We start from the raw sequence: 144,179 nt of genomic DNA on the forward strand, positions 1-144,179 counted from the left end.
GACCTCACAACAGAAGAGATTATTTTATGAATACATATACTGAATAAAAAATAAATAGTATAAATACTATATATATTTTTTATATCTAATATCATGTTATAAAGATTGTTTACGAAGAACAGGAGTTTGATTTTGAGACATATGTATAAAATATTATTTTCATCAAAAAATACATTATTACATGGCACAATAAAAAAAATTGTGGTAATTTGTTAGATTTTTCTCAGTACTATAACCACAAAAGCATATTTTTTTTAAATTATCTACTTTCTGGTGACCTATATTTAATATAGGTTAAGTCAGAAGTTTCAATCTTTTACCAGTTTTTAATTTTCAAATAATCCTGTGATTTCCTACAATTATTAAAACAATTTTATTTATACGTAAAATTTTAATTTAGGAGAAAGATTATAAAATAAAATAGAAAGCAAATAAAAGTTTGAAAAATTAAACATTTATTGTTTTACATGGAAAGCAGTTTATTTTTTTCAGTAGTTTATTTGATCCCTCCAAACCCAGAAATTTCCTCACCTAAAGCTGTATTTTTAATGTAACGTTTTGTTCATCGTACATCATTGTACATGTGATTAGGCCTGGTCACCAAATGAATATTTGCTTGTTTATTCAATCTTAAGTTTTGTTGTGTTAAACAAATGATTACGGCTCGTAAAATGTACATCTTTTTTCATAATTGTAATCCTATTGTTTTTTCAATTAGGTATCTGAAAATTTAGAAATTATTTTGAAGTAATTATTATAATTTTAAGTAATTATATACTTAATATATTAACCTATTAATTATAGTGTATTTATACTTACAATTGTGTTGATGGCCAGCTATTTGTTGTAGAGATCAACTTGCTAATTTCTCATCATTTATGTATTTCTTTTTAAATTCTATGTTTATGTCAGTGGCTCCTTGACATTTTTTATCACATCATTAAAAAATAAACTTTGTAATTGGAATATGGCTATTGAGAATTAGTAAATAAATTGCTTTGTGATCAATTTTTACCTGCAGGTAGTTCCAGTTATAATGTAAAAATAATATTAATTTAAAAAGTGATCATTGTTTTACTGGAAATTGTAACTTTGTAATTTATTATGAACTTATTTCAAGTAATATTGTAAATTATTAATGCATATATAATTATAAATATTTCTATGCTTAATTGCTATTGATTATTTAATGATAATTTATTGTATATTGTCTGTAAATCAATATTAACACATTTGCTAGAAAGGACATGCCCGTAAGATATATGTATATAGTTTTTTACTATGAGGTATAATTTTTTGTAACTGTTAGTATCCCAGACATGTCCAACTCTGATTGCTTAAACCTGAAAATAATTTAAATAAATGTTTGTTTAATTTAGTGTTGATCTATGTAGATGTAATGAGCTTTTAGATATTGTTGGATTTCTATTAATACTAATACATTGGATTTAGGTTAAAGTGCAATCCTATGGCCCTGCAATACCTGGTATATGCCAGAAAGTAGCATCCTGGATAATTAAAAGATGTGTATAAAATAAAATAGAATCAAAGTCATTCTAATAAACTAATTTCTGTAGGTAACTAAATTAATTAGTATAATTTTTTGTCATGCTATTTGTAATTATTATTTATTATTGATCGTGAGATTTGTGTAACTTTAAAAAAAAGTTATGTTCATACTCCTAAAAAGATTAATCATGAATAAGATGTTAAAGAGGAAGACTGAAGAATTGTATCGCCTCAGAAGTTAGAAATTAATTTGCATATCTTGTTAAGTATATCATGTTACACATATACAAGCTTAGCAGCAAGTGTATCTAGATGAGGTTAGTTTAAATTTTTTTAATTTATCTTTTTAATAATTTAATTTTAAACACAAAATTACTTTATTATGAGTACAATTTTACACATTTTTTAAATGAATTTCTGTAATCAAAGTATGTAAGGTGGTTTAAAAAGGTATGCCTTATTTGTTATATGAATATTTAAAATGATTGCCTTACATGTATATTAATTTTGCATTCATAATATTTATTGTAAAGAAAAAAAGAAATAAACAATCTATTGTTGTGATGTTTATTTTTGTTTAATTTTCCCTTGTTATTAATTAATTGTCGAAAATATGTGTCATTTTCTTAGATTATCCTGAAAAAATGGAAGTAATTAGATTCTTTGAAAAAAAATCTAATTTTTGTTTGAAGATGAAATGAAAGTCAGATCTGTATTGCTTGATTACTAAACTCTTTCTTTCTTTCTATGTCTGTTTAGCCTCCGGAACCATCTTAATATATTACTTCAGAAGATGATGTGTATGAATGTAAATGAAGTGTAGTCTTAATACAGTCTCAGATCGACCATTCCTGAGATGTGTGGTTAATTGAAACCCAGCCACTAAAGAACACCAGTGCCTATAACCTAGTATTCAAATCTGTATAAAAGTAACTGCCTTTACTAGGATTTGAACCTTAGAACTCGAAGATTACTAAACTCTAACAATAGCATTAGAGCTATTGTTGTAGATACAGTTAATATAAACTTCTCCCAAATTCCTGAGTCCTAATTAAGATGTTAAAATGCCTTCCTTTACAATCTAATGGTTCCAAAGCATCAAAAATATTTCACAGCATAGCACCATGCAAATCAAAGGGTGTAAATTTAAGTCTCGTTAAGTTGGCTACTATGCATTGCTTAAATTAAACAATCCTGGCTACAGTTATACTGCAAGTTGTTGACATTTATTTATTTATAATGGCAAATAATCGTAGTAATTTATGTGTATTATAGCATTACAGCTGTAGATTAAATGAACCACTTAAACAGAATAATATAACAGAAGTCACCATTTAAAAAAGATATTACAATCCTTACACCACCTTTAGTCTTAATATAAGTTCAAATTATTAATTGGTTTATTATTTAATTTATTATTATTAGTAAAATTACAATAAAAAATAAATAAATTTTTTATCTGATTCTTCTGCACCTGATCATAGACTGAGAGTAGCGAAATTTTATTTTTTCAGACTTGGGACTGAGAATGTAAAATAAGTTTCGTTCTAAATATCTTTGTAAAATTTGACTTAGTGTAAAGTTAAGTAAATTAACTCAAGTTTAAAGAAATTAAAGTTTTTGATGTATTTTTTTAATATTTAAATTAAAATGTGTACACATTATATTTGTTAATTATTTTAATTTGTTATTATTTCTATTGCCATTATAAAAATGTTATTTTTATATTGTTAATAATCTACAAAATTTTAAAATGATCTATACTTGTTACTTTGTGTTTGTTGAAAGATATTCTACTACATTAGATAATTTTGAATTTTCAGTTTTATACAACCCAGTATAATCAAGAAATGTTGTTTGAAAGATCACCTAGCACTCATCACATATTATGTTTAGATTACATTTATTTGAATATATTTAATATTAAAATATTTTATTACAGTTTTGATTGGTTTGTGCTCTATATTGTACTACTGCTGATCACATATTTTATTAAAATCATTTTTTGTAAGAAGCCTTTAAAAAAAAATGTGCAAAATAACTTTCATTTAACTAATAATGTTTTGTATATACTTATTAGTCTGAATTAAAGTTGTTCGGTTAATTATTTATTCATAAATTTTTTTGTTTGTTATTTCTTGCAGAAATATATGTTTTATCAATCATTTAGTAAAGTTTTGACATTATCTGATAACAGATGTCAAGAATTAAAAAGATGCAATGAGTTTGGTGTTCAGAGTCTTTATAAATAATGTTGTTTATAGACTCTTGGTAAATAACCAATTTTGAAATTTATATTACTTTTGTTAAACATAATGTTAATGTCCCAAAAAGGTTCATTTAAAACTTTTATTACTAAAAGCGATTACTCAGGATGGTGAATTATTATTATTATTGCTCTATTTTCTGGTTTGTTTATTATTAATACTGATAATGAATAAAACTAAGTGAACAAATCTTATGTTTGAATTATTTAAAAAAATTTGTTTGAATTTTACTATGAATCATTTTGTATAAGTTTAAAAACTGAGAGATATATATGAGTTTTTAAATTGACTATAATATTAATGTGCTCTACAAAATATCAGGTATTTGTATTAAAAATTTTTCCACGGTGTTAGAAAGTGACAAGCTCAGATTTGGGTAAAATTGTTATAGGTTTCATTTTAAATTAATGTATATTTAAAAACTATTTAATACATGATATATATATATATATATATATATATATTTGTTAAAAATATAAATATTCAGTTTTTATTGATAATGGACATAAGCACTGTTTTGTTTTTTTTATGAATGAAGATACTTATGTAATATTCCTATGTGTTGGTAGAATTTTGCGATCTTGCTTGCTGACTAGTACAAAATACATCAAATAGAAGAATAGATTGTGTTTATGCAATAGCATTAATTTATTATTTTATAAAATACAAAAAACAGTTAAATAGACAATGTACATTTTCTTCTTTTTTTTGTAAATTTTGTTAATAAGATAAAAATATTCATTAATGTCTCAGTTGAGAATAAACCTAATAAAATAAACTTTCATCATAATCAAAGCTAGTAAAATATGAAACATCAAATAATGGATATATATTAATAAAAAATAACCTCTCCAGATTTTATGATAACAAAAAATAGCTAATGTAGAACCTGGTGAAAGAGCTTGAAGTACACTCTGTTAGTTCTATATGAAGCTTGAACATGACAATATCCATCTGAGTTTATCACTAGTAGCCATGAACGTGTTTGATGTACTACTTACCTGCTGCATGCAACAGAAAGTTAAAACAAAAATGTTAAGTTAAAATTAATTTAACTTAAATTAATTTTAATTTAAGTTAAATTAAAATTAATTTAACTTAAATGTTTTTTATATTTATAAAACCACAACATATGTTTTACTGCTAAATGCAATTCTTTAAAATGAAATACATGTAGTATTTAATGTGTTTGAAAGTACGTAATAATAGACAATTTAAAGATAAATTCAGGATATGCCTGCAATTCACTTGGTAACTGGATTAGTAGTTTAGTTTACAAATAAAAAAAAAATCACTTTTTTATACACAGTAAATTCTATACAAACAGTTTAATGTCTTAGTAGTGTGTTTTTAATCTTTGACTTTAAATAGAATTATTATTCAATAATGAAAGTATGTGATAGAAATTTTTTATAGACATATTTTTTTAACTAACAAAAACAAAAGTAAAAAAAATTACACATTATAATGTACTAGTTCATTTTGCACAAATCATAATTTGTATTATTTAATTGTAACTATTATTATTTTATTTTGTAAATTGAAGAAATATTAAATAAACTTTAATATTTGCCAAATTTTGTTGAAATATTAATAGGAGTTTAATGAAATGATTTTTTTTTAACAATTGTATTAATGACAGTTGGTGAAGGCAATATTATTTCAGAATGGTACATTATTTAGACCATAGTATGTCTCACTTGTTAGAATTATTGTTTGAACAGGTGTCTTCTTGTATAAGTTGCTGTTCAGTCATTTGCGACATTCGTTTGTAGTTATATTTTTTCTTTCTTTTCATTATATACTAACATGAGTTACATTAAAGAAGAAGCAATAGAAAATTCATTATTAACAGTAAGTTATTTTAATTTTAAGTAACTAATATTTGTATATTTAAATTTTGCTTTATATTTGCTTTTATATTTATTTTTTTAAAAATATTTTATAATTACACGATTATATATTTGTTTTAAAATAAATATTTTCAAGTAAGAAATAAATAATAAAGTGTTAAAATTAATGGCGCCAGGTAATATTTTATTGTTTGAAATGATGGAAAGGAATAAAAAACGGGTATAAATAATCATTTTCAAAGGTTTAATGGAAATAAAAACCATTGTTATAATGCAAACTTATGTCCAATTATAAAATTCGTACTACTCTGTTTAATAAGCACTATAAAAGTACTACTGTTTATAAAGATTATTCATTATGTTATTTATATTAATGTTTACCTAGGTAGAAGATTGTGTTGAAGAACATTTTAAAATTATGCTAGAAAGTATAGTTTATCATTATAATAAATGAAATTAACTTTGATCTCTTAAAAAAAAAATACTTAAAATTAGACTTTTATTATGATATTTATTATATTCACTTTAAGAATATTCATTTTTAAACTAATCAATTTAGAAATTGCTTTCTAGTTAGTTAATAAATATTGTTATCTTTTCACCTTCTACAACTAATTTTAAATGTCTCTTAAGTTTTTGAAAATAAGCCGGTGAGTCACACAACTATACTGTATACAAGTAATAAAAAAAAGCTCAACTAGTTTTCTGGATGAAGAAGCTACCCTTGGGTAAAACATTATGTTACCCTTATTTTGTACCCATTTACTTTTTTAGATGCTAATCCTGAAAGTGCTACTATAAATTAATAATAAAATGCATTTTACTCAGATCTCGTGATCTTATTTTATGGAGTGATAGATAGCATGTTTGTTTTTCACCTGCAAAATTCAAACCCAAATCAGATTGGACATTATTAAAAAATTAAAAATATTATTATATATCATCTAACTGTATCCCAAGCCAAAGGATTATCTTGTGAATTAATCAATAAAAAGATAATTTATTTTTATTAAATAAAATTTTTAACATAGATGTTAATAGAATATTATGCTGTTTTTTTTTGGCTTTAAAATAAAAAGATTTTTAACAACAAAAAAAGTACTATTTTTATTAATTTTTACTAAATTTATTTTGGTTTATTGTTTTAAAGATTTATAATTTTAAATAATTCTCATCACCAACCGTTATGGACAAAAAAAGAACAGTATTTTTTTTTTTTTTTTTTAACTTTTAAATCATTTAACAATTCTGAACTAAATATGGGGGTTGGGATATTATTTCATTAAAGTTATATTAAATGTTAGTTTAAAATATGAATTTGTTACTTTTTCTATATTCACACAAATCTTTTAATATTAATTAATGAGCAACACCAAAGTACAATTTATATCTTAGTATATGTGATAATCTGAACACTTATTTCATTTATTAATAATGTAGCTCTGTTAAATGAGTCCTAATTGGTAAGGTATCAAAATATAATGTACACACAACTCAGCTTACTTATTTTAAATGCTTTTAATTAATGATGAATGAAGAATATATTAATTATTTAAGAAGGAAGCATGACTAATCATATGCTCAAGTTTAAAGTTTCTGGTTAACATGTGAATCAGAGAATATAAAGATTACCATTGCATAAATGTTAAAACACTAACTTATTACTTGATAGCATTTGCTAATTTTTCTGAAATTAATTTTTGGTATGCAAATTTGTTTTATTTGTCTCATTTTCTGAATTGGTTCAATGTGAAACAAGTTATAAAATGCTCTAGTATGACTAAATTTGATTTATTATATTTTTAACAATTACTAATTCAAAACATATGTACCTTTAGTTTTTATAGTATGTATAGCTTTAATCTGTGAACAGATATGAATTCAAGACAGTAATTGACCCAGATTCTAACAAAATTTAATGTAAAATTTTATCAAAGTACAGTTTTAATATATTCGGAAAATCATATATGAATTTCAACCACTTTCTTTATATTTTCTCTCTCCTTTTGCAACATGGTACTACATAATTGAGAACACTTCCTGAAATATGAATCGGTAGATATTATTTTTAGAGAAAAATCAAACAGTTTGAACTGATGCTTTAATATAACATACATACATGCTGTAAATTGAAGAATTCATTATAGAGTGGACAGTAAGCAAGGTGAGAAATATAATTAAGAAAAGTACCTATTAAAATTTTAATATAAAAACAATATTTTCTATTTCCTAACTATGATTATAGAATGTTGTTTTTATAAGTTTTTTGTAATTATATATTTTAAGTTGCTCAAGTGTGACTAAATGTTCTAATTTAAAAAGCAATTTAAATTACATACATTCTTCAAATATATCAAAAACTACAAAGATCTGTGAAAACTCAATTCAAACCATACTATAATACTCAGTGCTCATGGTGGCAATCTCTATAAGAGCTTAAAACAAAGTATAAACTAGCTCCGACAGAACTACAAACTTCTTATTACTCTCTATTTAAAGTAAATTGTAGTACATTTAAAAACTTTTCACTTTTTAAACTTTATCATAGTTAAAAACATTTGATAAAGCAAGTTTTATTTTATAAACCTGAGTTAATAAAATAGTACATAGTTTTTTTTTCTATGCTCATTAGGTACATATTTTTCCTAAAATTCACATAAAAATATGTATACACAATATTGACTGTTAATAAAATACACTTAGACTTCCTTCAAGTAGATAAAAATAGGGCTTCACAACAAAATAAAGGTTTAATGCCAAAATAAATTCATATGGATATTGTTATTGTTAAGGTGATAGTTACTATTATCTTTTCTGCTAAGATCACTTTAGTGTCTATGATTAGTACTGCTTACCTTTCTTAGCTTCATTCTTTTATCTCTTGTTGATGTGTTTCAGAATCACTACTTTGTCAAAACTTATTGTACTCTAGAGTGCAGTAAGTTACAATTAAGAGTACAATAAGTTTTGACAATGGAGTGGTTCTGAAACACATCAATGGAAATATTCTAAAATAGTAGAATAGTAATAAGTTCTTTAAAAACCTATCATTATCTATATAAACATTGCTTGTTATATTTTTTAAATAGTTTATCAGAATTAAATTGCTGTAAACATTAAATATGAGTTATTGTGAGTGTTTTGATTTATGTTTAAAAACATTTTAGGTACTTAGAATAATCTTTTAATACTTTTAATCTATAATACGTTTTTCATCAGTTATGCAGTTCTTCATTACTTTCTGTTCAGGATCAGCATTTTCTAAAATATTAGCAAAATACTCTTTAAATCCTACATTTTCAATCATGTTTCATTTGTTCTAGTCTTTGTCTTTCTTAAGTAATTTTACACTTCCTTCTAGAACCTGATTCCCAAACCATAGGTGATGGCTTAATGTCCTTGTTACATAGTCCACCAACGTTGCTTCTTCACAAGATTCTGTCGCAAACTTCTCTCTACTCCAACTCATTTTTAAACTTCTTCGTTTCATAATCCATGAACCCATTAATGTTAAAAATTCTGCTCTAACAACAACTTTTTAAAGTTTTTTTCCGATTTCCGTACTGCCCTTTCTTTGCTTCACTCCATACTAATATTTTAAAGAATTTCTTTGATTTCTAAATCTGTAAAAGATCAATAGATTTATTTTACTATTCTGTACTTTATATTTTATTAATGTTAATTATTTTAAGCTTGAATATCCTTCTACGCAATTTTATTGAGGAAAATGAGATGGACGAAATGTTAGATGAAAATGCCAGATCCTTACATCCTTTTATTTTATTCCTGGACTGGTTACTCAAGACTATGACTTCAAAATGTTCTATTAGTTCCTTTAATGGACTTCTTCCATTTAAAATTAAGAAGCAGTAAGGATAGGTTGCATTCTTGTCTCACTATTTTCTGTATTGCAGCTTGCATGATCTATTCTTATATCCTTATTATAACTATCTGATTTATGTAATAGTTATAAATAACTTTTTTATTTATATATGTGCCCCAGCTTTCAGAAAAATCTTAAGCATTTTACTCCATTCTGCAATACCATATACTTTTTATTTACCTGCAAATTTCTGGTTAGTAGCTTTGTTTTCTTCTGTCTCTATTTTAAAATATTTGCTTCTCACATGCCATTATTTATTTTTCCTTTTTTGAAACTGAATTGGCCTTCATCCGGTATACCTTCCACCATTTACTCTATTTTTATGTAATCTACTTCGGTTAGTCATTTAAAACCATAAGTAGTCAAACAAATAGGCAAAAGTTTTCATATTTACTTACCTTTTTCTTATGAAAAGAATTGTAATGTTTAAAAAAATCTTAAGTACTTTCCTAGTCTCATAAATTTTATACATCTTATTCAATTCAGTTTCTTTAAAAAATAAATTTAAAAAAAATAGTAATTAAGAAAATTACGAAAATGTATTTCAAAATAATTATATGTTGTTGAAAACTACAGTTGAGTAGTTATGTAACTACAATTACGTTATGCTACAATATACGGTTTTATCTTTTCATATTTAGTATAAATTAATATAATTCATGTAATTAAATAAAAAAAATATTTTTTTAGGTAAATTGTTCTGAAGATGTGAATTTGACAACTAATAACAATAACATTAATTGCTGCAGTAATAGTGATGATTCTAATAATAATAGCAATGTTAACAATCCAGAACCAAATTTAACACCATTAGAACCAATGTATCTACCAATGGTAAGCTATGGTTATAATGTAAGTCATCCAAGTAACAATGTTGCACCATGTACTACTGTACAAACTAGACCAGGTCGTGGTCATTGGCGGGTTCGTGTTCCACACTGTGATAAAGGTATGTATAGAACAGTTTAATATTGTATGTATATTTTGTTTTGATAAAAATTTAGTAGAAACAAAAATAATTTTAAAAATTGACTTTTCTTCTTGAAGACTTAAGACAGTTATGCTGTTGCAATTATATTTCTACACCAAACATATAATAAAACTTACAGAAGCTTAATTTTAATAGGTAATAAATATTTTATAATCAAAAGTTGAAGAATAAAAATAATCTGTAATGAATCAACGTATAGTTAACGTCATAACTTTCACACCTAAGGAAAGTAGGATTAATATTATTAACCATTTTCAAATTGATTCTGAATCTCAAACTATTACTTTGAGAAAGTAAATCTTGAACAGTGGCAAGTAAGTAATCATATGATGTTACTTATTGCAATGAAAATTTACCATTGGGTTAGTGATTAGCATCATTACTTATCAGTTATGACATCTAGTGCATAAATGATTTGTGGTTGAAATCTAGTAAAGGTATAGTGAATTAAAATAATCTAATTTAAATGTTTATGTTAGCATTATAATCTTTTTTATTATTGGAAAAAAACTCTATTGCTATAGAATTTTAAATAACTTTTCCAAGACAGTTTAAAAATTATTTTGAAAATATTTTTTCTTTTTATATGAACCTGAAAAAAATTTAAAGAAGAAGACTGTTAAAACAAATTTCATTAGAGGTACTTTTCAGAATGTTGTATGTGGGGAAGGATTCCCTCATGGTAGTACATACAAATTGATAAACCAAAAGGCTACCAAGTAATTTAGCTAGTACAGACAGAATATAAAAAAAGTATGTTTTTTTACACAGTAAAATTATTTTCATTGTAAATCATGATTAATAAAATTTATATTGAATGGAATAATAAGCTATTAATTACAGCTTGTACAAACATGATGTACTGTTCATGTTTTATTACCTTGAACTCATCACATAATTAAGATAGTATTTCAATATTGTTTATAGGATAATTTTGAAAAAAAATTGTTGTGAAAACAAACTCTAATTTTATGTGTAACAAGCAGTTTTATCAGTTACTTGTCACAATAATTTTGAATAGTATGCAATTATAAAACATTATACTTCATTTTTTCCTGAGATTCTCTATCTTCTGTTAATAAATCTCTAATAGTCTCAAACAGTCTCTTTCTGTTAATAAATGTTTAAAGAATCTTCCCAGTTTGGATTAATCCACACTGGCATTTATTTGACATTAAAAGGCTGTTTAGTTTCTGTGTTCTCAAAAACTGAGTGCAGTACAAAGATTATTATGAGCCTATGATCCACGAGTGTGCCAATCTAACCATTTACACAATAAAATAGAATATTTACACTACAATTTCATTTCCATCAAATGTAATACATGATTGTGATTTATATTTATTTATTTTAGGATTATTTAACTTTTATATTAAATTATAGTTTTAATAATTAAAATGCGTTTGTAGTAATAAATATATATTAACAACAATGTATATATTAACATTATCTAGTAGAACTAATCTAATCTGTACTAAAACCAACTACAATGATAAACAATTATTATTACTATGATTATTAATAGTTACAAATCCTGGCTTCTCATTCAAAATGGTCATGGGTTGTTTCCCAACAGAACTTTTAAGGTTAATCTTTTTTATCATTTCATTATCATTATAAAAAGAAGTAATGATCTATGTAATCTCAATGAATAAACAATTGATAGAAATTAACAATTTAATAATAAAGAGCAGATGGACATTTTTAATTTATTTTAAATTAAATTTTTAATACTTTTGAGAATTTTATTGTAAAATATTATTTCCTTGCTGTAAATTCAAATGAAGCATAACAGAATTTTGAGCAAAAATGGAGATGGCAAAGCAAGTTAGTTCTTTTGAAATTATTGTGATGAATTTAAGTGATAGTTTCAAGTATTACATAAAATGAGGGAACAGGAAGAATTCTAAGTTTATCAAATAGAAGACCTGCTTGGCCTTTGATAACAAGGCTCTTATTTTCAGTAGGATTCTCTTCTGAAAAAAAAAGTTTTGTAGCTAATTATTTGCCACTCACCAGAATTGTGTCATAACAAATTGGAGGGGCAAGCAAGTTAGTAATTACCCTTTCATTCATATTTTCTGGCCAATCTGTTGTTACATTCTTGCTGTAATCTATTTTTATGTAATTCCTTTGTATATTTCCCATCCTTTAATGCTTTCTCCATGTTTTCTTTTGTTTTGTTCTAAGTAAGATGTAGATCTATAAGTATGCTTAGTAATGCCTTCTCATTTAATTCTTTAAACAAATATACTTTTTTGTTAATTTTAAGATTGTATCTCTTTATGACTGCAGGTTGCTTAAAACCTAGAAGCTTTTAAAAATTGAAGGTTATGAACTAAGGTTCATAACCTTAGGTTATAACCTAAGGTTATAACCTAAGGTTATGTGGCTTTGGTTCCAATGGCCAAAGCCACATTTAATAAATCAGTTCCTATAAATTACTAGCTAAAAAAATTTCATTTTCAAACACGTTGCTATATTTGTTAGTAAAGAATGTATGTTTAAAATTTAGTATTTTTTTTTTTTTTAATTTAACTTATACTTTTAGTTGTTTTATTCTAAAATTATATTCATCGTTCCCGAATGACTCATGTTTTGCATCTTTTAAAGATAATTTTTTGTTATATTTTAATTTTACAGTTTGTTCTAACTGAATGAAGTGAAACCAGATGGACACTACATTTGTGTATGGTGTAAAACCAAAAATTACTGCAAAAATTTAATTTCTGAAATATAATAATAACTTTGAGTAAACTGTATCGTACCTAAAAGCATAAAAATTTTAAGTTATTGAGGTGACACTGTTACTCATGGCACAGAAATCTTCAATAATACTCATTTCTTCAGCCATTTATTTAAGTAAATTCAAAAGAGAAACCATACAATGATTTATTAAGAATAATTTTTGGTTATTGATCCTAATTTAGATTCTTTATTTTTATAATTAAAATAATATTTCTTTTTAAAGAAATCGTTACAAATAAATTAATAAAATAATAGTTGCTTTGGTTTTAGCAGACTACAAAAAGACTGCATGTGATCGAGAGAGGACAAGAATGAGAGATATGAATAGAGCATATGATGCTTTAAGGAAGATATTGCCGTTATGCAAACCACCAGGAAAGAAACTATCAAAAATAGAATCTCTCAGGTTTGTAAATAAAATTTATATGATTTTTTAAATTATAATATTTTCAAAATGGTTATTTACAAATAATTTATGTACTTATTAACATTACATTATTAGAATGAGGTTCAGGATTTCACTATGAAATGTTCTACTGGCCTTTCCTTATGTGAAAGTTTATATTTAATCTTTGAATTAAAGAATCTAGACATCATCATGGGTTGAAGAGAAAGATGTTCCTTAAAATTTGTCCGTAAAAGAAAAGCATATCTTATAGCATTCAGGAAGTAAATTAGGATAGTTTTGACAGAACTATCTATAAAATATTCAAACTATCTGGGATTTAATCAGTACTAAATAGACCAAATAAAAAAGTATATAATATGCTAACAATGAGTGCTATGATCTGTGTGGGGACACTAAAGAAGGAGACTGAAAGCATTTGATATGTGGCCATATAGGAGACTGAAAAATTAGTTGTTAGGAAAGTATAGGTGATTAATAAAAAACATATTAAATCAATCCCAAATTTAGCATAGTCATTTTCATGATAATAAATATCCTATGGCAGGTGATCAATCTTATACAGAACAATTCAACTTCATAGAGGAAAGTATCATCATAAATTTTTTTTGGGGAAAGGAGTTTCACTAAAATTATACTTTTTTTTTTATTTTGAAGTCATCAGTCAGTTAATTGGTTTGATGTGATCCTCCAGTTGTTTGTCTAATATAACTTTAATATATTTATTACAAGGTTTGATAAAAAAAATATGTGAAATTTTATTTGTCTCAAAAAATCTTTATTTGTTTATCAACATTGATTTTGTCACTTCAAATTACTCCTTTTCATATGTAATACATTTGTGTCAGTGCTTTTTCCAATCTTCGAAGAACCTCTGGAATGCAATTACCAGTATGGTGTTTAGCCCCTTGAGAGATTCTGTTTCTATCTCTTCATTGTTGACAAAACGTCATCTTTCATGATTCTTTTCAGCTTGAGTAATAGGAAGAAGTCACAGGGGGCCATGTCCGGTAAATACAAAGGCTGAGGCAATATAACAGTGTTGTTTTTGACCAAAAATTCACAAACAAGTAATGAATGTTAGCAAGTGCAATTGCCACAAATTTGGGCATTCTCTTAGGATTGCTTCATGCAAATGGCAATTACTTTCAGGTAGTAATCCTTATTGACCATATAATAGTGATTTGGCAATTGTCCATAATCATTTTGTTCACTTTTTGATGTTGTCACCAGATCTTGATGTACTGAGTCGTCCAGGGTGCTCATCATCTTCACGGCCCTCTTTTATTCATAGAATTGCCATAAACAACATTTCCAATGTGGTGCTGCATTTTACTCTGTTTTTAATGCAAATTTTTTGTTTCATTTTTTCCATAGGTTAAAAATTACCTAACATACCAAAGTATGTGTAACAACCAGCAATAAACTAAGCATCCAATATGTCTACCAATGTAAACATATGTTAGAGATAAGTGTACCAACACAACAAAAAATAATTCTGAAAATTGGATTTATACAGCCTGGAAAATTTTCTGTGTATTTTTTTTATTAAACCTTTTACAAGTTCCAGTTCATTTTTCTTCTACAGCTTTTGTCACAAATTAATAAGCCTTCCTACATGTCTTAATATATGGGCCAATAACCTAGTTGTCTCCTTATAAAATTTTTCTTTTCTCTGGTTCGTATTAAGACAAACCTCTTCAATTACCTAATTTTCAACATCCTTCAGAACACCACATTTCGAAGGCAGTCCTTTATCTTTTCCATTCTGTTTTTTCTATTGTCTATATTATACTACCATAAAGCATTTAATGGTTGCATTATCTGTAAGTTTGCTACCCCTCCCAATACTTCTGATAAATTGCCCTGTTGTATTTAATTACTTATTATTTTACATTCACATTCCATTACTTAAGGTTTGATCTTATATATTTTATAAAGTAAATTTATACCTAGAAAAAAATCCATGTCAATTATTTCTTCTAACTCATCTTTGATTTCTGCTAAACGAACAATATCATCAGCTAATTGTAAAATTTATTTTCTTGAAGCCTTAGTTTCTTTCAATTCTTGTTTGCTTCTTCTGTGTACAAGCTGAAAAATAATATCTTTGTTTCATTCCTTTCTGAATAAGAGCTTCATCTTGCTCTATTATAAGTACTACTTTTTCTTGCATAATTAACCAGATCTGGAGAAAGTATATCTATATACTAATGCCAAGTGTTTTATTCATTTTAAGCTTGGCTTCTAAAATTAATCTGAAAGCCAGAGTGGTCTGTGTTAATGGGAAACCACTTCGCTCCTCATTTTCCTGAATAAACCTGGCATGGAATTTTTGGTAGCAGCTTGTAATTCTTGTTAGGTCGCCTAACTATTATAATTGTGATACTTAATGTCTATCTAACATATTTAGTAGTTTATATTTTATCTTTATAACGGTAAACTTAATTATAATACAATGTTTGAAATTCATCTCAAAACAGTTTGGTCGCTCTTACTGAACTGTTTTCAGTGGTGTAGCTGATGTTTTTGAGTTAGAGAATGTGGTTGAAAAATATCCAATATACTTTTAATGCATTAAAGAGTGATAAGTTTTTGAGTATAAAATATAAAGGTTGGTGGATTTGTAATTTATATTTATTAGATGCCCTAAATACTGACTCTAGATGCTAAGAACAGCTTTTAAATATTCATTGTTTATTTTTAAAATGGCATTCTGTTTGACCAATGTAGAATATTATATAGTTATGAGCAGTTAAGTTACAGAGAGATCATTTCATCATGCACGTTATGATACTATACACTATAATTCCACTATTGACTATAATACATCATGATTATTATTATATTACTTATGGTTATTATAATACACATCATGATTTAATTCATGGAATGTATGTAGTTATGCACAACTGGTAATGTTTTACAGCAAGTGTTGGAAATGTCCACCATTTTCCTTTGGGCAGGACCAAACCCTTCGCACCAATTTTTTGATACCCTTCTTAGGACATTAGGGCTAATGGAATAGATCTCAAAAAATATGTGAAGGGTTTGAACCTGCATTCAGGAAAATGGTGGACATTTCCTGTAAGACATTATCTGATGTGCATAACTACATTCCCTGAACCAAATCAAATGTGAGAATCTCTATTATAGTCCATAATGGAATTATAATGTATAGTGTCATGGTATGCACAATAAAGTGATCTCACTGTATATTCCATGGGAATATATAAACCATAAAACACATCTGTTAATGGTTTATATGACTTGATAGTTTTGTTCTGAAGATCACACATATCAAGACCTTTAAATTTTGAAGAATGTTTTAAAATAGTTTTATTTATTTATAACAATAAAACTAATAATTTCATTAAAACATTAGTGAGCAAGCCCTTAATTAGACTACCATATGGAGTAAAAATCTGATGTCTTAATGCTTTACTTTGTGGATAATTGACAAAAATGAACTTTCTTTTTATCAACAGGTTGGCGATACGACACATACATAATTTGCAAGCAATACTGGAATATGGTTCTGATTATGATGGAAGTTATTTACCAATAAGTAGTAAAAGTAATTGTTTAACAAGCAACAGCAGTTCCATGAACAGTTCGCCACCTCAGTGGCCAATACCATATTATCCTTCAACACCATCTCCCTCAGTATCTTCATTATCACCTTCTTCTTTATCTTCATACAGTAATTATACATTTACATATCCAATGTATTACTCATCATACCATAATCAGTAAATTACACAAAAACTTTGTTATTATTTGAAAAGTATTTTATTAATTTACATAATAGATTCTCCCACTTTTTGACTCATTAACTCTTTCACTATAGTATCTACAAAATTCAAAATTAAAGGTAATAAGTAGGGGTTGACTAATAGACTGAATACTTTTTTGTCATTAATAATTTAATTGATAACAAGATATATTACATTGATAGGTAGTCTAAAAAGTAGTAAGCCTTTTGCACACGAGATAGTTAGCATATTCTGGCAAAAGTTGAGGAAGACTGGCATGTAAGCCATGCCAAAGTCATGACATTGTCAATGACCTTACACCCATGAACAAGTAGTGTTAAACCATTTGGGGAAAGCTGGCTACAAAAAGATGCTCAACATTTGGGTGCCATATGATCTCAGAAAAATTTATTATTTGAATTTCTACTGAAAAAATAATGAAATCAAGCCATTTCTGAAACGATTGATCACAAGTGATGAAAATTGAATAACCAACGACAACAATGGGCAAAAAAGATTGTGGGTTAAGTTCCATAGTATGTGGATAGTATCGGTGTCCATACACTGATGCCCAGGCAGGTTATGCTTTGCATTTGGTGGGATTGGAAGAGCATTTTGCATCATGAGTTGGTACTGCCAGGCAGAAAAATAGACTCAGACCTGTACTGTTGACAATTAGTGCAACTGAACCAAACAATTCAAAAGAAATGGCCAGAACAGGTCAGCAGAAAAGTCTTCTCATCTTTATTGCTGACAATGCCAGACCGCATACATCTTTAACGACCTGTTAGAAATTGAGAGAACTTGACTGGGAGGTTCTAATGCATCCACAACATCATGGCCTAGACCTGGCACTCAGACTGATCATTTGTTTCAGTCTCTGCAGAACTCCCTGAATGGTCAGTGGGGTGTACCATATTTGGTAAGATAGTTATTTAAGGAAAACAAGAAATGGAGTTTACAATTATCTGAAAAGTCCCAGTACACTGCGATTGCTACAGAAGGTGAAATGTCTGAGTAAATTTTTCATATAGTTTCAACTGAAAATGAAGAAATGATAGAAACATGATGTTATAACATAACTATCAACAGTGGAGAGTAAAATTTGAAAATGACTAGTGGTGTTGTAGAAATTTGATATAAGCTAAGTTTTATCCACTTCACTATATTTGTTTTGACTCAACATTCTCTCCAAGCACTAAATCCATGCCACTCATATTTCTCTAAGTCATTTTGGTTCCTGTTAGAAGAAATTATGCAACCTTCAAGATCTGTTTTTTGCCTGATAATTATATTAAAAAGATATATAATGATGTTGAAGAGAAATGGGGGGATTTCAGAGAGAAGCAAAGTTTTTGATGATGAGGGATAAAGGCAAAAAGGAATGACTTCAAGTTTCAACCTTTGTAAAAGAAGGTATCATTGCTTGTGGGGAAGCAGGTCAAAAAGAAACTACAATTACCTTTTAACAAAAACTACTAGCATTGCACAATACTCAAAAAAATTAATGCTGAAAATCAATACTGATTTTGTGTCAATAGAGTCCATCTAACACTAAATATAAGAGGGTATATACTGCATTACAATGACATTCTTAACAATGCACAAAGTAGCTGATAAACTCTTTCCTCAAGAATCACCTAGTGTAGCTAATGTTCTAGAAAAAATTAAGGTAGGTTACTTATCTGTTGAGGTTTAACCCCTTAACAGTTTCATTTTTTAACAGAAAAACTTATTATGCCCATATATTTTCACTAAACACTTTCTCATTATTTCACATATTTAAACTTTTTAAGCAATACAAACAACTAAAAAATAAAACAACCATCAATAACAAAAAGTTCCATTCAATGTAAACAAGTATGGTAGGTGCTATGCATATGCATAGGCTGCGAAGTATGCAAAACAAAATACATACACTGGAACTTCTCTATGCAACCACAATAAACTAGGAAACTAAGCATACCCATGCACATTGAAATAACTCATCAAAAAACAGAATAAAACTGAACAATATGTGAAAAATTATTTCATCAAGAGCAATTTTTATCGTTGTAACCAGTAACAGATTATCTTGTCAAATCCGGGAAGGAGTTAACTACACACAAAATTCCAATGATTCTACTACTGCCAGCATTATAGACATAATAAAATTGCATTAGGCACAATATGTACATAATTATAGCAATTCAGGACACACTGGTGTCAACTATAATATTAAAGAGCAATGACCTAATTATAAAGATTTTGTGAGATCCTATGATTGCACTGTGTTTAGGGAGTAGAAAGCAATGATAAAAGTAGCAAGCAAAAAATTTTCAGAAGCAAACAAAAAAACAGCAAATTAAATTGCATCCTACAGAAAATTCTATTAAGCCTGAAATCAGTTTTATACAAAAAGCTGCAATTGAACCTTGGTTTTTCATGAAGTGGGCTTAGGGCTGTGTTCAGAGTTTTTCACAGCAGGATCAATCATTTTATTAAAGAAGCTAGGAAAAATATACAAGCCACAAGCACATTATCAAACTTTAAAACTCAGTAGATAATAGTTTGTTGGGCAAGTTTTTGTTAAAATTATCAGATAATTTGAAAGGTTCTGGGTCAAGAACCTGACTTCAAGACAGCCACAGACATTGGTCTGTGGCTGTCTTGAAGTCCTATGGCATCATGAAAATCATCTCCTCTTTATAAGGACCGGTCAAGTGGAATTAGTGTTATTTACTTTATCATCCCAGCTAAAGAGAAAAGCAGAACTTTCTCAATGTTCAAAGAATTTAAAATACGCTCAGCTCACTTCCTAGTTAAGTATACAGATGGGCATGATGCCTTAACCCTTAAAGAATAAGGTAGAGTAAAAAAAAAAAATTTTTTAGCACATTGTATTACATATTTCATTATTATTTAAATAGCTATTCCTTTAAATCCCCTGTACCTGTTCTCTTGTTGGTCATTAACTTCTAAAAGGAAAGCAGTTTTATAGTATTAAGACAAGAAAACAAGATCATGAAGATATATTTCTTAAGCTGAAACAGATAATTGTAGCACTTATGAAAAGAAATCCTGTAGCTCATTGATCAACTGGTGTATAAACATTTTCTAACTGATCCTCTGGTTTTCTTATTATATTACTTGAACAAAGGAGTACATAAATATTTTGTCAAAATTTTTAGAAAAAGCCCCAAAAATGTTCTAATACCTATTCCTACAGTAGTTACAGAAAATTTATTTTTTTTCATTTAGTAAATAAGCAATAGTTAAAATTCAATTCCATAAAGATGGTTGATGGTTATTTTCTAAAACAGCAAACCAAAAAAAACTCTAGTAGTATTAAAATTTTAATACTGCTAATTGTTGCAGGACGAGTAATTGGTCACAACCTATTGATGTAGACCAATAATAACATTTAAATCTGTAAACACTATATATAGGAATGTATTTCATTGCCAAAATGATAAAACAATACAAGCTGTGATTGGAAAGTTTTAAGGCAGGTGTCGCCACTGATCAATAGGAGGGGTAGGTTTACCTGTGGGTATGGAAGAAGCTTGTTTTGTTCTGAAAAATATCACTTGTTATCTTTGTTCAATAGAGAGTGGCATCTTGGCGGTTGAAAATGTGTTTTCGGCCGACTATTGATTTCACAAAATAATGAAAAAATGTACAAAGTTCAAAAATCTGCTTCAGACTTATTAACTTTTCGGAAAAAACGTTTGAGCTGGTCAAATATTTTTATCTGGTTCAACAGATTCAAAGATGGCTGTAAATCGGGTGAAAATGATTTCTGGTCTGGCCGGTCTTCAACTTCAAAAGCAACAAAAATGTTGTGAAAGTTTGTGATTTAGTACGTTCTGATCTTAAAACTTACAATTAGGAAGATGGCTGAAGTTACCACGCAGTTCTGTCAATTTTAACTGAAGATTTGAATATGCGTCAGTATCTGTGAATTCATTCTGAGATTTCAGACCAGCAGAAACAACACCAACTCACCCAGAATTATAAAATAGGGTAATTACACGTGATAAATCATGAGTCCATTAGTATGACCCAGAAACAAAGGCACAATCATTGCAGTGGAAGGGTCCACTTTCATCATGACTGAATAAATCTTGACACGTGTCAAAAATGTGAAGACAATATTAACATTGATGATTTTCTTCAATTCTACAGGTATCTTGCATCATGAATTTGCCCCTAGGGGAGTCAACCAGTATTATTATAAACAGGTCCTTCAGAATTTGCATGAAAATGTGTGGAGATAAGACCTGAACTCTGACGAGACAAGAATTGGGTCCTTTACTACGACAATGCACTGGCTCATTGTGCATTCTTGAATGTGGAATTTTTGGTCTAATTCCTGTGCTTCTGCAACCTAACTGTTCCCCTGCCAACTTCTACCAGTTTCCTAAATTGAAATTTTCACTGACAGGGAACTAATTTCTTAATTGAAGATATCTAAGCAAATATTGGAGAGGGTTCTTCTTAAAGCACCCTTATGAAAGAAAATTACTAGGAATGCTTCCAGAAGTGGAAACATTGTTGGAGTTGATGCGTTCAGTTAGAAGGGGATAACTTTGAAGAAGATCCATCACAATAGTCTGTAAGTACTGCCACTTCGAAATTACAAGCCCAGTCTTAATGCTTTTCAATCTCACCATATCAAAGTAGGTATGGAATGTTTTGCCACAGAATTATTTAATCAATCCACTGGGTTGGTGTCTAGTGGTGAACGCATCTTCCCAAATCAGCTGATTTGGAAGTAGAGAGTTCCAGCGTTCTAGTCCTAGTAAAGTCAGTTATTTTTACATGGATTTGAATACTATATTGTGGATCCCAGTGTTCTTTGGTGGTTGGTTTCAATTAACCACACAATCTCAGGAATGGTCGTACTGAGACTGTACAAGACTACACTCATGCATATATCCTCTTAAGTATTATGTGAAAGGTAATTATCAGAGGCTAAACAGAAAAAATTATTTTATCACCTATATGATGACAACACAGCTCAGTTGTTTGATAATCGTGTGAGCAAGTCATTGTGAGTGTCAATTTTTTCCATTTTGTAAAAATGGAAAAATTGAATATTGTGCCATGGTTAAAATACTTGCATTTGAAAGGCAATACGCCTACACAAATTAAAACTGTATTCTGTCAAGTCATTTGCTACCGTGAAAAGATGGGCAGCTGAATTTAAATATGGATGATGAGCGTTCAGGACAGCCAAAAACTGCAACCACCATGGATGTCATTGAAAAAAATCCACCAAATGGTAGATTGTGTTTGTCACCTATATGTAAGCTATCCACATGTTGGGTGCCACATTTGCACACTTTGGACCAAAAACGTACTTGAATGAACATTTCCAAGGCCCTGCTGGTGAAGTTAAAGCAAAACGAGTCAGATTTTTTGCATCGATTCATAACTGTAGATGAAATGTGGATCTACAACTACACTCCTGAAATAAACAACAGTGGACAGCAAAAGGTAAACTGGTCTGAAAAAGGCAGACAGTTCCATTGGCCAGGAAGGTGATGGCAATTGTTTTTTGGGATAGTAATGGAATTTTGTTTATCTATTATCTTCAAAACTGAAGGCAGAAATTGCAAAAATACGATAACATTTGAAGAAGAAAGTGCTTTTCCATCAGGAATGCACCTGCTCACACTTCCGACGATTGCCATGGCTAAAATTCATGAGTTGCACTTTGAATTGGTTAACTACTAACCATATTCACCAGATCTGGTCCCAAGTGACTTTTTCTTGTTTCCTAAACTTAAAAGTTTCGCTTAGAGGAAAGAGATTTTCATTACACGAGGGGGGTTATCACATACATTAACGCCTATTTTGCAAAGAAAGCTACTATTTGGAAGGGTTAAAGAGGTTAGAGCATTGCTGAAAAAAGTATTTCAACTTGAAAGACTTTGTTGAAAAATAAAACTATATTTAATAGAAAAAATACGTCTCTCTATGTTCGGCAAAATTTTCCAGACAACCCTTATATACTATAGTCTGTGATGTACAATTAAAATTTGTTTAATAAGCCATGCCATTATGTCATTGAAAAAATGGCTGGAGCGGAGCAACTGGCCAGCCACACCCATAGGTTACATTTCTATGTCAATGCCCTTGCACACCCAATGAATTATAATTTGATTTCTCGCCGTGTCAAATCCTCTGAAATTTTGACACTGCTCAAGATACACTCAAAGATGCTACCCTGACAAAAACCCAATTGTTTAATTGGGTCAAAAATTTCAGATGGCCATGTTGCAGTGAAGAACACGTCATGAATGACATCGGCAGATCAGTGTCAATGATGACAATATTCAGACCGTTCATGAACTTGTGGGGTGACTGCTGTTGAAATTGTATCAGAGGTGGGCATAAATGTTGGGAGTGTGCATTCAATGTTATCAGACACTCTTGGATACAAAGTGTCGGCAAGGTGGGTTCTGTCAGCAGCTTCTGAATCACTTCGAGGGAGAAGGATTTTTGGACAGTACTATGACCTGTGACAAAATGAGGGTTCATTACTACACCCTGGAAAGGAAGAAAACAAGTATGGAGTTAAGGCAAAGTGGTGGGGGAGGGGCATCAATGCAGGCCAAGAAACATTTTGTTAGCAGTAAAAGTCCTTGTTTTGGGATTCAAAATTCAGCATACTATAAGCAGTTGTTGGACACTGCAACCGATTTGCAATGCCCTTATTATCCACAACACATACAGCAACTCTTTAGTAATAAGCTTTCTAAAATTCATTGGATACCTCTTTAACAATCACTGTACAATCCAGACCTGTCATCATATGATTTCAACATGTTCAGTTTGCTGAAAAAGCTTTAGGAGGGAAAAAATTAGAAAATGATTCCGCAGTTGAGCATTATATGCACAACTGGTTGTTGGGGCAGCCATCTTGTTTTTTTTAGGAGGGGATCAGGAAGCTACCTATTCAGTGGAAAAAATGTATTTCTGTTTTATACAAGATGTATTTGTAGTTTTACCTAATAACAGTAAAGTTATGTAAACAAATTCACGTTTATATTTGAATAACCCTTGTATTAATACAAATACTTCTTAAGTTAAAGCAACAATTCTGTACAGTTTGATTTCATTTTTTCAACATCCAAAAACCAAAAGTATCAAAGTATAAAAAAAAAAAAAAATACTATATTCTGCAATACATTCAAGTAAAATGAAGGCTGAAGAAAGGGACAATGAGTGCACACAAGTATTATTTTATTGCAAGAATCTTGTGCAGGATCAAAATATACAAAAACTGAGAGAACAAAATTAATATTTTATATAATTTTTAACAAATACAATACTATATAAAAAATGCATACTGTAAACATTAGTTATATATTTTTTAAACTTAAAATTGACTAACTATATAACAGAAATCCTGGAACTATATTACATTATTTGTACATTAAAATTCATTAAACTGTTGGCTGACCGATTAAAATGCTTGCCAAAATAAAAAAGTCACTGATAACCTATTGTCAGTTTCATTTTTCTTACAAAATTGATAATCTTATTTATAATAAAATAAAATATTATCTGCAATCTGGACAAATTCTACACACTTTTTATTTAGAACCTATTACAGAAACATATCAGCACTATATTCTCAAATATAAAGTGCAGTCTATGTTTGTTAGTTATATGTTTGTTAGTTAAACATGCAAATAAAATTTGTTGTTTTCTAAGAAATATTGTTAATAAAGAATATACAACCTACATAATTTTTCTTTTCCAGTAATAAATATTGTTAATATGTGTAATCTTAAGCGACAAAAATTAAGTTTTAGTTTTCAAATTCTCTGACAGATAACTTCCCTGTTTCTGCTACACAGGCCAAACTGTTATGAGCTCAGGCTTCAGTACCATGAGGTTTTGCACAAGAAAAAAACAGTGAGTGTATTGGTTTGCAGAAATAAAATTGATAACTGTAGTGACAAATTCTATTGTAGATATTCTCTGTGACAAAAGCATTTTGTTGTGTGAACACAAAATACAATCACCTGGTAGGTCTAAAACAGGTGCTGAAACGAAAGAATTTGACTGTCTTTCCAATGAAACTCAAAAAATTCAGTCTGTAGTGTTACTTGTCAACTAAACATTCTAAAAGCAAAATTCATGATGTTCACAAGTGACTAAAATGATAAACCACAAAGAGTTCAATTTATAACACAACCATGAAAAAACTACTTTCAGTCAATTTTATTTTCTGTTTAAGTGTTAAGAGTCGTGAAGTGTCATAATTGGGTATTGGGGCTCAAAAACTCTGAATTAGTGGAATTTGTCCACAACTGTCCAAAAGTGAATGTTTGGTGTGGTATCATGCATAAACAAATTTTTGGGCCATTTATTTTTCCATGAGTAGATTATTATTATTATTACATGCATAGTGTACTACGACATGTTAGATAACTTTGTGTTTCTGCAGATTGAAAATATGGAGGGCCTAATTTTCCAACAGAATGGAGCCCGTCCACAAACTGCGGAAATTGGGGGACTGCACTCAACAACAGGTTCCCAGAAGGCTCGATAGAGAGAGAAGGTTCTCAATCGCTTGCCCGAAGTGAAATCCTGATTTGACACAGATGGAATTATTTTTTTGTGGTACATGTAAAAGACATCATATACCAAGACAAATTCCACTCACTTGACCACAATGTCAAACAATAACAGTAGCTGTAGAAGCGCTTTCTGCAGACATATTTGGCCAGTGTGGAATGAGCTGCATTATTAGTTTGAAGTTTGTAGAAGTGTAAATGATGCACATATTAAGCTACATTAAGAGATAAAAAAAATGTAGACTTCCTATTTTAATTTCATGCAACACATACATTCATAGTTTTAAAAGTAATAAAGATCACTTAATTTAAAACTTTGGGTTCTTTATCAGACACCAGATATAAATAGATTTCTTCAAAGATTACCCTGAGGGTAATCTATATGGATATCTAATCAATAAATAGCCTGAAACCTTGCAATAGTAAAAACCAAAAATATAATATGTGAGAATGGACCACAAATAACTAATTTTATTAATATAAAAATCTACTGAACATGAAAAATGTGGTTAATACCTATTAAAAAATAGACAGAAAATTTAAAAAGATTCACTTTCTAAATACTTGGAATTTTGGGTTTTTTTTTTTAATGGTTGGTTAGGTGACGTAACTGGCTATACGCAAAATATTTATATAATTACATACCATCTACACTAACAGCTAACACTAAAACAATGTTTTGAAAGCATGTCCTGCATATTTAAAAACTAACTCTTATTAAATTTATTTTTCATTAAATTCTTAACTGCTGAAGTATATGAAAAAACCATCAGTAAATATACTTCCATGTATTTAGAAAATTATTTATATTTAAATAAATAATTTTATCTTATAAATTAATGAACAATGAATAAGATAATTATGAAAAATAAACTTTTTAAGTGTAATTTTATAAAATAATCATAACAAAGTGTAATACTATTTATAATACTATTTATAATAATTTAATAACTGAAATTTAAATCTGAGAATTAAATAACTATCAGTTTATAAATCAGAAACAATTATGAAGTTTTGGCCTTCTGTACAGCATTTCCATTAACTTCCTGCTTCTTTGTGGCAGGTTCCTTTTCACAAGTACCATCTGCTTCACATGGGCATTTTAAAAATGATGGTGTTGTATCCACCACATTAGATTTATTACTTTTATCATCTTTTTCTTGTTTCCATGGGTTCCAGATTTTTAAAACAAATGGTTGAATAATTCTCCATATTATAAGAAGAAATGGTATCAAAATACAAGGAACGCAAGCCATCTTTTATTTTCCTATAAAAAGAAAAACAAAAATAAATTAAAAATGAAAAAATTTAATAGTTTTTTATACTTTATGCCAGGTTATAATATGCTAAAATCTTATAACCATGAGAAAATAATGAAGGTAAGTTATGAAGAAAGAGATATTTCTACTTTTATTAAATTACAAAATTTTATAAAATATTACAAAATTGTAATATTAAACTAGGTAACATAAAATAATATTCCAAACCAAATTTAGCAAATAAATGTTATTGTTAGTCTTAAAGCCATCAGTGATCCATTTCTCTTATCCTAGCATCAACTAATACTGATGATATAGTTGGTTTTTTGAGAGGCAGACAAGCATTTAAAACACATCCAGTACATATGTTGGATTTTAACTGTGTCTATTCATTTAGTAAATCAACACAATTCAAATCCAACATAACCTAAAATGTGGTGGGTCTTTTCTGTTTTTCCCTAGAATGTTTTTTTTAACATTATGTACTAATATTTGCTATGTGGTATTATATATTTGTGGTACTATATTTGTTATGTGGTATTTGGAGGTATTTGCAGAGAAATTATAAATATAATTTAACCAAACTTAACCTACAATGGTTCGCTTGCTAACCTTCGCTCATTAGTCAAGGTTAGTGAGTGTTGGTTAAGTTTGGTTAGATTATAACAATTATATGGCATTTAGAGGTATTTGCAGAGCAATTGTAAATATAATCTAAGCAGACATAACCTACACTCCCTAGTCAAGGTTAGCAAGCGAAGCAAATGTAGGTTAAGTTTGGCTAGATTATATTTATAATTTTATAAGCATATAATTGCATGAGCAATTTCTAATACGTAATGTAAAAAAAAAATACATTTGAGGGAAGAAAAGAAAAACCCCGTGGTTTTTGATTAAATTCTAATTAAGTGATTATACAACTAAAAAAACTACCAACAATAATCAGGTAATGCCAAGATTCGAGCAGTAATACCAATCATCTAAGCTGGCAGCAAAAATAACCAAAATCTAACAAAACAATATTGGTCAAATATTATATACAATCAAATAATATTTGACTACAAAGCAATTTCCTAAACCTTTAAAGATGAACACATTAACACAGGTACTAACATTAATTTGACTGAACGATCCCAAAAGATATTCTGGAAGAACAATTTCCATTAAATTGAATTAACAGAATATTTAAAAATTTATAAATAAAACAATATATTTAAATATCCTTGAATATATTTATTATGTATGTTATGTATTTAAACAGAGTGAGCAACATAAAATCGAACCCATAATGAAACTACTACCCAACATTATTTATGAAAGATTCTCACACAACTAGCACGACTAGTGGATGTATATGTTGCAGAGCAGTATTTTTTGTGTAAAATGCCTTATTCAATCCCAGAGAGGATAGCTATAGTTGAGGCTTATATTTGTTCTGGATAATTTGAAGAATCACATCAAGTATTAGCAGAAAAATTTCTGAATGCCCGTATCCCAGCGAAGAGTAGCATACACGGATTTAGTTAAAAAATGGCATACAATATGTTCAGTTTCAGATGCAAAATGAAATAGGCAACCTTCTGAGGACTCCACAGGCCAATGCCTGATATTGAAAGAATTACAATAGTAAAAAAAAATCACCACAAAGTTATCCCAACAATCAATGGTGTTAAATACAATATGTTAAATAACAATGGTGTTATTTATAACAATGGTGTTATATAACAATACACAGCTTGTTATAAAATTCTTCATTAATTAAAATTTAAACCATATCGCGTTACAACTGTGCAATAACTAAAGAAAACCAAATCGATTTCATTATTGCAACTGGCTTTTCAAAAACATTGTTGGTGAACAGATAGTTATCCACTTGCAATTTTTTCCTTTGGGACTACTTAAAGGAGAGAGATTTCATCAATCCCCACAATATTGATGACGTTAGGTGAACATTCAACGAGAAATCAATGCAATTAACAAAAATGTTTTTTCATAAAGACACCCCAATATGATCAGTCAAGCAAAAACGTGGATCAATGCCCAGGGTGGTCATTTTGAACATCTTTTATAACAATAAAGTAAATAAATACAACATTTAAATTACGTTTCGTTTTTCTTATTTAATTTATTCGTATTATTCATAAAGTTTCATTACAACATACCCTACTGATTCTGCAGTGGTTATGTTATGAGTTCGTTTTTATGTTGCTCACTCTGTATTGGTCTATAAATAAATCATACAAGTATATATTAGTATCAATTTTACCTGCCATGAATGGAATTTATATTTTAACAAGCATCTGTTTAACAAACTATATGCAAAAACTGTAAAAATTAACATGTAAAGGCTGATTTTTTGTTATGTATTACCGATATCTACCGGATTGAGAATTGCATATTTGTTAACAAGTGAGCATAATGTATAGACAGGATTAATCCAGATAATCTTTTGCTCAGAAGTAAACTTATTTTAACAAAAACATAACAGTACTGATAAATGGAAGTTACTACATGATCAGCTTTGACTACACCTGTAATAATAAATAATGTATAAATCACTTACCCATATTAAAATAAAATATAATTTTTTTTATAATGAATAAGAATTTGTACTTATCTATTATAATGGAGTCACTATGGTTAGTTGTTAGATGGCTCCACTGAAAGGCTATTGCTATCACTTAGCTAGTAAAGATAAACTTGATATCTGAATACCTAAATTGAATGTAGAATTATAAATATAATCTAACCAAACTTAACCTACGTTCGCTTCACTCGCTAACCTTCACTAGCAAACGTATGTTAAGTTTGGTTAAATTATATTTATAATTTTAATTATAAGTAGAACATAATTATTTAACTCGCCACCAGTTATTCTGGTTATAACCTGCCAATGATAGTGGCACCATTATATACACGAGTACCTAAGAATCTTTTTAATAACACATGAAATCAGGATTTCATTTTAGAAGGCATACAAATACAATTCTGCCACCAATTAACCGAGGGTATGATAAACAAACACATGGATGTAGGAAAATAAGCACTAGAATATTTGGGCAAATAAGTATAGCTGCCAGAAGCTAGTTTCACCTCAATGTCCAATTAATTTTGTTCAGTATATTGCTATTACAGAACATTTCCAAATTCATCAATTACTATTCAACACAAATAGCTCTAAAAAGTAATTTGTATGATGGCTTTGAAGGCATTCTACCAGATAAGTCAACAACACCTTCAATAAAGTCAAAAACTCTGATATCTTATCAATTAAATATATGTTTTACATGCTGCTTATTATTTTGGATATTTGAAAAATCCTATAACAAACTGTACATAAAATAATATTTGTTAGTAAAAAAAAAGTACATTTTTATTGTTATTGCAACATTTGAATTCACTTTTCATGCTGGACTCATAATAAAGCATATATTCTATTTTTAAATTAGTTTTATTTTTTAAAGACTGGTCTATGTACACTTGAGATAGTAAAAGCAAAATCAGCTTTAGACTAGTAAAAAAAAATAATACAAGTAATTTTGTTATCAGAAGGGCCCTTAAGGTAAATTAATTTATCACTGTTATAATACATTAAAATGTGTACACAAAGAAAATGAATTATTGTATATTGTTGGTACTTGCCTAGTGTAACTAACATTTCGATTCGGTGTCTAACATTAACCACTAAACAGAGGGCAGAAAGAAATGATCTTCAAATATTTACAACCATATTTCAAACAATTTGCATTTACTACATTTTAAATCATGGAAATTTGCATCTTTACTTTATAAACACTATTCAATAACAATAAATTCAGTCTCTTAACAAAAGGGGGATTAACGACGGAGAGTTAAATAGAACGTCAAATTTCTCTATAGTTAGGAAATGCACTTAATATTCATTAAATTTCTAGAAATGGTAAAATTTAATTTAGTACAACAAATATTCAATGGCGTCAGTAAAAATGAAACCTCATCTACTATAAAAAAATTGATATCTGTATTTTAATCATGACTTACGATTACGAGTGATTTTAATCACTCGCTTATATCATCACTCAATAACACAAATAATTATAACTTACTAACACTGATGTACATAAAAAAAAATACATTAATATATTTACTTATTCAAGACAATAACTCACTAACCTTCAATTTTTAATCGTCAACAATTACTCGACAATCGTTAATTCCCCTCTAAGTGTGCATTGTTCGAGTAACAAGTTGCTGTTAAACATTAAACAGAATTGCCAATATATTCAATTAGGAAAACAAAATAATGTTAGGGAGAAAACTAAACCGAACTCAAAAGTTAAACATAATTATACAAAAATATATCAAATATATAGCTATTTTTTATTTAATGATCTAAAAACCCTATTTCAACGCTTTCATAAAATGGATGTTTTTTTTAGACAAATCAAAACAAATTTAACTAAAGCAAAGGATGTTTACTCTCGGGAATGTGATCTTTAAAATAATCAAAATGAAACTGTAAATATTAAACAATTAAAAAATACTACAGATTAAAAGAATATTTAAAGCAAAATCGGTTACTGAAAATTTGCATCTGTCAGTTAACTACAAAAATAAATATTTTTTAACTACTGGATGAATCGGAAAGTAAAAATTACTTAAAAAAAATTAGTAAATTTAAAATTAATCAATTTAAAAATTACTTTTCTTATGTTTATATCATAATGCTTTCAGTTGCTTGTCGGCCATCTTCAGGATCAAAGATATTACATTCTTTCGGTGAAGTTCTGCTAACGTTTTTTAAGTTAGGAAGGAACGTATTAAGAATTGGTTAAAAGTACAATTTGAAAGCGACAGAATAAATCAAATATTTTTTAAAACATTACAAAGAACAAATCAGTTACACCTACTTTCTATAAATAACCAAAACAAAGTTAATTGTTAATAAACGAAAATGCTGAAACAAATTAAAAGTAAAATCTAAATGAAAAATAATAAACACAGTAAATTAAACATCTTGCAATTCTGACCACCAAAAATGCATTGTTTAATATTCTCCTTAGATATATGTATGTAACATTTACTTAATATAGAAATGTGTTACAATACTTAAAAAGGATGTTTTATTTAAATTTTATGGTACACAGAATTAATTATAATTAAATTTAATCATTCATTGTTTAAACATATGAAAATATTCCTTTCAGGTGAAAAATAATCAGTGATGAAGAATTTAATCTTTGTCATTTACATACATGAAAGTTCTTTCATACATGAAAGCACAAAACAACTTTAACATAATTCACTGAATCTAGGTGAGGTTATGTGGTATAAATGATGGAACATAAACAAACAGATGCTCACAAACAGCATACTTATCATATTCCATACACATCAATCTCCTGACTCTTGACACCATGCAATTGTCTGATTAGTTTTTGATGTTAGCTGAAAAAAAGTATGTTTAGTTTCTGTTGAATCCCACTTGAATTTGCTTAAGATTCTTTCCTACTTGAATTTATTTTTATTTTCCTATTTTTAAGGAGCAATATTTGTTTTATTTCTAATTATAAATTGTGTTATTAATGATACATACCATAAAGATATGATAACACAGACAACTACTATTTCATTTTACTATTTCAAATACAAACTTAATTTTTTAACAGCTTAATTAGTAAGTGATGAATTTTATGTTTTAGTTATAAGGTGTACAGTAGAGTGGAATTCCTATAACTCGAATATTCAAGAGTATAAAGACAAAATTCTACTTACAGAAACAAACATGTTATGAAATTACTACCTTTCTTTCTTTTTCTGTTTAGCCTCTGGGAATTACCATTCAGGTATTACTTAAGTGGATGAATGAGGATGATAAGTGTGAATGTAAATGAACTGTAGTGTTGGTGTGAATGTAAATGAACTGTAGTGTTGTACAGTCTCAATTCAACCATTCCTGAGATGTATGGTTAATTGAACCCAACCACCAAAGAACACCGGTATCCACGATCTAGTATTCAAATCCATATAAAAGTAACGCCTTTACTAGCACTTGAATGCTGGAACTCTCGACAGCTGATTTGGAAGACACGTTCACCACTAGACCAACCCGGTGGGTTATAAAATTACTACCTGCTGTAAATTCACAGCACATTTAAGAAAATATTGAATTTTTTCCATATACAGTCTTATTATATAACAGTAGTATTATTACAGAACATGATTCAGCATTATAAATACAGTATGCAGTACATACTATTGGTTAGTACGTACATATAGTATGTATGTAATTAGTAAGTTAAACTTAACTTACCTGAAGAGTATTCTATTACCGTGAAAGACACTAAAATGGAATGTAGGCTAATAAACAAACATGAAAATACTACACCATTAATCACATTTTTTTCTTACTGATAATTTATTGCAGAAAAATCGTAAATGAATGAAAAATACAAAAGGCTATACTTATTACTAATAGTAAAACTATCATTGTTGTATATAAAAAAACGGTTCAGTTTTAAGTTAAAGGTCTGTGTTTTTAAGTTTTTCAAAATAAAAACAATATTAAAATTATAAAAAATAAAATGTAAAGAATAATTAGCTGTTTTGTAAAAAAAACTGAATTTAATTAAAATCGAATAAAAAATTGTTGATAGCAACAATAAAAAATTGTTGATCGTTTCTTCTGGTGCGGTGTAGTCAACCATTTTTCTGCCACCGCGGGAAAAACCGATTTTGATACATCTTTTAAGTCAACGAATCGTCGAACAGACTCAACGTTATCGTAACTTCCATTAAAGTTGGGCGGTATGCAGGGTAGGTCATCATTTTCTTTATTCGAATCAATCTCTGTGGTATGATTCTCATTTGCCTTTGTTAATCGTATTGATTACAATATCTTCGTCAGTAGAGGGTATTTGGCCACTACCAAATCTTCGTCTATAGAAAAATAATCCCGAAAAGTTACGTCACTGAGGTACTTGCAAAATATCGTTAACTGACTGCCAATCATTATCATAATTGTTGCTAGAACAAAGGTTTTCACTGCTAGTTTGCTCACATTCCGACAAAATAACGGATTTTGTTAAAAAAATTTAAATCCAGCTTATTTAAAACAGTTAAAAACTGTTAGCTCAGTCACATCATTCCAAGATTTTTTAACTTCCTATAGACAATGAAGAAGATTAATTCTGGTCTTTGTTTCTTTTCAACCATCTCTAACGTTTTCATTATAATCCTTTTCCTGTACATTTGCCTAAAATTTTGTATAATGCCTTGATCCATTGGTTGGAGTTTAGAGGTAACATTTCATGGAAAGAAAACGCATTTTGTCGATAACAATTCCCGAGGAAACAATTTTGGATGTGCCGGAAGTAGTCAATAAATAGAACAATCTTTCTATTTTTTGATTGATAATAATCATCTAATTTGAATAACCATTTTTTGAAGATTTCAATAGTAACCCACGCTTTTCTACGGGCTTCGTACTGAATAGGCAAACACTTAACGTTGGCGAAACAATGTTGTTTTATCGATTTACCAATTAAGAGAGGTTTCAACCTTTCTGTCCTCGAATGTTCATACCTAAAAGAACTGTGATGCGGTCTTTACTTCGTTTCCCACCTTGGCATTTATCACCTTTAAAAAATAAAGTTTTGTCAGGTAAATTTGTAGCACGATTTTTTTTTAGCGTACTGTTTACTTACTATTATTAAAAAACTTCATTTACACTTGCATTTTCATCACAAACATTGTTGCGTCGCTTCCTTACGGCAGAAGAGTGAACTATTCTTGTATCATATATCATATAGCAATAAGTTAGTATGCTACGAGCAACCATACTATACGGCCGAGTCGCTAACTAATGTATCAATATAATTTTATTAGTAAAGTTATTAGTATCATAGTATGTTTAATTCAAGTCTTTTTATTCTACAGTCCACTTTATATTAAATTCAACTGTCAACACACCACCAACATTTTTAAAAATTATTCCATGCCTATCACTAAACTTATTAAGCTAACTAACTCTAGCTTTCAAATCTGTACAACTGAACTGTTTCGCAAAGTACTCGGCTTTTTCACGTAAAATTGGTACACCGATAGGTAAATTTTGATCGCGAATTTTTAACTCTTGTTAACGCTTGAGTTACGAAGGCTACGTCTTTCAACATTTTTTCAAGGTGTTTGTAAATCATTGTAAGCGTGTTGGGTGGTATACCGAATCCGATGCGATCACGATTTTCTTCTTTTTTCCCTCGTCTACTTTGATTATGAGCCTTATTTTATCGTCTAATGACGATGTTTTTAAATTTCTTTTCGACATTTTAAAAGAAAGAACAGAAAGAGTGTAAAAACAACTAACCAAACTGAATAAAAACTAAACACATAAAAATCATTGTAAGGAAAGAATAAGAACATCCTTGTTTAAAGCAGCAAACAAACCCAAACAGATATACGAAAACTACGCATACGAGCTGAGAAGTTTATAAAGACGCACGACCGACACTTTTTGCAAAAAACGAGTTCTGTGAATACTGAAGCGTGATGTATAAGATTTCGTTTCCTTCTTAACTGTATGTTGATTCATCCTCTTTTGTTTTCGCATAGTACAGGAAGTGAATCTACCTTGTTTCATATTTCTGAACTGAAAAAGGATCGGTATTATAGGCATAATGTTAAACTTGGGTATTTTATTTTTCGAAATAAATTAATCAAATTTTTACTTCGACTGTAGGATTTTTGTTCGAGTTAAAGTAATTATATTTCCGTATAACGTAATTAGAATAAATTTCCGAGCTGCAGGTATTTTAACGGAACATTTTTGATTTTCAAAATCAAATTTCCATACAAAAAAATTATATTTACGCTTGACTCCACAAACACTGCTAAAAATTAACTGATTGTCCTTAAAAAAACGAATGCTTTATTTGAAGAAACGTTTTAGGTTATAAAAAAAATTATTATACTAGAATTTAATCATTCATTGCTTAAAAGTATGGAAATATTCCTTTCAATTAAAAAATAATCATGTATGAATTTCATATCTTTGCCATTTATGCACGTGTGAAAGTATGCTTGCTAGTGAAGACCAGCACTTATTGTTTGCATGGGAGCTCTGACCTCATCAAAATTTAATGATATTAAAAATAAATTCAAAAGTAGCATGTAATTTTGATTGTTTAATTAGCTAGTAACTTTCCTTAGGGAGTAACAAATCATTAAAAAAAAATATATATATATAAATTAATTCAACAGTTACATGGGAATAAAGAATGCAGTTTCTGGTTAAATCTCATACATCTATTGCAGTGGGGAAAAAACTATGTTGTGGGTTTTCATTTTTAATGAAAACTCGTGTCAAATTTACTCTAAAATAGATTTTTTTACACTTTCTATGATTTCAGTTATTTTGCAATTATCTTCAATGACAATGGTTATTGTTTTTTACAAGGTGGCATCAACTAACAGGCTTTTAAGTAAGTTTGATGTGTTTAGGCTGTAGATAAAAATTGTATTAAAACTGAACTGCTGTGTTCATTTAATAAATTGTAGTTGTCCGAATACTTCATATGTTCAGCTGCATTAAAATGAGATCTCTTTATGGCACATGCAGAATGTCTTAATTTGTAATTGTGATTTTTTTTTGAGCGAGATGGTAAATGTTTAGTATATATTGTACCCTAAGTATAATATATCTGGTTCCTGTAGTTCAATATAAAATATTTCACAAGCTTAAATTATTTATTTCTAGGGCAATGTAGTTAGCTCACTGAGCTGGTCTAGTGGTTAACTCAACGCAAATCAGATGATTTTGAAGTTGACAGTTCTAAGGTCCTAGGAAAGGCAGTTAGTTTTACACGGATTTGAATACTAGATCATGGATACCGGTGTTCTTTAGTGGTTGGGCTTCAATTAACCACACTCTCAGGAATGGTTGACCTAAAACTGTATAAGACTACACTTCATTTACATTCGTACTTATTATCCTCTGAAGTAATACCTTACAGTGGTTCCGAAGGCTAAACAGAAAGAGAGCACAATGTAGTTAATTAGCTTTGTGTTGTGGTAATTTGTCTTACCTTAGAAAAACACAAGCAGTATTTTCAACATGAATAATAACTCTAGAATGCACACTGGAGTGTTTTGAATACACTACTGCCAGTGTTGAACTCCCACCAGGAGTGCTGTATACGCTCTCATTCCATGATGCTTTGTGTATTCTCAGTTGATGAGGTTATGTTTACATGTGTGTTTGTAATTTTAGAATTATTTCTGAGATTATTGTGGTTTTTTTGTGATTTGGGGTGCTGTAGAACCCTGTGTGTGCTTTAGTGACTATTGGATAAAAGGTTCAAGATATTATTTTCTTTTATTGCATTAGTGTAATTGGTTAAATTTTGTGATGGACAAATTTAATCCTTCTTGTAGTAAGTTTAATGACTGCATCAACTGTAATTTAAACAACAAAGAAGAGCTCAGTAGCAAAGAAAATATTAGTGAATGTGGAGATGTCGCTGAAGAACAAGATGAGGTTAGTGATTAAATTGATATTCAGATTTAAATGAAGATGAATTGGGCAGTGATTATATTTAGGGAAGAAACGGTCATAGATGGAGCAATGATCCACCAACTCAGGGTCGCACTGCAAGTAGTCAGATTGTGGTGCAAATAACAGGAAACAAAGGCAGGGCTATAAATACTGTTACTGATCTCGATGCTTGGGAGTTATCTTCAAAAGAAATGATTGTAAATTTTACAAATATTGAAATAAAAATTCAGAAAATAAATTATACATCTGATTCATGCTAATTAGGTTAACACCAATAGTGATAAAATTCATGCCTTTTTCGGTTTATTGCATACTACAGGTGTTTTGAAAGCAGAACATTTGAACACAGAAGAAATGTGGAGTTCTGCATACGGTGTTCTCCTTTATAAGATTATGTCACAAAATACATTCAAATTCTTATTAAACTGTTTACGATCTGATGATCGATTGATATGAGATGACAATGATAAATTTGCACAAATTTGAGCTCTTCAGAATATTTTTATAGCAAACTGTAAAGAAAGCTACACTCCTCATTCGTACTACACTGTAAAACAACTGCTTGGGTTCTGGGTTAGATGCCCCTTTAAAGTATATATATCTTCAAAGCCAGATAAATATAGCATATAAATAGTTTTTCTGAGATACCAGAACACACTACATGGTAAATTCAATATCCTACATTGATAAAGATCACCAAGGACAGCCTCAAGCACTGAATCTTGTGAGAATTATTACAGAATTGATACATTATACTGGACGTAATATTACAGTAGATAATTGGTTTACCTTTATTCCTATTGCTGATTCAGTGCTAAAATATAAGCTGACACTTGTTGGGACTTTATGGAAAAATAAGAAAGAAATTCCCCATCACCTCTTCCTTCAAAAAGCCATGAGAAAATCTCATCAAAATTTTGCTTTGATCATGAAAAACACTAGGAAGTTTCTGTCCGAAGAAAAACAAAACTGTTATACTCGTACAACTGTGCATAATAACAAGTAAATCAGACAACAGAAAAGCCAGACACGATTCATTTTTATAATGAAACAAAAGGAGCGGTCGACCAGCTCAACCATTCATTCAACATTTCAAGAAAAACTCAAAGATGGCCTCCTCATTAAACCTTACATGTTGAACAGGCACAAGGAACAGATTTCAAAAGAATATTCTGAAGGCATATGAAAAGTTCTTGGTGTTCGACTACAACTTCAGCGTGATCCAAAGGAGGGATTTCCAAAATCAATAAAGATGTGCTGAATGCCAAGTGTAAGAAACCAATATACTCAGAACACAGAGGTTTGCAAATCTTATGGTGATTTTAAAACTTGAACAGTTTTTAATCATATACCTTTTACTACATTCAGAGATGTGTTTGATGTTTTTTTAATGATATGTAACAATTAAATATTTTTTACAAAAAATACTGCCAATTATTACCGTAGTACTTAACTTGTGCTTTAATAGACTATGGTTTTGCGTGTGTATTCCAGGGTTAACTGTTAAATTCTACCAATAATAGAAAAAAAATGTTGTCTATTTCATTCTAGAAAGGTCAGGCTTACCAGTACAAATCTTACTGATGAATAACTATATTTCATTGTTCAATATAATTACTGTATTCAGTTGCTTTGTTAGACGATTAACATGGTAAGTCTAGAGCTGATTGGTCAGATGTTCCTGCAATATTCTGTTCATCATAAATATGTAAAGTCTATAAAAATAGCTTGATAAAAATCTTTGATAGCACAGCTCAAAACATTCAACTTGCTTCTCAATACATTCCTAACAGAGCATAAAATCATAAATCACTATGTTCCTGATTAATTTTGAATTATTACTATGTAGAAGCATTTAGTGTCTCAGTTATGGTGAGGTGAAAATGCTAGCAGAAAATTAAGGTCTGAACTGAAATGATTCTTCAATACTTATAGATATGATTAGTTGTAAAGATATGGCAAATATATATATACATACAAACACACTTATGATGCATTTTTTATCACTTCATTTAGCTACATCACTACACTTACCTACAAATGTACTAAGTATTTTCTTGTTTCTATTATAATTGTAATGTTGTCCATTCAAACAAAAAGGTACTATCTTTGCAGCATGATGATACTTTTCCCTTGTACCTCAAAGCCTGAAAATTAAAAAAAAAATCTGAATGAATTAACCAGTAAAATCTGCAAATTTTACGACAATCATTTTCAGAAAAGAAAAAATAGAAAATTTAATCACAGCTTTTTTATTCAGTTCAATATTAGATATTACAATACATATAAATATTACATAAATAATCAAAAATCTAATAAATATGACAATAATAATTAAGTCAATTACTTTAATTAATTTAATCAGATCTTTTACTATGAAGAAATAGTAAATATATAAATATTTATAAATAAAAGAATACACTGTACTTAGCTGCCAATATTATACAAAATAAGAAATGGAATAATAGATATAAAAATGGATAAAAGTTAAAAATACAAAATCACTACATTATATAACTGCATTCTGTATAGAGTATATCTGCATGCTATATGTTCAGTCTTTTAGCTTTCTTTCATCTGTCAAGATGCACTTGCACAATTTAATCAAGTTACAAAGTAAATAAATCATATCAAACACAAGTGCATAATGCAGACTTCTAATTGCTTAAAAACTTATATATTACTATATTCATCTATACAGATTTATGTTTTTTAAAAAATAATTTAAAACAACTGAAGATAAAACTCTGGGAAAAGATAAAATAGCAACTTAAAATCCACACACAGTGTTGTACAACTGATTAACAAAAACTACACATTCAGTATATTTCACAATTTATTCAGCAAAAAAATAAATATAAGTTTCAAATGCAGAAAAAAACCTGAACAATTGTGGATGTAATTTTTAATTATTTTTTTTTTTTTAACAAAATTTTGTCACAATAATGATTTCATTCTGACAAGTTACCAAGGAGTAGGATGGTGTACTCCAAAATCTAATCTATTATTATAAAACAATCTATATAGAAATTATTCTTGTGCTACTTATAACTTCATTAAAATCATGCCATCTTATTTAGCCACAACTGCCTAACTGGTTCCAGAGTGTATTTGTATCTATGGCTTTGGAATTTTTCAAGTTTCATTAAACTTGAAACTACTCATTATCATCATCATTTATATTCAACCAACTTATTTGATAGGGTGATCTTTTATATTAAATTTAATAAAAAAATACAGATCAAAAAATAAAATTAATGGCTTTATAAATATGATTCTACCTTACTGGATTTTCCTCACTCTAATTATCCTGAACAAACATTATATAAAAAGAGAAAGACAAAATACTATACCACAACATGGTGTTCAGTAAAATAAAAAATATTAATAAATGGTTAGAAAATCCTTTTGTATTGTTTTTAAGTACCGATATATCCTACAATGTACACAAAAATTATTTTTCTTTAATACTATTTTCTCATAGAACTTTGAAAATATGAGTGATATGTATTCTTTACAGATTAAGCTTGGATTTGTTTGAATAGATAATTACTAGAACGAATGACTGCTATTGACTGAGATTCTAATGAAACGTACAAAAGACCTCTACACAATCTAATAAAAGTATGAGTATTGATTAGACTTTATAAAAATCTTTCAATTGTACAATATGAGCTCATCAAATTACTTTGTAGAAATCACAAAAAAATGTACTCCAAATGCCTTGGAGGTGTGAAAAAATTCAGATTATTTGTACAGATGAAAATCTGTATACTTCACAGAATCACTCTATAGAAGCTTTCAGAAAGTAATTGAAACTTTACAGTTTGGGTTTAAACATTTAAATTAAAAAAAATCACTTCAAATCCTTTTACTTAAGTTGTTTTAATAAATTGAAAATATTTACTTCAACTATTTGATCAAATTAACAGTAACTTTCTCAGTGCACTGAATAACAATATTTAGTTTGATTGATTTATATTTAAAACATGATTATAGCTCAAACTCACAAATTATTGAACTCTCTATTAATTTTATTTTAATGAATTTAAAAAATAATCATCCTAGAATAAAATTTCTGAACATACATTTTAATATTAGAAATGAATAAATAATACCTATGCAGTTGTTCTTAAAAAATCTCATTACTCAGAAATCAGCTATGTATGAATGAATAATGTACTACTTGGTACCATTTTTTTGTGTATATTAAAAAAAAGACAAATTTGTTGATAGATAAAATAATCATGAAAATAAATAGCTAATTATTATTAACTGTTTGAAAGAGCAAACAGTCAACTTTTAATAATATAAGTTATAAAAATTATCCATTACATTCTATAATTTGTAGTATAATTAAAATATCTGACAGACAGTTGCAGGAGAAACAAATTCATCTATATATAAATTATTAACATTAAAAATATTTTACATTATAATTCTTATAATTAATAACAATAATCTGTGCATCTACATATATTATGACTTGTTTATATTAATATATCTTTCTTTGTAATACAAAAAATAATTAAATGTGAAAAATAAATTTTTTTAATATTTAGCTACGTAATTTCATAATTATACTGTAATACCAAACTGTTTTTTATATAAAAATATATTTTTTAAATTTTTATTAATTTATAATCTACCAAATTCTTCCCATTAAATTTCTTAAGTGAATCACACATATTGATAAAACATACATTGTAATTGACAACTAAGATACATATATTTAAAATTACTGCATATACAAATATCCATATTGCACTTAGTATATTTTAAAGATTAAAATGAAATTATATATTTATAATATATAATTATTAGTCAGTAACAGTAATAGTATCTATAACTGTATATAATTATTCTTTTTTAAAATAAATTAACCTTTGAGGTAATTGATCATAAAAGAAAAAGCTAAACTACTCAAATATTAAATTGTTATACAAAATATTTCCATATTCATTAAAAAAAAATAACTTGGGTAAAATGTGATTATTGTTCATTCTCTTTACATTTAGCCTATTATACAAAAGATATATATACTTGTCATTGAAAAACTATCATACATATTAACAACAACAATTTTGGCACACTGTGTCTACTTAAATTATTTGAACAACATGAAAAAAAAATTGTCATACTGTCCCTAAATTTTCTACTGAACATTTAAAATACAATCTTAAAATAAATAAATTATTCCAGGCATTTATATCATGAAAACATAACGGAATAGAATATGCAAAAAATTTTACACAATTCAATTTTTTTTAAACATTTTACTATTAAACTTTAGCAATTAAAGTAAATTAAACTTTAAAGTAATTAAAAAAAGTATACCCTATATGTAACATAATCGCATAACTAATTTGATAGTCTTAATTAATTAGCTTTATACATAAAAATTAGGATGTACTCAGAGAACAGAAATATATAATCTTTACATACTATTTTCATCAACAAATCACTAATGTGCATAAATTAATAAATACCATATATAATCTCTTTTTATCAAGAAAGTTAATTTAAAAGAAATAGTGTTTTCCCTTAGGTAGTGCTTTTGCTGTAATTTTACTCAACCTCTTGCTGCACTCTTAAGGTAATTAGAAAAAAAATTATATATATACACACACATACACATAAGGGTGAGCCATAGCACACCTTCAAGATTGTCATACTGCCTTCTGGACAAAGAGTGAGTATGACTGCAAAATTTTATCTGTCATTTGCCTTCTGGTTATTACAGTGTAAACATGTTCACTCCACTAGCAATTTGAACCAAGGAGGAACAATGAGCAGTGCTCTAATTTCTCTAGTTGGAGAGTGTGAAAGGGGTTAAAATTCAACACTGACTTTTATCACAATATGAGTATAGTGCTTTATCACGTAAAGATTTTTTTTCGCAAATGAGAAGTTTAAAAGTGGCTGGATGAGTGTAACACATGAAGAGGGAGCAGGATGCCTGTCAACCTCCATCACAGACGACAAGCTTCAGCAAGCTTGAGAGATGGTTCTGGCAAATAGGCAAGTTAACATCGTCATAATTCTGCCCATAAAATGATACAAGCTCAGCTTGCTAAGTCTCTGTGTGTAATGGGTACAAAGACAGCTCGCTTGCGCTTGCTATAGTTTAAACTATCAACAGGCTGAATTTTAAGGTACTGGAACATTCTCCCAACAGATCTTGCTCCTAGTTTAAAGATTTATTCAGAAATTATTCCAGTGAATCAAAATAGACAACCTAAATAATAAAATAACTCCCAAGTACTGCTAATGTCATATGCATTTAAAATAACCAATATCACTGTACTATGTTGAATTTTTTATTTTCAAGGTTGTTATTACAATAGGATACAAAGTTTAAGATTACTAAAAAATAGACAACACCACTTTCAAGTACAAAAAATTCTGAACTGGTGCCTGTATAATGAATACATAACAGAAATATTTTTAAGACAGTATAAAAATATTTTACTATGAAATTATCATTAACTATGAATACAGTTACACTGAAATGATATAAATATAAGAGTTAAAACTGATTTTTCACATACACAATACAGTGTGATTTGATGTAAGGGAAAATTGATTTGTTTTAAAGTAATTGGGCAGCCAAACTAATTTATTATCTAATTTCTAAATGATTTGAAACAAATCAATTAATTTGCCCAGGAAGTAAATGTTTTAGCTGAAATAATGTTCAAAGAAGGCATAAATTGCATGTGAAGTTCATTGTAACAAAAATATCCTTTATAACTTAATATCTCTTCAATTTCAACCTATAATTTCACTTTCCTACTAGCTCAAATTAATTTTTAAATCCTACAGAACGAATGAAATTGCAGGTTCCTATTGCATTACAGTTTGCAAGTTGCTCTTGACACTTGTCAGTCAGTGTTAATTATTGGACCCCAAGGCCAAGGTAAGTGGATAGAATAAGCACTTATTCAAAGAAAAGAAATCATATCTTTATTTGGATTTACTAATGTTTTTAAATCAGATTAACTATGTTTATGATACCTCCTGCAGTATTTTTCTTGATAATAATCAACTAACAGGTGATAAAGAAATCAGCCTCTTGAATTAATTTTAATTTTTTCTTACTAAATGATTGTAGGTGAAAATGAATAAACGTAGATACAAAAATGTAAACAAAAAAGTCATTTCAGACATGATTAATTTATAAATTTACATTTTTGAACAAAATTGATGAATGCTACTGTTATGAAAACTTTTATTTACTGGATAAGAACTAAGAGTAAAATACATTTCTTTTTTAATAATATTTATAACTACCACTAGCAAAGTGATAGTTAAAACTTTTTTAAAACCTATTTATTCACGGTATTATTTAATAATTAATTACTGCCTAATAATGTCAACATGTCATCAGTAAAGTCAGATGATATGTTGAGTATTAAGTCAATATTAAGTTACTTTTAATATGTTTTCAGAGTTAGGGCAACTATGGCAGTTGCATAAATTAATCAAACACCAGTAGGTTGTGAAACTCATTTGGAATCCACATACTTTTTTGAAAGTATAGTTATAATGCCACTTAAAACCTTTGAATTCATATCTTTGAAAAAAAACTGGCAGAGCAAATTAGGCTGTAGGAATGCTTTTAGTACAGCCATGATGTAGATACTCATCATCTGTTGCTGCATCAGGTATGTTCTAAATGATTGTAAAATATTGATAACCAGAGAATATCTATTAACCAAATCTGGATTAGTTATGAATATCTAAAAGCAGAACTTTTAAATGGAAATTTTAAATCAAATATGTTGGTCTCACTAGGTAATGTACCATCCAATCCTCATGCTCAACCTTCCAGCAAACTATGTTATTCCTATGAAAACTCAATGTCCACACAAGACAATTTTTTATGCTTTTCAGTAGTTTCAGAAAGTATAAAATCATGTATAAAGTTAAAATATGTGTTGTCGTTCCTCCACATACTTAACCAGTTAGTATACTGGTAAATCTATTTGCTCATGAATTCACCTGGTGTAAAGACCACCCAAAACAAATTACAAACGCCAATATCGCATATATGACAGGAGCACTGAACAAGTTTGCTGCATCACTTATGCAGCAAACTGTCAGGCAAAGAGACATAACAGTTTTTTGTTAAACTTATGATTTCAATAAAAGACTGCCATATATAATGCAAACTTAAGCAGTTGTTAAATCTTTCAATTAATACAAAATTACTTTATATATTATGTGCCCCTTCTTGAAATATGGCTAAACTAATAATATATTTTTTGTAACGTGGTACACAGTACACTGCAATGGAGACTGCATAAGAACAACCACCACAGTGAAACATAGTTATTGGGAGTTCTTTTGAGAAACAGACTGCACTGAGGCGGCTGATCCCTTTTTTTTTGTTTATTATAGCCTGTTATGTTCAAATCTGTGAAAAAGTTACCAACCCACCACGGTTAAAAAAATTAAGAACCATTATAGCAAATATTTTAAACAACAAATTACAAACTTAATGATTATACAACCCAAAAATTTTGTTTTAATATTCAGAAAATAATATTTTTCACTAAAACTAACTCTACTCAAAGTCAGATAAAACAATACTCTAAGGAATTATTTTTTGTATTAATTTAAACGATTTCAATATTTAAACAAAAAACAATGCAATGAATGATCTACTAAGTCGATAGAATGTTTTGTATCTTCTACTTCTTTGTATAAAAAGCGGTAAGTATTATAATTACCAATAGAACACATCTGTTTAAATGATAATGTTAGTTATCATTAAGTAACTGTATTATTATTATAAGTAACAGTTGCCAAATAGTTATAAAAGCTTTATACTGGATGTTTAAAGTAAACACCCTATAAAAAAATTACATACATAATAACCATATAAAATAAATTAAGAAGTCACAGATAAAAACTAACTAATAGATAAATAATTTATTAAAAATCTCATTTAAAATTAATTTTAAACCCTTTTATGATCATTTATAAGACTGTAACTGAGATGTAACACATTTACAAATAATATAAAAATGTAATAAAAATGACAATACTAAGAAGTAAATAAAATATTTTCTTGAGTAATTCTCATTATTTATTTTAAAGAAATTATAATTTTAACATTAACAATAATAAATATATATTATATTAGATTGTTTGGCATATATATATGCCAAACAATCTTAATAAAAAAAAACACGCAAGAAATCGGTAGAAAAAAGTAAGTTTGTTAAGACTTCCAAAAAGCCATTAATTACAATTTCTTAATATACACTTAGTGATAAAGCCCACTATTATATTTTATATTGTGCTGATCAAACTGGTGGATATAAAACTAATTTAGGCAATCAAAAAATTAATTTAAACAATCAAATTAAATTACAGAAATACATTCTTCTTTTTTAACTAGCAGTCCGATCAGTATTAAGTATTAAAAGCATTATCATATTACTAATTAAATTAGTGTGGAAGCTTGGCACTTAATTCCACCTTAGGGAATCATTTAACTTGAAATACACAGGATCAATTTGTAAACAGTTAAATCCGATGAAATAACAGGATGACTACATAATGAAGACGAATACAAATTTCACATTGCTGAAGACAAAAGTAGTATATATTGCAAGATAAAAATACAAGCACTAAAGCAAATAAAATTGAATAAAAGAAAATAGATTCTTGTTATTCCTAAACAGGATTGTCATTTAAAGATTTTGATATCACCAGTTGGCGAGAGCGTATTTGAAATGACATTGATGAAAACAAACAGATAAAAAGGGAACTTTCTGAGAAGGAAATAAAACATTTTTTCTCTCTTTTGTATGAATTTTTTACGCTATTTTTATTGGATTTGATATGTATGAGTCTTTGAACATTACATTATAAAACATATTTACACAAGTATTATAAATTATATATAAATTACTTTTAGATCACATAACTTTAGAATTTGTGTTCTAAAATTAATTTATTATTCTATATTAACAACAGTGCATTATTGTTAAAAAAAGAAGTTATTCCAATAAAATTACTTTCATAAGGAACAAAAAATGTCAGTTTTTATTTTACCCACAAAAACATGAAGAACTACAAAAAAAATGACCATAAAAGGGTTAAAGATATATAATCCTCAATTTATCTGAATTATTTTTAATTACTGTTAAAATAAAAAGTAGGAGATAAATAAATAATATACATGCAAATTTTAATATTGTAATAAATATAGTAAAATTAAACTACTTCATATAAATTAAATAACAATAATAATAATAATAAACAAAAGGTGCTTTCATCATACGTGAGAAATTACATATTCTTAAGTGTTAACTGTGCAATTAAATACTGTTATAAAAATATTATGTTTAAAATGAAAAATCTCAAACTATTACTTTAATTATTTAATGTAAATGAGAAAATTAAAAAGATCATGAACTCACTTTAGTTTCGTTGATTCACAAAATATGTTTTATCTAAAATAATAACTATTCTAAAAAAAATTATACAGCAATTTATTTTGAGCTTTGAAAATGTAACTTCCAGTTACATCCAATCTTTACAATAAATAATGTCTCAAATCACTTTCATTGCCACTACCATCAAAGTAGTGATTACCCGATATGATACATAACTGATTTTACCCTATATTCTCTAAAATTCTAATAATCAGTCATTTTAACTGATAAAAAATGTCACATTAATAAAAAAATAATATCCTTAATAGCTTGTTCACAGGTAAATAAACTTGGTCAATAAACATAGTGAAGTATTTATATTTTAGGAAAAATATGATTTTTTTTTTTTTTTTTAACATAATATATAATGGAATGTGTCGCATAGGCTAAGGCAGTAAAGTCTAATTCTGTAATGGAAGAAATGCACAAAATTTTAAAAGATAGCCTGTAAAAGACTAAGAAAATACCCACACAGGAATGAAACTAATGTACTAACTTTCTGACAGTTTAACTAACACTGGCAATAATAACAAATTTAACAGGTTGACTCCCAGGAACTGATACTAATGCATATTCATTTGAACTAATACTAGTTTCCACTAGTAATGGCATAAGACCCTTGAGAGTTGTAACTGTCCCACACTTGATACAGTTATTTGAACTTTTGAGATTTATTCATACCTCATGTAGTATTGCTAGTTATTACACAATTTGTAAAACAGAACACAGCTCAGTTCCATTTGATTTCACACTGAACTGAAATAAGACTGAACATTACCCTACAGCCATTATTCACCCAACAGTTCATTATTGTATCAGTTCTTTTTGCACAAGTCACAAAAGAGGCACTTATAATGCAATACTTAATATTAGTAACAACTGAGGTAGTGTGTTTTGTTTTACATTTTATTTTTTAATTTATGGTTTACTGTGAAGTTTATTGTAAGTAGTGAAAAATTACCATAATATTATTACTAAACTGTTTTACAAAGGTGAAGATTCAAATTCAAGCCTTTCATTAATTTTTGAAGATGATCCAACTTATGTAGTAGCAAGAGTGAAGAATGCTCGACAGATGATATGAGTAGTGAAAATCAGTATTCTTTGTTCTGAAAATGATTTACGTGCTTCCCAGTCCAAAATACTATGGAGTAATATCAGTTACATCTTGAGAATACTCAAGATGTAAATAGACAGAATTCTCAAGATTTAAGTGAGGAAAGAAAGATAATAATGAGGGCAAAATGTGGGGTCCAGTAGATTAATAAATTGAGAACCATTCAATTAATAGCAATAATGATGTTGTGGGTATCAATCCTAATTTATTAGAAACAATGTTGAAAGCCACTCCTTATGATTTTTATAATTTATTTGTGGATGAAGACATAATTAATTTCTTAGTTGAAGAAACAAACCAGTATGTAACTCAGAATATTAACAAAGGTTTATATCAATTTAGTCTTAAAAACTGGGTACCAACTGATCCACCAGAAATGGGATGTTAAGGCATTGTGCTTTATATGAGAGTTGGTGAAAATGCGATCTATTAAACACTACCTGAAGATGAGTTATTTAGAACTAAAGTAGCTTCAGTAATGACAAAAGTAGTTTTGAAAAATTGGCAAAATGCCAGTCAAGCTGCAGCAGCTGGTGATATGACTGTATAAGATCCAAAATTTGGTTGACTTGTCGACTGATAATTTTCAAAAATGGTATTCCCTGAATTCACTGCATGCATTGATGAGCAATGGTGCCATTTCTTGGCTGACTCATTATGCGTCAATATATTAAAAATTAAAGGTTTTACGGAATAAAAGTTTTTAAATTATGTTGTAAGCACTTTTATACAGTATAATGTAAAATTTACTCAGGAAAACAAATGCATGGAAAGTCATACTAACTCTTGTGACAATAAAATTTATGGATCTAATGGCAATCAGTTACAGTAAAAGGGGCTACAAACCCTGTTAACAGTGTTGTAATTGATTGCAACAGTGTTAAGTCTTTTATAGACCGTTATGATCAAATGGGTTCTTATACCAATCACTCACATCATTCTTTAAAATGATATAGAAAAGTGGCTTTTGATTTAATTTTATCTACAGCTGTTGTAAATGCTTTGACATTGTTCAATAGGGCAACAGCAAGTAAAATGTGCATTTACAATTTTAGGTAAAGTGAATTTACAAACCACCAAAAAAACTTAATTTACAAATCACCAGTGACCAATTCCACTTGTTCTACTAGCGGTTCCAGATAATAATAGTAATCATATTTAGTGAAATTCAAGAGAGGAAGGGGTGGGTACTAGGTGCTATCAAAAAGAAAGGGGGGATGCAAAATGACTCAGAATAAATGTCCAAAACTAAGTACAAAATGCAGTGAATGCAATTTAAATTATTGTATGGAATGATTTTTCCAAGTCATCCGTAGTGCAAAATTGTTAAATAGTATAAGGAATTAATTTAGAGTCCATTTCCTTTTATCAAATACGTGAAGTATTTCCTTGTATAATGCTACTGTTTTTGTATAATGTAATGTAATTCAGCAATTTTTGTCATATAATTTTTTTTCTTTTTCTTTGTAGCTTATTCGTTTTGTATTTAAATTTGTAGCTCTTAATTTTATGACTATTCTATGAGAAGGTATCTGTTTTTTCCTTTTAATTTCAAAGAACAGTGCGCTAGGTTGAACTGAAAAAATATTTTTTCAATGTTATAGGCTAGTAAGAATTAACCTTGTATAGGCCGGCATTTATAGCCTACTTTTTAATCATATAAACTGTATAGGCTATTCAGTTTTAAATGACGGTTATTGTTTTAAATTTACATTATTAAGTAATTTATGTACCATAAAATTGGATAATTATGGATTTGATAAAATTAATTAACTGATCAATCAGATAACTACTTATTATTATAAGTAACTCTGAAGTGAAGAAGTTTGTTTATTTGTTAATTCTAAGAGTGAGAGACACATTTGTCCTTCAAGAGTCTAACAATTAAATTACATGACTAAATCTGTTGTTTGAACTCTTGAGGGATATATACGTTCCACTCTTTGAACTCAAAAAATGATCTTGGTTTTACCATATATTTATACCACATTACCTGGGTAACTTTAATCAGAGAAAAACAAAATTTATTGGAGATCCATTAGCAAATGTAGTGAAACAGTGTAGTAGTCAGCGTAACATAGTCTACAAGGGTCAAATAAGTCTCTTTTATGATCCTCATTGGAGTCACCTGTTAAAAGGGAACTAAAATTGTATTTGGGTAAAAAAAATCACATTATTTGGTAGGGAATTATATTAATGACAATGAAATAAGTAGATGTGAGTTAATATAGATTAAAATGTATAACAAACATATTAAAATAACTATAATAGAGCCAATAATTAGGTTAATATTTTATTTATTTATATTTTAATGAAATAGATCTATTCAAATAAATTATTGTAACATTAATACATGAAAATATGGTATAAAAATGAACATCTGTTTAGAGTAATGGCTGTGAAAGCGATGAGACAAGTTTATGCAGTAGAATGAAATTGTGATAATAAAAGAAAAAAATGACTAGAACTGACAAACGCCAAAAAATTTGAAAAAAAAAAAACTTAAGTATAAACATAAAAAAAACTTGTTAAAATGTAGGAAAAAATACATCAATATTTAAATTTATTTAAGCTAATTTAATAGTAACCCACACTGGAAAAAAATCACATTAGCAACTAATATTACCAACATTAACTTATGAATGTATCACATCAATAAAAATGTATTTATAAACTAATAATGCAACCACTCACATTTAACTACGTGATAACTCAATGCAATTTATTATTTTTTTTAAAAGTAAACAAATAATGAATCATTTTAAAAACGGTTTCCAGTTTCTTTTTTTTTACTTTCTATGAGCAATATATGTCAACTGTGCAAAAGATGACAAATGAAATGTACATATAAACTGACATTTAATATTGCTTATGATGAAAATCAAATACGTATGAAAATACAACAAATAAAAACAAAACAACTAGAACAGTTAATGTGCAGTAGAGCTGTTATAGAACAGCTCTACTGTTTTATATAAAATTATCACAAATATTTTATAACAGCTCTACCCATATTTCCTTTCTCTTAGCACAAATAAAGTGTAAAGTAAATTAACACAATCAGTCATTAGTAATCTATACATTTTTTCATTTTTTATGGAATTAAAAAAAGTAATTTAATAAGAAAACTAATTAGAAATAAAATGAGATTCACTGGACAATATAATCTTTATAACTACGCATTGATTTCAACTGTTTTTTTATTTGCTTTATGAGATCTGATGGCTGGACAAGAAGGGATATATCAAGGCCAACAGCATTAAGACGATCTTTCACTTCATTTTCTTTGAAAAATAAATTTAATGGTCGACCATTTATTTCTGTTAAAGTCCATGAAGTAAGAGTGAGCCCATCTATAGAAGGAGTTCTGGGTGGGAGGCCGTGTAGAGCAGCAAGACTTCCAGCGATTACATCTCGTATTTCTGCTGTACCTCCTTCTTGTATTAAACCCAATGACTGGCCTTCAGAATCACGCTTTAATGCAAATACTCGTCCATAGGGTACTCTTCTAATAACAAATGCCACCTGTCATATAACAATAACAAAAACATATATGCAATAGAACTACATGACAAAAGTGTAACTAAATAAAATTATTGTTAGGTCAATTTAAATACACAAAAATAAATTTTTTTTTTCAAAAAATAGCAACATTAAAATTTTTAATGCATGCTATCAAAGATAAATTTCTTTATTTCTTTATAAAAAATGTTGCTTTTAAATTAAGGCAAATGCTAAATCAAAGAAAAAAAAATTTAAATCCTTACTTCAGTCATTAGCACGCTTTTGATTATGATATTCTTTATTATAAGTAAGTGATTTTCTTAATTTACATATATCTTTCTGACCTGTGAAAAGTTTATAAAATTAATATGGAATAACAACAACTAAATTTTTATTACAACTAATCAGTTCCCAAAAAAAAGTTATTGTAAACAATTGGAAAACATACTAGGTACATCGTGTATTAAATGATTAATAAGAACTCATGAATAAAAAAAAAATTATACTAACATATAAACTTGGTGCACCACGTATTAACTTTTGAGCATCTGCACTATTAAGAACTCTGACTCCTGCTACACTGATTATTTGATCACCAATATGCAAAGCATTATAAAGCATTGGATGATCTTTCTGCTTCCAACCAGCAACCCTAGAATAACAAAGTTATTAGTGAACGTAAGGATAAATTAAAAAAGTAATACTTAACCTTTATGAAACATATATACACACACACACACAATATCGTTGTACAAATGTCATTCTCGCAACATACTAAAAATTTTGTTTACATGATTTTTTTACCTTCAATATGATTGACATACACCAAAAACATCAAAATTTGTCTAGCTCACTGAACAATATTATTTGTATTTAAAATAGTCAGATACTCAATTATCGTAAAACAGTGAAACAAATGTGGAAAACTGCTAGTTCATATGCATGTAACTCAAAGAGTTTTTCAGCAATGAACAATTTTTAGGTGAAAAGGCTTTAATGAAATAGAAGCTTGTTTTATACTGTTCCCTCAGGAGGTCTCATTTTCATGTATAGGAACTGACGACACTACCATCTAAGTTGCAACCTTCTTTCAAACAATGCTCAGGACAGACCATATTTACACACACACTATGTAAAGAACATTACATACTCCTCAACATTAACATATACAGATTTCCTTTACCTAACAATGTTATTATTGAGCTGATTCGTAAATGTGATAAATAAAATGAGTTCCTCTTACGTAAAATGAATAAACAAACTGTCATAATACAAAGAATTGAGGAATAAAGTAAATACAAGCTAATATATATGTTATCCCAAAGTTTAATATTTGTATGGGTTACCTCTAATAATTCTATAAACATTAAAGGGAAACAAATGTATTTACAGTGGATAAATAAGAGAAATGAAAATAATACGAGGGACATTCAATAATTAACGAGAGAAATTGATGTAGAGAAAAACTCAATGACAATGAAACTTTTTGAGGGTCTGTTGGCAATCTTGGGAACACATTATTCAGCTGTTCGATCATGATTAATCTAAATATAATCTCTTTTGTTGATTTCAGAATGTTGGCTCTGCTTGAAACGTATATGCCGAAGAGCAATGTTCAGTGATAAGGTTTTGCTATTAGAAGGTGTGAAACTGGCGGAACTTTACTCAAGAATGTTGAAGCAGAATGAATGGTGAAATGTGTTTAAATCGCAGTAACATATAAAGTGCATGGAAGAGTTTAATTCCGGCAGAACAAGTGTCACTGATCTCCACTGCTCTGGAAGATCAGTTGAAATTTTGACTATCACGCTGCAAAATCTCATAAATGATCTTATTTATGAAGACAGTAGTGGTGGGCTTAATGGTAAGTGGACTATGTGGCCATACAGGGCCCTGAATTTCACAGCATTCACCTTTTACAAAAAAATTCAATTTCATATACATTACAAAAAATTGAAACAAATTTTTTCTTTACAGTAAAAAATGAAGAGAGATCAAATCAAAGTGGGGCAGAAAAGTGAAAAAAATTTAAAAAACCTGGAAATAGTTGGGAGCCAAAGAAATTCATTGCATAAGTTTCTAACAGTAAATTCAGAGACAGAGTTGCCATCAACATCTACTTTAGTTTAATTGTTTGCATTCAAAACTTTTTCTGAATCAAACAGGCCTATAAATAAAGAGAAAAAAGAACAAGTTGAACATCAAGAGGTTGAAAATGATACTGATGAGAGAGTGTGAAGTCGCAGAAGATAGATGGTTCAGATAAACTCTTGAATATAGACATCAAAGTAATAAATGATATAGCTTTATGGCCAACAATTTTTTCCGATGCTATTATTGACCAAATTCTTAAACACAAACCAACAAATATCAGGAATATAGAAAATTTGAAATCGGCGTATAAATACAGAGATGAAGTTTAGTACAGAGAGTTTTCTAATGATCATTTTTACAGAAAGAAATCAAATGGAATTATGAAAAAGAGAACTTGGCTGATATTTTCAGAAACAAGTGAGTGTGTTTACTGCTACCCTTGAAAATCTTTTCAAAATCAAGGTCTAAAAATGAACTGGTTTGCAAAATTGGAGCTCAATTACTTTTATTTTATTGGACCATGAAGTTTCAAAAAACCATATGTCAGCCACGTGTACTCTGACAAAGATCAACCAAATTCAATAGAATTGCTATTAAACTTGTTATAGGAAAGGGAAAAAGAAGAATGTTACTGGAAAGAAGTATTGAAAAGAACTATGTCAACAATAAAATTATTGAGTCGCTTAGGATTAGGTTTTAGGGGGTCATAATAAAGGTAGAGATTCCAATATAAAAGGAAATTATTTAACCTGCTTGAAATAGCTAAGCAAATACGATGAGTTCTTGAAATTACATCTACAAAAATATGCCAACCAAGGATAAGGAAATGTGAACTATTTATCTCAAAATATTTGTGACGAATTTGTAGATCTTATTGGCAATCAGGTAAGAGCTGAAATAATGGAAGAAATCAAATCTGCGACTTATTATAGTACGACTGTTGATTCTACTCCTGATTTTTCTCATGTTGACCAACTTACTTTTGTGATAAGATATGTTTCATCCTCTGGTAACATAAAGGAAAGACTTGTGGAATTTATTCCCATAGATAAACACAATTCTTCATACTTGGAACAAGAAGTTTTGGAAACTAACAAAATTAGGTGTGGATATTAAAAACGATTGAGAACAATCTTTTGGTAGTGCTTCAAATATATCAGGAAAGTATTCAGGTCTGCAAACACGAATTACCAAATTGCAGCTCTCTATTTGCTATGGTTGATTTTTTGTGGCCTCTTGAAAAACGGGCACTTATAGTTTGTGGACACATGTAAAAATTGTTATCTTTGACTAACAATTTTGACAGCAATAATAAAGCTACAGATTCAAATTTTGGTATTGCTGGTTAACTTTTTTTTATGCTATATCTGAATATGTTAATCACAAGTTCCTTTTGGAACCTGGTTTTGAGATATAACAACTGAAATTCAGCCAAAAATTTGTTGCAACATTTTGGAAGTCAAATTTTGAGCTTACATATTTCCTAATTTAATATTTTAATTGGAATGAGACTTTGTAATTTGAAAAAGGGAATAATTATCCTGCAGTTTCAAAGCAATTGGAATCAATGTCAGGAGAAATCCGTCACCAAATTTGGTCAAAATGTTTTACCATGATTTTTGGCTCATCTTCAAAGGCTTATATCTCAGCTATGCCTTCTCAGATTTTGTTAGTTTTATAATAGGTAGAAAGGGCAGCTTTTAAACTTAATCCGTGCATTTTGTTTTTTGACCAGTATATTATAGTAGGTAAGAAAGCTTTTCAAAGATAATTAATCTTTTGCATGTAACAGATTTTCAATCTGTGAACATTTCTAGTTAATTAAAACAACTGAAGGTAGAAAAACATTCAAGCTTCAGAATATTATTAGATTTTTTAAAGAATATTCTGAAATTTATAATATCTTGAAAAAAATTTGCAATGTTCTAAAAATGTTGCATTATTGTAGAACTTTCTAGGCTGATCTGAAAAATCCATTTTATAAAATGCTCTAGAAATTTCTAGAATGTTCCGGAAAACTACATTCTAAAAATTTCTGTAATATTCAATTTCCTCTAGAACATTCTAGAATGTTCTTTATTTTGAAGAAAAGTTATATAAGCATCAAAATTTTGTGAATTAGCATAGTTGTTAGTAAATAACTTCTATAATCAGTTATGACATTTATTGCTACCTCGAACTGTGTTTTAATTGCTTCAAAATGAATGAAATTCTTGGCCCCTGCCATTTTCGCAAGCCTGGTGGCTCTGAGTGCCACAAGTCTTTAATGTTTTTGATTATGGAAAAGCTTTTTTGTTGCCTGTGAAAGAACTAACAGCAATGGACACAGAACTTTTACAGCAGCGCTCTGAAATCCTTTAATGAAGATGCTGACATGTTCCTATCATAAAGCTGTTTAGCTGATAAAAGTTTAAATTCCTACAGAAGGACTGCTGTAATCCATTTGGAAAACAGTTGCACAAAGCCAGAAAAGAAATGTGGCCTATTGATATTGATTCTGCTGACTGATTTAAAGCTTTAACAAATTATGATTCTAAGCCAGGTCAAAAGTTATGCCCACGATGTAGGCAAGAATTGGCTCAAAGAGAGAGTCAGTCAAAGGATGATCAACCAGAATCAGAATCTAGTGATGTGGAAATTCTAGACGCTTCTGGAAGAATGGATGCCTCACTGTTTCCACTTGGAATTTCTCCTTTGAAGATTAAATATGTTAGCAAACAGGATTCAAAAGGCTACGTGAAGCAGAAAGTAAGAAGAGCACAAGATGCTATGCTACTACAGCAGCAGCTGCTGCTGGTTTGAGTGTTACTGATAATGCAAACATTAAAGAGTAAGCATTGTCAAGGATGTAAACAAATGGATATCCTGATTAAAGAGTTCAAAGCCAAACTTTTGATCTTAGCTCACCCAAAACAAGTTCAGATTTTGACTTTGGCATCCAGTAGTTGGAGTATTGAGAAAACAGCTCATGAATTCCAGGTTTCAATGTGAATGGTGAAGCAGGCCAGGAAGCTCAAATCTGATGTTGGTATTTTGGAAACACCACAAAAAATAGGAGGAAAACTGAAGGATGATATTAAACAATGGGTCCTCAAATCATTTGAAGATGATGAATTTTCCCGAATCTGTCCAGGAAAGAAAGATTCTGTTTCAGTTAGGATCAATGGTGATAAATGGTGGTACATGCAGAAATGTCTACTTCTGTGCAATTTACAAGAGTTGTTCATAGCTTACTGCACAATTATGGCTGTGAAACTGGCTTCTCAAAATTTTGTGAACTTAGGCCAAAGTGGTGCAATACAGTTGGTAGTGCTGGCACACATTCAGTTTGTGTTAGTAACATTCGTCGAAATGTTAAGCTCATGATAGCTGCAATATCCATCAAGCATGACTACAAGGTACTGATTGAGAAAACTGTCTGCAGCTTAAAATCTGAATGCTCCAACATTGTAAACAGTGTCATGGAAAACTGGATTGGAGTCTTATTTATTAGACGAGCTTAAAGATTATGACTTGGAGAAACTAATACAATATAAGCAGTGGATTCGTAGAGACAGAGACACATCGAAGATGCAACAAGCGACTATGGACAATTTTATTGAAGAGCTTTCCTTAAAGGTTTTTTGCCTGACTAGCCACTATTTTGTTTCAAAACATTAAAGTTCATATTTAAAACAACTCAAGAAAAACTGAAATGATAATCATACCACTATACTGATGGATTTTGCTGAGAACTATTCGTTTGTTGTGCAAGAAGCTGTACAGGGATTCCACTGGGAAAACAGCCAAGCTACACTGCATCCATTCATGGTTTATTACAATAAAAACAAACTTCAGAATTTTAGCATATGCATGGTCAGTGATTGTCTGCGCCATGATATTATTGCTGTTCATATATTTTTGACTGAACTGATCAAATATTTGAAGACAGTGACTGAAATAAAGCATATACAAATATAGCAGCTGAAATTCAGGTAAAAAGTTGTTGCGACATTTTGTAAGTTAAAATTTGAGCTTATATAATTCCTTTTTTTTTTTGAGCTTACCTACTACTTTAATCGGAATGAGACTTTGTAACCTGAAAAGGGTATAATTGTGTTAAGATTCTAAAGTTTCAAAGCAACTGGAGGCTTACGTTAGGAGATCTTAATCATCAGATTTGGTCAAAACTTTTTTAGCTCGACTTTTGACCTGCCTTTGAAACCTAATATCTCAGGTATACCTTCTTAGATTTTGTTAGTTTTATAATAGTTAAAAGAACAACTTATAAACTACAAAATCCATGCAGTTTTTTTTTTTTGATCCGTTGTTTATAAATGGCAGAAAAAACAGGTGAAAGATATTGCATCTTTCACGTAGGGAGCAAGTTTTCTGTAATGTTTATGGATTAAATGAATACTCTGTAGAAGAAAGTAAATTTTATTAAGTAATATCTGTTTTGTTGCATGTTAATACAAAGTTGTTAACTGCATTAGCTGACGTGCTGAATTATCGAAAATGTGTTCGAAATGGGTTCCAAGACAGTTGACTCAAACCCAAAAAGACACATGGATTTGCATCTGTTCTGAGCTCAAAGAGTGGTTTGAAGTGGAAGGTCTTAAAGTCTTTAGTGGAAACATGGATTCGCCCACCAAAAAAATATTCAAAACATGTATGACGGCCGGTAAAGTGATGTTGACAGTCTTCTGAAACTTGCAAGGCTCAATTTTTAGAACAATGTATTATGAATAGCGAGTACTATTCAAATATGTTCGAACAGAAAGTGAGACCCACGATAAGGTGAAAACATCAGGGTGCTCTCTCAAAAGGTGTGATTCTCTTTCATGACAATGCATGCTCTCACATCGCTCAGACAACGGGAAAAAATGCTCAAGAAGTTGGACTGGGAGGTGCTGCCATCCTCCTACAGCCCATACCTCTGTTCGACCCACTCAAAGAATTTTTACGCAGTAAGAAGTTTGATGACAACGAAACAGTCAAAAAAGTGGTACATGAATGGTTCAAACAGCAAGGTAAAGACTTCTACACTGCAGGAATCAGAAAGCTCACAAAATGGCAAGACAAGTGTCTAAATGTTGCTGGATACTATGTTGAAAATTAGTGTAAGTTTCATTGTTGTTGAATAAATTGTTTTTTCTCTAAATCAACTTGTCTTTTTAATTATGGAATGTCCCTCGTAATTTAACTGTATTTCTTTTTAATAATAACTTACCAAACAGCTCCAAAAGCATCCACAAGGGCTATAGAATTAAGGCAGTCCTTACGTCTTAGTTGTAAACGCACTCCACCAGGATGTGTCATTTCTCTTCTTAACTGTAATACTTGTTGTTCCCTCAGAGTCAATCTTGTACTAACAGTATCACAGTCTGCTAATGAAGAATTCTATAAAAAAGAAAATTACTAAATCACATCTTAATCTCAGAAAAGCTTTTCTTAAGGTAGAAAATATAATAATTTTGTAAAGGTAAACTGAGAAACAAAATTATTTAACATTAAAAAATAATTTATTTTTCCCTAAGAAAAAATTAATTATTGTGATTGTAGGAAACTCTGAGACTTTTTCACTACCGTTCAGTCTATTACAACCAATTTCACATATAGACATTTGCGATATATATGGATGTACATGTTATTAAATTTATATCAGCAATAACTCAAGAAATTAATGAACTAATTTGAAAGAATTTTGATGTACATAGAAAATATACATCAGATGTACTAGAATGAATATACATCATTACTTCATTACTACTTCATTACAGTATTCTTCAACAAGAAAAATTTTATAAATGTTTCCTGTCAAAATTAAAAGTCCCTTACATTAAAATCCAATCTTTTACAAACCAAAATTTTAAGTGGAATACATTAGAAAAAAAAAATATTGAGAAATTAATAAGCCGAAAAAAGATATTTACAGTCATTTTTCATTGTTTAAAAAAAAATTGTTATGGTTAAATCATAATTAGATAAGGTGATAACTTAAAATTCAATAACAATTTTGTTATTACAAATTGTTGTTATTCCAGCAACAAAAAATATAAAATGGCTATAAATGGTTAAAAATATAAAAATCTGGTTGCTGTACATGTATTACCAGCAATTAATCTTGTTACAAACTTTTTCCATTTTTTTCAGTATTGGTAAAGTGTCAATCAAAACCTGGAACCTTTAGTGTTCATGGAACCTATAACTGTTGTATTGATCAATTGTGAAGTGCATAGAGAGATTTACTTTTTTAGAAGAGGAAAACACTAAGACCTATTGATGTTTATGGTAATGTTATATGAATGACAATATTGTGAGATTAAACTAGAAATACAGAGAAGGTAGTAAAACTGTGACTGATAACTGTGATTCAACTGTGACTGATAAATTCTGTAGAGAAATTTCACCAACAGAATTCATGGAAAATAGGAGTACAATAATGTCATAAGTTAAATGAAAAATGTTGAAATGGTTTTACAGATCAATCCAAAAGAAACAGCTGGATGCTCATGAAGATATTGTTGAATGCACAATACCACTCTACAAAGGCTCTACTTTAGCAATTCAAATGAGAGATCTTTTACCATTTCTCCTATAGCATAAACTTAGTGCTAACCAACTATTATCTATTCACAAAGATGATGTTGGTTATCCAGTACTTTAGGAGCTCATGAATAGATATTAACTTTAAAACTTACAATACTTTTAATAAAATCATTTTTGATTGCATAATGGAATTTTATAAACTTGGATTATAAACCTTGTAATAAAGTTGCATAGAATTTAATGAGAAAGGATTTTAACTTATAAAAAAAAATCAAACCTGTCTAAAAGGATGTGGAGGGGGTTGCAAACGTCTAATTCTGTCTGCTGCGACAGGAATATTGCCAGTATTCATTGATGAATCAGAACTACGCCTTCTTGCTGGTCTTAAACCACCAGATCTACTCCTACCTGAACTAACAACAGGTGCAGGAGGAGGAGTATTATGATCCTGAAAATAAAAAAAGCACTTGTTAATGCAAGTATCCCTCGTGTTGAAAAGTTTTATTGTATTTCCTATAAATAGCTCTAAAATTTACATAAAAATACAGAGAAATTATTTACTGGACAAAGAAAATACATGCCAGTGCCAAGTACAGATGAAACATAACTCTTAAAAATAATTGTTTATGTTTACTCTCTGAGAACTGTCTGCTGTGTACATGTTCTATTGCAGCAGATTATTTTTTTTAAATATATACAGTTCAGTGTAACACAACTACAGGTCTAATATGATGACATAGTATTTCTTTAATCATACAACTTAAAATTTTACTTTGGAAAGAAATATTTGAAAATAAACCATTGATATATGTAATAAAAGGACATTTGAATTATTATAAATTTGCTGAAAACTTGTTTTGTTGATCCGCCAAGTATTTTCCACTCTTTTCTTTTTCATCTTTTATGACCGCATAGCATCACTTTAGTCAGCCCATTATCGAAGTCTTTTTGAAGGGACTGTTTAAGCCTTCAGTCCTCCCAGTACTTTTTCATACTTTCCAATTTCTGTGCTCCTTCTGATGTTGAAAACATCTGTGTTGTGTTTCTTTCTTGTGAATGTGAAATGAGTATCTTTGTCCTTGATTTTTTTGTTTAATTCTATCTTGTCTGTGGTGCCTTCTAGGGTAAGGCCAATTTCCTCCACATCCTCTCTTAATCTCTAATCCATCTGCATCCTATCTTTGTGTTTTTTGAGTCTAGATTGCACTGTACCAGCTGTTTCACAAGTCTTGAATCTTGCATCCTCATGATGTGTCCAAAGAATTCTAGTCTCCTCTTACACATGGTATCAGTGATGGGTTCTAACACTTTGTTGAGCATGATCCTCCACTGCCCATCTTTCTTGTACTTTTTGTTAATGAAGCTTCTTCCAATTTTCTGGAGTGTGTTCGTCTTCGACTGTTTGTTCAGGTGGGGAAGAGTGTTTCTGCTACAATGTGGCTTCCGGTTTTTTGTTTGTTACTATTTCTCTGGGATATTAAAATTGGGTTACTATTTTGACTTTATTACATTTATATTTACTTCTTTTAATTGTGTTGGTTTTTGGGGCATAATTTCTGTTTATTTGAATTATATTTTGGGGCTAGTTTTATTTGCAATATTTTGAAGTTCTAATATCTCGATTCAGCTTCATCGATGTCATTTGCTAGCAGTGCCAAGTTATCGATGAAACCAAGGCAGTTTGTTTTAATTTTTCAGCCTATTTTTACTTTTGGGGGGCATCTTTTGAGTCAGTCGCTCATTACCATTTCTAGAGTGCAGTTGAATAATAGCGATGAGAGCCTATCACCTTGGCACAGTCCTGTTTTGATCCCAAATGGTTCCAAGAGCTTGCCTTTGAATTTTACTTTTGACTTAGTGTTTGTGAGGGTCAGTTTTATCATGTTTATTAATTTGGTATGTATTCTGAGGTGTGTTAGAATTTTTAGTAGCGAGTCTGTATGGATGCAGTCATAAGCTTTTTTGAAATCTATAAATCTTATCACCATGTCTCTGTTTCTTTTTCTGTCATAATCCATCATTAGCTTGAGACTAATAATCTGGTCTGGACAGCTATCCTCCAGGGTCTGAAACCACCCTGATATTATTCCATTTCTTTCTCAAGTTATGAACCGATCCTGTTGAGAATGATTTTAGAAAGAATTTTGTATGTTATGTCTAGGAGTGACATTCCTCTGTAGTTGTTAGGGGCTGTTTTGTCTGCTTTTTTGTGTAGCGGGTGGATGAGAGCTGTTGTCCAGTGTTCTGGTAGTTCCAGATGATGACAAACTGTTGATGAAGGACAATTTTTGCTAGTCTACCTGCACGTTTTCAGATCTCTACAAAGGTCTGATCTTCTCCCATCATTTTGTAATTCATCTCACCCTGTGCTTGGCACACTTCTTTTATTGTGGTACGGTTGAAGTTTTCCGGTGACGTTGGTGAAAATTTAGGAATTCTGCAATCCAGGAGAAGGTGATGATGCTGGCAAGGGGAGAGAAGCAGACCACTACACCTGCTTCTGCTCTCGGCCCTCTGAGCCAAAGCAGCCAGCCCCCAACAAGGGGCCAAAAAGCAATAAGCAGGAACCACCCTCAGGACCTGCAAAATCAGTGAGAGCAACTGTCTGGGGAATGGACAATGGCTCCCAGGAGAAGAACCGTGACAGTTCATGACTCTCCTTCACAGAGTTAATGCTTGATATCGTGGCAGCCATTCCTAGGCTCATGCAGGTGGGTATTATTAAGGAAATCCTATACATAGTAGTGGAGACTTTCAGAAAGATAGTGGCCTGCAATGCATAAACAGGTCCTAAGTGTGTTAGGTTGGAATGCTGATGGGCTCTGAGGTAAGATGTTGGAACTCCTTCGTCTTGCCGAAGAACTCATCTGTATGGCCGAAACTCAGCTGACACCTGCACAGAAGGTGGCACTTCGGAACTATACAACATATAGAACTGACAGGAGGGTACTGCAAGGGCAACCTATTGCAGGGGACACTGTGATTTTTGTTCATCTACATGTAACTCGCACAGGAGTTCCAGACCCAATGTCTGGAACAAACGTGCATTCAACTGGAGTTTCTAGGGACACAATTCAGCTGATTGCAGCTTACAATCTGCCCAATCAGCCTGTACTGCTTGATGATCTAAACCTCCTGTTGAATTTACAACCAATAATAATTGTAGGTGAATTGAACGCAAAGCATGCATTGTGGAACAGCTGTAGAGCCAACAGAAATGGCCGTGCGCTCTGTGAGTATTCACTTAGGGTGGGGGTAAGGGTACTTGGCCCGGAAACGCCCATATTCGTACACAGATTGGGGAATTCTTGGCCTGACGTCCTCGATATTGCGATACTGAAGGCAGTGGATATCCTGCTGTCTATCACGACAATTGAGGATCTCAGTTCCAACCACTCCCCTAGTTCTGATTGAATTGGAAGATGACAGAGGGCTACCTGATACCCGCTGCCCAGGTGCAAGGAGGCGGTCAACTGGAGAATTCAACGAAACTCTTCAGCAAACCTACCACCAGATACCCCTAGATCTGCTACGCTTGGCCGAGGAAATTGATAATGAGACCAAATCAGTTTTCACGGTTATCAATAGTACTATGAAAAGCTCGATAAGACCGCTGTAAGAACATGTTTCCTCTCGGTATATCTGAAGCAATAGCCAAGAAGTGAAGGCTAAGAACAAGATACAGAATCACCCTGGACCTGGACGATATAAGCATTAGCTTAATGCCCAGACAACTAGGGTTAAGAGATTACTTGAGGTACACATGGAGGAATCCTGGTGAGATTTCCTTGAGTTGACCTTGGCAGACATGGGGTCTGTTTACTGCCTTTGCAAGATGCTGGAAGGACTCATGATTCTGAAACACCCTCTACATGGTTGGAGTGGTCTAGTCTACTCAGACCAAGACAAGGCAGAGGTTTCCGCAGATACTCTGGAAGATCAGTTTACCCTGAATGCCGATGTCTATGATAACAACCATATAGAGGTCAAGGAGTTTTTGAAGACACACCGAAAATGCAACAGTGGTACCCCCTCAGGTTGACTGTGTATGCGAGGACGAGGTCACTGCGGCCATAAATGCCACAAGCCCAGATGGCATTAAGACTCACACCCTGTGGAATGTCCTGTGACACGATCACAGGACTAGCGACCATCTTTACTTCCTTATCTGGGTTGGCAATTACACATCCAGCTGGAAGACTGTGAGAGTTGTGTGCTTCCTGAAAACAGGGCAAGACCCACTCTTCCCCCAAAACTATAGGCTGATCTTCCTGCTCCCTGTATTGTCTAAGATGTTTGAGAGGAGTCTTAGAACGTCTGAATCAATATCTGGGACAGGGAATCAGGCAAGACCAGTTTGGTTTTCGGTGAAGTCACTCAACTACGCACCACCTGGTATGGATCATGACAGCGTGGCCACTGGCCTCAACTGAAGGATAGTCACTGTGGCCGTCTTCCTGGATGTGGCAAAGGCATTCGGCAGGGTGTAGCACAAGGGCTTGTTATACAAACTCACGCACTCCCCCCTGCTGAGCGAGTAGGTAATGCTGTTGAGAAAATTCCATGTCTCAATGGGAGAGTCGGTTTCCACTGACCAACCCATCAAGGCTGGAGTACCGCAAGTGGCTGTCCTTTCCTCCCTGCTTTTCACAACATATATCAACAATATGCCATGCGTAGTTGGGGTGATGGCCAGCCTCTACGCTGATGACACCGCGTTCTTCTACTCATCGTGCAATACTGACTTCGCAGTAAAGAAGCTGCAGGAACAGCTGGACGAGTTTGAGAAGTGGCTTGAGAGGTGGTGGATCAAGATGAACAGAGATAAATCTGTAGCCGTGATCTTTGCACCTCCCAGGAAACAGAAAAGACCCGCTCGGCTGGAAATCTGTGGCAACCTTATTGAATACAAAAAGTCAGCGAAGTAAATTTAATTACTGTGAAGTAATCACTCATGCGAGTGATTATCGGTGACTGGCTGACCTTCCGGGAGCACAAAAGAAGGCTTGAGGTGCATTCATCTGCTACTGAACTGACACAGCCCAACCCCAAATCTAATAGATTCTTCTTTTTAGGATATATGTACTACTGATCATGGTCTACGCCTTTCTGTATGGTCTATGCCTTTCCCTCCTGGGGAGGTCTGGCGAGTTCATACCTCCTGAAGAAGCTGTAAGCTGTCCAGAACATCACCCTGATGATGATATTTGGAGCCTGGTGGTTCATCAGGAACTCAGCTCTGCGCAGAGATGCCAGAATACAAACAGTCTGCAAGGTGGGACTGAAGCAGGCGAGGTGTGTTTTTCAATTCAACAGCTCCGTCCAAGTTCTAGCACATCCGAGACATATACTGGGAGGACCCACAGCCACAAGGTCAGGAAACGGCATCACACAGTCTTGGATGAGCTAACATGAGGCAACAGCCAACCAGATGAAGTACAAAACTCCAAGGACAGCAACAGAATAGCATGTTTGACCAAACCCCCCAAAACCCAACGCGGTTCATTTAATATGTGACAATAACATATAATAAACAAAGATTTCAATGTATGTATGTATACAAACACAACCGAGAAGCAACGTGGTACGGCTAACTATAATTCACAGTCTATCTTTACCATATACTAATCTATATGTATACGCATGTATGGGCATGTATATTGAAAGACAGAAAGAGAGCGATAGAGAAGGAGAATTATTGTGAATCACCAGCAGTTTTTTCTCCTGCCTCCCATCCTCTGCTATTATATATTATACTATGCACTGATATAAGCGTATACATATATATATATATTCTCACTCTATGCCTTTTTCTCTTTCATACATATATATGCTTAGTGTCTTGCGTTACGTTACAGATTTTGATTACGAGTCAGTGATTTTTTCCCATGTTTCCATGTAATTCGTATGTACAAAAAATTCTGACACAATGCGCCTAAAGAAGTTTTCACTTCAAAAAAAAAAAGACACAACCCACCCTATTTATTCATCTATTTCATCCTAACACCTTTGATTTATATTATTACTTTGTAATTCTGATTCATGTCTCAATTAGGCTCATGCAATTACAATTCATACTTGTGGAATTTATTATTTTGCAGAATAAAATAATAATAACTGTAAGGTCACAGCAAGAATGTTATCTTTAGAAACAATTAGAACATGAAAAAACAAAAACCTGTTACCTCATTAAAACAGGACTAAATTCTAGCAACTGTATTAATCTGGAGATCTTGAAACATTAAAATCATGCAAAATGAAATATGCTAAATTGAACGATAACAGAAAGTATAATAAAGCAAGTACAGTATACTGGTTATCTTTTCATTTATTATTTCAATCTATAATATGGGTAATCTTTACATAGTACTTGCAGGGCTTACTTCACTCATGCAACCATACCATCTAGCCAGAACCCCTACATACAGTATTTGTTACCCTCATGGTTGTGAGAATAATACTGATAAATAACAATTAACTATCCAGGTTTTATAGAAACCTGAAAAGGAAGCTAAATAAAATAAGACAATAGTACTAACTACAATAACTAAAGTGCACACACTTATAATGAGGAAACTTCACAACTTCTTTCTGTTGTGAAATTAATTAATTTTTAATTATTTCTTCTTTAACGAATATTTTTAATTGACAATTTCATTCACAAGGGGGCTAGAACCTTCCCTGGGATAACACAAATGTATCCTGCAAATTTGGAAGTAATCAGTCATTGGTTCTTGCATAATGTGAGAACACATAGACAAACAAACTTTTAGCTTTGATTATTAGCTATTAGATTTAGTACTTTCATATTCCCTAAAATAAATACACAATTAATAATTACCTGTAATAGATGACTATCCTGATTACTAGATGAATCATGAACTGGTAATGGAGAAACAGGTGGCACACGCTGTTGTTGTTGATTTGTAGTAAGAAAAACGTGTTCATATAAATTAATATTATTACTACTACTACTACTAGCTATATTATTATCATTAGGCCGATTATTTGACAATGCAGAAGTTGATGACTGTTCAATTATATTTGTATTTGATTCATTAGCTGAACAAATTCTTTCTCTATTACTATTATTTGTTTGTTCATCGTTTTGTTGCTGCTGTGGTTGCACTGGCTTGATATTTGAATTTGAAGAAGAATGGTCATTGAATGAGTGATGTCGTTTACTATTAGCTTTCACACGAGGCATAGCTGCCACCTGAATAATATCTTCATCATTACTATGACTAGAAAGTTGATGAATTGTGGTTACATTAGTTCTTGGAAGATGATTTGGTATTCTTGGTAACAAAGGAGTTACCACGACAGGGGCTGCAAATACATCATCTTCATCATTGTCATTTTCATTACCCACAACTTCATCTTCTTCTTCCTCTTCTTCACTTATTACTTCATTATCATCATCATCATTATTATCATCCTTTCTTCTATTAACAACTTCATTAGATAGCGTTTCAGCAACAGAATTAAAATCAAATGTATCTGACTTCACTTGTATAACTGTTATATTCTGCTGAAGAGGTACTTGCGGTATTGGAACGTAAGATGATGATGATGATGATGAACTGGAAAAAAGGTCATTTAAACATTACTTATTTATTCAATTATTTAATTTTATATCTAAACATTATAAAGAAAATATGAGCACAAAAATCATATAAAAAATTGCTCAAATACTGGAAACATTCAGAAACAATCTCATTGCTAATTTTTATACAAGAGTAAATAAAATTTCTTTCACTTATAAAAAAAACTACAGTACTTACAATATATTTTTAATAAGATTTCCCTGCCTTTTCAGTAAATCTGTTCCATGTTGCACAATTTCTTAGCTTCAGGCAATATCAATTGCCTTCAGAATAAAATGTATTTGGCTAAACAGCGAGCAAAACATGCACTGTCCTTCAGTTCTTGGAGTGAAGGGTGAATAGACCCCTTTAATTTTTCTTTGAATGGACCAAATAAGCAATAAAAGGCGTGAGACTGGAATTATGTATGGAGGATGAGGTGATAATTTTGACATCATTTTCACAATTGTCTTAACAATGCAGAAAGCAGTACTCCCTAACAGATACAGTTACAAAGATACATACATCTTCCAATAATAATCTCGGGAATTTTTGCTTCAAATTTTAGGCTTTAATCAGTAAATAAGAATCTAATAAGCACTGTTTATTATTCAGCCTGCTCCTGATATAGCTCAAGTATTAGGTTTTAAAAACTAAGTATGCTGATGGCTGAGTTTCAAGCTTTCTCTTGGTGAGTGATGGAGGAAGTTTTTATTCCATAGTCTGCAGTTTACTGAACGGATTGTTATAGTGGATCTATATTTCATTGCTATTGATGACTCTGTCTAAGAAGCAATAACTTTTATTACCATTGCAATACTAATACTCTTTGCAGATGTGCAAAGTGTACCTGAGTTGTTTTGGGATCCATCTGGCAAAAGCTTATTAAAGCCAGTTTTATTTTGGATGATTTCATTAGCAGAACTGTGCATAATTGCATAAAATCTCAACTTTGTTAATAGGAGCTTGTCTATCAAATAAAAAATGTCACATACAAGCTAAATGTTATCACTTGGGATTGTAGATGAAGTTGAATTCCTTTTTCATGTGCAACACTAGTGTGATGACTTTTGAATTTTTCAATCTATTTATAGATACACTATGTTATTCTTAAAAATGTTTGATGAAATCTGACACCAGACATAAATTCTGATCACAAAAATTTAATCATTCCGAGGCTAGTTTGGTTTCTTCTGCCAGTACTTAAAAAACCATTTGCAAGGTAGATCACTAAATGAGGATATAAGAAGGGAATTGAATATTTTTAGTATTGAAGAAAAAGAATTATTGCATAAAAGAATGAATGTGTGATCATTTAGATCATATGGACGAGGAACATTTTTCATTGCAGGCGAGAAAATACAAACCTGAAGGATGACAAGAGTGTTGGTCGATTGAAGAGGAGATGGTTCTTGGAACAGGCATTGTTGCTTCATCTATGAAATGGGGAAGAAGAAAAACAAATTACTAAACACTAATACTAATCTTTCTTGTACAGTAAATGGCATCTTTTTTTATAAATGGCAACCACAACTTGACTGTCGACTTCTGTGCTGGGAGTGGTAGTGTCTTGGCCTTTCATCTGAAGATCTCAGGTTTGAATTCCAGTCAGTCAGGCATGGCATTTTTTCATGTGCTACAAAATTCCATTTTCATATTCCACATACAAGCTTCTTTGTAAGCTTCTGTGTAATTTCATCAACCAAAAAATAAATAAAAATCCAATTGATCTAATAATAATAATAATAATAATATCAATAGTAATCAAATTATATTCCTCCTTAAGAATATAAAAAACCATGATACTGTTGCTATTAGAACTTCATATACTTCTCCATTGTGATAATTTTTTCATACAACCCTCATACATGTTAATGATCCCAATTAGTATTTATTTTCATTAAAATAATAATCAATAGTGCATGTTTTTATACGTTTATTTTAGGACCAAAAATAAAGGCTACAAGAATATATATATACACACAAGTCTTGAGTAACAAGAGAAAAAAAGCATTTATATTATTTTATTTAATGAAATGTATATGTATATCACTTTTTTAATATAAAATTTAATATCCCCAACAATAGAAATGCATTTTGTAAAAAAATACTGCATTTGGGAAATTAAATGATTAAAACAATGTATAGCTGCTGACTCAGCTAGAACGGATGATTTTTAAGCGAGGTAATGAAAACAAATTATATTGTTAATTATAGTTCTATGTTAAGGACAAAAGACAGTAAAATAAAAACAATTTTCCTTTGTGTAAACCAGCTATTAGCTTATTTTTAGAAAATTAAGGGGGAGGTCACAGAAAGCAGTCATAAATTGGGGGTCTATTGTATTATATAAGCAACGAGAATAAAACTGAAAATAACAAATAAAGTCAATAAAAGAGTTGAAAACAATATTGTAATTGGTAAATAAAAAAAAATTTAAATAATTAAGGATGTAAGAGTAAATATTATGTTCAACTTAATTACTAGGTAAGGGTTACACATTAGGCTCTACGCAATTATTGGAAATTATTAATTTCCAATTTTTCCAGTGATCGCATAGTGTCTAAAATGTTACCCCTTCCTCATTAATGTAAAGTTAAATATAATATTTCATATTATAACCGTAATTTTTATTTACTTACCAATCTTATCAACTAAGGAAGAAAAAATCTTTCCCAGTTCTATGCAATACTGACTTTTTATTATTTGAAAATATATGTGTAATATGAAGTTACATGTTTTCAAACTTGCCCTGCTCAATAATGTCTTCAACCTTAAATTGAGCATAACTCAAGAGCAACTCATCAATCTTCCATCAAATTTTCACATGCACAACTTTAGGATACATTACTACAGCATACAAAATTTCAATGTAACTGATCTTTTGGGGATTTTCGAGTCGTAAAATTTTATACACATGCCTATAAATAAATAAATATAAGGAAACTATGATTTAAGTGAATGGTATTTTCATATTTCTCATATCTAAAAATGTTAAGAAAATTCATTTTCACCAACCACTCCATGCCATTGAAAGTAATACCGTACTTTTTTTGAAAAGTCTGTAAAAAATAATAAAAAATGGTCTAGATTATTTTTTTTAACTAAAGTTAAAAATTTGTACAAATTTAAGACTGCCCATAATACGTTATGTTATCTTGTTCAAAGGCGGCAAAAAACAAAATTTATTTATTTTTACAATAAGTTTCTTTGAAAAATTAAGAAAAAAACAATTAATTCTTATCTATTTTTAGCAGAGGCATTATATACCTTAATCCTGTAGGATTGAAAGCTATCCTTAATCTGACAGTGCTACATTAACAGAAAAAGAATATTAAAAAATTTAATTGATATTCACAAAACGTGAGAACTGAATTATAAATTGTATAACTGGCTAGGACAGCCTTTCCAAACAATTTTAATTTTGATGAACTTCTAATGATGTACATGCCAAAATGTTTTTGATAAATAAGACATACATGAGTAAAATTTTCATAATTAACTTCCACTGACAAACCCTTATCATCTCCCCAGCTCTCATCAGATTTTTTCAAGAACTGCAAATCTCTTAATCATATGTAATATTACAGGTTAAACTGCTCCTGAGATACAAAGTATTATAAATGCTTCCACATATTTCCACACAGAATGTTGTAAAAGAGTACATTATTACTGGAGTCAAGGGGCATAAAAACACAAACTCTGGAGGAGGGATCATTTCAGGCCAAAGTATTTTTTCCCTCTGTATTATTTTTCAGAGAAGAATATATATATATGAGACAAATTTAGAAGCTGAACCTACCTGGCATAAACCACTGGAACATCTTCAGTTTGTGTAATATATACAGATGATGTTGAAACAGGAATATCATTTGAGTGACTGTGATGTGATGACTGCCTTTCACTGTTTTGTTCATTCAGTAATGGTGGTTCAGCTAAACAAAACAATATTAAATTTAGTAAACTGCTAAACAATGTAATGTTTCAATAATAATTAAAGTATATAAATATATATGTGTGTGTATATATACTTTAATATACATGTACACACACGCGCGCATACACACACACACACACACACACTCTATAAATATCATACTTTATTCTTAAAATAAAAAAATATTATTGTAAAAAATTTAAAATCGATAAAATATTGAACTAGATAATTTCAATAAAAATTAACCTGACTGGATATAAAAATTCTTTTACATACTTTTTTTTACACATTATACATGTATACATTACACATTATTATAAGGGTGGCTGAAATTAATGAATAAAACATAATGGAAAAACAAAATGTTATACAAAGCAACAGGAGCTGCCATTTTGTAGTTTCCCCTTTTACTAACAGTCTAAAACTCATTGATTCACAGCCTCTCATTTTCTGTCAATATTCAGTTATGAAGTCAAATACGCCTGCTATGTCAACATGTCTAGAACACCATTCAGTGATTGAATTTTTAACAGGGGAACAAATGAACGCTGGTGACGTTCGAAGTTATCTATAAGCTGTTTATAGTGATAAAACTGTTGATTAAAATACTGTTAGGTGAGCAAAAACCTTTGTGCATCAGAAGCTGGTAAAGCATTACTGCAGATGTAGCTCACAGTAATTGACCAATTTCTGTGACTGATGAGAAGCACTAAAAGGAGGGAGGATGAACTGATTCATAATGACTGTTGCATCATACATCAACATCCAGAGAAAAGCATTCTGAAAGAACAAAATGGACATGTTATTACACAACTGGGCTACCATGAAATCTGTTCATAGTGGGTCCCATAGAAACTCAGAGAAAACAAGAAATAACAACAAAACAAATGTTATGAACAGCTTCTGAAACATTATTGCGACAAGGGAGATGACCTCTTTTTCAATACTGTGACAGGAGACAAAACCTGGGTGACTCATTAAAACCCCAAAAAAAAAAACAGTAGAGCATGAAATACTGACAATGTGGTCTGCCACAATAAAAAAATTCAAAACACAATCCTGTCCAAAAAGATTTCTCAGCGTTGTGTTATTCCAAACAGGTAAACGATGTCTGTAAATAAAGCAATGAGATTGGCTCAGAAAAACTTTTTATTTACAATCCAATTATACAAGGACTCTTATCACCTTCGAAATAATTACTTTGGGAAGCCACGCAATGCTTCAACTGGTTTTCCCACTTTTCATAGCAGTGTTGGAACTCAGAAACCGGAATATCCTTCAGATGGTTGGTTATATTTTTTTTTATGTTTTCTACTACCTAAAAATTGTTGTTTTTATAAAGTCGGGAACAGGAAAAAGTCGCAGGGACTCAATTCAGGTGAATAAGGTGGTTGAGGAACTACAGGAATGCTTTTCTTTGCCAAACATTCATCAACTGACAGTGCTGTGTGACAAGGTGCATTGTCATGATGCAGCATCTGGTCTCATGCAAGTAACTCTTTTCTGCAGTCTTTTAAGAATTTCTCGGTAAACATATTGAATTAGTCAGTTCTGTATGCAAAAACACCTTACAGACAATGCCATTACTATCAAAGAAACAAATTAGCATGGTTTTGATTTGCTCATTTTTGCTTTTTTGGGAAGCGGTGAGTTTGAAGTGTGCTACTTATTTCTCTGGCGTTTTGTTTCTGGGTCATACTCAAATATCAAATATTGATCACCAGTAATACATTTTTTTTTAGAAAATCAGGATCAGTTTCCATTCATTCTAGAAGATCATGGCATACATCCAATCTGTTGTTTTTCAGTTCAACAGTGAGATTTTTGGGGACCAATTTTGTACACAAGTTTTTCATGTCCAATTTGTTTGTCAAAATTTGATGGACAGTGCTACAGTTGAAATTCAATTGTTCTACAATCATTCTCACTGTTAATCGCCAGTCATACCATATCAAGTCTCCGATTCACTCAACATTGTCGTCACTTTTTGAAGTTAACGGTTTTTACAGAGTGTGAATCATCCGCAACTGATTCCCGGCCATCTGAAAATGCTTTAAACCGCCTAAAAACTTGGGTTCATGATAGAATGTAATCTCCATGCGGCCTTTTAAATTTTGAAAAGGTTTCAGTAGCATTCTCACTGAGTTTACACAAAACTTGATTGCACAATGTTGATCATAATTAGTATCACTCATTTTTGTAACGCACAACAAAAACTTATTTCACAAAGTTTGTTTACATCTCATGTGGCAACAACTGACTAAAAATATTAATACCTAATATAAATCAGCTGTTCATATAAGCACATGTTTACTAGTAACTTTACAGTGTTGCCACTTGGCAGTGGCTGCCAAAATAAAATAAAAAATAGTCTCATTACTTTATTTACAGACCTCGTATATGACCAACTTCCTGGAAGATGTTGAAACAAAACAATAAAGTTTAGAATGGAAGCACCCAGTCAAAACCATCAAATTAAAAGCTGACTACTTGTCACTGATTTTTTTTGATACTTAATGTATCAAGGTATGATTACTAGTGATCCATTAAAGAGAAATAATAATCACTGGCTAATATCACTAATTTACTGTTGTCCAAGGTTCCCCCTGTACTAATTTGAAACCACAGAAAAAGCAGACTAACATTGTATGCTGTTTCATAACAAAGCTACATGACACAACTAATTGAAATAGGCTGCAAAAGCTTTTAAAGGTAGCTTGTCATGGACAACATGGAAACCACAATGTGGTTTCCATGTTTTGTTCACTCAAGGAAGCTCTGTGATTAACATTTTCAAAATGTTGCAAGTATGAATATTATTTATATAGAGAAATTATTTTAATTTTAAGAAAATAATTTTTAACTTATGGAACAAGGATACGGCTACAAACGTGGGACAAATGTGCAATTTTTAACAAGTGATAATAGTGAGAAGTAAGTTTAATTTAATTATAATGAATAATCATGATATTAACAAACTCCCAAATATTGAGTGGCCCTTGATCTCTCTAACTTAACACAGCTTATTCACCTTGAGTATCCAGAATTGAGAGAGGTTCAACACCAGGCACAACTGCCAAAGGTCCAGCAGGTGGTAATGGTAATGGAGAATTAGGATCACGGGTTGGCAGCAATGGAGCACGCATTTCTGGCATACGACTGTACACATTTTCTTTTGGAGATAGAATGCGCATTTCACGTAATTTTGCTCCAATACTGTCCACCCATTCCATCATCACGTCCCTGCAAAAAATTAAAATTCTATAAACACTACACTAAAAGTAATCAATATTATAAATGAAGTAACCAGTAACCAATTTATAAATTAATGATTAAAAAAATAATTAAGAATCCACGTGATCATCTCAGATTGTTGGAAATTAAATTAATTTTGACTTACTTGTGCTAGAAGCTTTATCAACTTTTCTTAAAAAAAAAAAATTAAATAAATAAAATCAAGTGGAACATCTTAAAATTATTTCTTCAAATTACTAATTAACTTAATAACTAAAAAACTATTTTTATTTTGTGAAAATGAAATGTCCTTCAGTTTACACAAACTCATTCTTTTCATCAAAATTATGATTTTGTTTTTGTAAATTTATATTTTTTATTACCTTAATATTTCACACTTTAATTTTTGTAGAAAGTAACCAGTTTTTCTTTTATTACTACAACGTAATCACTAATTAACATTTCACAACTTTCTTCCCATATAGTGAAATTGTAATTTCAACCCGCAGAATAATTTATACTTTAGTATTGAACCATCCAGTAGAGAATTTTCATTTTTGTATTAACTGAATGGGTCATGTATTAAAAGGGAGTTGTAACCAGAGCTTCTGAAAGAAAAATTAGGAGAAAAAGGTAATAATCAATTTGAAAGTGAGAGAATAATCTAGGGTAAAGGATACGAGACAGGGCACAGAAAATTAGGAAAGACCTGCAAAAACAAAGAATCACTGAAGACAAAATACTGAAGTATTCATGAAGACATTAAAAAATAAATAAGTACATATTCACAACACTAGTTTAGATAACTCAAGTCTTAGAATATTAACTCAGGTCTTAGAATATTGTATACAAAGAGAATGACTTACCATGATGATGCGGTAAGTCGTACAACATTATCTGGTAATGAGATAACAAATTCAAATTCATCATCCTGTGGGCAAATTGTAGGTGATATATGAAGTGTGTTTGACAATGATATACTCCAATCTGGTTTATGAGCAACAGCAACTTTTTGATCATTATATAATTCAAGAAATGGTTCAATATCATCATGCACACAAAATACAGTCCATACTCGTTCTCCTTTCTATAAAAATAGTAAAAAATAAAATCACAAACCAACTGCATACAAATATTAAATTCACTTTATAACAAAACTTAATTATGTATTAATGTAATCAGCAAGCGCTCTGTTCATACATAGTATAACAAATTTTAATACAACATGCTAGCTTCATCTTAACACCACTAAACTAAGGTGACGGAAATGTAAGTGACTTTTCAAATATAAACTAATATTTTATCTATTTTTATAAGCCTGTCTTAATAAGGAGATTAAAAATGGTCAAAATAGTTTAAAAAACTACTACCGTTAGGTAGAAGTGATCAAAACAAAAATAAACTAGACATACCATCATAAATAACTTTTTTCAACATTAGCACATATCCTGGAAATTCCTGAATGAATTTAATAAAATAAAAACTCAAATGAGACTGAAATTTTAAAGAGAAAATTTACTTTGCACAGATCATACATTTACATTTTCTGTTAATCTTATAATTATAATTTTATAATATTTTACAAAATCTGTCATAATTAACTTTATTTCTTGAATTACTTTAACATAAATATCATTATCATGTTAAGTAAAATTCATTTAAAGATTTTATACACAATAAAAAACTTCACAATCTACTGACTTAAAACATAATTAAGATTAAATATGGTAGAAAACATACACAAGTATTTATTAAAAAATAAAACTAACCTTTGGATGTGCTCCAGTCTTCTTTTCAGTAACAGGTAACCTTCTTAACCAGGCATTCTTGTGGACTTCACGGAACAATACATTGGTCCCTGCTACACTGGGCCCACCTCCTGACAGTGCCATATTTAATACTGTTAGGCCTAATAAAACCTATTATCTCCTAAAAAAAAATCCATTGAAATAAGATATTTCATAAAAAACAATGTTAAATATAATCAACAGTAAAAAACAAGCACTTATAGAATCACAATTAAAGCATTTCACTTCAGAAAAAACAGATATCAAACATACATCACAACATATAACAAGTGATTTTTAAAGTACTTAAAATTTTATTTCAGCAATATCTATTAAAACTTCAATTTATAAATTATGTATTTATATTTTTTATAACTTCCATAGTCAAATAGTTACAAGTATAGAATTCAGCTTCAACATTAAACTAGGAATAATTTCTCTGACAGCTTTTACAGCTCATGTATGGAAAGAATACCAACATAGCTTGAAAAAGTAAATAAGCAACTGATAGTTTTTTTATTTTAATTTTTATAAAAAACTTTTTCTTATATTTTCTGGCTGACATAATAACATTTTTACTGTAGCTTTTTAAGAATTAGGCGGCTACTTGATAACAATGGGAAAACCAATTTTTTTCAACTGTTTTAATGAAGTATAATTCTTTATACTTAAGCAAAAAAACAGCAAAGTTAATGAAAGTACTCTATTATAATGGGTAATAACAATGGACTCTAATCTTGCAACAGTTAAATTTGTTTTTATTTCTATATAAGAAAACATTTTTACTTTTTGACATTTTTTTTTTTTTTATTATAAACATTTTATTTTATATCGATACTGAAGGTTATCACAGACAGGATTGTCCTTTACTTGATTATGAAGTGTTAATTTAATTCATAGAATTCAACTTTCTTTTACTGTTTAGCCTTCGGAACCATCATAAGGTATTACTTCAGAGGATAATATGTATGAATTTAAATGAAGTGTGGTCTTTTATAGTCTGTAAATGAAGTGTAGTGATGTACAATCTCAGGTCAACCATTCCTGAGATGTGTGATTAATGGAAACACAACCACCAAAGAACACCAGTATCCACAATCTAGTATTCAAATTCCTGGAATGCACCTGGAAAACATAACTTACATTTGGCACTGTACACAATGGCTACTGTTATCTTCAGGGTACTTTCCTTGTGTATCTAAATACTTACTCAGACATTGTGTTCCTTTGTCACATTGTGCTGGAAACATCAACGGCAGAAAATCTTTGTGCCGTTGATAAGTAATTCTTTAATTTTGGTAAAAGCCCAAACTAACAATCACTATGTCTGGTTAATAAGTGGGACGACTTACTCTGGAAATTAATTTTTGGCATAGATCTCTCTCTATGGTGAGAGAACGATCATGATGCATGATCTAGTTGTCACGCTGCAATTAGTCTTTTCCTCCAAACAGAATCTTGCAATCTTTTACATCTGTCAATAATCTAGTACGCAACTATCTGTCAAATCACATCAAATCCCACACACAGTTCATATTTGAATTGATCATTTTTGTTGTTGGACTCACTTCTGAGATCTTCTTTGACCAAATTTTGAGGTTGTGGTTCATACCTTCTGGTCTATATTTGACTCCCTTATATCAATCAAAAATTCTAGATTTTTTCAAAGTATCCATACCAAATACTGATCTCCATGAGGAAGTGGTAGCATCTTGGCCTTTCATCTGGAGGTTCTGAGTTCAATCCTGGTTAGGCATGGCATCTTTCATATCTACAAAATTCCATTTCCATATCCCATGCACAACTTCAAGCTTATGTGGCGATATCATATAGACAAAAAATGCCTTTTCAACAGATCCACTAGTAGCAGCATTGCCAATTTTTTATAAACAGTTTGATATTAATACACTGCTCTAAATTTTGATCACTTGTTTTTACAACAAAATTTACACGCTTTAATGTTTTTGCAATTGCCAAGAAATAAACATCTTAATTGGCTAGATGTTTAAAGGCACATTAGTTAAAACATAAACAAGTACAACTATTCACGCGCTTCCAACCAACTCACCATATGGGTGATTAATTACAGGGGCCATGGTGAGTCAAAGAATTAAAGTGACAAAACCTATTAACAGCATATTTAACAAAGACCCACCGGGTTGGTCTAGTGGTGAACGCGTCTTCCCAAATCAGCAGATTTGGAAGTCGAGAGTTCCAGCGTTCAAGTCCTAGTAAAGCCAGCTATTTTTACACGGACTTGAATACTAGATCGTGGATACCGGTGTTCTTTGGTGGTTGGGTTTCAATTAACCACACATCTCAGGAATGGTCGAACTGAGAATGTACAAGACTACACTTCATTTACACTCATACATATCATCCTCTGAAGAATTATCTAAACGGTAGTTACCGGAGGCTAAACAGGAAAAAGAAAGAAGCATATTTAACAAAGTATCATTCTAAAACAAATACATAAACTGAATTGACAGCACAGTTTTATATTTGTCAAATAAGTCCATGGCTTAAAAAGAGTGATGTTGATGGTGAATATAATCATTAGCATTCATCAACTACCCCACTGATACAGATCATAATAAGCCATTATGAATAACCTAAAAATCCCATACGTACGCAATAAAGGATGATATATTATAGCATACAATATACACAAAAAATCCATATAATCCCATATACTAAACAGCTGGCTATAAATTAATCTTCTTTATTTTTATATTTCCCAGAATTCCTACATAACAAAAATTGCAGCAATAACGGCACAACTCGCATCATGATAAAATGTATCTCACACCATTTCATGCATAGTTGAAAATATTTTGATATAAATACTCACTATCTAAAAAAAATCTGGTTAAATTATTTTATCATTTCAAATAATATGTTGCATTACATGCTACTACTTAATGTTCCACACTGCTACTAAATGCAATAATTTTATTAAAAAAAATTATATGTCAATAATTGAAACAAATAAGTTACTGTAAAATTATGAATACTAAAAAAACACATTTTACTGAAATTTTATGTAACTGACACAAAAATCATCATGTAATGCCAGTATGAATGAAACAGTAACATCTTTCAAACAACAAACCAGGAATAAATAGTAACAAGATGTATATTGACATGCGGAAAGCAATTTGCTAAATCTGTTCCAAGTAAATTTTAAATACGTGAATAATTTACAAACATAACTTACATAATACAACCAACAGAAAGTTAACTATTTGTACGACCAAACAATATGGAAAGTGAAACGTATGTCATTTTGTAAACATGATTGATTCTATGTAAAACATGAACAAATGATTAATGCTATCACGAAAAGTTACACAAAAATCCTTAGATCATATACAACAAAATAAATTTTAAAAGAAACACAGGCTACAATCCCTTTGTTACGAAAGAAACAAGATTTAACTCCCACGGAGTTCCTATTCCTTAATAGTGCTATAGGTTATATTTTCCCACCTTCAGTTTTTAATACTAAAATAATTAATGAAAAGTAGTTCGACGTTCAGTTACATTACATAAATATAGTTCACTACAACTAACTCGACCAATTCTGACTCACCTTGTTAAAGGACATCACAGCTAAATTATTAATTACAACTTAATTGAAATTAATGAAGACGAACAAATATAATGCGCCATGTCGCCACTTACACATCCTTGTGAATGCGAGATACTAGAATCATCTGACGAATGATGGCTAGTTATAATTAGCGAAACATATGAGTCTAATACAGAAGAAATAAGCGCACTAAACTTTGAGTCCTTTTATCAGAAGGATTCGGTGTTGGCAGAGAACTAATTTCATAAATTCACAAAAAAAGCAAAATGAAATATGTTATTAATTCAAGCTACCAAGTAACCATCGTTTTGTTTATTAATTATTTTATATATTTAAATTTTTGACTCGATAAGCGCGCAGCCCGGATAGCTCAGTCGGTAGAGCATTAGGCTTTTAACCTAAGGGTCCAGGGTTCGAGTCCCTGTTCGGGCGCTTGTTTTTTTTTCAAATTAATGTTGAGTTTAACTCCATTTAATTTGTCCGAAAAAGCAAATAAAAACGAATTCTTATCAAATAGTTAAACACAATAGAATAATTCAAGATTAATTGATACATGATAATTTATAATCTTTTTAATTCCCTATCATGACTTCTAATTGAAGTTTTTATTCTTCTCACCAAACATTATATATTTCTTAAAATTGTTGTTGTTGTTAATATTATATCTAACTAAATATCTTTTCTGCTAAGATCTCTATAATTTGATAATGCTACAATAAGTTTTGACAATGGAGTGGTTCCAAGACGTGTCAACAAGTGATAAAAAAATGAAGCTAAGGAAGACAGTTGTACTAAACATAAAAATTAAATATTTCTTAATGACCAAATTCATCTTGTATTTGTACTTCCAAAAGTCAATCTTTCTTGATGTTTGAAGTGTTAATACAGTATCAAATTTCATGTTCTGAAAAATGTACATGAGGAGGTGTAGATGATTTTTTTTATGTGTGTCCGAGTAATGATTTTAGTCATTATTATATTTCAGCATGTAAAAATTGATGAATGGTAATGTGATGAGAATGAAGTTGAAGAAGCTTGCAGAAAGAAAAAGTATTGATACTGGGATGCTGGTTTAGTGTGGAGGTTTATTGCATCAGATAATGCTAATGTTGAGTTATAGTCAATGTGATGATGGTTTTTATCTTGATTATGACATTTTTTTTTTTATAGGTATATGTTAAAATTTATGACATATTTTCATGTATTATGTAAATCAATATTTTATGAAAATATTACATGTTTTCATATTTTTGTTGAAGAATCAGGAAAGTTTACAGAGGAAAATTTTGACAATTAAAAATCGGAGTGTAGTAATGTTCAGTCTGTTTGTTTTTTTTAGAGGTTTAAGACTGGATTTGATTATGAAAATGTCTTTAAACATATGGATTTATTAATATTTTTAATCATGACTTGATATTTGTGTGTCTTTTTATCATGTGTAAGTTTTGTTCTGTTTTGTTTTCATGATTATATTCTAAAAATGTATTGTTATTTTAGTATTATATTAACGTATTGAGATATTAGTATAATAACTATGTATTCTTGCCTGATGTTAATGAAGTGATTATAATATTGGGTTTAATTTGCCCATTATTTAATATAAATAATATATTAGTTTACTTTAGTATTTTTGTTGTCATTTGTGGTATTATTAATTTTACATTATTTTGAAACATGTATATATGTAGGAGATGTAAATTATTAGCTACTGTAAATTATTAATAATAATTGTAATGCATCATGATTATAACACGTCTTACCATCCGGCAACTTGTCTGAACCGGGCAAGACGTGAGAAGAGACCGAATAAAAGAACCGGTAAAACTGAAGCAGAAAGTGATACTTCCTAATTAACAAAAAAACAGCGATTTATCCAAAACTTCTTTAGATAATAAACATGTGGCCATTTATGCCAACGGCCCTGTGGCGCAACGGATAACGCGTCTGACTACGGATCAGAAGATTCCAGGTTCGAATCCTGGCAGGGTCGTGGTTTTTTTTACATCTAGATGAGTTTATCTGTTGATTGACTAAATAAAAACAACTACTTATTCAGATTTCTGAAATAATGTATTTATTACTTTAATTTAATTTAATTTTTTACTTATGATGACCTTGACCTTGGGATGAACAGTGAAGCAGGCTGTAATTAGTAATGGTAGTTTTCATGTAAAAAAAGTCTGCTTGTAACTAATAAAAAGACTTTTTTTTGTCTTCAGTCATTTGACTGGTTTGATGCAGCTCTCCAAGATTCCCTATCTAGTGCTAGTCATTTCATTTCGGTATACCCCATACATCCTACATTCCTAACAATTTGTTTTACGTATTCCAAACATTGTCTGCCTGCACAATTTTTTCCTTCTAATGTCCCTCCAATATTAAAGAGACTATTCCAGGATGCCTGAATATGTGGCCTATAAGTCTGTCTCTTCTTTTAACTATGTTTTTCCAAATGCTTCTTTCTTCATCGATTTGCCGCAACACCTCTTCATTTGTCACTTTATCCACCCATCTGATTTTTAACATTCTCCTATAGCAACACATTTAAAAAGCTTCTAATCTTTCCTTCTCAGGTTCTCTGATCGTCCAAGTTTCACTTCCGTATAAAGTGACGCTCCAAACATATACTTTCAAAAATCTAATAAAGATTTAAGGATTAGAAAGGAATTTTTGAAAAAAGTTATTGGTAGGCTAGTACTTCATAGTAGTGAAGTGTGGACAATAAAAAAAATGGGGAAACGAATAGAGAGACTTTGAAGTGTAATGTTACAGGAAGATGTCATATCTCTCCTTTTCATTTTCCTTCATAAGGAATTTGTAGAAAGTTTAAAATATGTACAGGAACATAAAGATTGGGATAAATAAAACAGATGTTTGAGAATGTAGGACACTGGAAATATCTTGAACTTAAAAGATTAGCATTGAACAGAAAGGAATGATATAGGATGAAACAGGTCAAACTAATGATAAGTAAAAAAAAAATCAAAGTGATTGTTTAATGTTTTTTTTGAATATTAAATTTACTTATGAAAGAAAATATTGATATTAGTTCAGTGTTGTAAATCAGTTTTAATCATTTAATAAAAAGTACATTCTTAATAAAAATATTTTATAAATTTTCTAAAGAAAGCATTTCATTTTTAAACTTAACTGGGTCAAAAAAACATCCAACTCACTTCTATTTTTCTTATATACTATATGCATAACATTTTTGTCAATCTGTTTGTAACTTAATTACTTCTTTTCACACCTGGATTAAAAAATCAAAAGAAGTTTAATTTTATTTCTTAATTAGTATTCTAACATATTTAATTTTACTGGTAATATTTATGCTGATATTAATTGAGATTCAATGAGTATCTACAGCTATTGTTATTATCAGGTTACAAATGACAGTTACTGTGACAAAGAGCCTTGTTTCTCAGAATGCTTTTTTCACCATTATTTTTGTTAATTTCTTCCATCATTCTACCATACTTCTGAATGCTATCTCCAAATAAATAATATTCTAAACTAATTTTCAATTTTGGTGTCTGTTAACATCAGTTTTTGTGCATGTTACAAGATTATTATGTCATGACAGACAAAGAGGGTTGGTGTGATTACTAGTAATTCTCATTAAAAGGTTTAATTGTTTTTGTAAGTACATGAAAAATAACATGTTTAATTTTCCTTATCTTTTGTTCATTTAACAATTGAAAATGTTTAATACAAATTATAATATCTTTGCTACCTGGTTAGATAATAATGAAAATAAGATGTTGATTGTGGGTGAAAATATTCATAATACGAGAGAATTTTTGAGTTCCTTATAATACAGTTTGAACAGACTGGAAAATGAGCAGTATCTGATTGAATATTTGCATATTTGAATGAAATGCAGAATTATAAAATTCTAGGTTTTGTTGCAAACTGTAATTGCAATTAGCTATATCATGCTATGGAGCTGTAATCTATGTATCAGAAATGGTGATCTGTAAAGTACATAAAATATATATTTTACGGGTATGATGGACATATTCCTTGACCTTGGAGATGACCTTGTTTTGTCAATGGTCACTGTTTATCATCTACAAAGCCATCTTACTGGTTATTTGATTGACAAACTGGTAGATATTTAGATTTATATTGATGATAGGAATCTAACTCTTATTAGTACTTCCCCATTCTAGAAAATAATCCTGTTAATTTTGAATATACTGTTCTTATGGCTAGTTTTATATAGAAGACTGACAAATTCTCCACCTAGAATAACCAAAATTCCAAATCTTGGAGTAGCCTTTTTTATTGTAGAAGTAGGGACAATTTTGTATACAACCAAGTATATTAAATTTAGGAATCAAAATGATTCCTGATGAATGTTTAGCAAAAATTGCACACCAAAAATTATGAATGATAGGAGGATAGAAAAAATTTATCACAATTTGTTGTGTCAATATTAATAATTTTGATCGATCAGCAGTATTTATTATTATTTTTTATGATCACATTAGTCAGTCCATTATCCAGGTCTCTTCAATGAGACTGAGTCTTACGGTCCTCTCAGTACTTTTTTATTCGTTCCATTTTTTGTGCCCTTTCTAGTGTTGAAACTATTCATGTTGTGAGTTTTTTCTTGTGGATGTGAAGCAAGTGTTTTTGTTACTGATTCTCTTGTTTAATTCTATCTTATCTGTGGTGTCTATAGGTGAAAGGCCAATTTCCTTCAGATCCTCTCTTATTTCTCTGATCCATCTGCATCCTGTCTTGGTGTTTTCAAATTGAGATTGTACTGTACTAATTGTTTCAGAAGTTTTGAATCTTGCATCTTCATGATATGTCCAAAGAATCCTAGTCTCCTCTTATGTATGGTATCAGTGATGGGTTCTAACTATTTGTACATACTTTGTTGGGCACAATCATCCACTGCCCATCTTTATGATACTTTGTATTGATGCAGGTTCTTCCAATTTTCTGGAGTCTGTATTTGCTTGATTGTTTGCTCAGGTGGAAGAGTGTTTCTGCAGCATAAGTGGCTTCTGGTTATATAACTGTTGTAGTGTCTTATTTTTGTGTTTAATGATAGACATTTTTTATTGTAAGTGTACCAGGTTAATTTTTGAGCTTTATCTAGTTTGTTTGTTCTTATTTCGATCGAAGTTATTTCATTTAGGTTGTTTGTTATTATTTCGCCGAGGTATTTAAATTGGGTTTCTATTTTGATTTTATTACCATTTAAGTTTACTTCTTTTAATCGTGTAGGTTTTGGGGGCACAATTTTTATCTTTTTGAATAATATTTTGAGGCCAATTTTATTTGCAATATTTTGAAGTTCTAATATCTGTGATTTAGCTTCATCAATGTCGTTTGCTAGCAGTGCCAAGTTGACGGGAAATCAAGACAGTTTGTTTTTATTTTTTGGGCTATTTTTACTTTTGGGGGGCATTTTTTTAACTATTCCCTCATTACTATTTCTTGAGTGCAATTGAATAATAGCGATGAGAGCTCATCACCTTGGCACAGTCCTGTTTTGATCCCAAATAGTTCCAAGAGCTTGCCTGTGAATTTTACCTTTGACTTAGTGTTTGTGAGGGTCAGTTTTATCATGTTTATTAATTTGGTATGTAGTCTGAGGTGTTCTAGGATTTTTAGTAGCGATTCTGTGTGGATGCAGTCATAAGCTTTCTTGAAATCTATAAATCTTATCACCATGTCTCTGTTTCTTTTTCTGTCATAATCCATTTTAGCTTGAGACTCATGATCTGGTCAGACAGCTCTTCCAGGTCTGAAACCACCCTGTTTTTATCCTAGTTCTTTCTCAAGTTATGAACCAATCCTGTAGGATGATTTTTGAACGTTGTGTCTAGGAGTGAGATTCCTCTGTAATTATTAGGGTCTGTTTTCTCTGCTTTTTTGTGTAGCGGGTGGATGAGAGCTATTGTCCACTGTTTTAGTAGTTCTTCTTTGATCCAGATGTTGACAAGCTGTTGATAAAGGGCAATTTTTGCTGGTGTTCCTGCATGTTTCCAGATCTCTGCAAAGGTCTGATTTTCTCCCATCATTTTGTAATTCATCTCACCCAGTGCTAGGTAGACTTCTTTTACTGCAGGTGGGTTGATGTTTTCCGGTGGAGTTGTTAGTGGGATGTTGGTGAAAGTTTAGGAGTTCTGTCAGTTCTTCACAATTTAGGAGTTTGTTGAAATATTTAGCTAGGATTTCCGTGTTGTCTTTACTGCTATGGGTCAGTTCAACATTTTCATTCTTTAGTAGTAGGGTTGGGGATTTATATTTTTGGAGCTGATTTTTTAAAGGTTTTGTAGTAGTCTCTTGACTGTATTTTATTGAATTCTTCTATTGACTTCAGTGCGTCTTTATGATGTTGTTTTTTTGTTATCCTTTTTGGAAGGATGTTTCTGATTTTGAGATTGGTAGAATAGCCATGATTGATGTCTTTTATTTTTAGTTTACCAGTCTGCATGAGTGAGTTTACATTGTTTGTGTAAATTTAGCTGATTTTCTTTGGTTTAATTTAATGAAACAGCAGTATTTAATGAAACAAATGTTAATAAAGCCTAAAAAGTTTTCAGAGGTGGTTTGGAATTGTCAATAGTTAAAGCTAATGTAAACTCTAAATTTTACTATTGTGGGTAAGTTTTAAAAATCAGGCTTAATAAAATAAAACTACAGATGACTTTTAATTTAGCTAAATATGTTACAAAAATAAATTGAATGAGTGGAAAAACTGTAAAAATCCAAATTACAAAATTGCATAACTGGGGCAATGGTAAATAAACATCCGAGATCAAAATCATTAATGAGAAAAGTTCAAACTTAGAAATTTTAGATTTAAATAAATCTCAAATAGATTTAATGAGTATTTTTTTGGCATCATTGAGAAGCTTAGAACTAAAAATGAATTTATTTAGAAATGGACTGTATTAAATATTTTTCTTCTGATCCACAAATACCTGCCCTACATATTATTACAACTCATGATGGGAAGTAAATAACATATCAGGAACTCTGAAAAATAACAACTTCCAAGAATTGATGGATTGACAATTAGTATCGTTAAGCACATCAGTTCTTCCTAAGTCCTTGCAACATATTATAAATTTAAGTTTGACAACTGATTCCTTCCTAAGTTACTTAAAAATAGAGTGGTGAATTCAATCCTCGAAAAGAGAAATTGTAAACATCTGGGAAATTTTCAAATACAGACAATATCACTGTTCATAGTGGCAGCTGAGTGATGTTGAAAATAACAATAATAAGATCTTTATAATAATAATTTATAATATTTTTATAATTTTAATAATAACATCAACATAATTATCTTTCCTTAATAATTATCTCTTTTCTAGTAAAAAGCAATATAGTTTTATGAAATATAAAACCATTAAAGATGACTTCCTTGAAGTCTTAAGCGTGCTTCAAAATGGGCTTAATGAAAATAAATAAATTGTGAGCCTTTTTGTTAGTATAACCAAAGCCTTTAATTGTGTGGATCATGAACATTATTAGAAGATAAGGGTTTCAGGAATTCTCATAATTGATTTTGGAGTTATCTTTCAGAAAGAATACAGTGTGTTTGAGTGGGGTGGACTGCATATTTGCTAATTGACTTTAAGGTTTTAAAGTCCTGCTGGATTGGTATTTGGAGCAATTTCATTTTTTATTTATATATTAGAATATTTTAAGACAGCTTAACTGGTTTTGCAGATGACATTGCCTTTACATACTATTCAGAATGCCAAAATCAGCTTTATCTCTGGATTAAAAAAAATTATAGAAATAATGGTTTGATGTAATTTTATATTATGTAATAAAGCCACATTAATAGTATTCAGTATTAGTATAACCATAGTGGAAGATGAATTTCTGTATTGTAGATGTGGTTAGTTCATTTTGAATAATATATCTCCTGTGCATGATGAATGTCTGTATTTACTAAAAGATGTTATAGTATCAAGTATTTAGTGTGATTTTTAATGAGAATCTAAATTGGATGTTACATATACAAAATATAATATTACTACTCATTTCAATATTAAGGAGGTTTTATTACTATGTTATTAATTCAGTTGTCATATAGAAAACAAACTCTTCTAAATCCAAAATTGTGGTATCGCTTAATTGATTGGTTTATTATCTCAGACTATTAGTAATTGTGCAAAAGACAATAGTCATGTTATATACAGGTAGATATGAAGCATCTTTTCTTCTTTTTGTTATCTTAATTATTTGGTCACTGTGCCTTTAGTTTGTTTATAGGGCATTAAGAATATATTACCTTAAAAGTGGCAATATATATGGAAAAATAAATGTGTAATCAATCCGACTGAAAAATATTATTGGACATCAACTACAAAATCCTGTTGAGAAGCTTTTAAAAAAACATATAATTATTTAACTTTTAAATTATGAAATAAATTGCTATCAGGTGAAAGAACCTGCTTTTGAAACGTATTTAAAGGAATATTTTTTATAAATATTGGTGAAATATTAGGTTGGTGTATTTGATAAGAGATTTAGTTTGTAAATTTAAAGACAAACTTAAGCTGGTAATTGCAAAAAAACAGTGTATTTTTTATTATTGATCTATAATTGTTATTTTTTTACTGCTTGAGTGTGTTATTGTGGTTATCAAACTCCAATGCAGGTAGACTCGCCAGCACATATGTTGGCACAGGGATTGAAAGTCTATGCACTAGTATTTTGCATGCATTGGCCTCTGTTACAAACGAACTAAAAACATTATCATTTTCTGTATGTCTTTTGTGGTATGGTAATATTAAAAAACAGGTTTCATAAACTTGCTGTAGCATACATAATTGCCGAGTTTTATTCTAAATTATATATTGATGTCATGATATAGGCCTACTTCCTGTTGTATGGCAACTAATAATAGTAGAATCACTCATGACTACTTATGAATTGTAAATACAACACGCTATTCTAAGAATTTCATTTACTTATTTTTAATCTAATCTAATCATTGCATTGTGAAGAATCATATGTCACACATCACTTGCAATTATGTTCTAGAAGTGGTTATTATAGAAACATTTATTGTGGTGCATATTTTACTTAATGAAGTGAATAGGTGTTACTGATTTATTTTTACTATTTGTTGTGTTCTTTTCATTAAAGGCTTAGTCATAAATTCAGTCATTTAAATTTGCAATGTTTCAATACAGTTATTTTCTTTTAAAATGGCCAAGTTAGGAGGAAAAGGTATAGTAGTTCATAGTCAGGTGAGGGAAATTGTATTCAATTTTTATAATTTTTTTTACAAAAGAATGCTGAAACCAGAATAGTGAGGAAAACTGAAGTACTGAATACGGTTGTTCATGGGAAAAAAGTATCAAAACGAATGGTCCAAAGAATTATAGCAGAAGAGAAATCAAATGAGACTGAGAAGCCATCTGTGTTCGTTTTGCCAAGAAAACGTGTAAATTTAGCCCAGTACTGTGTGCAATTTAGATTCGTTTGACATGGATGCTTTGAGGTGTTAAATTTTATGAAACTGAAAAATGCGTTCCTACTGTGAAGAGAATCATGCAAAAAGCCCGTGAAAGTGAAATTAATTTCAAAGGTAGTGAAGATCTTTAAGGAGAATATTGCATAAAATGGGATTTAAATGGGAAAAAACAGAAGACAGCTGGAAAATACTAATAGAACATCATGACATTAAAATGCAAATAACGAAATTTCTATGACAAATTTCCCTCTTCTGTGAAGAAGGAAGACCAATTGTATACACAAATGAAACTTACAATCACAGTAGTCATGTGACACCAAAATTGTGGGTAGACACAACAAACCTTCATGAGGGACTGAAAACACCAGTATCCAAGGACTCATTATTAATAATTATTCATGCTGGCTGTAATAAAAGATTCATTAACAATGCTTTACTTATGTATGAGTCAAATAAGGAAGGAGATTATCACAAATCGATGGATTCAAAAAAGTACACAAAATGGTAACGGGAGAAGTGTATTCCCAACTTGCCACCTTGGTCGATCATTGTACCAGATAATGCATCATATCACAACATTCTGCTACAAAAGCAGCCAAATTCTAACTCATTAAAAAGCAGTATGATAAAATGGTTAATCAAAACCTAAACCGACAACGATTGTTAACGTCTATATGCCTACCATGATGATGATGAGGTAGAGTGTGTATACGAAGAGATTGATGAAGCAATTAAACACGTAAAAGGAGATGAAAATTTAATAATAGTTGGAGATTGGAATGCAAGCATTGGAAAAGGCAAGGAAGGAAATATAGTGGGTGAATACGGGCTGGGCAAAAGGAATGAAAGAGGGGACCGACTTATAGAGTTTTGCACGAAGTATAATTTAGTAATTGCCAACACCCAATTTAAAAATCATAATAGAAGAATATACACTTGGAAAAAGCCAGGCGATACTGCAAGGTATCAGATAGATTATATCATGGTTAAGCAAAGATTTAGAAATCAACTCGTTGACTGCAAAACTTACCCTGGAGCAGACATTGATAGCGACCATAATTTGGTGATAATGAAATGTAGATTGGGGTTTAAAAACCTGAAGAAAAGTTGTCAGATGAATCGGTGGAATTTAGAGAAGCTTGAGGAAGAGGAGGTAAAGAAGATTTTTGAGGAGGACATCGCAAGAGGTCTGAGTAAAAAAGATAAGGTAGAAAATGTAGAAGAAGAATGGGAGAATGTTAAAATGGAAATTCTTAAATCAGCAGAAGCAAACTTAGGCGGAATGAAGAGAACTGGTAGAAAACCTTGGGTTTCAGACGATATATTGCAGCTGATGGATGAACGTAGAAAATATAAGAATGCTAATGATGAAGAAAGTAAAAGGAACTATCGGCAATTAAGAAATGCTATAAATAGGAAGTGCAAACTGGCGAAATAAGAATGGATTAAAGAAAAGTGTTCAGAAGTGGAAAGAGAAATGAACATTGGTAAAATAGACAGGAAAGTTAAGGAAAATTTTGGGGTACATAAATTAAAATCTAATAATGTGTTAAACAAAGATGGTACACCAATATATAAAACGAAAGGTAAAGTCGATAGATGGGTGGAATATATTGAAGAGTTATACGGAGGAAATGAATTAGAAAATGGTGTTATAGAGGAAGAAGAGGAAGTTGAGGAGGATGAAATGGGAGAAACAATACTGAGATCTGAATTTAAGAGAGCATTAAAAGATTTAAATGGCAGAAAGGCTCCTGGAATAGACGGAATACCTGTAGAATTACTGCGCAGTGCAGGTGAGGAAGCGATTGATAGATTATACAAACTGGTGTGTAATATTTATGAAAATGGGGAATTTCCATCAGACTTCAAAAAAAGTGTTATAGTTATGATGCCAAAGAAAGCAGGGGCAGAAAAATGTGAAGAATACAGAACAATTAGTTTAACTAGTCATGCATCAAAAATCTTAACTAGAATTTTATACAGAAGAATTGAGAGGAGAGTGGAAGAAGTGTTAGGAGAAGACCAATTTGGTTTCAGGAAAAGTATAGGGACAAGGGAAGCAATTTTAGGCCTCAGATTAATAGTAGAAGGAAGATTAAAGAAAAACAAACCAACATACTTGGCGTTTATAGACCTAGAAAAGGCTTTCGATAACGTAGACTGGAATAAACTGTTCAGCATTTTAAAAAAATTAGGGTTCAAATACAGAGATAGAAGAACAATTGCTAACATGTACAGGAACCAAACAGCAACAATAACAATTGAAGAACATAAGAAAGAAGCCCTAATAAGAAAGGGAGTCCGACAAGGATGTTCCCTATCTCCGTTACTTTTTAATCTTTACATGGCACTAGCAGTTAATGATGTTAAAGAACAATTTAGATTCGGAGTAACAGTACAAGGTGAAAAGATAAAGATGCTACGATTTGCTGATGATATAGTAATTCTAGCCGAGAGTAAAAAGGATTTAGAAGAAACAATGAACGGCATAGATGAAGTCCTACGCAAGAACTATAGCATGAAAATAAACAAGAACAAAACAAAAGTAATGAAATGTAGTAGAAATAACAAAGATGGACCACTGAATGTGAAAATAGGAGGAGAAAAGATTATGGAGGTAGAAGAATTTTGTTATTTGGGAAGTAGAATTACTAAAGCTGGACGAAGCAGGAGCGATATAAAATGCCGAATAGCACAAGCTAAATGAGCCTTCAGTAAGAAATATAATTTGTTTACATCAAAAATTAATTTAAATGTCAGGAAAAGTTTTTTGAAAGTGTATGTTTGGAGTGTCGCTTTATATGGAAGTGAAACTTGGACAATCGGAGTATCTGAGAAGAAAAGATTAGAAGCTTTTGAAATGTTGTGCTATAGGAGAATGTTAAAAATTAGATGGGTGGATAAAGTGACAAATGAAGAGGTATTGCGGAAAATAGATGAAAAAAAGAAGCATTTGGAAAAATATAGTTAAAAGAAGATACAGACTTATAGGCCACATACTAAGGCATCCTGGAATAGTCGCTTTAATATTGGAAGGACAGGTAGAAGGGAAAAATTGTGTAGGCAGGCCATGTTTGGAATATGTAAAACAAATTGTTAGGGATGTAGGATGTAGAGGGTACACTGAAATGAAACGACTAGCACTAGATAGGGAATCTTGGAGAGCTGCATCAAACCAGTCAAATGACTGAAGACAAAAAAAAAAAAAAAATGGTTAGCCAAACAATGAATTAACTGTTCTCCTGATATGACAAAGACTGGATTATATGATATTATAAAATTACACAAAGAAAATTGAAAGATATTTCTAATAGAAGACTTTTCGAAAATTATGGTTACACAATTTTATGGTTGTTACTTTATCATGCTGACTTAAATGCCATTGAAATGATTTGGAGTCAAGTGAAAGGGTAAGTAACTAAAAGAAATACAACTTTTAACATGTCAGAGGTTCTTAAGTTAGCTGAAGAGAAATATTATAAAGTGCCTGAAGCTGTGTCAATGTCTGCGAGCATTGTTGTCAACGTTGAAAAAATACATTGAAGATGAAATTTATATGATGTACACATTGACAATTTTGAGATAAATATGAATTCAGAATTGAACATGAGCTTTTCAGAATCTACCGACCACAGAGACTTCAGAATTTGCGAGCTACAGCAATAAAGTGAGTAGAAAAAATAATTACTCAAAGTACTTTAAAACAATAATATTAATTGGGATATTAAACTAGTTTTAATTAAATAGCATCGTATGTATTTTTGGTTATAAATATCATCTGTATTAAACTGACAATGTCTTCAGTCGGCCTAGTACTATGCCAAATGTTTGCTGAATACCAGTAGTTTTTTGTGCCACTTATGTGCCGATAGTTATATAACCAACAGGAGTTGGTTATACCTTATGTTCTGTAATACTTATGTCAAATATGAAATGATAATTAAATTTAATTTTATGATGTATCTTACTGCAATTTTTTGTGCTGAAATTTTTAATTTTTATAGTGTAATTATATTGCAAAATAAAAATACATATTATTATTATTATTATTATTACTATTACTAATACTTTTCAATAACTAGAACTACTTACATTTTTGTTACTTTTATGTAAATATGTACTGATAAAAAATCAAACCAAAGTAATGTGTTATCAATAAAGTTGTGTGTAAGTATTAAGTTGTGTGTGGTAAAAACCCTTGATAAGGTTTGAAAATGCTTTTGTTAGTTTAAAAAAATTAACTGGAATCATATAGCAGTAATAAAATGTGTATCATTGAAGTTGTGACACTAATGTTAGGTACAAGTGTTAAGACACAAGTGTAGTTGAAAATATTTTTATATGAATTAAAAGATTTTGTTTGGGCTTGTCATTAAAATTAATGATTTAATATAATTTTCAAAGATATTATGAAATAAAATGTTAATCTATTATGAATAAAGAGGAAGTTAATCATGGTTGAGAATCTAAACTGAAAGTGGTTATTAAACTTGGACAAATTCTAAATAATTTAAAAAATATTTTTCAAGTTGTTATGCATCCAATATAACTGAAATAATATTTTATTACACATGATAATTGGTACAACTTTTTGAAGTTTTGATACCATAAATTTTTACATGTCTATGTATATACAAGATTGTCAAATTACTTTTCTTTTAGTAAAAACCTTCATCATACTACAAAAAGCAATTTTCTTACACGCTATTTTTTTATCCCTTGGTATTACCAGAAATTTTATTTGTTCAAATCAGATATTTTCATTGCAATTAAGATTATATTAAACAAGAGTAAATAATGTACAAAACACTTATAAAATTAAAAAAATTTATTTTCAAATTTATGTTATATAATTATATATTATATTATAGAAACACTTTTAAATATATTAATACATTATCTTCAAAAATAGTATTAAAGGCATTAAAAAAATACAGTTTATACACACGTTCATTGAGTATTCATAAACTTAAGAATAAAATTATGCTGTATAAGAAAAAAACAGCTAAAATATACAAAAAATAAGTATGGTGCGAGTTCTATTTTGTACACATTTAATCTAGTAAACAGAAATGTAGAAGTATTGTGTAATTAATATAGTATCTAATAAAATAAGTAGTAAAATATAATTTAATTACATTCTTATTACTAAATATATTATTACAAATGAATTATAATGTTTTGTGACTAAATAATCATTTTATTATTTTCTTTAAGAATTATAATGTTTTGGAACTGAATATTCATTTTATTATGTTCTTCTTATGTAATATTAACTGAAACTACAAGGGAAAATACAAATTTTGAAACTGACCTATAATATAAAGAAGCAGATTCTTAGACATTAACATTATAGTAAAAAATATTTTATATAATATTTTCAGCTGCTGTCAATATTTTCATAGTTTTGTTTTTGTTTGGAAGCTGCCAGTTCAGGTTCCAAACAAAAAAGAACTAAAAACATGAATAATGCTTTACTAGATGCACATGATGATTCAATAAAGAAGGATTGGATAGCAAAAAGTAGAGAAAGATACAAAAAGATATTGAAGATAAAAAGAGCTTCAATGTCTTTTTTATTCCTCTCGCCATATTTTTAATTTAAATTTGCAGCCTTTGATTCAGACAATCAAAGATGATTTACCACTTTTCACATACTTTATATTTCTTAGTAAAGCCATCATTTAATACCCTGAAATTAAAAAAAGTAAGAGAACTTGCTCTAAAAACAAATTTGCTTCCCAGTAGAACAAAAATACTACAAACAAATTTACTTAATTTCTAACAGATTTTTAATTGTATTACAAAAAAGAAATAATAAATAACAGATTATATAAAAACAAAAATAATTAAATAAGATAAGAAGTGAAATTAAAATACCATTAACCAACTAGTAAAAAAATAAATATCTAATTTAATAAATATCTTTTGCATAACCACCAAAAATTTAAGAAACATAAATCACAGGTTTCAGATTTTTTTATTACATACCTATAATGTTTTGCGAACAAGAATTCTGGCAAAGCAATAATTAATTAATTAAAAAAACCCTACATTTTTATATAACACACCATCTTATTTTCAGTCTGATTAAATCTCCTAAATAATTGCTTAAAGCATTTTTCAGTAAATGTTACTAACTTACTTTATAAGCGTATAAATTACATTGCTATATATTACCTGATAGTCTCATAAATATTAGTAATTAAAAAGGAATATACTAAACAAGCAATAATTATTCAAAACTAGAAATTAAAATAAAATGTAAAAGTAAATATTTAGAGTGAACTAATAGCTATATTTATTACATAATACAAATGGTTTTAAACAATATTTATATTAATATCTTAAGTGTTCAACTACATAATATTCTATGAAAATATAACATTATTATTTTTTGTGCACAATAATTTTCATTAAAGGTGTTAACTGACAGATCACTAATTTGATTTAGTATTTGAAATGTTAGAACAAGGAAACAGTCGTAATCTTCAATATACATACTAAATGAGATTTAAAAGTGTAAAAAACTAAATGTTATCTGATGGTGTCAACATTTAGGTACTCTTTTGCTCACTAGTAAACATAAGTGAATGCTACTAGTCTTTTTTTTTTTTATTTATAAACAATATTTATTTTTTGAAATAGAATGATTTGTGGTGATGAAATATAACCACTCCCTTTTATTGATTTGTACTTAAAAAAGCAGATAAAAGAGAATAAAAAATAATATAAAATTAAAGATGAGAGAAAAAATAACATAATGATAAAATTAAAAAAATATAATAATGAATATTTTCTCATTTGTAGTGGTAAGAAGCAGAACCATGATTTATGTAATATATTTATTAACATACATCATTACTCTACAATTCTTAATTAAATTAAAGAATCCAACAAAGATTCTGTAAATTATATGAAACTTTTGTCTATCAACTAGTAATTATGATGGTGTAATCTGATGTAGAAATTGTATAATAAATTAAAAATATTATTATAATTAATTATACAAATTATAATAGTAATTATATTATTATAATGTTGTGTTACAATACCCAATACCAACTTTTGGTACCCATTATAAAAAATATCTCCAAAATGATATTTATGCTGTGTTCAGCATAAAAACTATTTTTTATAAAATTGTCATGATACTGTGTAGCTGCCTTGAATTTAGATATTGAAGAGTTATGTAATAAAGTCACCAATAATAAAGGTTCATTAGAGAAATTTCATCAATATCAAAACATTCATGGTAACTTTCAGTGTACCATTGATAAAAAGAAAATCAAAATTATATTGAAAACTGTCTAGAAATAAAAACATTATGTTGTGATGGTAATATGAAAAACCATATTACATATAAAAAACTACTTGTATTTAACAATATTACTTGAATAATAAACATAAACAATTTAATTTTATGTTACAATACATAAAAATTTAACTTTTAATTGATTTCAGTGGTATCTAATGAAAAATTATTGTTATTAAAGAATAAAAAAAACAACAATCACAGATAAAAATGTTTTGTAAAACAAAATATTATTAAAGCATTAAACACCAGCTTAAATGATGGAAATAAAAGTAAAAACTTTAACTCAACAAAATTAATTTCTAAATTTATTATCAATGAAATTAAATTAACATATGTGTACTGTACAAACTTGCTTTCCAAAAAAACATATTACTGGAAATCATACAAAGTAAATACAAAATCAACATACATAGCAAGTTACCACATCAAATATTCACACCAAGAAAATGTGAAAGTGCCATTCTTCTTTTTGTAAAGGCAATTCTGAAATTCATAAATAAAGAAAATTTGCATTAATAATGAATAAAAAGAATCACCATAAAGAAAATATGCTTTACAAAACGTTAACTATAAAATTTGACTTCTTGCCAAATGCTGAACATTTGATGTCTTTGTCTGAATTACATGCATTTCTGTTTTAAAGAATGACGCACCTCATATTTTTTTAGAAATATGTTTTAACTTGTATCTCACTGTAATATAAAAATATGTGCAGTAAACAGACTAAAAACTGAGAAACCTCAGTTATAATAAAGATTTTCATTTATCTGAACTTAATCTAACCTTATTACTCTGGAAAACTGGTACCCATTGTATCATTTTATTATTATGCAAAATCATTAACTCTTTCTCAATTCTAAGATTCAATATATAAAAATCTCTATCACAAACTTAAAAAAGTATTTATTAATAGTTTTTTATTGACTTTAAGTTTAATTTTTCTAAAGGAAATGTTGAAATTTTTGTTACAGTAAGAAATACAGTTTTGAAAATCCTGTATTAAAATTCTGGAGTACTTAATTATTTCTATATAATGATACATTTTATATGTGGAACTTATATATATACGAATTATATGAAGATTAACAAAGAATATAAATTAATTACTTATATTAATTCAAATGCACAACAAGATTTATTGTATACAAATAAAGAGTTATGTTAAATGCTTATTAAAATAAATTGGAAAAAATAAAATATGGTTAAAAAATGTAAGTAAAATAATTCTTATAAAATTTAATACTCTCAGTCAGTCATTTTGACTGTTAAGCAATCATCATTTATAAATCTTAAGGAATTAGAATCTACAAATAAAAATTAAAAAAACCTAATGATACTAAATAATAATTATAATAATTAATTAACAGATTAACAATAATTATGGAATCCTACAATAATAGTATTTCTATCAGTCTATAGAATAAAAATGAAAACAATTGCTGACTAAAAAAGTAAGAAGTATTGTTTTCAGCAATCCCAACAGAAAATATAACATTAACTTAAAAATGGTATAAACCACTGAAGCTTCCAACTCAGTTTCCCCTCCATGACCCTTTGCATGTCCCTTACATAGGACTGGATAAGAAAAAAATATATAAAAAATAAAAAAGAAGTAGCATCAATATTATTAAACAAAAGATATGTCAATTCCTGTGAACAAAATTTATAGGAGAAGTAACTGTTTAATGTTCTTATGATAGTAAACTTTCACATTAAATTATTAAATAAATTTACATTTCTAAATTGCTAGTGTAACTATTTTTCCCTATTGTTATTCAAAATGAAGTTTTTGTATCATTATTGATAAAATAATTTCTCAGCTATCGAATTCCTATCTTTTAAGATGTTTTTTAAAGGTTTTGTAGCAAATAAACTAATTTTGTGATCAAAGTTTATATTCTAAAAAACCTACATACTAATTTTTCTGAGTAAATTATAACTAGATGTAAATAAAAGTCATTATTTCCCTAAAGGAAATATTAAAGAAATCAATTTTGTAAAATCAAATAAAACATATTTTCAGAAAAAATTAGTATATGTGTGTATTTACTTAAGTTACTGTTTACATATAATAAGGAATATAACTGTATTATTCTGAATATTAGGCAAGCTGTTTTCCATAAAAAATGCCTTTACAACTTTAAAGTTTATTTGTAATTTGTTAGTATTCACATAAGTATGGTAAAAATCAAACAAAGTTGCAAAGCTTGGTTATTATTACTACTGAGAAAGAAATAAAGTAATATGATAATAGTGATTATCCTTAAATATTTAAAAAATAAATCAAAGTAACTGTACTTTGCTTTTAAAAATTCATAGTCCACAAACCATTCTTGTTTTACTGTTACTATTATTTTATTGTTACTTTAATATTAGTAGCTTTTGTTAAATTAGTATAATTGCTTTATTACTTTATTAGGTTTGATTTATTTTTATTTTGATTCACTCCTTATTTAAATTTACCTAATCTTTTATTTTTAGATCAACTTTTGGCATTCCCTGAGTTTACTTATACTGGAAAATTAGGGTAAAAACAGTGAAAATTACCATCAACATATATATATCTTTCTTTTTTTTTTGAAAATTCAAATAATTCATTAACATATTGACCACTGTACTAATACAATTTAATATTAAATGAAATATAAACCACCAAAACATAATAAATAGATAAGTTAAACTTGCCATACAATTCCAAGAATCAATTTTCACAGGATCCTGCATCTTTAGTTGTTATTAAATTCTACAATTACATTAAAATACATTTATTTATAATTCTGTTAATTGTAGAATTTAATAACTGAAGATGTGGGATCCTGCAAAAATCGATTCTTGGAATTAATATGGTAAGTTTAACTTATCTATTTTTGTGTTTTGGTGGTTTATATTTCATTTAATATTTTATATATACATCGCAGTACAAAAATTCTCTTTTGGACTTTAAGATTGATTAGTGTATATTAATATTTGAAAATGTAAAAGTCACGATGAATAAAAATAGATGGCATAAGTATGTTTTTATATTTGTATTTATAAGCAAGATTTCGATGGATGGAAAATAAATTAAAATATTAAAGCCTATTAAGTGTCATATGTGACTAAATTTCTGAAATCAATAAATATATCAAGGTTGCAAGTCATTATATTGTATAAAATTGTTGTCTAGTGTTAATAAATTTAATATTAATAACTGTATAAATATGTCAACTGTACTGATGTCTTTTTAAATGATAAATTGTGGATTCTGTTCTCATAAAACTATTTTTGTAATAGCAAGTAGACAGAACCATTAAACTCATTTTTATAGATTTTAAAATTGTCTAGCACCTTTCTCATTAATAAATTGTTTTCCCTAACTGCAACAGGATTTTTTTTGACCTTGAATAGATTGAATAACAGGAAAAATAGTGTTATTTCTCAATTCTGTACATTTTATTAAAGTGTAACACTTTTAAATCTATTGCAAGATAATTTAATACTTAAATTAGTAAACTTTTTAAACATATTCCATTCATTATTATTGTTATGTTCTTTATAATTATCGATTGTTTTTTTTTAAGTTTATGGTTTTTTTGGTTTTGTTTAAATTATAATAATATACAATTATTGTTTGACATTTATGAACTTAGTACATCAATGTACTAACTAAAAATCAATTATTATAATAAATATTGTTGTGCACCATAGAATTATAAACTATAAAATAAATAATACTAAAAATGGCATTTCCATAATGGTAGTGATGGAATAAAAAATGAACTACATAAATAATTGAAAAGGTGAAGAACATGAACTTATGAATGGATGAGTTGCACTATGTACTCAAAGCTTAAAATGGCAATAAAACATTAAAAATTCTATTATTATGACTATCAAGGATTTATTAATTAATAAATATACAGAAATTTATTCAATAATGTCACTTTTAAATAATAATTAAACAAATAAAAATTTAAATATTACGAGGTGTGAACCTTAAATTGTATGTATCTGGAGGAAGTGCTACACATGCTGGGTATGTTTTAATTTCTGAGATATCTTTAGCTGATACATTATATTTCTGAAGAAGTCGACCAACCATAATAAAACAAAATCCTTTTACTAATCTTTGTCCAATACATGTTCTCTTTCCAGTACTAAATGGAATAAAATGTTCAGGTTTTATCACTCTCCCATTTGATAAAAACCTTTCTGGTTTAAAAAGGTCTGGTTCATTCCAATAATTTTCTCCTGTGTTGAGCTCATAGTTGTTTAGAAATACAACAGTTCCTTTGTCAATAGTATAATCTGGAAAAAAACATTAAAACTATAGTAATGTATTCTTAATTTCCACATTTATACGAATAATAATGACGCAAAGGAGATCCAGATCCAGTTTGGGAATTAAACTGGACATACATCAAAACATCTAATGAAGTGGATTTTTGTCATGTTCTAATAATAATTTTAAATGTATTAATTTTCTGAGGAAATTTGAATAATTTTAAACTTTCATTCACAAAATCCAGGAAAATTACAATTTTCTCAGGTACTAATTATATAAGTATATCTATTATATATAATTAAAAAAAAACAGATTACCAAATTCCAGTTTAATTTCCTCAAGTGCTTTCGGTTATTCTGTCATCTTCTATAGGAATATAATTCATTTTATTATTCATCAAAAGTTATAGTTTGCCTAAGTGACTAAGTCCGTATTATAATAGTTTCTCAAAATGTTATATTAAAATATGGGTGTAGTCACTTAGACTTAAATTTTAACTTGTGATGAATAATAAAATGACGATCAATTGTTTTATATATATAATTCAATTATTGTAGTTTTATAATTTTATCATAATTATTTTCCTCTTGAAGATGGTAGAAAGCGCTTGAGGAAATTAAACTCAAATTTGGTAAGCTGTTTTCTAAAATTATATATAACAGTTATTATAACAAACGGTGTCATATTCGAAAAACTAAAAAAAAAAAAATAAGTATATTTGTTTTCAATGAAAATTTTTAGGCAGCTATGGAGTGATTTGTCTGTTTATTATCTCTTGAAACAATAAGCTGAATCCCAATTACAGATGAATTTAATGACAGATGAATTTTGTAGCTTAAGAAAGCCTGACTGGAATGAATTACCATTCTATACAGAGATTAGTGGAGATGTTTAATCCTTTCATCGAATATCTATTTCATCATTATTTTTATCAATTATCATTATATCAATCTCGTGTCCTAAGTCTACTCTTTTGTTTGGGTTCCTAGATTACTGCACTAATGATTAAGAATAAATTGTTCATTTTAAAATTATATTGTATTAATTAAGAAGTCAATTAAGTTACAGTTAAGCATTTGGTCTTGCCCAGCCTTAGGCCAGGCAATTCTGAGTCAGTCCTATTAAATGAACTCTGATAGCTGAAGTAAATCAGTAGGATAATCATTCAAATGCTACATAATACTTGTAATCTTAGACCCAGGATCCTAGGAAAAATTTATGAAAGATGAGTACTTTAAATATAACACGACAAACCCAGTCAATTTCATATATGATATATTTTTAGTTTTCAAAATCTTAGTTATATTTCTGATAAGATCCTGAAATTTATCATTGGCAATTGATCAGTAGCAATTCATTTGTAGTATGCCACAGTCATCTTCATACTTGTAAATAGTAGAAAATGATGTTTTTTAGTAAACTTTGTTCCTAAATTCAGTAAGATAATCATATAAAAGGGTGATTCAAAGAAACGGGAAATTATGAAAGTTGTGTTGGTAGCCGTGGGCGATTGGTACCACTTGATAAGTGGCGCCAGCCTCTCTAATCTAACCTGCCATTTAGTTGTCATGGATCCTTGGATTGGTGCGCAACGTGCATTTGCTATCAAAAGCGTTTTACAAAAACAATGACAATGTGGAGGGAGCACGTAGAGAAATTCGCCGTCATTTTAATCTGGACGGCACGACCGTATTCCATCAGCACATGCAATTAAAACATGGATATCTAATTTTGAGGAAACTGGTTCGGCAATGAAAAAGAAACCTCCAGGCCGTGAGCGAACCGTCCGTACACCACAGAATGTTCAAGCTTTACAAGATGCTGTCACACGAAGTCCACATCGGCCAATCCGTCGTCTCTCAGCATCTTTACAAATGCATAGTTCAAGTGTTCGATGAATGTTAGTGAAGGATTTGCAATTCCATCCATACAAGTTGCAGATCGTCCAGGAACTGAAACCGAATGATGCAGTTGTGCGAGCACAATTCTGTAATGTAATGCTTCAGAAGATAAATGATAACGAAGAGTTTGTTCACGAACTGTGGATGTCAGACGAAGCGCATTTCCACCTCAGTGGATTTGTTAACAAGCAAAATTTCAGATGGGCACAAGAAAATCCTACGCAGCTACACCAGCGTCCGTTGCACAGCCAGAAAGTGACCGTGTGGTGTGCTATGTCATCTTACGGTGTTATAGGCCCTTATTTTTTTGAGGATGACAACTGTCTTGCGATTACAGTGACGTCGGCTCGTTACATAGCCATGCTTGAAACCTTTGTTGTGGAACAACAAAAGAGATTTCCACCAATTCTTAACACAGCCTGGTTTCAACAAGACGGAGCAACGTCACATACTGCTATCGAATATCGATGGCAGCTGTACGCCGATTGTTTGGACAACGTGTCATTTCACGAAATGGTGACATTAGATGGCCTCCCAGATCGCCTGATCTCTCAACTTGCGATTACTTTTTGTGGGGTCACCTTAAAAGCAAAGTGTTCCACAGTAGACCTGCTACAACGGAAGAACTGAAGGCAAAGATCCAAGAAGCAATTGCGGAAATTCCAGTTGAGATGTTACGTCAAACCATGAACAATTTAACGAAGAGACTTCGTGATTGTTTACGTAGAAGAGGAAGTCATCTGCAAGATGTCATCTTTAAAAAATAAACTAAAATGTATATTTCCTAAAATGTCAACATTTGTACAATTACATGAAATAAAATTCATTTTTCTAAAAAAAAATTTTCATTAACGTTATTTAATTTTTTAAATTTCCCGTTTCTTTGAATCACTCTGTATAAACATAAAAATATGATAGAAAATTCTATTTAATTGTATAATATTAGCGAAAAATCTTAATTTTACTTTGTACTTAAAAATAAAGCGAACGTTAAAATCTTCAAGCAATAAACCGCTTATAGCAAGTTACAATTCTTTACTCCGTTAGAAATTAAAAATTACATTTAAGAAAGAGTAATTCATATGTAAAAAGATAACATAATTAATAATTCAAATTAATATGATGGGCTAGCAGAATAGTAAAAAGATTGTATACAGTTTTTTAATTTGTAAAATAAAAACTGATAATTCATTTATAATTAAAAATACGGACCCAAGTCTTTCCTATGGTTGTAATTAATATAATGTATCTACATTAGAAAAGATTGCTTATACCCAGAGGAATGGTGTTTGCTAAATGACCAATATATGTTTCCAACAAAGGTATTGCTTGTACAGAATTAATATGTTACCTACATTTCTCAGAATGATGTGATTTGTAGCAGTAAATTCAGCTCAACAAAGATGGTAATGGAAAACTATTTCATTACTTACTTTCCTTAATATTCTTACCATAAGATCTTGGGCAAGGCTAAACCATTTTCAGAAATGACGCCGCTTTCTGCAAACAGAAAGCGGCGCATCCATGGTTAATGGCAGGGCAGCAATGGAACTAACCTAGCAGCATCTAACTTGCACAAACATAACAATTAAACCATACATGCGTCATCTACGCAACACGACAGTACTACCAACATAAACAAAAATATAACTAAATTGCGGACTAATAATTGACACCTTCGTAAATAAAACATATTCATTTTTTTTTGTCTGTTTAACCTCTGGGTTCGCAGTCAAGCAGTTCTTTCCGCAGAGGATGAGATGAGTGTTTTGTAGCGTGTGTAAAAAATGCCATGCCTGACCGGGATTCGAACCCAGGACCCAAAATATTTAAAATATATTAATTATATATTAAAATATATTAATTATTACAAGTTACATTAACCCTCTACTATAGTCAAAACCAGCTCCTAAAAGGCAGAGGATGTTTCTAATAATTTGAAAGCAGAGATTTTTTAAACTATTTTTATTGTCTTTTCACTTTATCAAACTGCTGTTGGACTGGAAGCAGATATGGACATGTTATTTGCAAGTCTTGTAAAATCTAACTATTCATTTCTTTGTATCTCTCTAGATCTTCTTACTATTATATTTCAGTAAAAATGTATACTGTAATTCTTCCAATCTTTGCTCCATTCTTTCCTGCTGTCTACAACCTAGATCTTCTCTCATTGTAAAGTTTCTTACTTAATTAATTTTATAGATTTTTTGAAGAAAAGTATGGCATTTCTTTCAGTCTCATGGAGGGAGTGGGAGATGAAAATGAGATTTTGAGGTATGAGGAGTATGAAAAATACCATTCACTTAAATTTAGATATGCTGTAATAGTGTATCAAGTTATGCATGTGAAAATTTGATGAAGATTGGCTGAATCATTCTTGAGTTACATTCAATTTAATGTTGAACAAATTTTAGCAGGATAAGTTAGAAGCATGGTTTGTTACAATGTAGCAAGTTGGAACTTTGACGTATTTTATCTGCAGTATCTATTCTTAACACTCTTAAACCAAATTAAGAAAATATTGCAACATTAAAACCAGATTAAATTAACAAAAAATTGATCTTCTTGTGCAGTTTGTTCAAGAATTATTTTTGTACAATTTATTTGTTTTATTTTACTTTCTTATGATGAATAGCAATAAATTACCAGAATCTTTGATAAGATTTCAATAGTTTTTAAAATCAAAAATTTACTTATTAAACATTTTTATTTGTAATATTAAAAAAAAATCTGAACAAAATGATCCGCTTTCTTATTGATCTATTTTGTGATTATGTTCTTATGGTAAATCCTAGCAAAAAAGCAAGGGGAATTTAGAGAATAAATTAAAGATGATAAAACTTACTTTGAGGATCATGATGATAGGGTATGTGTTTGAGACTTTTTCAAAAGAAAACAAAATAAAATAATTAAAAGTTGGTCTTCTTGCGCAGAATGGTGCAAGAGTTTTTTCTTTCCTGCCATGCTTCTTAAAAACTTTATTTCAGCTCTAATACTTTGAATCATATGGTAGAATAGGGAATAAAAATTATCTGTTTATATTTCATTTTCTTATCCTATACTAAATTTTTAACTTTTCAGAATAATCCTCTTGTCATCAGCATTACTACTAATTTCCTACCTGATCTTCCTTTTGCAGATATTTCACACTTTAAATAACTAAATAATATTTTGATATCTTGATATTTTAAATTAAAATTTTAAATCTTTCCATAGGAGTTTTTTTTAAGAAATTTGTTTAGTAAACCTCTTTTTTAGAATTCTATGAACAGATTTTAAATTATAGAGTTACCTTTTTAAAACAATTTACTCAAGAAGCAGTATTTTTTCAGCCATAAATAAATTAGTAAATAAAGCAGTAAATGTGTTTAACAGAAATTTGAACAATAAACTGTTTCACCAAATTTTGAAAAACTAAAGAGATTAAAAAAAGTTATTTAGAAAATTTAATGTTTCACATTCTAGATTGATTAATTTTATCAGATTTCAAGTTACTAAGAGTCTTGTTGAATAATTCTGTTAAATAGTGATATTTAAAAACATACCTGCTATTTTTGTTGTTTGAGTAGCAACATGTGGAACTATTGGTGAAGAAGTTGTTCTCAATGTTTCTAGGATTACAGCTTCAGTATAAGGCATATCTGGTTTATCAAATAAATTAATATCACGTTCACTTCTTGTAACTTTATCAACTTCCTCCTGAATTTTAATTCCAACCTATCAAAAGAAAATAAAAAATTATGAAATATATATACTTAGTTTATAGCTAAATGTCACTGTTAGTCTAGGTAAACTACATCTTACAAACAGCAGCAAATTCAACAAATATGCAAATCATAAAGTAAGCATATTTTAAAAAGTAGATGCAAGGCTAAAAGGCTTGCTTTCTAAAAAAACGTAGGAAGACTGATAACTCAAAAATAGATATACTGATTATATTGTTAAATGATGTTATAAAAAAATTCTTTAACAATTTTTTGAACTTATATTAACATCTAATATCTTCAGTTCTAACTTTAATCTTAATCTTTTAGAACTTCTTAAGTTTTAAGATCTTAGGGCTCTAAGAACTTTCATTTTAACATAAAATTTGTAAAAAAACATTCACTAAAGATAGTGACAGCTTGCTGCATATGTAAGTATAATGAAATTATACTGAAATTGTTGTAAGAAATCTCTTTTTTTTAATAATATGGAGAATTATTAATATTAGTAATTTATGTTTAGACACTTCTTCACAGTTTATTGCAGTTAGTCATGTGAACACTTTCATTAAAATGATTCTTTTAAATTAAACTAAGTTTAAAACTAATTTAAATTAGATTTAGAGAAAGTAGGAAGTGTAGGATTACTTGGAAAGTATATTGACCATTAGTTGTGCAACCTTCCTTCCTGCAGATATGAACTGGATTTTATAGACTATAATCATCACCCCCAAACTCCACTATCCTACTACTGCCTCATCATCCTCACTAGTGAAGATAAGAGCTGGTATTGTAGTATCTGACATAATTTTCATGATACCTTTCCTGATTAAAAGGGATTAATGATAAGGAAAAAGTGTGAGAGGAGACAGTAAACTGTTGGAGGGGGCTGCAAGCCTCTTGTATGGTTAGAGTAATTTACTTTCTTGTCCAAGATTCAGATGAATAATCTGTATCATGCTGTAGCTATTTTGGTGAGAAATTTAATTTAGAAAAAAGTTACATCTTAATAAATAGGATGAAGAACAAATTACAAAAAGAATGTATTCAATTGTAATTATTTTATCAGGAAACGATAACTAATACTTAATCCTCAAAGCCTTAACATTTTGAACACACACACACCCTCATATACAGAGAGAAAACTGATTTTCAATTTTCATATAAAAAATTCTTCTGTGAAATTACCTCTGGATGATGAACAACAGCAGCCAGTACAAGCATTGCTAAGTTTCCAATTGCTGAATGTCCTCCAAGAAAATCTTCCAATTCAAACATGATGTGTTCCCAATTCATTGTTGAATCTTGCTCCAAATGCATAAGAAGTGCATCAGTAAAATCTCTTGGTGGTGAATCAGGGTCTAAAGTAAGTCGATGTTCTTCTATAATTCGTTCTAAAATAAACTGTCGAATTTCATGCGCCCAACTAGAAAGTTTATTCAAATGCTTTTTATAAAGTGGTTGTAACCATGGTAAAAAGTCAACAACATATCCTTGATTAATTTCCCAAAATATCTGATCGAATCGACGAACTAAGATTTGAAAACTAGGGTCGGTGTAATTAAAACGTGTACTACACATGTATTGTGAAAACATATTTCCACAGGCAGCTAATAATAATGGTTTAATATTAACATCACCATCAGTTCCTATTTGTGATTCCAGTTGAATCATCAAAAAATCCATCTCGGTCACGCCTACTTTATTTAAGTTGCCATAATTTGAAGAAGCAAATCTTGGTGAGCAATACAGACGTGCAATACTGCGCCGAGTTTTCTGCAGTGATGACCAGTCACACAAGGCAAGAGCTGAAAAAAAAATCAAAAATACTTTTAAATTTAGTTAAAAAATTATAAATTATTTGTAAGACATAAAAATCATTGATACACTGGAAAGATTCAATCATTGGCTATGCGCATTTACAAATAAAAATGACAAAAAATTTTTAACATGAATTTCATTATTTAGTTCAGTGAGAATGTTCACATAACTTAACAAGTTATGTAAACATTCAAGTTTGCTTAATAAACAACAAGTTTGCTTAACTTTCATAAATTACAAGATTTTGAAAAGAATTTCAAGTTATAAACTGTTTAATTTTAGTGTTGTCATTATTCCTTGTCATATTCTGAGTTTTTTGATGCTACATGTAATTGAAATGTCCCTACATTTGAGGTGATGGTTGGTAGTGTTGGTACAGGATACAAGTGTAATGAATATAATAAATATTTGAAGATCAGCAAGTCTTTTTGTCAAGATCTGAAATTCGTGTCTGAGGAGGTGAGGTAAAGTAGGAAAAATAGAAAATTTTTTCCTTTTTATCATTTGGGTGAACAGATCAGTATAGAAGAGTGAGATCAAAAATGCCAATAGTGTGCGAATCTAGAGTTGATGGATTAGTTTAAAAGTATAAACACAATGGAGAAAAGCATCTTTTCTCGAATCATCATTTTCTCTAACTGCCTAACTGGTGTTCCTATATGAAAAAAATAAATTAGGATTATTCCTGTTAGTGTAATTAAAAATACAGATGTTCTCCCTAATGTAACACAAACAAATACGTATTATAGATCTCTTTATACTAGATGTAGGATAAGAAATAAGAATTAATTAACCCAGAAATACAATAACTTAAATTACATATGTTTGTATCATTTTTAACAAAGATCTTAATAAATTTAAAAAAATATTTTTTTAAATTTTAAGACTATTATTTTTTATCTTTTTAGGATTTTTATAACTTATCTTTTAAGACATTTTAGGATAGGGTATACTTTTTTACACTTTGGTAAATTTTCTGTAGACTTTAAATATCCTTTGTAAATAATGAAGAATCTCTAAAAAAAACCATGCCGTACATTAGAGGCAATAAAACCCATAATAGCATGGAAATTTAATTTTTTGTGAATGCATAGACATCAAATTTTTGTTTGGGGCTACAGCAAATAGTATTTAATAGAAAGAAATTATCATGAAACAAGATGGTGTTAGATTTAAAGTGATAATCTTGATATTAATTCTGCATGGTTGTGAAATGGATACTGAGGAAAAGAGAAAAAGAAAGGCTGGATATATTTGAAATGTAGGCATAGAGAAAATTAAATGGAGACAAAATGAAAAATACAGAATAATGAGGAGTGTGAATGAGAACAATGCTTAATCAGGATAGGAAGAATTACTGGCCAGGACGTATCATGACTGATCTAAACAATACTAGAAGGCTCAGTAGAACATACAAAAAACAGACCCTGAAAAGTATGCAGATTATAAATGATATAAACTGAAATGGGTGTTATAAGGCTTTTAAAAGTTTAGCTGGGAATAGAGGAAATTGATAATTGATGAAGCGCAAGGGATCTGTCTCAGGACAGATAATAGTCTGATGATAAGTGTAGGTGAATTAATGTAAGTTAAAAGACAGTCCTGAAACTGACTAAAAATAACAAGCGTCCTGCGCCTGGTATACAAGGGTTTTCTGTTGCTTTCTTCAGAAAGTAAAATGTATTATTACACATCCACACATGCCAAGCCTACTGAAATGCAAGTGATAATCAGCCCTACAATATTCATACTGTTTATCACAGTGACTGGCTATTGATGCTCATCATTATTGACAGAGAAAGCGGTTTTGAGTCAATCCCTCTTTTAAAGGGTTTGTAAAGGTATAGTTTGTGAAGTATCACAAACCTAAGAAAACCTAGGATAAGTTATATAAAAAAAAATTATACAACCCTTAATTCCAAAAACAATTCATTATAGGCATTTCCTTTACTCAGTGTAGAAAAAACTCGACGGAAAATATTAAATACACCATGTAAAACTTTACAACTAAATCATTAAATTCGAATAAATACTTTTATTTTGATAATAAAAGTCAATTGTACTAAGTGTATCTGATTAAATAATAGTCATTTTGTAGACACAATGTATATATTTATTAGATTGAAGTAAACAAATTCAAACATTCACTGTTAGTAAAGTGAAAAGAAATTTAATGAAAGTGATAAAAGATGAAAGAGAAAAAAGAGAGGAGTAGCAGTGACAGCACCAACAGCAGCAGCAGAAGCAGGTTGGTTGACCTTGTAGAGGTCAAGGTCATACAAGGTCAAGGTGAACGTGTAGTCATTCATTACCATATGAGACCGTTAACCGACCAGACAATGCCGCCATGCTTCACCGCTACTAATGAAATGCCCTTTCTTCGGCTCACTTTTGCACTTCCTGGTCGAATAACCCCCTATCTGGTAACCCCCTGATGTGATGTTCAGGATACGCGCAATAACATCGCGTAACTTAACACATCAGGTCAAATCACTGAATTGATGCTACTTATGAACAACTGCATTTTCACTCTTTAACATTACACTTTATACTTTAAATTAACAACAAATAAACATTCTTTTGAAGACTGAAGCTAATTTATCAATTAAAATTTACAAACAATATTTTTTACAGCCGTAAAACTAATCAATAACGAAAAACGTTAATAAAGTATATATGATAATAAACGGAAAAGATAAATTTTATATGTAACACAAGTATGTGCTGTAGAAAACTTGCTCTAATTAGAAAAAAAGTGTTACGTATTTTATTTAATACATTATCTAAATCGGTTTAATGCCGAGTAAGACGACTAATGTTATGGAAGAAATAGTAATGTATTATTAACTCAAGTAAACTTTCGCAACATTTTAAAGACACGTTTCAAAATTTTAAACTAACAATATGATTTTTAATTAGTTAAAATTTTTCTTTGAAAAAACTAACTTATTTATGACTTGTGATAAATTTATTGATAGTGAAATCTATTTTGCTGAATGATAAAAAAATGAATTAAAAAAATATTAAACATAATTAGAAAAATAAATGGCAAAATTTTTATTAGTTCAAGAAATAATGGAATTTTGCTAATTAGAAAACGAATTTGTTTAGAGCTTAGTTGAATATTTTTTTATCAATGAAGCAGAAAATCAGAAAACAGTTGTTGGACAGTTTTAGTCTGAACGGCTGTTATGTAGCAGTTTCTGCTGACCTAGTGAAGTCCACAGTAATTTTCTCATCGTTTGATTACGTCACTTGATAAACATTAATAACGTCAAGCTAAGCGGCCGGTATAATCACGCCACCGTCACCGTGGGAGACAATTTTGTTAATTTTTTTTGAGACTTCAGTCTTATAAATAAATTTATTTTATTATTGTAACAAGAATATTGTAACGATTTTTCAAGTTAAATTTTGCAAAAGATATCATTTTAATATTTAACAAGGTCAAAATATAAATCCATCCATTTAATCTTAAATTTTTATTTTTTCTGCACAGCAATAATTGAAACTTAACACGAGCCATGTCATGCAGAAATGTTTTAAATACAATTTCCTTAATTAAAAAGTTTATTAAATTAAATTAGTGAGATGAACAATAAATAATTATAATAAAAATATTATCAGTCAGTATGTAATTTTTTATAATTAAATAATAATAGACCTAAAGTTACAGAGAATAGAAGAATAAGTAGGTTTCTATTTATAGTAATTAAGATAAATGAATGAGCCCAAGAAATTTAAACAATTATAAAAGGAAAAAAATTCACAACTGCATTAATAAAACAAAAAAATTGGATGGGGCCGGAGCGCACGGCCATTGGTTTAACGTGAAACGTTACATGAAGTTCCTCCGGGTTACAGACCCAACCAACTTATCTGTAGAGTTAAATGGGAGAGCCACCATCATATTTTTTTTTTTTGGAAACTAAAAGTCACCAATGGAAAATTTTAGTTCCTTCATTTGGTCAACTCTACAGATAAATTGGTCGGTCTATATGTCAGCAAGTGTATTAGATTGAAATAAAAATGAGACATTGACTGCATACTAAATTTAATTTTAACATAAAACAGACACTAAATGGTACGTGATATTTATTTCGACGATAATTTTGTTTAACATTGGTCTGTGGTATGAGAAGTATGAGACAAAGGGCATAATAAGCAGCGGAAGAGGTGCTCGCGCCGTCGGTGTTGTTCACTGAGCGTGCCATGCCAGTTTTGCGACGCTCCCGAAACAGTCTCGTTCACTCGGCACCGGACATTGGGGTACCTGTGCGTGGCTCATAACCTCTACTTTCGACGATATGCGTAATTTATATTTCCAACTGGCTTTTGCGCGGGCTGAGGCTGACGTATTGAATTTTTATACTTTTTTTACTTTCATTTTTTACACATAAATATTGTCTAAAATATACTTATTATTACTTAAATCAATCTATCTCGACAAACTCTAACACAAACACACGAATCATCGCACTATCACGTCTAAGTAGTGAGCTACACTGAATGGAAATGAGCGAGAGCGCCAGTTTTGGCCGATCTGTGCTGTGCCCCCTCCCCGCCAACCCGCTTGCCAGTGACGTATACTCAAGGTCGTATCGACGAGCTGACCATGTAAGTTATAAAATGACACCGCATTTACGTTTCTGAGACTAACAGTTAGGGAGTTATTAAGGCAGGAAAATATAGACCTTTTCGTTACGCTACAGATTTCTGTTCTGGTACCCGTATGTTTCGGTGTGATTTTAAAGACGTTTCACGTTAAAACAAAAAATTAGATTTAATTTGATATTTTTATCAGATTACTAAAAGTTTGTTGTTTTTTATGAAAACATTTTTAATGTATAATATACTTTTAAGTACATATTTGAACATTTTTTCTAATAATATTTGTTAATATTAGTATTTAAACATATATGATACTACTATGAAATGTATTTCTAAAATAACAAATAAATTACTTTAGTTACATTAGCAGCAGTGAATAATATAAATATGGTATGCAATCTTCAGACTTCAATGGTTATGTTTTATTATAATAATAAGCCATAACATCAAATTCCATGAAACAACCCACGCTAAAGCAAATTGATTGATTTTAGAGGAACTTAAACCTCTTCAAAATTTTTGATTTTGAAAGTGACAATTATCCTCACTTCACAACTTTTATAATATGTTAAATATATTAAAATAGTTTTAACTATTCTCACTAAAAAGTGACATATATTTTTTTATTTATTTATTAGAGAAAACAAAACAAAATAATCTACTAAAAAAAGGTATTTATTTATTACAAAAATTATCTTTTATTATTATATTACGTAATTGTAATTTAGTAATAAAATATTGTTGCTTAAAAAATAAATAAAGGTTAACAATAGAGTTATGTCAAAACTCAAATTAGGTTTATCTTTACCAACCTATATCAGCACATTCGTCGAAAGAGTAAAAACAAAAATCTATTTTTATTATGAAATAAAAAAACTCGCATAATATTTGATGGTGGGTCTCCTCTTACTTTTAAAAGCTAAAGGACACCGTAAAATATTACAATAAATTTAATAATTTTTGTTTTTCAGGTTTCAACAAAAATATCCATTTTGACCATCTCTGAATCCATTTTGATGTCTGTACGTTACGTACGTGCGTATACATCTTGCATAACTCAAAAACGATTAGCTGTAGGATTTTGACATTTTGGATTTAGGACTGTTGTAACATCTAGTTGCGCACCTCCTCTTTTGATTGCAATCAACTGGACCAAAAATGTCCAAAAAAGCCCAAAATTCAAAAATTTTAGATTTTGGACTTTTTCTTAATTGCAGTAATAAGCTCTCATTGAGAGCTTTTCAACTACATATCTATCATAAGTGATACTTATTTTCATTGGTTCCAGAGTTATAGCCAAAATGAAATTTTAATTAATGAAATAATTGGTCTTACAAGAGGAAGGCACATCGGTTCTAATATGACTTCATCTCCTTTTTTTTAACTTTTTTTTTTTAATTTAAATATATAGATTTATTAATAATTATTAACCTCTGATTGTAAAAATAATTACAATAAATAATAATTCAATAATAACAACAAAAAATGAAAATATGAAAAAATATCAGAAGTTATTAAAGAAATAAAATTTTATGTACTTTTCATTTTAAAAAAATGTGTATATGTAATTTAGTAGGCGTACAAGGAAGTCGTGTAGTGTGTACATCAGATTTAAAAAAAATTTTATATAGGACAATCCAATGTAATACAGAGAACTTAGCTTATTCCAGAAAATTAATATTTTTTTTTAATGATGTCAAATTAATATTGAAAGGCTAATTTATTGAATTTACAAAGTGTCATTTTTTAGTACTTGTATTAAATGTATTTTCATGTACATATCAAACTAATTTATGATAATTTTTAATTTTATTTTTATCAAATGATTAAATTTTTTAATTTATAAAAAAAAACATGAATTTGTTGAGTGTGTTCATGTTTTATATCAGTATATTACTTTAAACATTTTTATTTATATTTTCTTTTAATTTTTTTTTCTTTTAAATTTGACAAGGACTTTTTGTTTCTCGTATCTGTTATATTTTTTCACATTTGATATTTCCTTTTTTTCAATAATCCTGATCTTATAAGCTCTTCCCTTCTTATTATGTTACGGTTACACATTAATATACTGGTTATTGCGATACACAAACGTTTTCTAAGATTAATATAGTTCTATTACACCCGAAATCCTTACTTCTCTAGGTATCTTTACTGTATCTGGTACTACAATGCTAATGACGTCTAAAGGGATGGAAGGTGTCTCAAAAACAAACATTCTTTTGAAATTCCAATTTTTTTAAGTTTAATATTTTTCAAATGAGTTTTTAAAAAAATTCCGGGTCAAAGAGAATAGTGTTGTTCCAGTTTCTTAAAATAATCTTATATTCGCTATCATTCATTTAATTGAGAAAATAGACGAAATAATAGATTATCATGAAAAGCAATCTCCCATAATGGGAAGGTACAAACATATCACTCCCCTGTTGAGGGTAAAAAAAAACCGGAGCGAATTGAATTAATCTCAATAAAATTAAAAATTCTTTCACAATCTGTGTAATTTTGTATTTTTTTTTTTGCGGAATAAATATACAAAAAATAGATTAAATGAGAAAACTAAAAGTGGTATAATTATTTTTTATTTAATATAAAAATATTTTTTCTGTTTGTAAGAAAATTAAATTACATATATAAAACCGTAATTTGATGAAATAATTAAAAATAACGAGTAGACCCTACTACACGCAAGCATTAAGTTCAAACTCACTCACTTCTGTGGCTCACTGCATAAGCGCATATGAAAGTACACCAATACAAATTCAATATAACCTCAAATTGAGGTTATGTTGTCTGTTGTCGACCTTAAACTGACCATAACTGAAGAATGATCAAACCAATCGTCATCAAATTTTCACTTGCACAACTTCAGATACATTACCTTAGCATATGTAATCTAAATAAAATTGATCAAGTAGTTTTGGAGATTTTCAAGCCACAAAATTTTATTCATAAATGGTGTTTTCGTAATCCTCATATTTCAAAACGTAAAGAAAATTCATTTTCACCCTTAATTCTACATACGAACGAAAAAAAATACCTCAAATTGAGGTTATGTTGCCTGTTGTCGTCTTTAAATTGAGCGTAACTCAGGAAGGAGTCAATCGATCCTCATCAAATGTTCACATGCAGAACTTCGTATAGTCTATTATAGCATTATCTAAATTTCAGAGAAGTTAATCTGTAGTTTTTACATTTTAAGTGAATATTATTTTCGTACTCCGCATACTTCAAAACATAAAGAAAATTCAATTTCACCTCCTAGTCCTACTTTCTACCGAAAATAATACCGTATTTTGGTTCGAAAAATCGATAAAAAGTAAATTTATCAAATCTTTGATATCTTATAACAAAAATGTGCTCGCTTTCATGACCGTAGTGGTCTATCATTAATAATCGAATATAATTTGTGAATTTTAAGCTCAGATAATCCCTTGCTGAATTAAAGACAGATTATAATGCAGGCGATTTACAATAGAAAAGAATATTTTAATTGTTATTTTAGTACAATATCTGTTCCAATGTTTCTTATGGCTGTGACATGCATATACAATAGAGGAAAAACCAATCAGAGTAGCTTTATCTGAAAGTAATTTCTGAACGTAAATTGAGTTACGCTCAATTTAAGGTCAAATAAATTTGAGGGGGGCAAGTTAGAAGTGTGTTCGTTATGTTACTGCAAGTTGGAACGTTGACGTTTCTTTATCTGCAACATCTTTTGTTAGCAATATTGTTCAGTGAATTCAGGTAATCTACTTTGAGGGTTATGATGACTGGATGTGAATTGATACTTTTTCAAAAGGAAACAAAATAAAACAAGAAAAAATTCTGTCTTTTTGCACAGAACTGCGCAAAACTGTAAAATTTTTTTTTACATTTCATTTTTATTCGGTTATTAATTTCACTAATTAGTTAATACCAATAAGCACCTAAATTTTCTGTGTAATTTACCGACTGTGCTACAAGATAATTTCTGTTTGCTTAACCAGATTAAGAAAGAAACTATTTAGAAAAAATAATTTGACCTTTGTAAAAGAAATAGTATTTGGCAAAAACGTTTAAAAGGGATGCATGATTTATAAATCTTGGATTAATGGCAGGCAATCCTTTTCACATAAAGAAAGCATTGTAATTATTATTTTTTTAAGAGGAAAAAATTTTAATTTATTTCACGAATCTTTACAATGATATAGAGCACATGTTTTTCTATTATCTAACACACTATATAACGTAAAAAATCCTACCAACAAAATATCTGAAAATTTCTTTTTTATTTATCAAAATTATCGTTTATCGAAGAAATTATACGTTTCGTTATCATAAAGTTATTTCTTTTAATATCATAATATATTTTTTAACTTTTGTATTAAATAATTGATAATGTAATATTGTATAAACATAACATACAATCGGTTAATTTTAAATATTAATATCATTCTGATAAATAAGTTGTTTAGAATATATAATTAATAATTTAATCATTCCATTTTGTTAAACAAGCCTAGTCAGATACCTTCCTTTAAAAAAATATATTTACGAAGGATTTATAATTTTGTATAAGAGGTTAAGACTTATTAAAAAAAAAAATAAATGTATAACTCAGCAACTTGTCATTATAAAGTTATACACAAAGAAATATTATTTAATCGAACTGTTTTTACGTAACTTGTAAAACGAACATATCCTAACCTAACTGAAATCTTTATTATAAACAATAAGTTAAAACAATTATACAGGAGGGGGGAGAATCTTTCTAATAATTCATAATAAAACGAATTTTTTCTTTTGCCTTTCACGCTTAAAATTCAGCAGAAATTTTTATTATTTTTATTTATTATTTTGTCCGAATTTTTTATTCGGACACAGTTCGAATAAAAAATATTAACATATGTTGAACAACATATAAAATCGTGAATACTTACCTTTCCAATAAAAAAGGATGGTGGGTTTGTTTGTTGTATGTGCTCACATTTTTATTTTAGCTGCTATTGGCGCAAGCGTACCCTGCGCGTCGCGCACGAACGATTCATTTATTTGAACGATTTATACTTCTTGATACGAACAATTTATCTAAAATTATATTTGTGTTTTGGGGATAAAAAATGAAAACATTGGGGTTAGAGCGGTGTTAAAAATCAAATTCAAGAAACAGATAAAAAATGTTCAGGATTTTGAAGCTTTTCGTTGAAAACGTTTTTGTTGTTAGCATGCTAAATTCACGAAAGTTATTTAATTAAAATTTCCAAAAACATTTAACAAAATTATGTGTAACGAAACATAAACCATGTAACATTTTCACGGCGGGTCGTATGACTGCCTTTTTCAGGTATATATAATATCCTACTATAATAAAATTATAAACAACTTTCTTTTTTTTTTGTCTTCAGTCATTTGACTGGTTTGTTGCAGCTCTCCAAGATTCCCTATCTAGTGCTAGTCGTTTCATTTCAGTATACCCTCTACATCCTACATCCCTAACAATTTCTTTTACATATTCCAAACGTGGCCTACCTACACAATTTTTCCCTTCTACCTGTCCTTCCAATATTAAAGCGACTATTCCAGGATGCCTTAGTATGTGGCCTATAAGTCTGTCTCTTCTTTTAACTATATTTTTCCAAATGCTTCTTTCTTCATCTATTTGCCGCAATACCTCTTCATTTGTCACTTTATCCACCCATCTGATTTTTAACATTCTCCTATAGCACAACATTTCAAAAGCTTCTAATCTTTTCTTCTCAGATACTCAGATTGTCCAAGTTTCACTTCCATATAAAGCGACACTCCAAACATACACTTACAAAAATCTTTTCCTGACATTTAAATTAATTCCTTAACTTTCCTGTATGCTCCGTCTATTTTACCAGTGTTCATTTTTCTTTCCACTTCTGAACACTTTTCTTTAATCCACTCTTCTTTCGCCAGTTTGCACTTCCTGTTTATAGCATTTCTTAATAAACAACTAGTAAGTTTAAAATTATTCTTATAAAAAATCTTTCTAAGATAATTATCAGCACATTCTTCAATTGAAGTATTTATCGCTGTTGTTAATGTCAACCAGTTGTTAGAAAAATCTTCAAGTATGTAATTGAATAATAATATTCAATCTATGTAAAATTAGTTTGTTTAAGTTTATTTTTAATAAAATTTACAAATACTATAAATTTGATAAAAACGGCAGATCGAATTAATTATTTTATACTTGGGCATTATTACGCGTATATATTTAAGAGGTTTCTTAACCTTTTTAAGTCGGGTGTTATTAACAACAGCGTTATCGGAAACTCATTGAAGAAGATGCTGATAATTTGCTCTAAAAGGTCTTTACAGGAATAATTTCATTGTTTGAAAATGACTTGTATAAACAAGAAACAGAAAGACAATGGTGGATAATGCCAAATGAAGTGGTGTACAGGGAGCTAGAGCCCATTACAGGTACGATACTTAAGAAGAGAATATCTTTCTTTGAGCATCTCATAAGAACACCAGAAACCAGATTGATAAGAAGAATTGTAGAGAAGCTTTGGAATCGGAAGCAAAGAGAAGGATGGATCAAGGAAATAAGAGTGGAATTGGGAATAACACTGGAAGATTTACAAAACAAGACAGAACATCAAGAAACTATAGGACAAGAAAATAAGATTTAGGCCAAAAACAGACAAACACACGATGTAAAGGGTATTTGCGGATGAACAAAGAAGGGAGAGATCAGAACAAATGGTAATTAATTATAAATCTACTGCGAAATTCGAAAGAACAAAACAGTGCGCGAAATCACGTACTCGAAGAATCGCGTAATCGAAGATGACCGGACACAGATTGATTTAAGTGGTTCATGCCGTAAAGTTAAAATAATTTAAGATTTCAACGGAAATATCCATTTTGACAATTCCTGATTCCATTTTGACTAGTTTCAGCGTGACGTCTGTACGTACGTATGTATCTCGCATAACTCAAAAACGATTGGCCGTAGAAAGTTGAAATTTTGGATTTAGGACTGTTGTAATATCTAGTTGTGCACCTCCCCTTTTGATTGCAATCGACTGAACCAAAAGTGGCCAAAAAAGTCCAAAATCCAAAACATTTGGATTTTGGAATTTTTCTTAACTGCAGTAATAAGCACTTATTGAGCGCTTTTCAACAATATCATAAGTGGTACTTATTTTCAGTGGTTCCAGAGTTACAGCCAAATGAAATTTTAATTAATGAAATATTTGGGTCTTACAAGGGGAAAGCACATCAGTTCGAAATTGACTTCATCTCCTTTTTTTAACTTCATTTTTAATTTAAATATATTGATTTATTAATAATTATTAACCTCTGATTGTAAAAATAATTTACGATAAATAATAATTCAATAATAACAATAAAAAAATATCAGAAGTTATTAATGAAATAAAATTTTATGTACTTTTATTTTAAGAAAATCTGATGTGTACACCACATGAGTCCTTGTACGCCTAAAATAAATATACACATTTTTAAAAGTACGTAAAATTTTACTTCACTAATAACTTCTGATTTTTTCAAAATTGTTTTTCTTGTTATTTTTTAATTATTATTTATTGTAAAACCTTTTTTACAATCAGAAGTTAATAATTATTAATAAATCAATATATTTAAATTAAAAATATATGCAAATGAAGTCGGATTCGAACCGATGCGTGCATGGTTATGGATCCGACACGTTCTCACTTAACCCAATAACTACTGAAACAAAAATTAATATATAAACTAATATAAAATGCTGATACGGACATCACAAAAATGTGATGCAATGTGATGTCCACCACAGTGCAATTGTGTAACTGTCCACTTTATTAAAGAATTGGAGAATCGTATCTCACCTTCAAATGAAATAAGTTTAAATGAAGTGCAGCAAAAAATGTGTATATGTAATTTAATAGGCGTAGAAGGAAATTATGTGATGTCCACATCAGATTTTTTAATGATATAAGAAATAAGTTTAATGATATATGAAATAAGTTTAAATGAAGTGCAGCAAAAAATGTGTATATGTAATTTAATAGGCGTAGAAGGAAATTATGTGATGTCCACATCAGATTTTTTAATGATATATTCACTGATATGTTCCAGGTAATGATTTCAAGACAGAAAAATAAGCATAATGATAAAACTTTAACAAATTTTATTTTTAAAACCTAACAAGAGATTCTTTAATCTTTCGGTCGGAAAAAAATTACATGCTCTTATGGCATTTTAACTAAATAATTTTAAAGACAAGAATAAAATAAATTTAAAAAATTTTCCTGAAAATTTCTTAAAAGTTCCTAATGAAGGTTCTCCCTCATTAAATAATATTAATACGAATTATTTTTTAAAATTTTAACATGTGTTATTTCTTTCGATAGCGAATAGATTTTTTATTTGTGAACCAGTTCTTTGTTCCTTATCCGCGCCAGGATACTGCAGTGAATCAGAAAGTAGAAACTGGCCGACATAAAAGAACAGATAGACATAAGGAAGACTACTTAATTAAACTAGCTGACATAAATGAGAAAAACTCAGTTTTATCATTGAACATCAAAAAAGGTTTACCAGAGTTCAAATGGCTCGAAAATTAAATTGAGTTTTTAAAATAATTTTTAATAAATATTTATTAATTTATATTTTTATAAATATATTAAATGTAATTTATTATATTAATATAATTACTATCACTCATTACTCGTAAATATTAGTATTTAAACAAAATATTAGAATTTACGAAAACGCGGATAAACAAATTTGTTTAAATAGAATTGATTTTTTATCTACAGAAAAATTACTCCATGAAAAAATTGAGATATTTAATAAATCTTGGTAAAGATTTTTGCTTCTTTTATACAGTATTGGTTTTACTTTTACTTAAGGTAACAAAAAAATTGTTTATATTTCATAAGACGCGTATTACTTATATTTAAAAACAAATCATGCTTATATATTATTTTTTTATCAACGAACAAATAAATAGAAACAATTAGAATTTATAAAATAGATACTATAACACATCTGAAATTTATTATTATAAAATATATATATATATTTTAATAAGTAATAAAAATTCTCAGTTAGTTTTTTAAGAATTGTATGAATTTAAATTTTGTTATAATTTTTTTTCTTACATCAATCAAATGCATGAAAAATAATTTCTCAAAATAAAAAACTAAAAAAAGTATCCTTCAAAACAAACCACTCGTGAAATTCATAGATATCTAAAAAAAAGCATTTACGTAACAATGCTTTCAGAGGTCTAAACTTGTTACCAATTTAAACTAGTAAGAGTGCCGAAAAAGTAAAATTCAGTATTTACATAGAATCTTAAATTTAATTTCTATTTTAAAAAGAAAAACTACACAATTTTTTTTTATTATTAAAATAATATTTAAATAGACACTTTATAGAAATATTTGTTAAAAAATATGTATTTAATCGTTACGAAACAAATAAATTCAAACCAGATATTTCACATAATTATCGTCTTGATTATCTTTCTTAAATAAATACATATCATGTAGTTTTAATAAATAAAAAAAAACCAAAAGCCATCATCCAGGTATGAATATTAGATATATTTAATCAAAACCAATGTAGATGGAATAAATTTTCCACACGGGAAAATATCGATTAGGAATTCTGAAATGCAATCCTTTATTAAAATCAGTAAAAAAAATGCAGGTAATAACTTCTCATTTTCTACAACAATCCTGCCTATGGTCTTGTAATTCCTCAGGAAAGTATAATAATTTATACTTTATTTCGGGAATGGTTTGTATTTCACGCTTATAACCATTTTGTTTTGGACGGATTTTAATATCTTATTCAATTAAAAACTCAGTGCTATTTGTTTATTATTTTTATAATGTACTTTAGTAATCAGTTCTTAAAACTTGAAAAAATATCGTTTAACAGTTGTAAAACTTATAATTTTTAACTATACAGTACTTTTCAGAGGATAGTTTTGAAGCTTATTTAAAACTAGGACCGATTTTATTTGCATTAAAATCATTAAAAAAAACATTTTTTTTTTAATAAATTGATCTATTGTTGAGATGAACCCACTATTTTAAAACTGTAACTCAAATACTTTCACAAGTTGATAACAAATAATGTAATATACCTTTTTTAAAGCAGATACGCATAATAAAACCAATCTATAAAAAAAACCCACTACAAATTTAAAAATATTATTTTTTCAATTCCTTTTTATATTTTGATATTTTTACGTCAGCCCGAAAAGGACTGGTACGTTGATAGTAATTGTTGTTATTTTGTACCAATAAAAAAAGCACTTTAAAGGAAAATTGAAAACTTATTTTTGTTTTAAATTCTTAATTTTTTTAGATTATATTTTTACTTCATGTTTTAATTTAAAATACGGATAGGTTTATAAGCAGCTGCCGCTATGAAAAAAAAATGTTTGTATGAAGTGTAAAGGAGAGAGAGATAAATATATAGACACACAGAGAGAGAGAGAGAGAGAGAGAATCCTTTTTAATTTATATAAAATTATGAAAGGAAGTACTGAGAAATAATGTAAATAGAGAAGCGTAGAGTGATAAGTAAATCTCTATGGACTGTGGAATATGTATTATCTTTTCTTACATTTTCTAACCAATTTTCCTGACCTGCTAAATATCCACTGACCGCGACGGGTAACGCAAGTAACCATATAGCACGGGCGAAGCCGCGACGGGGATAGTAATATATATATTCTCGTATAATTATCTTATAACAATTCAACATTAAGTAATGAAAACGACAAAGAATAAAAAGTTTTCATGTAGTTTAATAACCATATTATTTTTACTATACAAATTTTTAATCTTTCACTTAAATTATCTGGAAAAACTACCACTACTACTCTGGTGCTTCGGTACCACCAGAACAGAGAAATTTGTTTAAAAAAATAAAATAAAATTATCAAATTCGGGACGATTGTAGTGGAATGTATTTAACTGTAATGTTTGTTTGTTTCCTTCTATACCTTCACAAATCGAACCACAGCCACAGCCAAAGTTTGAGTAGTAACACGTCTTTGAACTGGAAGTAACATAAGCTATATTAAATTGTCTTATTTAGATGGGGTGGCGCTATCAAAATGGATAAAATTTAAAAATTACGATATTTTCAAATTTTAATGATAGTATTCGATAAAACAGTAAAAAAGAAACACTTCTTGCATCTTGAAATGATTTCGAAAAATTTGATGCGGACACCACATGACTCCCTTGTACGCTTATTAAATTACATTACACATTTTTTGTTGCTCTTCATTTAAACTTATTTCATTTGAAAGTGAGATAAGATTCTCCAGTTCTTTAATAAAGTGGACAATTACACAATTACATTGTGGTAGATTGTATCACTTTTTGTGGTGTGCGTAACAGCATTTTATTTTAGTTTATATATTAATTTACGTTTCAGCATTTATGTGGTGTAAGTAAGAACGTGTCGGTCCGTAACCATGCACAGATCGGTTCGAATCCGACTTCATATACATATATTTAAACATTTTTTCCTAATTTAAATATATTGATTTATTAATCTCTGTAAAAATGTTTGAATTAAAATGAAAATTACATAAAATTTTATTTTATTAATAACTTCTGACTTTTTTCGATCGGAGGTTAATAATTATTAATAAATCAATATATTGAAATTAAGAAAAAAGTTAATAAAAGGAGATGAAGTCAGTTTCGAACTGATGTGCCTTCCCCTTGTAAGATCCAAATATTTCATTAATTAAAATTTCATTTGGCTATAACTCTGGAACCAGTGAAAATAAGTACCACTTATGATATTGTTGAAAAGCTCTCAATAAGTGCTTACTACTGCAGTTAAGAAAAAGCCCAAAATCCAAATGTTTTGGATTTTGGACTTTTTTGGCCACTTTTGGTTCAGTCGATTGCAATCAAAAGGGAGGATGCACAACTAGATATTACAATAGTCCTAAATCCAAAATTTCAACTTTCTACGGCTAATCGTTTTTGAGTTATGCGAGATACATACGTACGTACAGACGTCACGCTGAAACTAGGCTAAATGGAATCAGGAACAATCAAAATGGATATTTCCGTTGAAATCTGAAAACCGAAATTTTTCGCGATTACAATACTTCCTTTACTTTGTACAAGGAAGTAAAAAAATTATCTTTCTCAAGATAAAAGCGAAAAATTTGCTCAGCAAAAGGAAGCAGGAATGCATCGCGACTAGCACACCCATGCGTTTACATGCATGTAAATTATCATTCATTAACATTAAAATTTCTATTTAAGTAGCAAACATTTCTAAAAAACAAAAAAATAATTATACCATTATTGTACCTAGATGATTAGTATATGGAATGGTAAAGTTACGGAAACAGCAGAAAATATTTAAATAAAGTAATTATTAAAAACACAAACAACCTGACTACTTATTTTCCACATTTACCTAGAATAATTATGAAAAACCAACAAAAAATTGTTACGCAAGTTTTTTTTTCTTGTCTTACAGGCATTTTTTCAGTTAGCGATGTGAAATTTAATATTACTTTTACTTTTTATGATGTAGTCGTGTGCCTGTGTAGGTTATATGAGATGGTAACTTTAATTGCCATCACTTTGTTAAGACTAACAGGCACCCGAATAACAACATAATAGTTACTGGATTATTTTAAAACTAATAGCATTGTTTAAATATATTTTTATCCAATCATCCTACAAAGTAAATTCATGTACATATCTTGATTGATTCAGTTTTATGAATCAGACATAATTTAAAAGCTAGCTTTTTAAAGAATTTTATTAATTTTCTAAACCAATTTCAAATAAAAGGAAAGGTTTTCAATTCTAGACTATTTATTAATTATTTTATCTATTTTAACCTTTCAAAAACTGGACAGTTTTCTTTTTAGAAGAAAAAGAAGTTCATATGATATTTGCTTTGTGTTTTTTCAAACAAATGTTTTATGGAAGAAAAATAAGTGAAAGGTTAATCTATATATAAATTAATTAATCTATAAATTTCTATCTACTGTCTATGTACAAGATTTAAAGGTAGTTTTAAATTATTCGTTGTCATTTTCTCTTAGTATAAGATTGTCGTTGAGTGATGATAAACCTGATTATGTTATTCTGATACTCAAAAAATTTTGGCGGGAAATTAAAAAAAAAAATTAGCTGGAAAACTTAGTGTAATAGACATTCCTGATATTTCTGCATTCCTGAAAGGGTAACAATTAATTAACTCTTGGTAATGTTTTTTCATGTCGTTTATCTGTATTCCTTCAAGTTTTTTCGACGTGTTTCTGATTGAAACACGTACAATTGAAACGATTTATACAATTTTTTTTTTATAGGCTTATTAATATTAAAAATATTCTTATTAAATAATAGACTTAAATTTAATGAGTAGTTTAATAACTTTTATGTTAAAATTTTTATTTAAAAAAATTCTACCTTACAATAATCCGAAATAAAAAAATAAAAAAATTTAATCTATGTTTGCTACTTTATGTTTAGAAATATTACGTACATTAACGTAATATGATAACGGTAGTATAATTTTATAATGTTTATCTAAATAAAGAAAAATTATTACTAGTATACATCCATAATTAAATCTTAAAACGAGGATAATTTCAGAAATTTTATACATAAATGTAGTAGTATTTAGATTGTTAAATACTTATATAGCTTATACACTTATTATTATAAATAATTAAAACTCAAATTTTATAGCATAATTTTAAATTATTCGTTTAGAACCACTTAACTGAAAGAAGTAAATTATTTATAATAAAATAATATATATATTATATGTATTACTAATGTGAAAAAGGTAAATATAATAGACATATGTGCTCGCGCATTTTAACACGCAACATAAATGAAACATTCCTTTAGAATTCAAAGAATATTTAAAGATAAATAATGACCTAATTCTTAATAAGAATGTAATTGAGTTATTTTTAATTTTCAGTAAATCCAATAACATTTTGATTTGATCTAAAATTCTCATGATACGACTGATAATTTGTGTGTTATATTATATAAAATAAAATAAAATAATCAATTTTTGTCATCTATTATTTATATATAGCATGTCGTGAGTTTTTCATAATCAACGCCTAGCAATAACGACTGAAGATAAATAAAATTACAAAAATTTGTATACACGTTCTTTTTACGGTGTTAGTGCACATTGAGAAAGAATTTTTTGAATTGAGTTTATAGGGTTAAAATGGGGAAACAATGAAATTTACTATTCTTTTAATTTTTCAGTAACCGATGAAGATATCAACTTAATTTTTGGTGTGTATTATGTTAAACAAAACCTATTAAAATATAGACTAGAAAAGTGTTTTTTAACATAAGTTTTATATGAACTTTTTGGTTGATTTTTTTTTTTTTACTTCCTTCTTCGAAATGAAGAAAGTATTGTGATTAATTTCGGTTTTCATATTTCAACGGAAATATCCATTTTGACCATCCCTGATTCCATTTTGACTAGTTTCAGCGTGACGTCTGTATCTCGCATAACTCAAAAACGATTAGCCGTAGAAAGTTGAAATTTTGGATTTAGGACTGTTTTAATATCTAGTTGTGCACCTCCCCTTTTAATTGCAATCGACTGAACCAAAAGTGTCCAAAAATGTATTTTTCTTAAATGCAGTAATAAGCTTTTCAACAATATCATAAGTGGTACTTATTTTCACTGGTTCCAGAATTACAGCCAAATGAAATTTTAATTAATGAAATATTTGAATCTTACAAGGGGAAAGCACAACGGTTCGAATCAAACTTCATCTGCTTTTCTTTTGTTTAAACTTTTTGTTTCACTTTTTTGTTTAACTTTTGTTTTTTGTTTAACTTTTTTTAAATTTAAATATATTGATTTATTAATAATTATTAACCTCTGACTGTAAAAAAAAATGAGATAAATAATAATTCAATAATAGCAATAAAAACAATTATGAAAAAGTTATTAATGAAATAAATTTTTACGTACTTTTCATTTAAAAAAAATGTGTATATGTAATTTAATAGACGTTCAAAGAAGTCATGTGGTATCCACATAAGATTTTTTTAATATATTGAACCACTTTCCATAATTATGATTTTTATTTATTAACATTCTGTATAACACTTAGGTAAACTTAATGATTTTTTATTACAAATTTATGTAAACCTATTATAACAACCGAATCCAATAAAGCAGAAATATAAGGTAAAATATTTTTACTTCAAATTTCTAAGAAGAAATATTTTTAGAGATATTCCACCTTCAGATAGTTAACTCGAGAAGAATTTGTTTTAATACTATAGTATATTATTTTGATTTCGAACTTAAAGATATCTGGAAGAACTCCCAAAAATATTCTTGTGAGATAAAAGACAAATTTAAGTTAAATATTTTACTTTATTTTTCTGCTGTGATAAATATATTGTCAAAACAAATCTGCCCTGTAAAAACATGAATTTAAATAACTAAACCAGATGAAGAGTAAGAAGAATAAAAAATTTTTAGATTTTAGCTATCTTTTAGTATTTTTGGTTTGTTTCTAAATTTCCTTTTTAATTTAAAGGGGAAACAGAATTATAATTAATAAACCTCTATCTGTTCAACTTCTAAAATATTTATTCCTTTTAATTATTTTGATATCTATTTAATTCATATGTAACTGAAAAACGTCAGTAGGTTTATACGTATGAATTGTTCCGAAGTAACAAAAAATGTAATATATATCAGAAGAAAAATCTAAAAAAATTACAGACACATTTTAATAAAAATTTTATTTTTTTAATCTAAAAAAATTACAGATTGTAGATTAAATAAATAGATTTATACAAAATACAATTTAGATTACAATACAGATTTATACAAAATTACCGAATTTATTTTTTCCGCTAAAAGTAATAGTTCAAAACAAATCGAGGGGCATCACTAGCGTCCCCTCTGGCAAATATGATAATGACAGTGAGGCGACGACGCTATCTCAGTAATCTTTAAAATTTGGTTTTTCGACACCTTTAAATTCATTTTATTAGATAAATAAGAATTATATGTTTATGATTCGATTAGCACTTTTTTTTCTATTGGAGCGCATTAAAGTCACATAGAAACTACTACAAAAATATTCAGACTTCAGAAATGGTCCGACCTAGATCAGCTGATCCTTATCGGTCAAGAACGACTCAGGAAAAATTCAACCAATTTACATCAAATTTTACATTTCAATGAAACTGATGTAGTAGTTTGGAGTTTTTGAGCCTCAAAACTTTATACATAGGCAATTTTTTACATATCTATAAAACATATCCCTTCTTTCTTTTTTATGTTTATCCTCCGGTAATTACCTTTCAGGTAATACTTCAGAGGACGAATAAAGATGATATGTATGAGTGTAGTCTTGTACAGTCTCAGTTCGACCATTCCTGAGATGTGTGGTTAATTGAAACCCAACCACCAAAGAACACCGGTATCCACGGTCTAGTATTCAAATCCGTGTAAAAATAACTGGCTTTACTAGGACTTGAACGCTGGAACTCTTGACATCCAAATCAGCTGATTTGGGAAGACGAGCTCACCACTAGACTAACTCGGTGGGTTATAAAACATATCTCGGTCAAGTATTTTTCATAATTTATTTAATATTTATATTGAACACTGTCCATGCATACAACAACACTTTTTCAAATCAGAGATTTATCTCCGAATTTATTTTAAAAATTAGTGATCATTCTTTTTTCTACAAAAAAAAAAATTATTTAGGAGCACTATGCCTAAACATACGTACGTTGAGCTAATGTTTTTGCAAACCATTTATATACTAGATTTCAACGAAAGCGATGTTATGAACAAAATGTATCACAACTTATTTTTAAATAGTATTCTTAGTAGTGTTTCGTATCTAACTGAATTCATGTGTAGAATTCGTTGCAGGATAAAAACGTCTCGTCTCGTATTAAAATGAGATCCCTATAGGAAAAATGGAATCGACCAAGTAAACCATATCGTTACTCAATTTTTTTTCAATCGAAATCACACGACAAATTTTTATTATTAAAAGAAATAAGGACCTATTTATATTAATATAATTTTTTCATCCTAAATTTTGGTAAGAAATTCGTAGGCTCATCCCATAAATGTTTTAGAAATTACTCTTTCACAGGAAAGAATTTTATGACAAAAAATTCACACTCTTTTTTTATATTAACATCATGCAAAATTATAATAAACAAGAAATTCTACTGCAATTCAAATATCTTGTTTCATAGTTAAACATTATAGTGTATAAATTCTATGAGATTATTATTGTTTAATTACTCAAAACTAGTATAATGAAGTGATGTTTCTACACAGCTGTGCTTTCTTAGAATACTTAACATCTACATATCTGAATAGCTCTTAACACTTGCTTTACCATGCATAAACAAACTTGTTTTTTATTATTATTTTTTAAGTGTTCAGGTAATAATTTAATGATTTATGTATATATATATATAATAATAATGGAAATATTCGAATAATGATATTTTATTTTCAGAACTTTTAGACAAAATTATTAATGATAAAGTTTTATTGAAAATCAACGATTTAGAATTATTCAAAATAAAAGGAATAAACGGGATTCGGTTGACCACAAAATTTTCTTGGGTAAGAAAAGTTCTCTTATATATCCATAAGCATAGAAAATTATTCCAATAATGAAGAAACTATTTTTAAGCGATTTTTTTTTTGTTGAAAACCCTTTAAATTTTCTGCTCTCATCAATAATTTTTCCAGAAATGGCAAGCAATCAAACTTCTTAAAAAAAAATTATTTAAAATAATCTGCGAAAACTGTCTGCAGATGCTGTATATGCTAAGAATAAATATTCTTATTACACAATATCTTAATGAAGTTTTATAAAAAAAAGAAGAAAAACAACATTATTTTATTAAAAAAATCATGTGATTTATTTCTATGAAAACATTTTGGTTTATATTAATAGGTGCTCATCACAAATAGAAAGTTCGTTTTTGTATTTACATCTACGGTCAACAGCAATAATAGTTTTAATAAATACTAAAAATTTCAATCCAAATATGAATGTGCATGATCTTTTTTTTACAATTAATCGGAATTATTTGTAATTTATAAAGTTTTATAAATGACAAAGTCATTTACAGCTATAGGCAATGAATGTACTTAAAATTAAACTATTTTATACTAGCGTATTCTTATACAAATTTAATATTTCTTGTTTGAAATGAATAAATAACCGTATTTTTTAACTTAAAACTACCTTAGTAAAAAATCTTAGTAGAACAAAAAAATAATAATAATAATAAAACTAACAAAATAAAAACATTTAAAAAAAATTATAGAATTTTCTATCACATATTTTTATATTCATAGTAATCAATAATTAACATTTTTAAAACAAGCTCCTTTACACATCAGCTCAATCCGCCTAAATATGATCACATTAAAAGACGAAGGGTTAGAAATGCTTTTTTAAGAAACCTTTTTAAAAATTAATTTTATATAAAAATTTTCGTTCGTTTAATTTTCGTTCGTAATATTCGGCTAATCATCGTCAAAACATCAATTAATTAATTAAAAAAATCCCTCATTGTTGTAATTCATTCCACTGTTTTAAATTATTAGAATCAAATCGTTTAATGAATCTTTATCTAAATTCGATGGATGTATAAATTTTACTTCTGCGTGACTATTAACTTGTTTATGATTATAAATACTGATTTTTCTGTCCAAAGATAGGTCTTCACATTTTATCAAAATGTATGGATATTAAAGGTATGTTTAAATATAAGTAATAAACTAAAATCAAAATAATAAAAGTAAAGTGACTAATTGATAATCATATGTTTTCTTTTTTACTGTATTATGAGAATAAAACACAAATATTGCACATTTTTTCACATATTTATTGAATATATTAAATACACATATATTTATTGTTTATTAAATATTGCACTTTTTATAGTTATTATTAAATACTTAATTTTTTTTTGTTAACATATATATATATTTTTTTTTTATTAATATAAATGAAACTGGAGATTTTACGAAATAAAATTACGATCTTTAAATATTGGAACATACTATATTAATTTTTTAACTTTTACGTTTTTTATTTTAAGAAACTTGAACGCAAAGAAACTGTCAAGCAATTATTTAAAATGAATTAACAAATGATATTCAAAATATTAACAATAAATTACTTCCACCCTCCTATAGATATGTAATTAAACAAAATTTTATGATTTATCTAAACACTTAATTTGATTTGTTATATAAATTTAAATTTATAGGCTTATTTTTAATGTATAACACATATTTTTTTTTTAATGTATGTAGATATATTATTATAAATTTTATTTTTATTAAAAAATTAAAAAATATCTGAATACTTACAGTTGTTTCTATCACCACCAAACAGTGCGTGAAAACGGAGAAAATCTGGGCGTCCACCAAAATGTGTCCCTCTTGTGATAAGTACCTCTTTAATAAGAGGAAACGTATTAACCACGACGCATGAAGAAGCACCTAATTTAAGGCTGAAAATATCTCCATAGATTTTAGAAAGTGCTGTAAACGCCTGAAAAGGACTGGGATGTGAGCCGAGACGGTGTAAATCCCCGAGCATGATCCATGGTTTAGGTCCAGGAGGTCTTGCAGGTCCATGTTGAGGTGCTCGAAGACGTCTCCACTTGAGGAGATAGCACAGGAAGACCAGTAGAACCAGCGTGACGGTAACCAACGACATGTCTGCAGCAGGAGCAGCCGCTACCCCTCCTTATGGTCTCGCCCCCTCCTCCACCCTGGCCCCTCAAACGGATTGTCAGGACAAATCGGCGGTAAAGCAGACATACAGGGGTGGGGGTGGTTGTGCATTAAAGCCCTCTACTCTTCCTCTCGTCATAAGTACTGCAGTTAGAGGTTAGACTATATCGTATATGCCGGTTAGTTGTTGTCATCCCCGGCAAATCGACTACCCTTTCTACCTTCGTTTTTGCAACAGGTCCGGTAAGTTTACATTGTTTTCGTAATGTATATATATATACAGTAGTAAATTATATTCGGCTAATCATTATTTATAAATACCTCAACGTGTTATCATATTAGGCCTAAATTGTTATAAATTGAATCTCGCACTGAAAACGAAAACATGCAAGTTTGGCTGTCGTAGCTATGTTCGCTATTATTTATTTACATAGTTACCTTTATAATAATAGTAAATTATGTCTAAAAATGTTAATAACTGATGTAATATTGTCCAATATTATCAACATTACACCATAATACTGTATATGAGCATGACATTTTAAGTAAATAAATTCTATTCAAAATAGTATTTTCATAGTTAACAAGAAATTATTTTAATATTACAGTAAAACTATTTTACTGTTTATACTTTTAAAAATAATAGATATAAGAAAAAAAAACCGTAAATAATTAGTACATCTCTGACTTACCTAACGTTTTCGTGTGAACATGCACACATCTTCGACTGTTCACTATATAGTCATATATACATATATATAAAAGAAAAACTTTTACAATTAAAGTAAAATTAAGAATAATAGACAGCCGAATTAAATACGCATACTTGCAATAATAAATAATTTTTTTTTGTATTGTTACATGTTTGTCGTAAGACTGAATATATATTGTGTATCTAAATGAACGTGAAAACTATATCAGAAAGTTTATCGGTGATTTAGTCATTATAAAAGATAGTCTTTAGATTTATCAATTTATTTTTATTTAAAAAAAAATAAATAATAGTCTATTATTAGTTATCCAATTATTTTCATATTAAACCGATGTTAGTATTTCAACCATTTGTTTCTCTGATATACAAGATATTTGAAAACAAAAAAAAAATATTTTATTTTTTTGTTATAGACTTAAATTTTCTGAAAAATAAGTCTCAAAACATTAAATTATATATAACTAAAATTTCAAGGTATATAAAATGATGTTTAAGTTAAATTTTTCAATTAATGATATTCAGAATTTCATAGAACATTTATATATTCGGCTTTCCTTCTATCTTAAGTGTTTATTTATTTTTTAGTTAATGCTATTAAGTTAAATACACTGTATGATTTCAATAAATATAAATACGATGGAAATATTTTAATTCAAAACCAAAGAAATTTCTAAATAGAAATTCAAATGAATGAATCGAATTAATAAATATTATTTTAATGTTCCTAAATTTTCTGTAATTAACTTTTAGTTTGTAAATACTAGTATAGTTTATATTTTTAACACAGGTTATGATACAGATATTAAACAATAATATTCTACAAATTATATCCTGTATCAAAATTATTTAATTAAACTTTGTGTACTAAAGACACAGCTACATTATTTACACCATTGTACATTACTCTGAAAAGTATAACCTTTTTTTATTTCCCTAAATAATGTCTATAAGCTAAGCATCTACAATGGTTTTGTTTACAGTTGTCATTTAAGTCTCCTTTTTTTAGAGGTTTCTATTTTTTCTTTCTTGCACTGTATTTTACTGACAATGTTTACTGCGGTCTGATGTATTTGGTAACTATAACATCTTCATTTATACTAAACAAAGAAATTGTTACTCGGTAACAAGTTCATTTCAGATTTTGTGTTTAATTGCATCTGATACATTTTCTTCTAGTATTTAAGAGTATCTTTTCAAGGTTATTGAAAATGTTTTTATAAAACCAAGCTCACAATCGTTTCATTTTTTCAGTACTTTTATTTTTGTTTAAATTGTGTCATCTGTATCTGAAAAAAACCTCATCAATGCTACATTATCTGTGACTTATTAAATGTTTCTAATATCTGTTTGATTGTTTATATTTTAATTCAAATAAAAATTTAGAATTCTCAATATTTTATCGTATTTAAAACTTAATGTATTCTGTCTTAAGACATACCAATTATTAACAAATTTAAAAAAAGGTTATAATAGACTGCTGGAATTAACGAAGAACATTGTTAAATTAAACTAACAAATATCATTAAATTCTCTACAGATTTTACTGACATATTTCCGGCTTAATAGTTAGATAATTCAAATGACAGACTTTTTTTGGAATTTCCTAACCGTAGGTGAGGGTCAGAATTTAATATCTGCATGATAAAAAAGTTGTTTCTACATGTATTTCAACCGGTCTACAAAATCGTTGCTTCTAATCTGGGTAAAGATCCCTCGAGGGATTGTGGGTGGGACGTACATCCGACGCCTCAAGGGTATCAGAGATATTATTTTAAAAAGAGTAGTTAAATTTCCCTTTCCTTGAACTCTTCCTCATAGATATCTGAGAGTTTTTACAAGAATCCCTAAACAATGTGTATGTTATCAAGGATATGGGGGCCTTATTTGAGTACTGCGTCCTTTCTTCACTGTACTTGATAGGGACGATTCTGCCTGTTTTGTCGGTCGATTGTCGAATCTGTTTCTCGCTTAATAACTATAAAAAAATCCCGGACAAGGGCTGACGTGCTTATCGACCAAAGAGGATCATTTTAATGCAATACAATATAAAAAGTTGTTACCTTCTGATTGTTGCCTTGAATCCTTTTTTTATTCCTCTACGGTTTCGGGGCTTATTATTTATTTTGCACTTCATGTTCAGACGCCTATTAAATTTTATTAAATGCTACAAAACTTCGCATTATATCAATAAATACTCATTTAAATATTATACAACTGATTGTCGTTAACACTCGCGTTATTTTGAAACCGTTAATATAAAAAACAAACTTTTTATTCAACAAGAATGCGCACAATTTAGCTGGCGTAATGTGTAGCAGACTGCTGTACTGTAACTAGAGCTCATTACGCTTGCTAAACTCTGCAAATTCTTGTTTTTAATTTTTTTCCTCTTTTAACTAAATGTTAATAATAATGCTTATGTTAAATATAGTTAAATTTTATTTGTTATTCTTCAAATATAAGATATTTGCTTATGGTTAAATTGGCGAAACATTTAATCAGCAATATAATTGATATAAACCTACAGATCAGATAGAAATTGAGAGTGTTAGATATGATTAGATTAGTCAGGATTATCAAATAAAATTACTCAGATTTATTTAAATGAAATAAATAATTTATTTAATAAATATAACATTTTGTATAATATTAGTTTATAACTGTAGAAAAGAAAAAAAATAAATTTCACGAAAAGTTATAATAGTAAAAGAAAAATACAGCATTTTTTATATCTAGACAAGGAAAATGAATGTGTTATATCTTTTTAACCGTTATGGTTGTTTATTTAAATATATAAAACAAAGTATTGTGAACAACAATGTCGTGAGTCGTGAGCACAATCCAGGATAAAGCTACACCATACTTACTAGTACGTAACATGACTATTCGGTGATAAAAAAATTAACGCTCTAGAATAATGTTTATTGATTTAGAATCAAAAAGTAGTTTCCTAAATTAAAAATTTAATACGGGAAATTTATTAAACTTTATTTACAATATGATATTTTAAAAGTATTTTTCATTAATATAAATATTATTAAAGAAAAAACTTCTTGAGCAGTTTCTCTTTGCTGGAACAGAAAGATAACATTATTCATGGAACAGTATACTAATTATTTCTGTCGTAATGTTATATAATTAATTATGCTTAATTTTACAAATAATTATCGTAGATTAAAAATCTCTCAAATCTCGAAGTAAATTGTGCTAACCTGAATTAGAAAACAGTGCAGTATAGGCAAATAAATATATAAAATTCGGCGAGCGGCTTTTTGTGATGGCAAGATTCTTATTTTTGGGCACTGCGATAGCCTCAATGTAAGGCTACCTTTAATATATATAGGTGATTTCATAATTTATATACGTGTATTTGAGTTACTATTGAAAAAAAATGTGAATACTTTCCTGTAAAAATTATTCATTTTCTTAATTTTATTCTGTTCAAAAAAAAAGAGGAAAAATATTCCAATTACGCACTTTGAAAAAATTGTCTACGCACTGAATTAGGGAAAATTATACCTTTACAATTAAATAATTTACTAAATAATATTTTTGAAATTTTATTACAATTTTTTAAAAATAATTTTGTCATCTACCTAATGTCATGGAAAGATATTAGATAAATACGAGTAGTTAGATATACTTTATTTATGAAAGTTGAATATTATCTTATTTTTCTTTTTCCTGTTTAGTCTCCGATACCTTTAAGATAATACTTTAGAGGATGAATGATGATGATATGTATGAGTGTAAATTAAGTGTAGTCTTGTACAGTCTCAGTTCAACCATTCCTGAGATATTTGGTTAATTGAAAACCCAACCGCCAAAGAACACCGGTATTCACGATCTAGTATTCAAATCCGTGTAAAAGTAACTGACTTTACTAGGACTTGAACGCTGGAACTCTCGAATTCCAAATCAGTTGGTTTGGGAAGACGCGTTTACCACTAGACCCACTAGGTGGGTTAAATATTATCTTAGTCTAATTAAATGAATTTTTTAAACTTATTACTCTTATTATTATTATTATTTGAGATTTGTAATAACACATGTAATTTTTTCATATCCTTTTTAAACTACTTCATAAAATAAGAAAGTTCTGAATTCCACTCGAATTTAAACATTACTCACGATCAAATGAATTGATCTCTATGATTATTTTTTTTATTTTATAGATAAAGTTCCTTAGGAAGTAATGTAGTAGGTTTTTCCAGATAACTGTAAAAAATGTTTTAACAAAAAATTACGTGTTCACATAGATGATTTGAAAAAGTCTTTTATCTTTGTGACCATTTAGTTTCTTCTTCTTTTTTCTGTATTTTTTCCTCATTGAATTGTTGTAGCGTAATGATAACCTATTATTACATTACTTGATATAAAAATTATTAAAATGTAAATGTTCAACAAAATGTACTAGAAAGCTGAAATTTAAAAAAATATATTCATATTTCTGCATTCCAGAGTCCACTTAGTTCTCTTAGTTCACATTTGGTAGTAGTTTTATTATATGTATTTCTGGAATTTCTCTTCTTATTTTGGTCATTTTACCCTATGAGAATGGACATTTTGTAGCGTATGAAAAATACCATGTTTGACCGAGATTCGAAAACCGGGACTTCCGGATACAAGGCTGAGACGCTACCACTCCGCCACGGAGATCGGTAAAATATTTCTTGTCTAAAATAAAAAATAAAATTGGAAGTAAAATAGACTTAAGATTAAGATAATAAAACCGACTTTATAAACAGTACTAACAGTTAAAGATTAAAATTTGTCCTAATTTCGACTTTTTGAAGTCTTTATTAAATTATGGTGTTAATTTTTTTTTTATTTGATACCGGCTTCAAAAAAAAAAACAAATTAAAAGAAAAGTTTAAAAATAAAATTCTGTTTTTAAAGCCTTTTTTTATAATTTGGTTTACCCGTTTATTCTTAGAGCTTGTGCTTGTTTAAATATTTCAATCGTGACATTAATTTTCACAAAACTAAATAGTCAAACAAAAAGTAATCTAATAATTTAAAAATAAATATGTATTTTATTCTAATCTGTACATCATAATACATTACAAATTTAACGTCAGGAGAGGGTAGATCTTTGGATATAAAAAACAACTACCCCAGTATTTAACTGAAGAGATTTGGGGAATCCTCACTACTGTTAATTATAAAGTAAAAAACAGAAATGGTTAAGTCCATATTAAAAATTAAAAATATAAATACGTAATACAAACAAATGAAACATCTTAAGATGCTAAATAAATAAATATTTAAGGATATGTTTATAACTCGTAAGAGGAAAAAAATTCAAGCTCTTTTTTTAAATTAGAAACGCGAATTCAATTAATATTTTAGGAAGAGAATAACAAAAAATGTACTTGTACCGGTGTGTATATATATATATATATATCTAACATTATTTTTAAAACAAATAATATAGCTTTTTATTATGAAAGAAACTACCTTTGTTATGACTAATAATTCATTGATAATAAGGTTAATTATTTAATGGTAACGTATAATCTATTCTAATTTACAGAAGACAGACGTAATAACAATAATAATAATGTGGAATGAATTACTAAAAACTATTGAAGAAAAAACAACTAATTAATTATTTGTTATATTTCTTATACCTGGAATTGCAAACACTGCATAATACCGGAATTAATATTAATTTATATGCAATTAAAGCTGAATAGACTAATTAACGGGTTAAAAATATCAGTAATAGTAGGCTAAGGATAAAATATAAACCATAAAAAATGCAATATATGTAAATATACTATCCACACACCCGGCTTCGCACGTGTCCCTCAAAAAAGGGAATGTGTCCTCATCAAATTTTTGTGATGAAACTCAGGCAGAATTATGCGGTTTATAAAATTTTCCTTTGAATTAATCTATATATATATAAAATTTTCCTTTGAATTAATTTATATATATATATATATATATATATATATATTGCATTGTTTCACATTAAAAAGCGATATATTAATTTGTTGTTTTAAATTATCTGTCCCAGTTTTTTTTTTATTACTGTAACGAATGTAAAACACCTCATAAACAAGAAACATCAGGTAGAATTGCTTTCTCTGAGTGTAATGATTTTCATTATAAAGTTACTCTGTGTGAGGATTAAAGATTTAGGTATCTCTTTTATAAGTCTAAATATTACTTGAATTTCGTATTTAGCTCAGTGAAGAAAGCAATGAGGAACTATTTCATAATAATAATAATAATAGTAAGAGTTGTATGAAGTGTTTGTATCCTTAAAATTTCTATTTACTTTTTGCGAGTACCAGTATAATTGTAAACTATCAATATTTTTTTAATAATTATATTCATATTTTTAAGATCGCACAGTCATCAATTTTCAATTTCTGTCTTATGAGGTAAGTTTATAATTGGCCTGAAAATTGCACAACCCTACTTGAGAACAATAAGAATTTTATCCTAGGAGTATCTACGAGAAAAAAGTATTGAAATAGTTTTTCCCTTAAAAATTACTGAAGTAATATACATGAATATTCGAATCGCATAAAGAAAATAAGCCTATAATAATTATTTGCACAAATCGACGAAGTTTTCTTGGTATGTGTTGTGCGGACAAGCAAGCAAGCCATGTAAAATAAAACGTAGTACAGTTATTTTCCATAAAAATTGTAAAAGAAATTATGTAATAATAATACAAATATTATTAGTAATAATACAATTGTAAAATGTTGACAGAAATAAATAAAGACAGAATTATCTAACAAATTATTAATGAAATTGTTTCACTCATTAGTTTACAATGAAATATGTTTAAACGCGAACTTAAATTTTTAAATCATGCACATATACAAAAAATTAATTAGCTATAAAATGGATGGTAGGAGAATCGAGTTGATTTTAAGTACGCCACTTTGTATAAAGTAGGTATAAAATGTTTCAAATTTACGAAAAAATCAATGGAAAATTATAATAAAAAAGTGGTCAGTAGTATAAAAAGTTTAATTGAAAGTAGATTATTTAGAAGTAACTAGCACATTATTAAAATTGGACTGGATTTAACTATAAAAATTTAACACTTCATATTACTACCATTCCGTATAACTTGCACTAAACACACCTTATATTTTCTTAGACTATAGCCAGACATATTAATTCACTGTTTACAAATAATCAAACATTCTTAACTGATAAAATTTACACGAATAACAAACACTGTTATTGATTAAAATGTTGTTTACATTGATTTATTTATATCTGATATTTATAAATTAATTTATTTGATAATACTATTTATGCAAATAAACCAGGTAATATTGATAATATTACATCAGAAAAAAACAAAACTATTTGTTACTACTATATCTTAAAGTTAAAAAAAAAACAAATATTGTAAAGCAATATTTAATTGCAGTTACTTAATGTATATTGCCTAAGCCATTTAGAATTAAAACTAATTCTGATTCAAATGTTTTACTATTCTGTACTATATTTCCTTTTTTTTTGCAATAATCTAAGAGTATTAAAAGTTATTAAAAAAGAATCAGATAACTAATATTTAATATTTTAATTGAATAATCTTAATTTTGATAAAAATATGGAAGATGATTTGTTTTACGTAATATTTATTTATAAAGGGGCAGCACTTTATCCATCTTTGAAATATTAGTTGTAAGATTCCGAATTTATTTATGTATATGACTGATTAAGAGTCATAAAACTGTAAAACATTCATGCTTCCAAATAAAAACGTTCAAAATCACCCGTGCGAAAAGAGATTAGTTAATAAGAAAAGACAAGCTGTGGAAAGAGCAATAGCAGTAAGATATAAAAAATATTATATAACGAGGATAGCTCAAGGCCATCTCCAGAACAACTAAACTCATTCTACCAAAATCCTTCGAAAATTCATGATATTTTCTACTTTTTTTGCTTCAGAACAAAAATTTGTAATAGATTCTTCTGACGGACTTGAATAATAGATCGTGGATAACTTAGGTACTTGATTTCTTTATAACTTAGGTACAATGATTTAACAAATATGAAATTTGGTGAGGTTTAATGATAGGAGAACTCGACCTACCGGGTTGGCCTAGTGGTGAACGCGTCTTCCCAAATCAGCTGATTTGAAAGTCAAGAGTTCCAGCATTAAAGTACTCGTAAAGGCAGTTACTTTTATACGGATTTGAATACTAGATCGTCAATACCGTTGTTCTTTGGTGGTTGGGTTTCAATTAGCCACACATCTCAGGAATGGTCGAACTGAGAATGTACAAGACTACACTTCATTTACACTCATACATATCATCCTCTGAAGAATTGTCTAAACGGTAGTTACCGGAGGCTAAACAGGAAAAAAGAGAGGTTCTCCTGACGAAACCGTAAGTAAATAATATATTAAAAATATTACATGAGAGAGGGCCATTCGATGACGAACCCCCCTACGAAAGCAAACGGTGAAAGGTTATAATAACAGAAACATCCATGTTAATAAATAACACGATAAATACAATAACCATAATGTATAATAAACACTCATTATGTTTAAAGCACTATCATCACTAGGTTCTATAACTTTTCCAATCTACGGACCACATGTGTCCAACACATTCAGTTCGCATGCGTTGTTTTTTTTTTATCAAATAGAAGATTAACACAGGTAGATAAACGATCGAATGAAAACAGCGTTAAACAGTAATGCAAAACAACAAAGATAAGCGTTAACACAATAATAAACAATAATTACTAAAAAATAAAAAAAATAGTACCAGAAAAAAAATTAAAATAGAGTATTTTAAATGAACACTAAGGCCCAGCACATGAACCCTTTCAATCGTCTAATGTCATCACCGTTGTCTAGCGGATTCAATGGAAGGGGATTTACATGTCTAGTTTAATCATGTATTTAGAACCGAAACGGACAATCTCATCCCGAACATATGGGACCCCCATATATTCATGTATTTCAGAATTCCTAACGAACCAAGGCGGTTGGGTTACT

The 144,179-nt window shown here is 29.1% G+C and overlaps 3 protein-coding genes, 1 long non-coding RNA gene and 2 other non-coding genes across 9 annotated transcripts; 3 read left to right on the plus strand and 3 right to left on the minus strand.

The window, feature by feature from the left end:
• Nucleotides 1-5,483: 5,483 nt before the first annotated feature.
• On the plus strand, nt 5,484-17,436 carry sage (salivary gland-expressed bHLH). Of its 3 annotated transcripts, none has more exons than XM_075366662.1 (4): nt 5,484-5,630; nt 10,203-10,461; nt 13,507-13,657; nt 17,146-17,436. In XM_075366662.1, the coding sequence occupies exons 1-4, from the start codon at nt 5,586-5,588 to the stop codon at nt 17,411-17,413; spliced, it is 723 nt and encodes a 240-aa protein (XP_075222777.1). In that variant the 5' UTR covers nt 5,484-5,585; the 3' UTR covers nt 17,414-17,436. The 3 variants fall into 3 exon arrangements, with proteins under 3 accessions (XP_075222777.1, XP_075222778.1, XP_075222779.1); XM_075366663.1 differs by having other exon boundaries at nt 13,522-13,657; XM_075366664.1 differs by having other exon boundaries at nt 13,525-13,657.
• Nucleotides 17,437-29,408: 11,972 nt separating this feature from the next.
• Nucleotides 29,409-46,400, minus strand: LOC142325212 (uncharacterized). Of its 2 annotated transcripts, none has more exons than XR_012756503.1 (4): nt 40,126-46,400; nt 39,813-39,925; nt 31,400-31,477; nt 29,409-29,778 (listed from the first exon to the last, which is right to left on the minus strand). It is a non-coding gene; the product is annotated as an uncharacterized LOC142325212 (long non-coding RNA). The 2 variants fall into 2 exon arrangements; XR_012756504.1 differs by having other exon boundaries at nt 40,287-42,110.
• Nucleotides 46,401-46,979: 579 nt separating this feature from the next.
• On the minus strand, nt 46,980-81,828 carry LOC142325213 (uncharacterized). Its single transcript, XM_075366666.1, has 10 exons — nt 81,612-81,828; nt 78,002-78,161; nt 77,099-77,319; nt 76,030-76,241; nt 72,864-72,996; nt 68,317-69,058; nt 61,753-61,923; nt 60,157-60,326; nt 53,361-53,502; nt 46,980-52,871 (listed from the first exon to the last, which is right to left on the minus strand). Exons 2-10 carry the CDS (start codon nt 78,122-78,124, stop codon nt 52,497-52,499), a joined length of 2,289 nt encoding a protein of 762 aa, XP_075222781.1. The 5' UTR covers nt 78,125-78,161; nt 81,612-81,828; the 3' UTR covers nt 46,980-52,496.
• A 142-nt stretch (nt 81,829-81,970) lies between these two features.
• Nucleotides 81,971-82,043, plus strand: TRNAK-UUU (transfer RNA lysine (anticodon UUU)). The gene has a single exon. It is a non-coding gene; the product is annotated as a tRNA-Lys (tRNA).
• A 1,485-nt stretch (nt 82,044-83,528) lies between these two features.
• On the plus strand, nt 83,529-83,601 carry TRNAR-ACG (transfer RNA arginine (anticodon ACG)). The gene has a single exon. It is a non-coding gene; the product is annotated as a tRNA-Arg (tRNA).
• Nucleotides 83,602-102,347: 18,746 nt separating this feature from the next.
• On the minus strand, nt 102,348-134,335 carry LOC142325707 (cytochrome P450 307a1-like). The gene is made up of 4 exons (XM_075367737.1): nt 134,104-134,335; nt 109,453-110,072; nt 108,106-108,277; nt 102,348-102,682 (listed from the first exon to the last, which is right to left on the minus strand). The coding sequence occupies exons 1-4, from the start codon at nt 134,333-134,335 to the stop codon at nt 102,348-102,350; spliced, it is 1,359 nt and encodes a 452-aa protein (XP_075223852.1).
• Nucleotides 134,336-144,179: the final 9,844 nt, after the last annotated feature.

Source organism: Lycorma delicatula, chromosome 5 (assembly GCF_047948215.1).
Source record: "Lycorma delicatula isolate Av1 chromosome 5, ASM4794821v1, whole genome shotgun sequence".
Classification (NCBI taxonomy): domain Eukaryota; kingdom Metazoa; phylum Arthropoda; class Insecta; order Hemiptera; family Fulgoridae; genus Lycorma; species Lycorma delicatula.

Excerpts from the sequence above, each read along its gene's own strand:
- sage (XM_075366662.1), top strand. The coding sequence starts at position 5,586 with ATGAGTTACATTAAAGAAGAAGCAATAGAAAATTCATTATTAACA. Across the intron at positions 5,631-10,202 it reads TAGAAAATTCATTATTAACA|GTAAATTGTTCTGAAGATGT; the intron begins GTAAGTTATTTT and ends ATATTTTTTTAG. Across the intron at positions 10,462-13,506 it reads TGTTCCACACTGTGATAAAG|TTGCTTTGGTTTTAGCAGAC; the intron begins GTATGTATAGAA and ends ATAAAATAATAG.
- LOC142325213 (XM_075366666.1), bottom strand. The coding sequence starts at position 78,124 with ATGGCACTGTCAGGAGGTGGGCCCAGTGTAGCAGGGACCAATGTATTG. Across the intron at positions 77,320-78,001 it reads AGACTGGAGCACATCCAAAG|AAAGGAGAACGAGTATGGAC; the intron begins GTTAGTTTTATT and ends CTATTTTTATAG. Across the intron at positions 53,503-60,156 it reads GATGCTTTTGGAGCTGTTTG|GGTTGCTGGTTGGAAGCAGA; the intron begins GTAAGTTATTAT and ends TTGTTATTCTAG.
- LOC142325707 (XM_075367737.1), bottom strand. The coding sequence starts at position 134,335 with ATGCTCGGGGATTTACACCGTCTCGGCTCACATCCCAGTCCTTTTCAG. Across the intron at positions 108,278-109,452 it reads CTGTTGTTCATCATCCAGAG|GTTGGAATTAAAATTCAGGA; the intron begins GTAATTTCACAG and ends TTCTTTTGATAG. Across the intron at positions 102,683-108,105 it reads TCAAACAACAAAAATAGCAG|ATTATACTATTGACAAAGGA; the intron begins GTATGTTTTTAA and ends GTTTTTTTCCAG.